General features: G+C 43.6%; 1 protein-coding gene across 6 annotated transcripts; it reads right to left on the bottom strand.

The window, feature by feature from the left end:
* Nucleotides 1-23,234: 23,234 nt before the first annotated feature.
* On the bottom strand, nt 23,235-61,021 carry E2F6 (E2F transcription factor 6). 6 transcript variants are annotated; one of them, XM_045549047.1, is made up of 8 exons: nt 60,621-61,021; nt 52,523-52,577; nt 49,455-49,671; nt 47,797-47,952; nt 46,097-46,211; nt 43,415-43,559; nt 34,546-34,703; nt 23,235-24,150 (listed from the first exon to the last, which is right to left on the bottom strand). In XM_045549047.1, exons 1-7 carry the CDS (start codon nt 60,726-60,728, stop codon nt 34,582-34,584), a joined length of 918 nt encoding a protein of 305 aa, XP_045405003.1. In that variant the 5' UTR covers nt 60,729-61,021; the 3' UTR covers nt 23,235-24,150; nt 34,546-34,581. The 6 variants fall into 6 exon arrangements, with proteins under 6 accessions (XP_045405003.1, XP_045405006.1, XP_045405004.1 ...); XM_045549048.1 differs by lacking the exon at nt 23,235-24,150 and adding an exon at nt 26,180-26,231 and having other exon boundaries at nt 60,621-60,989; XM_045549050.1 differs by lacking the exon at nt 34,546-34,703 and having other exon boundaries at nt 60,621-60,989.
* Between the last annotated feature and the right edge of the window lie 41,004 nt (nt 61,022-102,025).

Raw genomic sequence — 102,025 nt, forward strand, 5'->3', positions numbered from 1 at the left:
ATCAGGGTAGACCTCAGAATCCCCAGACACAGTGAGATTGGGGTACTTTCTGCTCTGAGAGGCAATGTTTTCATGGTTCTTCACTACCCTAATTAGTAGAAGGAATGTCCACAGCCCATGGCCAAAGATGAGAGATAAATGAGGTGCCCTTAGAGGCCATCCTGAACCTGGTTAGACCCTGACTCTACACAGCAAAGACCTCTTGTGCAGGGCTGGATTATTTCAGGAAACAAGAAGAACAGATGTGACGTCCTTCCCTCCTCTCCTTTCTCTGTTGGGACATCTGGTTTAAGCCACACCAGCAGTTCACTGAGGCGGGACAGGGGTCCAGAGCCCCTACCTCCCCCTGCTTTGTCCTCCTGCAAAAGCTGGTTGTCTGGGCCACTTGGTTTCTGGCTTCCGTGTGGCCCCTCCCACCCTCACCCCGCTCCCTGACCTCGGGCTGCCGGGGGAGCTTATTTGGAGAGGCCTGTTCTTCCTCCTTAGGCTCCCTCTGGCTGTCTCTGCTGGGACTTGGGTGGTAGAAGCAGCAGAAGGATAAATGAACAGGCTGAGAGCCAAGAAGCCTGAAGATTCCAGAATCCAGCGGGAAAAGCATTCAGAGTCAGAATGAGTAAGCAACTTCATCTCCGGGCCTTCACTTTTCTTTTCTGTAAAACAGGCAATCCTACCCACCTTACAGATGCGATGAAGTAATACTGGGACTAATAATAACAATATTCATTCAGGAGTGCATCTGGGTTTCATAGGCCTTGAAGCTTATTCAATTTGGAGAGCCCTTTTTAAGAAAGAAGAGTACACATTTACAAATACAACATTTGATATGAAACGGAACATTAACTTAGAAGAAAAAGTCACAACAAATTACAAAGAAAAACTGAACAATACTACAACCATCACAAAATCCAGAAAAATAACACACTATATTTTATTAATTGTCTGATATGCTTCTAGAATACTTTTTTTCCATATATTTTTGGCTGCATACATTTTGATAGCCTCTTCCTATGACAAGGATTTTGTGATAGTATTTTCTGTGAAGGGATTATAACAATAATTCAGTGTTTTCCTTAGCATGGCTGATCAAAAGTTATTTTTTATTATTGATAGTTTCAATTAGATGTCAATGAAAAACAAATTCTCTGCTTGCAATTGGAATTACATTTTCACGACTGGAAGAATTTTCCATGGACTTATTCTGACTTGCTTCTTCACAACCCCATACTTTTGCAGCCAGAAGACATTCATTTCACAGTGTGACTTTCAGAACTCTACTTTCTGTCATGATGCCTGGTGAGTGGGTGCAGCCGGCCTCAGGAGGATTTCTAGAAGCCATTCCTTCCCCAGGATGGCTGGCAACAACTTACTGGAAATGTTTTTGAAATATGTCAATATACCCCACTAGCCCACATAAGACGAATCTTAGGCCCACTCCTAACAGTTGTGTAGCCCAGGACAAGACTATAAACGGAGGTCTACATTCCATATGTTTAAAATAAATACTTGAAAGTTATCAATCATGTTAATGAACTGTTAAATAAATTGTGTCCCATCCTCCTACCTTGACGATCTGCAAGGCCGGGTTCAGATTTAGAACAATTGCATATGGGAATGTATCGGGAGGGGAAATCTAGCCCTCCCTGGCTGGCTGCCTGTCTCCTCCTCCAGGAGGAGGCGTTGGATTTGCACCATGAGGGCTCTTGCACACGAGTGTGGGCAGCCCAGGCTCCATGGCTAAGATCTGCCTCTCCCATGCAAACTGCTGCTTCCGGCACCCCTCAGGCCTGGGGTTTGCACACCAGAGTGTGGGTGGCCTTTGGGGGGACATGGGCAGAGCCCCTCGCAGGCCCTGGTAGCACGACCGATGTCGTTGGCAAAGAATCCCACTTCCCATGGGTCCTGTGTATCAATGCCGTTCTTCTGATAAGCAAGTGCTGGACCAGGGTTAGGGGTGCAGGAGGTTTCTGGGGAGTAACATTTGTGACAGGTAAAAAGGGATGAAATGGGATTGGCTGAGAAAGCCTTCAGACCACAACGCTGATCTGAAACCTGTCAAGGGCAAGAGGGAGGAGCAGAGTGCGCGTGGAGAGCCCGTCACTGTCCTGTAGGGCTTCTAAAGTTGTGGTCCACCCAGCAGGCAGTTCCGGAGCAAAGACCGCCAATCCCAGGAGTCCTGCGTCGGGATTGGTGTGCTCAGCCACTGGGCTGCCAGGGAAGAGCCACAGTGAATCATGAAGGGGCCTCAGCTGGAGGCTGTCAGCCAACTGCACTCCTTGCTGCTTCTCTTGAAGGGACATCTGAGCAAGGGACATGCTTTCATGACGGCCACAGCCCACAATCGCCAGACAGACCTTGGTCAGCAGCGGCCTGTGTTGCTGGGGGCATATGTAGCCTCTGCCTCTGCATGTTCGCAGGCTCATGGCATATGCTCGCTGACATCAGGTGGCTCAGTTATTTTACCTACTCGGTTACTGAGTGCCCCTTTCGTGCTGAACGCTTTCTGCTATTTGACATATAATGCCAAGATCTTCATTCTTTACGCCCATTTCTATATACCTGTGAATTCCTTCTCCCCCAGACGCCCTTGTCTCCGGTCATTCGGTCTTCTAGGCTGGCCCCTGACCAGCCCTCCAAGTCATTTGTTGCTGCCATGAGTTCAGATTTTTCTCATCCTCGGTAAATTTTCCTTCCACATAAAGTGCATAACCGGGGACACTGCTTGAGTCCCCACCTCTGGAGGGTTTCCCCTGGCCACTGTCTTTATCGGTCCATCCCTGAGTGTCGCAGCAGACCTCCAATTCCAGCTTGCACCCATGTATGGTACTGAGCCAGCCCCCCTGCAAATCAAGCTCGGGCCCTTCCTCCTCCCTCAGCTGGTTGTGTGAGACTCCCTCCTGCTCCCACCCACTGGATGGCCGTGGTGGGGGTGAGCTGAGGGAGGGCTCCGGGACACCTGCTCATACAGCTTCCTTCTGCCCCCACCCCTCGGGCTCCATCTCAGGTGTACCTTTTCCATCGCTTGATGAGAAACCAGATCATCATGGGCATTTCTAGATACAATTTCACCTGGTATCCCATGGGCAACTCTTGCATTCCCATCAATAACACACCTGGAGCACTTTTTCCAAAAGCATGCACTCTGCTGCTGATGGCACAGCCTTGTTCAGGCCCCTGGGAGGCTGTGTGGTGATTTTCCCACAGTGGCTTGTCACGGGCGCTGCGTTGACACCTCACCACCACAGGATGTGCTAAATCAGTGGTCCTCAAACTTTTTGGCACCAGGGACCAGTTTCATAGAAGACAATTTTTCCACGGACTGGGGATGGGTGGTGGGGGGATGGTTTGGGAATGATCCAAGTGCATTACATTTATTGTGCACTTTATTTTTATTATTATTACATTGTAATATATAATGAAATAATTATACAACTCACTATAATGCAGAATCAGTGAGAGCCCTGAACTTGTTTTCTTGCAACTATATGGTCCCATTTGGGGGTGATGGGAGACAGTGACATCTGAAGTGTGTTGCTTATGTCCAGTCTACTCCGTAATCTTGTTTTGGTTGCTGTCACCGCAGAAAACTCTGCTTCGAAAAGATAGGACGTTGGAAATGGAAGCAGGCTTTTCAGTGCTTTTGTGGCAATCTCAGGATATTCTACCTTGACTTCAATCCAGTATGTATGAGATTTGAAGTTGTCTCAAGCATAGTTTTAAAGCCACCATGATTTGCAATCTCAAGCAGTTGATCCTCTTCTAGCACAGAGTCGATTCACCTGGCTTGTTCACAAATGGGTGGAGGATCCATTCCTTCCCAGTTAGGGGGTCTTCTGTGGTTGGGAAGTAAAGCTCAAACTCGTTCAAAAGCTGACACAGGTGATCATGCACCAGCTGGGAGAGAGAAGGCCCCGGCTCAGCCTCTTTCAAAATCTCTGCTTATGTTTGAAACATGTCAAAAATTCCATGTTCACTCATCAACCTCATAATTCCAGTTTAGCTTTGAATGCAGCCACTTTATCTGCTGACTTGAACATAGTTGTCATTCTCCTCTGAAGTGACAGATTGAGTTCATTGAGCAGGTTGAATATGTCACACAAATAAGCAAGTTTGCAACCCATTCTGTGCCACTGAAATGTGCTGCCAGTGGTGACTGTTTTTCTAAAAGAAATCTCTGGAGCGGCTCTCATAACTCAGAAACTCTGGTGAGTGATCTACCTTTAGGAAGCCACCTCGCGTCTGCGTATAAGAGGAGACGAGTGTGCTCTGGGTCCGTCTCCTCACAGAGCTGAGTGAACAGAAGTGAGTTAAGGGCATATACTTTAATGTGGCTGATAATTTTAATCACATGCTGCAAAACGTTGTTTAGTTCAGGTGACATTTTTCGGCTAGCCAGCATTTCTCTATGGATGACACAGTGTGAGGACTCACATGCAGACGAGACCCCTTTGACCCGAGTAGTGAAACCAGAAAGCCGTCCACTCATGGCAGCTGCTCCAACCATGCATAAACTGACAAAAATGACCAATTCAGTGTTCCTGACATGGAATCATTCAAAGACTTGAATAGTTCTGCAGCTGTGGTGTTAGTTGGCAACAAAAGTGCACATGACATATCCTTATGCATGTCCTCCTGAAAATATATGGCACAAAAACGAGCACTGTTGCCTTGTTGTCAACATTGGTAGACTACTCAACCTGGATTGCATACCATAGTGACTTGTTAATCCTCTCTAACAATTGTGCCTCAATATCCTCTGCTATTTCATCAATTTGTCTAGTTATGGTGCTAGCCAAAAGAGAACTACGTGCCACCGTTTGAACGGCAGCCTCCCCTAAAAGTTCATGGCAAATGTCCTTAGCAGCAGGCAGGATCAACTCTTCACCAACAGTAAAGGCTCCTTAGCTTTAGCAATGCAGTTAGCCGCTAAGAGTGATGCTCTCTGTGCAGACACATTTGATGAAGTGGTGGCCTTCAGTAACTGCTTGTTCTTCGTGTTCTTACTTTTGTCTTTTGAAAAACTCCAAAGGCTTGTCTTTTAATGCAGGGTGCCTGTTCTCCATGTGGCAAAGCAGTTTTAAAGGTTTCATGGCTTTGCTGGATAGCCGGTCACCACATATTATACAAAGCAGCTTGGAGAATGTGAATCACCTGTTGCAATGAACTTGTAATTTAAGTAGGACTCTTGGTATTTTCTTTTAAATGCAGCTTTCATATTGTTGGCAGTCTTAGCGTCTTCTGCTGTCTCCTCATTGGATCTTTCCTCCTTTTCAAAGAAGCTCTCCAGCTACGTTTGTTTTTACTCATTTCTGCTAGGGTTAGCTTGTGGGCTTAGCAAAGCTGTGATTGAGACAGCGCACAGTGCGGGAAAGAGGTGTGGACAGAAGTGGTAAATAAAATAATGGGCAGGCCACTCGTGGACTAAAATTAGTGCCAGATTCTGACTTAAAGGCTGCAACCAGATGCAGCTGTACAATTGAAGTACATCAACTAACTTGCCACTATAAAGCCTGCCACCAGATGCAGCTTAATTGTCACTTGCCACTCACTGGGTTGATATGAGTCTGCAAGCAATTGATTTATTATGGTCTCTGTGCAGTCAAACCTTCCTGCTAATGATAATCTGTATTTGCAGTTGCTCCCCAGTGCTAGCATCACCACCTCAGCTCCACCTCAGATCATCAGGCATTAGACTCTCATAAGGAGCACAACCTAGATCCCTCGCATGCGCTGTTTATGGTAGGTGGCCCACTCCTATGAGAATCTAATGCCACTAATCTGACAGGAGGTGGAGCTCAGGCGGTGATGCAAGCGATGGGGAGCGGCTGTAAATACAGTTGAAGCTTCCCTTGCTAGCCTACTCCTCACTTCCTGCTTCCACATCTGTGGCCCAGGGGTTGGGGACCACAGTGCTAGATCATACAGCCCAAGTGGCAGGACTGTCCTCACCACAGCCTGAACCTGCCCCAGGGCCCACTCTGCTCAGAGCTGGCAGCCTTCCATGCCACTTGCCAGTGGGGCTGGAATAGCATTCCTCGGTGAGGAGCATGTGGCCTCTAGAACCCAAGGGGGCTTATCAGGCATCCTGCTTCCTTCTTTGCAATAGAGGATGCAAAATGTAGCAATTTGTCTTTTACTTTGGAGGGGATGCCCTGGCATGCCCCTGATCACTGCACCCCTAAAAATGTTATTGCTATGCCAGTCTCTGTATATCAGTGTTTATCACCCACCTATACAGCGTGTGTGCTTCACCAAGTCCTCTGCAGGCTAGCTACTCCTTTCTCATCCTGCCAAATTAGAAAGATAGCATCAATGTAATGGATCAATGTGACGTTCTGTGAGGTGCCCAAACAAGCCAGATCTCTCCCAGCTAAATTAAGACAGAAAGCAAATGAGTGAATCAAATAGCCCTGGGGCAACACTGTAAATGTGAGTTGTCCATTCCAGATGAATACAAACTATTTCTGATTCTCTTATCTGATTGGGATAAAAAAAGAATGTGCTCATTAAATCAATGGCTACATGTCATGTACCTGAGGCCATAATCATCTGCCCCAGCAGAGACACTACCCTGGCTGCAGGGGCCAGACTGCTCAGTTAAGTGCAGATATTGTGGGGACCACCAGCCATGCATCCTTGAGTTCCTTGAGGGTGGCATTCATCTCCAGCAACCCCTGGGGCTGTGACATTGTTTATATTTTACTGTATTGGCTGAGGTTCAGACTGGGATCTGTACCGGAGGTTTCCACTTAGCTTTTCCCACTATGATAGCTTTTACCCCACAGGCCAAAACCCAATGTGGGATTTTTTCAATGCCAATTATGCATTCAGGGACTGGGGAAAAAGCCACAGGATGGATCCATGGACCCAGTGGACCCACCAGACCCACCAGAAGCTGGACTTTATTTTGTTTTACTTTTTTGAGACACAGTCTCGCTCTGTTGCCCGGAGTGGAGTGCCGTGGCATCAGCCTAGCTCACAGCAACCTCAGACTCCTGGGTTCAAGCGATCCTACTGCCTCAGCCTCCCAAGTAGCTGGGACTACAGGCATGCACCATCATGCCCAGCTAATTTTTTCTATATATTTTTAGTTGTCCAGCTAATTTCTTTCTATTTTTAGTGTAGAAAGGGTCTCATTCTTGCTCAGGCTGGTCTCAAACTCCTGAGTTCCTGCCTTAGCCTCCCAGAGTGCTAGGATAACAGGCGTGAGGCACTGCGCCCAGCCTGGAAGCTGGACTTTAGCCAGTAAGTACTCCATTTATTACTCAGCTCCTGTGGTGCTTGGGGTCTCTGGATGTCAAGGTCAATTCAGTTCTTCAAATAGTCCCCAAAATATCTGAGTGTTCCCCTTTCCCCAGTGAAAAGTCACTCTAGTAAATGGCCATAGGTCCCGTTGTCTATCTGAAATCATTACATTATAACCTGTTATGTTACAGGATTCTTTCTCTTAAGTGCCCAGCCACCTCTCATCAATGGTTTTCAGTTCTGAAAACTGAATCCAGTCCAGTTTACACACACACACATGCACACACACTTATATGCATGCACAACCATGTTCATGCATGTACAGCGGTACACTTACGGGCTGCCCACCTCTAGGGGTGCTGTGTTCTATTACTGTCTCCCCAACTTTCTGCAGGTCAAGCCCCCTTGGCTGTCCTCCAGCCTTGCCAAGGACTGTTGTCCTTGTTAACAACAGTCATGAGCTCCCGGCCTCTGGTGGCTAAGCCCTGCCGCCCGGCCTCTACTGCTTCACAGCACCATCATCCCCACCGCTGTCAACTAGCCGAGCTCAGGGACCTCTCCTGCCATCAGCCTTGGCCTGCAGGGAATCCCGCACGGCTGCTGCCCTCTCACTTGGGCTTGCCAGACACAAACAGGATGCCCAGTTACTTTCAAATTTCAGATAAACACGGAATGATTTTTAAGTATGAGTATGTCCCAAACATTAAGTAAAAGTACTGGGTGTCCCAAATACTGCATGGGACATACTCATACTTAAAAATTACTCCTTGTATACAACGTAGACTGTATCGTGCATCCCACCACCAACATCTCCCACCACTCTTTAAAAGCCAGAATCATCGCACTTCCTGGACTCTGCCACGGCTGGGGCATTCTCCGGCGTCATCATTTTCTCCCAGGGAAAATGATAGCAATTGGGTTGCCACCTTATCCCAATACTTGGGACATACTTATACTAAAAGTAGTATTTGTTGTTTATCTGAAAATCAAATTTAACTCAGTGTCCTATATTTTTATTTGCTCAGTCTGGCAATGCGACTCTCATACTCACTTGCCTGGTGGCCTTGCTGGATGAGGTGTCCTCTGGTGGGTCTCTGGCCTCATATCAGATGGCCCCTACAGGGTGGCCACTTCCCCGGGCCTTTTACCACTTCCTTCACCATCTGCTGTGCAGTGCAGCCATTTCAACTTCGCTCAGCTCTGGCCCTCGCCTCCCCAGGCTTCCAGGAGTTAGTTGTAGCAGTGAGTTACATCACTCCGCAGGGTCCTTACCACGGTGTTCAATCCTCAATCCCAAGAGTGTGTCCCCAAGTCCATAATCTCCCTCCTCTGGTCTTAAGTCCCACTACTTTGCGTACAGCAGCTAATTCTCACAGCACCTTTAGGGGGTCCTCTCCGTCCTCCCTCATCAAACCCAGTATGTCCCCAGCTGGGTTATGCTGCCACTTCATCCTGGTCACTGGCCTGACAGCCAGGAAAGGATGTGGGGGCAGAGCCTGCAGGGGGCTCCTGTTGCCTAGCGGGGGAGAGGCCTCTGCAGGGCTGGGGAAGAAAGGACCAGCTCTTAATGGGAGAAGTGGGCCACCCCTGCCAGCTTTGAGGGTTCAGAGGGGTCTTGGGAACCAAAATCATCAGGACATCCACCACTTGGGTCTCCCCACCGTCAGAGCAGGCTCCCAAGTCGACATCCCTAAAAATGTAGCAATTGGGCAGTTGCCTTGTTCCAGGCCCCCCTCTCTGCCCCATAGACCACCTGGATCCCTGATTGCCAACTGATCAAGACCCCACACCCTCTCTTACTGCCTGCTTACTGCTCAGGCCACTTCCAGTATCAACGGTGTCAGTTCAGATCCTCCGGGTGGCAGAAATGGAGTCAGAGTGGGGAGTGCTGGAGGCTGAGTAAGAGGTATGCTTGGTAAAATGACAGGAGGAGGAAGCAGGAATGGGCAGGGCAAGGCTTCCTACCACAGTGCAAATCTGAGCCCTGGGGAAGGACACGGGAAAGGAGTGCAACAGGCAGATAGACTTAGCGTGAGATGTCCCTTTGGCCCTGGAGACTCCCTGCCTGTGGGGGAAGCACACCCAGAAGGGGACAAGAGACGGCCCTTGAAAACAGAGGCACGCATCACTCTTGGCCTGGCTGAGGGTGTTACATGCAGACCCAGCTCAACTTCCCCTTGGCTAAAGCCCCAAACGTCCACAGCCACCACCCCACCACCCAGCACAAGGAGAAGCGTGGTGGAAAGGAAGTCTGAGTGGAAGCAGATGGTGGTCTTAACTGATCGCGGCTAAAATATCTTGAGTTTTGCGTATCTTATAAAAACATATGAATCCACTGCTTAAGTCCCTGCCAAGGTCTTGGAAGGGGCCCTTGAGAGTGAGGGGCCCTGAAATTTAAGCTTCATTAGCTTCATGGTGATTCCAGGTCTGTATTAACTATTATTATTATTTTCATTCTGGGTTAGAAGTTCCTATAACTTGAGGTCCTTCTCTTTCAGTCAGATGGCAGCCGAGGCTTGCAGCCACCCTGGGAAGGGATGCCGCAGGAGGCATCAACTCTTGATTTTTGAGTTTCTAATTATCCCATGGCAGAGATAACAAAAAAGTGGGGTTTTTTTTTTGTTTTGTTTTGTTTTTTAAGAAAATGCTTTGGGTTACAAAAATCTAGGCTTTTGAGCTTCAAACTCCTAATCCTTGAAAGACATAGAGAATAAAGTTTATGCATGAGCCATGGATTTGAAAACAGAAACATATCTAATTACTCAGAGTCATTTTCTAATGCCCCAATGATTGCTCAAAGATTCCACATGCTGGCATCAGTGGCTGGGGGGTGGGGGCAGGAGGAGCAGAGAAGGAGAGGTGCTTAGATGGATGCTGCCATGTGACCTGAGGGAAGGATTCTGGGCCACACCCCTAGGGGAATGGGCATAACAGAAACTCCAGATCCACCTGGGAATTTGACTCCAAGAGGACTTTAACCTTGCTTCCAGGGTGGAGCCCCGAAGTGGCAAGTATCATGGAATTTCCCCACCGGTCCACCTGAGAGGGGTACAATAGAGAAGGCTGCATCTGGCTGGACAAGGCAGCCCTGAGTGACACCACCACCACCACCACATTACGGGCAATGGCCCAGTGTTTCCCGAGCTCCCTAGAGGGTTGAAAGAGAATAGGACCTAGAGAGACCTTACAGTTGGGACAGGCACTCACGAATTTGATCCAGTGACAGGAGACCAGATGGGAACAAGGATGCCTTGAGAGATGCCAACCCGGAAGTGCGGACGGATAGAAGCAACTGTTGCCTGGGTACCCTGGAAGCCCGGTGGACACAAAGGAAGCCCCTTGGAAACGTTTTTTTAGGGGTTAGGTTGTTCTGGGATCCAGAATTAGCTGAACAAACTATGAACTAACTGAAATAAAATTTCTGCTACCCATCAGATTAGAAGCTCCTCATAGAAATGAAATTAAATTATAGATAAATAATGCTCCATTTCTTATACACCCGAGTTGGCCACCTGAGATTTCATATCTACTACCCAGGATTACGGCAAGGATTACATGAAACCACCACAGTCCCCCAGTATAGTTTCTGCCACCCAATCAGTCCAAACAGCTCGTGGCTGGATAGTTTCCACCTTCCCCGGATCCGCTCCCCACGGGCTCTGGGCTGCGGGAAGCTGAGCTCCCGGACTGCACGCCATGGGCGGGTTTGCCCCCTGACTTCCCGTAGGGTTTGGCCAATGGGAGGCACAGCAGGAAATGGGAGGGTCTGGGAGGAAAGGGCCATGGCTGTTCATTCCCTGGGTTTGCCAATGACTGTATTTCCCGCAGCTCCGGGTGGCCCTGCCCTGCCAGCGCAGCTCTCCCGGGGGTTCCAGGAACCACTCCCTCTCTGCTCCTCCGGCCTCGGCCTCGGATGCTTCCCTGTCCCTTCTTGGGGTCCCTTAACCCTGTGCACACTTCTGTAAATAGTACCTTTATTACACTGGTGGGAATTACCTCTTTGGAGAGTGCCGCTGTTTCCTGGGTGCCACACCGTTGTTAGTATTCCTTTGAGTTTGAGAGGACATCTGATTTCCTGTGTGATCCTATCGAGGCAGTGATCCATTCTGGGGCTGTTTCTTTAGCTGTTAAATGAAAATATAATACTCCAGGCTTTCCTAATTCAGAGGGATAGTGTGGGAATTAGATGAATCAATATAGGTGACAATACTCCGTAAAAAAGGTATGATAGTGACTCTATTATTAGAATTATTAAAAGTAACAATAGTAATGAGATTGTTCCTGACCATAGATCTCCTCTGTTCCCTCTCTCTTCTCTCCAGCACCGTGGCAGTCTGTGGTCCGTGGCAAAGCCCCTGTCCTTTGTTGCAAAGTCCTATGCTGCTGAAAGACGAAACTGTATGATCAAGATAACGCACACAATTCTCAGAGCTGCTGCCACCACATTTGACAAATGCCACAGTGGGCCCTAGACTGTGTTGCAGCCTCTTGGAACAGACCCGGGCCTGGGCTTGCAGCCTCTGGGCTCTGTTTGCTGCCCATGGAGGCCTGCTGAGAACCAGTCTGTGGCCCTGGCTGAAGCCACTGAGCGTCAGGGTCCCTCCCACCTGAGTATCAGGTGGATGGGTTCTGGCTCAATGAGGACTGGTGTGGACTCAAGATGCTCCACACTCCTGGCAGAAAGAAAACTGTTAGTGAAGTACGCATGGTCAGGTGAGCTAGAATTGCTCCAGAGCTGAGAGAGAGGAGAGCAGCCCTACTGAGGCAGTTTTGGTTTTCTGTGCCTATTTCAAAACACAAACATGTCCCTTGAGAGCTTCTCCTGCCCCTCCTTCCAGCCTCTTAATCCATCAGGTGTTTCCATTGTCCCTTCTTCCTAGTCCAATGCCCCCACCAGGCCTGACAATGGAGGGACACCAGGAATAGCAAAGCTCATCAGTGGCCTCTGTGTGTTGGAGATATCTCAGCCCCCAGTTGTTTAAAATCAGGAGTCAATACACCTGGAGCTACAGCAAGAACTATCCTGAATCAATTTAGTAATAGAACTATGTTCTGCTGCATTAAGCAAAAAGCTCCCTGTGGATTATTCATACAGGTCTCTCTTTTCTTTTTACTTCTTGTAAGGGATCTAGAGGTAGGCAGTCCTGGGTGGCTGTAGCTACTCAGGGAGGTATGGCTCTTGCTCTCCTGGTGTTCGGATGGTGACTCCCCTCCAGGCATCCATCCCATTGCATCTGAGGCAGAAGGACGAGAGAAGAGCCAACGGTGCAGGGCTAAATGAAGATGTCACTCAGGTCTGTTCTCCTTCAAAAGCTGACCCAAACCCTCACCCAGGACATCAGTAGCACATCTGGATTACATGGGCTTCTATGGTCTAGCACGGGAATCCAAACCCTCGTTAATTACATAGTACCATGGGAAAGTCTGTTCTGATCTCATACTGTGAGATCCAGTTGACATTTTAGTCATGGAGCAGTCATCCATTGGGAAATGCCTGAATCTATAATCAGATGTGTCAAATCCGGCAGTGAGGCTGGACTTTGGCAGCTGGGTGGGGTCTGGAGATGGGAAGAGGAAGGGAGAGAAACGTAGGCAGAACAACAGTGTGACAATGCTGGGACAAGTTCTGGGACTGCCGATTACATTCTGTGGTGGTCACCAGACAGTTCCAAAGTGAAGGCTTCCCAGAGCTCCACTCTGTTGACAAACCGCTCACCAAGCTTCCCTTTCTGCCTGGTTCTATTTAACAGAAAACTATGTCTGCTTTCCACTCCCTGAAACTTCTCCTCAGGGTTCCTGCCATTGGCTCAAGCTATGGGAGAAGGCATGTGAGACAGAGGCCTTCCGGAGGCTTCCAAAGTTAAAGCACTCCCACGGACATGAGACAGAATTGCCTATGGAGAATTGTATTATAGCCAAGCGCCAGGGTATATATTTATCTGTGCCTGAGATTCTCATCTCTTTTTAAAGAAAAAGCCACACATTTGGCCAAGAGACAAAGTGGAAAAAATGTACTGTTGAGCAAATATTCAGGATGGTTGCTCAGAATGTATGAAATGAACTGTGTGGAAAAGCATGCCTGTGGCAAACTGTCAGCAGGCTATATTTGGGGGTCCAAATCCAGGTCCCCTGCCAGCGGAGTTCACATCGCCTCAGTGTTTTTCCATTTTTATTTATAACTAGGCGCACATTCACACATGAAAAATGTAGGGGACATTTGACTTCGTTTTTAAATGACGAAAATGTTCTAGATGTATCAGGTTACAGCACGTGAGAGCCTTTCTGCTGCCCGTGATTAACCTTGCTTACTGGAGAAGGGATTAACCAACATGCAAAAACAACGTAACAGGATCCTTTGGGAATTTGAAAGTCTGAAAACAACATTTTTCTTTATTTTTTTTTTTTAAAGTCTAATTCACTTCAACAAAACTTTATTGAGCACCAACTATGTGAAAGGTTAACTTGGGACCTAAGCAAGACACAGTCTCTGGTCCCAAGGAACTGGCAGTTTTCAGAGGGAGGTACATGAATAAAATACAATACACGACAAGGATGACCAGTCCCTTCATAGAACTGCTGACAAGTGTTTTAGGCATTTAGAACAGGACGTGATTGTAATGGACATTTGATGGTTCTCTCTCAGCATCCTTCCTCCTGCCCTCTTCCCAACAGTCCCTGCTTCTACTGGAGGAGCCACGTGGTTCCAGGAAAGTAGATTCTCCCTCCCAGCTTCGGATGTTGAACACATGACTTGCCCTGGCCAATCAGTGCACTCCATGCCCTGTGCACAGTGATTGGTTCAGGTTCACCCCAAGCTGGACCGATCAGAGGGAAGGTGGAGACTATGGCTGGGAATGCTGAAATCCGAGTCTCTTGTGTTGGACGGGAGGGAAGAAGCCCGGAGTTGCTGAAAGCTGTTTTGTAACCATGATTGAACCAGCCTTCTGATGAGGCTAACTGCAGAAGGTGAATGAAGGGACAAACTCGAACCGCCAGGATATTCCTTACCTAACACCATTCTTATTCTTGGTTTCTCCGTCACATGAGACAATAAATTCCCCGCATTGTTTAAGTCAGTTTGAGTTGGGTATTTTTGAACTTCCAACCAAAAGCATCCTTGCTGATACAGGATGGATTAGGGTGTACTTCCTGGAGGAGGTGGCATAGAACTTGAAGATGAGTAGGATTCGGAGCAGTGAGATGGGAGAGGACAAGGACATCCCTGTGGCTGAACAGTTGTGTGTGGCTGGATGTGGGATGAATCCTAATCCAATTAAGCTGACCCTAGAAGGACTGGGCTGGGTCAGATCATGGCAAGTAGTGAAGGACACACTAAGAAATCTGGTCTTAATCTTGCAGGCAGTGTTTGCGTGGGTGTGATGGGAGGCTGCTCCCTTCTTCCTCAAATCCCTCCTCAGGTACCAGGAGTTCATTCAGTGCATCAGCATTTGCTGTTCAGAGGATCGTGGGCCAAACTTTACAGCAAGTGCGAGACAACGCCAGAACGTTCAGGTGAAAAACCGGAGAATGACTGTGTTAGTTCCCTAGGGCTGTCATCACACACTACCACAAACTGGGTGGCTTGAATCAACAAAAATTTAATTCTTTCACAGTTCTGGAAATTAGAAGTCCAAAATCAAGGTGTCAACAGGGCCATTCTCCCTCAAAGGCTCTAGGGGAGGATCCTTCCCGCCTGTCCAATTTCTGGTACAGATGTTTCTTGGCTTAGGGCAGCTTCACTTCAATCTCTTCTGCTGTCTCCATGTGACCTTCTCCTCATTTCTCTGTGCCCTCCCCTCTTCTTTTAAGGACACCAGTCATTGGATTTAGGGGCACTCTAAATCCAGGATGATTTCATTTCAAGACACTTAGCTAATTACATCTGCAAAGACCCTATTTCCAAATAAGGACATATTCTGAGGGTCCAGGGGATATAAATTTTGGGTGACACCATTCAACCTACTACACTGACCAATACCAAAGATTTACACCAGTTAAATTATGGCGTCCCCTTCTGATGGCTAAGCTGGACCCTCAGTCTTCCTGTGAACCCAACCTACTGGGCCCTCTCTTAATAATTAGAATAACTAATTTATTGAGAACTTACAATGTAAGAAGGACTGTGCTAAAAGCTTCTTGTTCAGGCTTAGGCCCTCTCCCTGGTTTCTGACACGGCTAGGTTTTTCAAGTGAGGGGAAAAAAGAGAGAAGGAGAAATGGGGAAGGGAGACATTACGACCCCAATTTTCAGATGTGGCTCAAGCAACTTGCTCAGAGGGGATGGGACAGTGCTGGGATGTAAGGACACTCTTTCTAACTCCAAACTTGTGTTTTTAACCTCTCTGCTTTCTTGGCTCAGAGGCGAAAAAATAAAAGATAGCATGAAAGTCTAATGAATTACATTGACTCTTGACTATCCAAGATGGCCAAGTTAACAGAGAAAAAATAGAAACGCGCCAGAGAAAAAATAGAAACATGCCATGCAGTCTGTTTGAAGCCCTGAGCTCTGCCTCGGAATTTACAGTTTTTACTTTCAAGTACCTTTTATTGCATGGTATTGGGAAGGAATCAGCCAAAAGGAGATTCATCTGATGCTTTCAGGGCCTTTTGTTTCTGGGCTGAGTGGCGGCCTGATAGTGGTGGGGGCAAATGGGAAGGAAAGTGTTTTGGGGGGGAATTATCCACTTTATAAGTATAAAAAATTAGTGGCTCAGCTTTGACCGTGACCCAGGAGAGGGATTTTGGACTGAGTCATCATAGATTATTCTCTGAATCCAATAGGCCAATGCGTTTTTGTGGCTCAAAAGGTTGAACTAGTCTGGGACATGATTTCTTAAGATTTTGGAAACAAACCAGAACATATCACCCTTATATTATTCAAAGTCATGGTGCATTTGTGCTTGGCATTCTGTGTGTTTCTGGTGGTTTAATCTCAAGAAAACTAGTGTAATTGCATATTTATTTCACTGATGAGGATAAAATCTCCATATAAGTGAATTTTCCAGGTAGTTGAAGAGTAACCGATTATGAACTAAAACATTTTAATTTTGACCCTTTGGGAAAGACCCTTTCCAAATGATAGTACACATCTTTGCACTTTCTGAGAAGAGGAAATTAAATGATGGTTCAGGATCACTAGTAGGAACATCATTTATTGCACTGGACTAGACATAGTGTTGCTGCCAGCGGCACGACAGAAGAGTGGGCTTTGGAGTCAAGCCCCTCCTCAATTGAATTAGATATTAGTAGAATTACTATCAATTTTCTTGAAGATCAGTCAGGAGATTTTGCTAGGTGGTTGTCTGGAGTCCAAGGAAAAGTCACTTTTTAGTCAAGGACTGACTACATTAACCTTGCTTAACTTAGAAAAATCTAAGAATATACCGAGTGATTTGGCAGCGTGCATTGCATCTTATTGTATCGGCATGTGAGAGGCAGTCTTTGGCGTATAAATAACTTCTTGCCTCAGTGCTGCAGTAGTGCGATGTACCATTGCAAAGACATTTTAAATGACAGTCAGGGATCCCCATGTAAGTTAAGATTCAGCAGTGTGTGATGGCACCAAGGCACGTGACTGGAGGAGACGCCCGGGTGAATCCACGCTGTGAATGCACCCGCACACGGGCTGTGATGATCAGACAGCTAGTAACAGCCAGCACCTGGAGCTGGAGGCACGCCGAGAATTGTGTTTTTGATTTTTGGTGTTAGTTGTAAGATGTATCCTTTCAGAGCTGTTAATTATGTAAGAAATATTAGGTAACTATGGAATTTTGGGAGGGGAGTCTAGAGAAGGAGCCCGATTTTTCTGCTCTTTTGGGCAGGTGAAGACAGAGTCATTACAGTTTAGATATGTCCTTGTTTTGTAGTCACAGCTTGGTGAGATCTGAGCACACGTCAGATACACTGACATATATGTTATGGTGGGGATGAGGAATGAGCAATCTTCCAAGGTTTATTTTTATATGGACTGTGTTTTTGGTGTTAAGACCTTAAGAGGGAAGTCCAGGAATTCACAAAATTGAATTCCACACTGGGATGACTTGAAGATTTGCCTTCGGAGGGTCACCCCATCCCATTGCTCCTGAGCAAAAATCTGCTCTGGCCCTTTTATGCAGGGGAGAGACGCGCCCCTTCCCAGATCTAATGGAGAACGCCAGGCTGAGAGGAACCGTGCCCCTTTCCTTCTGACTGCACTGGTCCTTGCTAGGGTGAGAGTGAGACTGGAAACAGGACTTATTGTCGTTTTCAAGGGTTGCCTTGAAGGATTGGAGTCTGAGAGTAAGGAAAGCCTTATCACCCACAAAAAAGACTAGGTTCATGAGAGCTTAATGAAGTTACCAGTGTGACATTAGAAGCAAGATTTGATAATTAAATCTGACCTAGCTATAGTGTTGTAAATAAAATATCAGTAGAATGATTTCCATTTTGTTTAGTGTTTTTAGATTGCTGAACACAAAGGTCACATTGTTTTGTTCTTGTTTGCATGAAGCAAAGTTCTGAAGTTCTCTCAAACCCACAAAATTTCTATATGATGATGAGAGCTGGCCTGTTGTGTTTTTCCAGGCAGAATTTTGATAGAATGTTTCTTGGGTATTCTTAACCATCCTTTGGAGCCACCACCTTAGCGATGTCTATAGACAAGGTGATGAGGGACAGTCAAATCTATACACAAAGAGGAAGTGGTCCCAGAGTTCAGAAAAAATCCTGCCTTAAACAGGCTGTAATAAACCCAATGTGACCGCTTGAGATTTCGAGTCTTAAGAATCTTTTAATTTCTCAAATTCTGGCAGGAGTAAGAGAACATCTTGGCTGTTTATAAAATGTAATGACCTCTTTAATCTGTTCTACTTGAAGGAATAGCTAACTTTCTGGACCCCAGTTTTCTGAGGCTTTCCAGAATGGACGCATGCCATCAGCTCCCCCTGCAGGTCCGACTCCTTCCTGCCAGGGAATTCCTGAAGGTCCATGTGCAAATGGATTCTGGAGAGACTCTCAGTCATGTCTCACAGATGGAATGCTTCAACTGCTTGGAATTGACCCACCTCTCTGCTTGGAGCTGCATGTCCTGGGAATGAGCAGAGGTCTGAGCCTATACATAAATATGCCACAGGGAAACAAGGACCATCAGGAGCTCCAGTGCCCAGCTAGTACATTCCTTGCACTAAATGCATTTAAAAATATTTCATTCTCTCTCTTCTTTGTAAGCACTGTGGCCCTTTGGCAAATCCATCACAGATAAAATTGCCTCTGCATCAACCATGTGCTAAGAAATGATACATATGACTATGGTATGCTAAGTCTAAAAGTTGTTTCTCAAAAAGTTTTGAATTGTCCTAACTTTTATATGCTAGTTTGCCGATTCATTCACTCATTCATTCATTCAATAAATATTGTGATAGATGCTGTGATATGTGATTGATACGTGAGAGATGTTATGTTAGGCACCCTAAACAAAGCAAGGGACCAAGACAAAGATTCCATCCTCATGGCGATGGCGCTCAAGTACTAGTGGTGATGACACACAATAAACAAGCACAGGAACAAATGTGTAACATAATTTCCTGTGGAGATAGTGCTATAAAGAAGAATAAAGCAGGATAAAGAATTGGAGTGACCCGTGGAGTATACTCTTTGATAGAATGGTCAAGGTAGGTTTAATCAGAAACCTGGATAAAGTAAGATGATCCACGTGAAGAAGTGGGTGAAGAGCATTTCAGGAGAGGAAACAGTAAGTGCAAATGCCCTGGGGTAGAGATGAGCTTAGTGTATTCCGGGAATAGCAGTAAGGCTAGTGAGACTAAAATAGAGAGAGTTAAGGAGTCAGCAATTGGAGAGGAAGTCCATGAAGTAGGCAGGGTCCATTATGTGGAATCTTAAAGTATATGGTAAGGAGTTTGGATTTTATTATGAGATAGGCAACCACTGGGGCCCTTTGACTAGAGGAGTGACATGATCTGATTTATGGTTGTAAAACTTCACTCTGGCTGCTACGTGGAGAAAAAAACTCAAGGAGGACAGGTGGGGATGCAGGGAGTCTAGCTGGATGGCTACTTTAGGAGCCCAAGTGAGAGAAGAGGGTGTCTTGGTAGAAATCAAAGTGGTAAGAAGTAGGCAAATTCTGGCTGTATTTTGAGGGCAGAGCCACAGGACTTGCTGGTGAATTGGATGTAGGAAGTGAGAGAAAAAACCTAAATTAAGTATGACTCTGGGATTTTTGGCCTGGGCGACTGGGCAATTAAACTGAGGCTGGGTGCACCGGGGGAGGAACGAGCTCGGGTGGGTGGAATCGAGAGTTCTGCTTGGACAAGTTAAGTTTAAGAAACTTCTTAGTCATCCATCTGGAGATGTCAAGCAGGCTGCTGGATATGAAAGTCTGGAACACATGCTCGATGCGGGAATAACTGGGGGAAACTATTTATGGCAAGAGGAGCTCTGTTCTGTAATATGTTGTGACACCTGATTGTGAGCCTGCTCCTCTCCTGGGTCTTGGTTTTCTCTTTTGTAAAATGATGGGGTTGGCTGGGCTCTGAGGGTCCCTTCAGCCATGAGAGTAGAAAATAAAACACTGGCATTTAAATTCTCTGAGCAGTAGGAGCAGACGAGCCCTGCTGCAGGTTGGACATGAAGCCCAAATGGAAGACCCCAAGAAGACTGGCAGCCTGTGTTAGGAAGCTGAGCTGGCAGTGCGCCTTTGCAAAGCAACCACAGGCTTGTTTGGAAAGTGGGGTGTTGGGGAAGGAAGCGCTTTAGCAAAAGATGAACTTGCAAAGCCAGGCAGCAAAGTACTTGGCGGAAACAGGATTTGCGGGGAAGGATGGTGAAGTGGTGCTACTGTCACTGCCCGGTTCCCCTGGCCCCATGACAGGTAGATAATGAACACTGCGTCTGCCAGGCACATCACAATGTAAGAAGGAAAATGTCTGTCGAGGACGTTTTGTTTTGCTTTACCTTTTTTGACACTGTCCTAAATTGCCTAGATACATTTTCACCTTATTTTGTGTATTATCTTCCATTTTTCTGAAGCGGTCCTTAGTGGGAAGCTATAACAACCATTCATATTTTGTCTCATAGCTTTACAAAATGCTTTCACATCTCTTAACACCTCACTTGGTCAGCACAACAATGCCATGGGCTAGGAATGTCCTTAGATGATCCTGCTTTAGAGATGGAGAAACTGAAGCTCAGAGAGGTTAAGTAAATTGTTCGAGACCACACAACCACATAGGTTCTGTCTGGAGGAACCTATTTTTGAACATAGGTTTCATGGATCCCTAATGATTTCTTTCTTCCTGTGATTCTGTTCAACCATCCAGACTGAGAGGCTTGCTGAAGATTATGTGGCCAATGCCTGGACATTGCTATGGCACAAGTGATCACGCAGTGCTTTCAAATGTAAAAACATTGGTTTAGGTTTTCGTCTTGCTTTATTAAGCCTCCCTGATGTTGCTAAAGTGATGGGACCTTCTGAACTAGTTTTTTTAAAGCCCTTCAAACAGAACTATTAGACAATGTAACACGTTTAGGAGCCTTGGGTTTCCTCTTTTACAATGCTGTTGGCAGAAGGGAAGGGAGATCTCCGCAGTGCTGTCGGTAGAGGGAAGGAGAAAGTGTAAGTTCATGCCTTTCAGTGGATATGAGCTGTAGGATGAGATGACCAGTGATTCCGATCCAGAAGTGTTTTACAACCTGTTGCAGTTACTACTGCTGCATAACAAATTATCTCCAAACTATGAAGCTTACAACAGCTATTTTATTACTCTCACAGATTCTGTGTTCAGGAATTTGGACAAGGTAGTGGGATGGCCCTGAGGCCTCAACTGGGAAGACTTAATGCCTAAGAGTGACTCAGAGTCTGGGGGCTGGAATCCCTGGAGACATCGCACTCACTTTTCAGGTGGTTGATCTGACCGTTGGGTGGGACCTCAGCCAGGGCTGTTGATTGGAGAATCCACATGTGGCCTTTCCATGTGGCCTGGGCTTCCTCACAGTGTGGCAGCATCAGGGTAGTTGTCCTTCTTACATGGAGACTCAAGGCTCCATAAATAAGAGTCCCAAGGACAGGGCAGAACTTTCATTGCTGTTCTAAGTCAGCCTCCGAGAGCATCACTTCTGCACATGCGATCAGTTACAAGCAAGTCCCATGCCCGCCCGCATTCAAGGGTGGGAGACAGAAACCTCACCCCTTGATGGAGGGGCGGTGAGATCACACTGTGGGAGGACATGTGGGATGGGAGATACTGCTGCTGTCACCTTTGGAAAATACTATCTGCCACCCCAGTGAGGCTGTGTCACCTCTGGGTTTTACCAACAATAGTGGAGGGACATGCTCACCAGCCACACACCGTTAGAGTGCAGCGGGAGTGTGGCCCACGACCAGGCACGGCTGGCTGGGTGTGAATCAGATGGCTCAGCCACACAGCCAAGCCAGGGACCAACCAGTGTGCGGCAACACCCTGTAAAAGCCAGATGCTGGGCTGAGAGTCAAGGACATGACAATGAATAAAACTGGTCCCTATTCTCAAGGAGCTCCTGAATCTAAACTTTAGTTAGCTAATGTCACCAGGATGGGTCCTGACAGAGCAAATGGAAAACTTCAGCAGTTCCCCCCCTCGCCCCCCCCCTCTTTTCTTTCTATCTTTTAACAGTTTTTCTTTAGTCTCTTTATCTAGAGGCACAGCTGCTCAAGGCCACCAGATGGCCAGAGGCCACAGATAGTCACATGACCCCCTGGGATGCCAGAGGAAGCCCAGACCTGCACAAAACCCATGCAGACCAGAGCAGGCCACCTCCAGTTACCTTTGGCTTATTACCATATAATAATACTAAAACAACCCTCCCCTAAAAAGAAATTGCCACCGTTTTCTGTGCATTCGATGTATGAAGAAACACGCACATGAACTGTGCCTGCGTGTCTGCGACTCCCCCCTGCACGTGCTCACACCCCCTGTCCCAGATCGCCTCCTTGCTCAGGGAGAAGGTGCCTCTGAGCATAAACTCCCCTTCTCCATTCTTTGGCCACTGATTTAAAACCTAAATGCCTTACCAATTGGGCTTTCTTTCTTTGAGGCCAATATAAAGTAGGGGAAGAACACCACTTTTTGGTGACACTAAGTTATCGGAGTAGAAGTTCAAAATACAGATTCCTGTCTGCCTGTCTCCTTTCTAAATCAGCCTGTCAGCTGCAGCTGGAGCCCAGGAATCTGCAGTGTACCGAACCCCCACCGTGGTGCCGGCATAACAGATTGGAGGAAGGCACTTTGGACTGGTTGGTCCAGCAGAATTAGTGCTTTGGTCCAGAGAGTGAGCTTGGATGGATGCTTTTCACAAGTAATTAGATTTCAGCTCCCTGGTTTCTCTCCTTTGAGCCCAATAATCTGCGGTAGGTTAGATTACTCTTGTGCCGATTATTGATTTACAGCCTGGCAGCCTCAACACCATCCTTTTTGCTTGCTCCATTAAAGTGAATCTGGGCCTTTTAAATACTTTTTCTTTGCCAGCTGGCATGATGTTAAGCTTTGTCAGTAGAGAGCACGAAGGAGAGAGTGCAGGAGGGAAAGGTTTTGCTCGCTGGTTTCAGTGTGCTGCCGGGCGGACTCCACCGTGTGAGGCTTCTCCGGGCACAGCCCCTGCGGCACACACGGCTTCCCAGCACGAACCGTGGTCCATCCACCCCATGCAATGTTATTCAGCAATAAAAAGAAATGAGCTATCAAGGCACAAAAAAGATATGGAAGAAACTTAAATATATATTGCTAAGTTAAAGAAGCCAGTCTGAAAAGGCTACATACTCTGTGATTCCAACTGTATGTCATTCTGGAAAAGGCAAAACTAGAGAGACAGTTAAAAGATCCGGAGTTGTCAGAGGTTGGTGTCAGAGGTAGGGAAGGAGAGCACAGGGTTTTTAGGGTGGTGAGACTATTCTGTATGATACTGTAATGGTGGATATAAGACATTATGCACTTGTCAAAATGCATGGAAATGTATAGAAGTGAATCCTAATGTAAATTATGGACTTCAGTTAATACTACTGTATTAATATTGGTCCATCAGTTGTAACAGATGTACCGCACAAATGCAAGATGTTAATAATAGAGGAAACTATAGGGGGGTATAGGGGAACTTTGTATTTTCTGCATCATTTTTCTATAAACCTAAAATTTCTCTAAAAAATAAAATCCATTTTAAAATGTCATTGAAGGCAAAAAAAAAAAAAAAAACTTCAGCAAACATTGCTTTTAGAATTTTAGGTCCTCCTTCCCTCACAATTCTGCCTAGTGTTTTTGATTATTTCTTTTTATATTTACAGTGGCCCAATGTGAAAATAATGGACACTTCATATTTTATCTAAAACATTTTGCAGTTCTATATAGAGTTATGTACATTTCATTTTTTATCATATTCGACTCATCTATCTAAAGTGCTGATGTAAAGAATGCTAGCAGTGCTTTCCCTTTGGAAGTCGTGGTTTTATGTAGGGCATGCTACCTGATCTTCATGGGGAAGGCAGAATCAGTGGAAAAATTAAATTCTCCCTTTCGGGTTTGTCCACTGTGCAGAGTGGGAATAGCAATTTCTAGAAGAAAGGTCTTGTATACCAGTGCCAAGTTGCAGCTTCATAAACATATGTCAAGTGAGCCGTTTTCCATGAGGACGACTCATCCACTTGGTGTCACCGCACACAGAGCTGCTAAAGATACCACGGGCCTCAGTGCTGACGTCAAGCAGCAAGCAGATATGAGAAGGCGACACAGCTGATTGCTTGCTCCGAGTCCCAAATTGGAAACATGATCTTGCCCACATACGAAGTTCCAACCAGCTTGACAAATGAATCCTCAAATGCTCCTCGTGATCATTTGTTTTAAAAAGCTCAAGTGAGTTTTCATTGTCTCAGACTGCTATGGAAGGTTGCCTATTTGGAAAAAAAAAAAAAAAAAGGACAAAATCAAGTGGAATATTTCCTAGGGCAGGGCAGAAAGAACAAAGTATTCAAAAGGACACGAAATTCCATTGCCGTAAAAGAGATGGAGATTCCTGATCAAGAAGCCACATTTTTAGGAAAGTGGGATGTCCTGTTTTATTTTTAAAGTGAGGTGCAGCAAGTGACGCACACTGTACAGCATGCATCTGTGTACTGACCTCTGCCCTGCTTTCATGCTATTTTTCTACCCTTATTCACCCTTTGCCTCAATTTCCTTAATTCGTTTTTAAAGATACTGTATTGTATGCTTTCATAAGATGTTGGAAATCCTATTTTAAACATGGTGAAATGTAAATAAGTAAAAATGCCATATTTCAAGCATTAATGATAACTTTCTAAGTTTGCTGTGACATTATTTTTGGTGACTTTACTTAAAATATCTCAAATTCCCTAATCAAGATCTAAAAAGTTACTCCAGAATATACATAATATATGCATTACATATGTACCTATTATACATTATGTATATTATAGATACAACATAGATAATATACATAATATATATGGTTGTTATATATGTACATATATATATATATTCTGACTTCACAATTTGATAGTCTATGTTTGTCCCAACTTCTGAAGAGTTGTCTGAAAAGTGAGACCTCTTGTAACTACAGCATATGCCAAAAGAATCTGGAACCCCAAATCACATAGCTTGACAAGGGCTCACCCTTGCTTTTAAAGGGAGTGTGAATGGCACTGACTGGGATCCAGATCCTGCTGTCATGTTTACCAGCTGTGGGCCTGGACAGGGATGCCACTTACCCTCATTTCTAAAAGGAGGATGATGATGCTACCTGACAAGGTAATGCAAAGATTAAATTACATCTCCTACTCCAGAGGCTGGCACATGATAAGGGCTCGATAAATGGCAGTCATTGTCATGAGCAGATAGGAATTATAACAATAATAAAGTGTAATAAGATTCATAAAAATACAAGAGATCTAGGTGTAGCTTGAAATTGCTGCAAATCACTGCCCGAACATGATATAACATTTACCTACGATCCAATTTTCCTTTTGGCCTGAAATAAAACCCAGCTGTGCAGCTGAGAGGCAGTGAACCTGAGCAGAATGATTCTCAATCATTGTAAATATATCTTCAAAGTTAAATGTAAAATGAGCCTGTCTACAGACGACTGAGTTGGATCGTGATGACATTTTTTGCTAAAGCTATCATTAGAGGATCTGAAAGAATTTTGCAAAGCACTGGATGTGATGTTCAGCTTCTTCAGAAAGCTGACAAGCACTAAGCAACATGCTGCCTTGTTTTAATTAGCAAGTCCGTGTCGTGGTCTTTACTTTCCCTCACCAGATTATATGACGGAGTAAGCAGCCATATGTCAGATGGAAACACATTTAAAAGGCTTTTAACTCAGCAACATTTCAATATTTCTTTTGGGTCTGATGTTTTTTCACCACTAACACATCTTTATCTTAATAGTACCACACAAGTCAACCAGGAGGCATTTAGGGAATAGCCAGTGTACAAACTATTTCACAAAACGGGAAATCAGTTCAATGTATGGATTTCAAACCGGTCTGAGCCTGTCTCCAGGGCTGGTGTCTTTCTTCCCGCGTGGTATTCATTCCGCCAACTCATCCACTTATATTTCCTGCTCCTGCTTGGGCGGAATCCAGTCGCAAATCCTCACTCGTTCAGGAGAGGAGTCTGAAGCTTTCTTCTTCAGTCATCCAATTATCATGTCTTCATTTTCTGTTACCGCATACAGTTATGAACAGGCAAAGGAGTGCGAAGAGTCACCGAGGGCAAGGATAACAAAATGACAGATGCTTTTTCTGAACTGGTGAAATGTTCTTCTCCAGCAAAATTATCTCCATCGGTAGAATGGTTGTCTGTGACGGGGGAGGTCGTGGGGGCAGGGTGAGTAGGGTAAGCTTTTAAAAAAACCTTTTTTGCAATATTTACTGATTATTTTATTTTTTCTCCTTTGAAAGAGTCTTTTTTTCCTTCCTTTTTGCTGTCTGTTCAGCCATTTTATGATTTAGCTCTGCAGACAACAACAAAAACACAGCAATCTGTATTTAGACAGATGGAAAGAAGTACAGAAAAACACTAAGTTGACGGAAATGGTCGATTTTTATCACTCACACATTAAGTTCCTATGAGGGTAAGAAGAACAGTGGTTTGGAGGAAGGTTTGAAGATGCAAGTGAAAATCTGAAAGAGAGACTCTAATGTGGAATAACTTAACATTTTTTCTGATTCAATGTTTTATTTACATAGAATTGCCGATTCACATGCTGTAGTAAGAAACAGCCGGGCGCGGTGGCTCACGCCTGTAATCCTAGCACTCTGGGAGGCCGAGGCGGGTGGATTGCTCGAGGTCAGGAGTTCGAGACCAGCCTCAGCAAGAGCGAGACCCCGTCTCTACTAAAAAAATAGAAACAAATTATCTGGCCAACTAAAATATATATATATAGAAAAAATTAGCCGGGCATGGTGGCGCATGCCTGTAGTCCCAGCTACTCGGGAGGCTGAGGCAGTAGGATCGCTTAAGCCCAGGAGTTTGAGGTTGCTGTGAGCAAGGCTGACGCCACGGCACTCACTCTAGCCCGGGCAACACAGCGAGACTCTGTCTCAAAAAAAAAAAAAAAAAAAAAAAAAAAAGAAACAACATGGAGGGCTCCTGTGTACCCTTCAGCCAGGTTCCCCAGTGGTAAAGTCAGCAAATTGCAGGACGATGTCACAGCCAGGATACTGACACTGATACAGTCAAAATACAGGACAATTCCATCACCACAGACATCTCTTAGGTTGCTCTTTTATTGACAGCAACACTTAGCTCACTCCCACGCCGGCCCTGGCCCCAGACAACCACTAATCTGTTCTCCATTTCTATAATGTTGTTATTTCAAGAATGTTATATAAATAGAACCATAATTTGTGATCTTTTGGGATTGGTTTTTTTTTCACTCAGTGGAGTTCTCTGGAGATCCATCCAAGCTGTTGAGTCTATCAATAGTTTGTCCCTGTTTATTGCTGCATGGTATTCCCTGGTATGGACGTACTGTGGGGTGCTTATTCATTCTTTGAATGACATCCAGTTGTTTCCAAGTTTTGGCTGTTACAAATACAGCAGTTACGAACATTCATGCATAGGTTTTTGTGTGAGCACAAGTTTTTGCCTTTGTGGGATAAATACCCATGAAGAGTGTAATTGTTGGGTCTGATGGAACTTGCCTGCTTAGTTTTATAAACTTGCCTGTTTAGTGTATTGTTTCTTTGTTTTATATAAAACTGAGAACTGGTTTCTGGAGTGTTTGCACCATTTTACATACCCAACAGCAATGAATAAGCAATCCACTTTTCCTGCATCCCCCCTAATAGTCGGTTTTGCCCCTTTTTAAATGTTAGCCATTCTGATAGGTATGAAGTGATTAAAACTATTGTGGTTTTAATTTGCATTTTTGTAACACTAATGACCTTAAACTCCTTTTCATGTGCTTATTTACTATCTGTATATCCTCCTTGGTGAAATAATCTGTTCGTGTTTTTTGCCCACTTTTTAGTCAGATTGTTTTTTTCTTAACTGCTGAGTTTTAAGAATTTGTTTTATCTAGTCCAGATATTGTTTGTTTGTTGTATATGTGGCTTGCAAATACTTTCTCCAGTCTGTAGCTTGTCTTTGCATCCTTTTCACACAGGTTTTTGCAGAGCAAACTTTTTAATTTTGATGAGGTCCAATGTATCCATTTTTCCCTTACATAGATTGTGTTTGGTGTGTCACATATAAGAATTCTGCCTATCCCTAGATCCTGAAGATTTTATTCTATTTTTTCCTAAAAGTTTTATATTTTACATATAAGACCATGATCTGTTTTGAGTTAATTTTTGTATTAGGTGTGAGATTTAGGTACAGGCCCATTTTTTTTTTGCCCTATGGACATCCAGTTGCTCCAATACCATTTGCTGAAAAGGCTATTCTTCCTCCATTAAATTGTTTTTGTATTTTTTTCAAAAATCAGTTGCGCATACTTGGATGGGCCTATTTCTATGTTCTCAATTCTTTTCCACTGATCTCTGTGTCTATTCCTTCGCAATACCACATTGTCCTGGTTACTATATAATAGTAGATAGGATGAGTCCTTCTACTTTATTATTCTTTTTCAAGATAATTTAGCTATTTTAGGGCATGTGCCTTTCTGTATAAATTTTAGAATAAGCTTGTCTATATCTACAAAAAACTTTGCTGAAATTTTGATAGGAATTGCATTAAACCTACAGATTGATTTGGAAAGAACTGACATCTTTACTATGTTGAATCTTCCAATCATGAACACAAGATATCTCTCCATTTATTTAGGTATTCTTTGATTTCTTTCATTGGCATTTGGTAATTTTCAGTATATAGATCTTGTACGTGTTTTGTTAAGTGTATACCTAAGTATTTAATTTTCTTTGGAGTAATTGTAAGTGGTAGTAAGGTTAAAGGTTTTTTATTAATTGAATTATTAATTACAATAAATAAAATGCACAGATCTTAAATGTACAGTTTAATGAGTTTGGCAATTGGATACATTCATGTAATCACTGCCCATAACAACATATAGAACATCTCCATCACCACAAGAAGTTTCCAGTACCTCTTGTACCTCTTTCCAATCATGTCCTAAAATCTACTCCATAACCATTATTTGATTTCTTTCAGAGCTAAGGTCTAATATGTAGATATTTTTTTTTTTCCTGAGACAGAGTCTCACTCTGTCTCCCCAGGTAGAGTGCCATGGCACCATCATAGCTCACTGCAACCTCAAACTCCTGGGGTCAAGTGATCCTCCTGCCTCAGCCTCCTGAGTAGCTGGGACTATAGGCACCACAACACCCGGATAATTTTACTATTTTTAGTAGAGACGGGGTCTCACTTTTGCTCAGGCTCGTCTTGAACTCCTGAGCTCAAGAAATCTTACTCAGCCAGGTGCGGTGGCTCACGCCTGTAATCCTAGCACTCTGGGAGGCCGAGTCGGGCGGATCGTTTGAGCTCAGGAGTTCGAGACCAGCATGAGCAAGAGCGAGACCCCATCTCTACTAAAAAAATAGAAAGAAATTAGCTGGACAACTAAAAATATATATGTAAAAAAAATTAGCCGGGCGTGGTGGCGCATGCCTGTAGTCCTAGCTACTCGGGAGGCTGAGGCAGGAGGATCACTTAAGCCCAGGAGTTTGAGGTTGCTGTGAGCTAGGCTGACGCCACAACACTGTAGCCTAGGCAACAGAGTGAGACTCTCTCTCACAAAAAAAAAAAAAAAAAAAAGAAATATCTTCCCCCCCTCAGCCTCCCAGAGGGCTAGGATTACAGGTGTGAGCTATCACACCTGGCCCTAATACATGGAATTTTATATAATCTTAGGATAGATGGTCCTGCATAACAGAGACTATCTGCAACAATTTATGTTGGAAGAATAAGGTATTGGTATCAATTAATACATTTGTGGCTTGGTTTAAAAATGTTTATTACTTACGGAAATTTTCAAAACATTTTTCTTGTAAGAGTATAAAGTTGTAGAGTATAAAGTGATACTTTTTTTCCTATTTTGAACTTTCTGAGTTCAAAAGCTCATCATTCTGACAGAAAATTTTATTTTACATGTTTCAACTATGTATGTAAGTATATATGGATAGAAATGAAACTAGGAAGAAACATGATTATACTTCTTCGCATTTTCCAAATTTTCTGCTACAACCATGTGTTGCTTTTATAATTAGAATAAAGCGATAACATTAGGGTTTCATAATCATGTTAAATCCTTTTATATTTACTTTGATCAAAGTGTCTTAGAGATGTTTTCCATTAAGAAGCCCCACAGTCTTCCAGCTCGGTGGCCCTGGCCTGTTTCTTCCCACACAAACGCTAATTGACCCTGTGTGTTCTCTATGTGGACAGTGACACGTCCTGGGAAAAGATCAATGAGGTATCAATACAGGTGAGAGAAATGATTAACTGGTTTGTTTCTCTTACAGGGATGGGCAAAGTTTTGTTTCTCAACGTTTTAATTTATATTCTTTCCATCTCATGATACATAGTGATCATGAAATTTCCTTTTTTTCTTCTTTTGAGCAAACAAGAGTAGAGATTTAGAAAAAATAATGTCAGTGTAGTGGTCATGACTCCTGTGATATGATAGACTTACCCGGTCACGTGGTGTCAAGATCTGAACACTCAAAACTCCACCTCCTCAATGTTGTCAATCAATCACACTCAGTCAAACAGCAAGCTAAGTGTTGAATACATATGTGACCTACATGCATTCCATATTTGTCAACACTATCAAATTAATTGCTAAAATGCTTTATTTATAACTGTGCCTACATAAATCAGAGTAACTATTTTGATACCTTAATGTCTGATTAAAATCACTATAATTAATCTTTGACACCAAAACATTTCTGATTAAATATTTTAAATAATGAAATGTAATTGGTAAAGCTTAGTTACAATGTGGTCACCTTTTTTGGGGGGTGCTATAGTAAAACTTGATAGCAGTATTGTTTACTAGAACTTTCTGTATGACAAAAATGTTCTCTGTGCTGTCCAGTGTGGCAGCTGACAATCACATATGGCTACTGGGCGCTGGAGAGGTGGTTAATGCAGCTCAGGAATTAAATTTTAAATTTTATTTCATTTAAATTAATTATAGTTTAGATTTAAATAGCCACACGTGACTAGTGGCTACCACAGTGGATGATGGAAGTTTTTAGAATAAGAGTTAAAACCAAAATCAAAGTCCATACAAAGTTTTTTGTCCTGTATGTATTGGAAATTCAGTCTCAAGAATCACTGAAATTCATATATTTGTGAGAAACAAGAGACTTGTTGAGACCAAAGTACCAAAATGATGTTTCATTTGTTTTCATCTTCATGTGGTTTTTGGGAATATTAGGCCAACCAAGAATGTTTTCTGACACAAAAGGAAGAGATCAATTCAGTATAATGCATATTGTTTTAACTCCATGTAATTAGTAAGTTATTATTACCTTCGAGTGGCCTAAACATGATAACTAAGATGAGTATGTGTTTCAGTGTCAGACTTTCATTTCCCTGTAATTAGAGTCATGCGTCACATGACGACATCTTGGTTGACGATGGACCATATACAACAGTGCTCCTATAGGATTATAGTACCATCTTTTCCCTGTAACTTGTCTATGTTTAGATAAGTTCAGATGCATAAATACTCACCATTGTGTTACAGCTGCCAACAGCATTCAGTACAGTGACACGCGGTACAGGTTTGCAGCATAGGAACAGTGGGCTACACCACATGGCCTACGTGTGTAGTAGGCTCTACCATCTAGGTGGGTAAGTACACTCTGGTTTTCATACAACCACAAAATTGCCTAACAACACATTTGTCAGAATGCATCCCCATCGTTAAGTGAGGCATGACTACTTTAAAAACCTGAAGTATGACTTCTCCTTAAAATTATTTAGAAAGGGACATTTTCCCTTTGGGAATTACACCAAGCCAAGGATTGCACCATCCATTCTTAATGGAGGGCCTACTTTCGTCATTTTCTTCACACCATACGACCACTCCTTCCCACATTTTCTGTTGTTTTCTCTATTGCAGGAATGGAAACAGCTTTTGGGGCAGGCTCACTTTGTGTCATTATCAAGATGACAATGTTATAAGCCCCCAAACAGCAGCTTTGTAATTGGAAATGATGCCGGCCCCTGTGCCCTGCCCCAGTTCAGGCTGTTAGGACTGGACCACACCCCATGGATGCCATTCCTCGGGCTGTGCCATGCCTCTGCCACCTGTCAACAGAGTGACTTGCAGTGAGATGAAGAACAGTCCCAAATCCTCCTCTGTCATTCCACGAACAGGCTCCCCTTTTAGACACACAGACCTAAGAACGTCTGCATTCAGCTCACCTGCTGGGCTGTAGTTTTAGGTCCACTTCAAGTGGAGATTTCTAAAGCAGTCAACGGCAGGCCTCACACTGGAGTAGGTCTGCAGGTCCTTCCGGTGGCTGCCTCCCAGACTACGGAGTGACATACCCGAGCCTTCGCCGCGCCTGAGAATGGCTGGCAGGAGGGCCTGCATGCCCACGCTTTAAGCGCAGCTGAGAAAAGCCGTGGGCATGTACAGAAGCCTCGACATAGTTTAGGTGCTGCCTCGCCCTGGCAGGACTACAGGTATAGCCACAGCAGGCTCAGCACACAAAGACACACCCTCAAGGACAGTACAGTCACAGCAAAGTGTACTAATTAACCACAAAACCGGATCCAACATACCCACCTCTTGGGCATTATGTTACTTATAAAACGGCTTGGCCAGGCACCATGGCTCACGTCTGTAATCCCAGCACTTTGGGAGGCCAAGGTGAAGGCCAGGAGCTTGAGATCAGCCTAGGCAACATGGCGAGATCCTGTCTCTACAAAAAAACTTTAAAAATTATCTGGGTGTGGTAGCTCATGCTTATAGTCCCAGCTACTTGGGAGGCTGATGCAGGAGGATCATTTGAACCCAGGAGTTTGAAGTTGCAGTGAGCTATGACGGTGCCACTGCACTCTCCCCAGGTGACAGTGAGATCTTGTCTCAGAATAAAATAAAATGGGCTGTATAAAAGGTATAAACATTCTTTAGCTTGATGTTATCTTTCACAATAGCCTTTTTATATAGTCAGTAATTCAAAATAATCAATAATCATGCATTTATATTTATCCTATAAATAAATGCATTTTTATTTCCTACTTGTTAGGGAGTACTGCAAACATTTAATTGTCACTTAATTATCAATGATATGCTTTAATAGTTTAACTGACTATAGACTTTTTCTATGCCACATATTTGCCACTTCTGAGAATAGTAGATGACCCTTTGTCATATTTTAAAAGCAGTTGTATTAGTAAGAACTTTGTACATAAAGTACTTAAAACCTAACAAAAAATTAAAAAAAAATAAAATGAGCTTAATAGAACTGATATGCAGATAAGGACAGCTCAGTTAGACCCTTTTGACACTTATTCCTGAAGACAGCAGCACAGTGGCTACATTAGGAAATTAACAGCAAATGTGTTAAAAATTTCTCACTTCCTTAAAACCCGTGAATCACTATCTACTTCTCTGGGAGTTGGAAACTCACTTGGTTTTGGCTGGAGTTTTCATTGCAACAACAATTTGTTCACAGAGGGCCTGAATGATACAGATACCTGTGCTAGCACACAGACCAGTCAAGGATCCTCTCAAACAGGCAACGTCCCCTCTAGCATGTAAAAAAACACTGTGATGGCTTAATGTAAGATTCCAAGTAAAACGCAATTACAACCACAGCCTAAACAGAGTTCAGACCAGCCTTATTTCTGTTAGATTTTTTAATTTATCATGTATTTATGTAGTATTTACTATATGCCAGGCTCTGCACATTAAAAATACCTTAAAAGTAAGTACTTAAAAATATCAACTAGTTTAATCTTCATATAACAACACTATGGTGCTTTGAAGCAATTCTAAACCACTTTTTGAAATTTAACCAAAGTTTTAAAAAGCAAAACATCCTTGTCAATAACTTCAATATAATCTATACATTTTCTAAAATGGCTGAACCAGAAAATAAAAATAATCTGTTTCCTTGCACCAGTCACTTCTCCTCTCAAGCCACTCTCCACACTAGGAGGGAGAAATCTGACATTTACCGAATGCTTATTTTAAGCCAGACCCTGTCTCCCCTCCTCACCTGCCCCCCCTCCCCCAACACTTTAAACAGGTGGTAAACCCGAGGCTCAGTGAGGTTAAGCAGAGGACTTACGGTCTTACTGCCAGAAGATCAATCCCTAACAGTCCTTGACCATCTAGTTGGTGAGACATTGTTTGTCTGTGTATCTGGCACTTGCAAAATGTGCAGCATATATTTGTTGTATGAATGAACAGATCCCAATCTTCCTGACTCTAAGTTTAACACTCTTTCACTACATTACTCTGCAGCTGTCTCTCTAAAATACAATTCTGACCACATCACTGACCTGTTAAATAATCACCACCACCACCAACACCACAACTCCTTATCTTATAGGAACTGGAGAGTTCTGGAAGCTCTAGCACCATGCTTTCCACACTGCAGCTTGTGACTGATTAGTTCTTTACATTGTTGTCTTTTAAATGAAATGGAATAAATAGAGGAGTACACTGCAGGGAAGTTAGGTAAGTGTTGTGAGAAATATTTGCATGTGCAGTGGAAACGATGTCTTGTCTTTTTCACTGTGGGTCATAGTCAGAAGTTTGAAAACCACTACTTCAGCCCACGGAGCCTCTCCCTGCACACTTTGCTGCTTCTTTGTCTTTGTGCATATTGTCTCCTCACCTGGTCTTCCCCTTGGTCTGCCTGGGAGGATTTCTATCATCCTTCAAGTCCTAGCTTCAATGCATCGGCCACTCCATTCTCACTCCTACTTTCTCCTCTGTTGGGCCTCAGCTCCCATGGCATGGTAGATGGTTTTTTGTTTGCTGGCATCCTCGCAACTGCAGTTAAAGGTAGGGAATAGACCGTATTTATTTCTGTCTCTCAAATGCCCATAACAGAGCTTGGTCTACAGAAGGGACTCTAAAAATTTCATTATTTTATACAGCCCTGCAATTAATCTTTATTGGACATAAAATGTATTACTTAATATGTCTTACAATTTCCAATGATTGTTACATTCAGCTTTTTAAAAGTGACATCATCCCTCTGTTACTAAAGCTTAAAAATATTGAAAAGTTTTAAGATAACCCACATCCACTGACTGGGATTCTGGGTCTGTCCTGACTGAGGTGAGCACCATGCAGCGCAACTGCGATGCCACGTGCTCTTCATTTGTCCCTGCTCCCAGCATGGACAGTCTCATTTAAATCAAGGGCAGATTTCTGAAGACTCATGCACTTTTTAGTGTAAAGAAACAGTGATGCATCAGACAGGCTTATTAACTTCCTGGAGAATAAAGAAGAACACAAAGATTAGTAAAACTTAACACTTTTTGATTCAGATTAAATTTTTATCTTTATAAATAAATTGATTATAGTCTCCACTGAGACTTAAAGGAAACAAACCCCATACAACTTGGGATAAATCTGAAAATAATTTTCCTCCATCGATTTTGCTATGTTCCTTAGTTTTCCAGCTGTCTTTGGGGACACCTAGAATTCTAGAAGAAATATGCAAAATAACTTGGTTACTAATGACATGTAGGGTGGATGGTTTTCTTTTCTTTCCACCCACACGGCAACGTAGGTGCTGTGCTGCATGACTGAAATGCTACAGAAATGTTCGGGAACACTCCCCAGCCTTAACCACACAGCCGCTTCATCTGTGAGCGGCGTGGTTCTGTGTTGAAACACGCTCAGCTTAAAGACCAGTGGGCTTGCATTCTTGGCACGAACTTTCAGGACGGTATGAACATTTGAAGTTGTCACCTTTGTAGATACCACTGCCAGGTTTGAAAAAGACTGTAAGGTTTTCACTCCTCTCACCATAGGTTCAGGCTATAAATAGAGGAGAACTAGGTGATGCTTTTTCCTCGGCACACGCACTGACTGACAACAGTCACAAAGAGAACGTAAAGTGACCTTGGGGATGAAGGAGACATAAATCGCTACAGCAAAGTCCTGCACTAATTCCAATAAGGGAAATGAGGAAGATAGTTGTACTTTGGTGAGGCTCATTTGTATCTATACAGTTCAAACCACGTGACAAAACATAGCATCTAAGGAACAACTGATTTCCCATTTACCAACTTGGATGCTATCTCTCAAAAATAAAATAATAAAATTTTAAGACAACAAAAAAATAAAATCAATGCTGTTATCTAGCAGTATCTGCTTAATTGAAAGCAATCTGAATAATTAATTCTCTGCTAGTTGGCAATCATTACATAAATTTGTGTTAGACTCCCATTACACTAGTAGTGAACAAATGGATTCACAGAATCACTTTTTATTGAGTGAGTAATATTTCAGTTTTGTCCATCATAAGCAACTGACAGCAGTTCCAGGAGTGCCAAAGGTATCTATGACACTGGTTTGGTGTGAAGCTGTTTTGACTGCATTACTGTTTTACTTACTGACCTGTAGCAGAGATTGCTAGTTGTTCCCAAACGTATTAGTCAAGATAGGCTGGGTTATGTTGCAGTAACAAGTTAATTTTAAATCAATTTCAATGCTTTGACAGATTTCTTGTTGCAGGTAGATGGACAGAGGCTCGATTTCACACAGTCTTTCAGGGATCTAGGTCAAGGGAGGCTCCAGAGCCTTGTAGGTGCATCTTCTGGAACCTGTGGCATTCCTGGTTGCTGCAGCAAGGAAGAGCTACTGGGGACTGCAGTTTTTTTCACATCACTTCCCCTCATAGCCAACTGGCTAGAACTAGTCACGTGGTCTCACCAAGAGGTTCAGTCTTCTGGTGCCCAGATCTTGGTAAACACACAAGTATCCATCATACCCTGTATCTATTCTTCCCTTCTTCAATAGCAGTGGAACTCCTGGCTGTTAGCTGAGCACATGGCTTCCCCTCACCTCAAAAGATTACATTTTTAACTCTAAGTGTCTCAGCTGTGACCACAGGATGTTAGTTAAGGTGAGGTCACAACTTGCTGGAAGTGTCCTTAAGGAGAGATGTGTACCCTTTTCCTCTTTCTCCATCCTTCCTGCTGGCTAGTATGTAGACATATGGCTGGGCTCTGGCAGCTTCCTTGGATTTGAAAGTGACCTTGGGAACGGAAGCCAAGCATGAAGAATAGCTATCTAGAAGGAACCCTGGTTCCTGACCTCTTGGGGAGCAATTCCAACTCCGAACTATCTCTGGACTTCCTATATGTAAGAAAGAAATAAATTTCCTATCTTGTTTAAGCCACAATTATTTTTTTTCTATTACTTACAGCTGAATTTAATCCTTACTCATATGGGGCCCCAATGCAAAGTCTGTTATGACTTGTGTTTCCAGTAAGTAATCTCTCTCTTCTCCTTCCAGTGTTCAGAATCAACCAATAGACATAGAAGTCTGAGACAGAGGTCAGAATTTCCCTGCTATTTCTGATAAATCTGATTGGGGATGTAGCCTTAGCTTGGTGGACAAAAGGGCTTGTTAACACTTCACTCTTGAAGTGGATGGATTACCTGCCATTGTTACTGACATAACTTTGGTTTTTGCAACCTCAACACTATTGACACTTTGGACTGGATAACTGTTGTGTGGGTTCACCTTGTGATCACGTTTAGCAGCCTCCCTGTCCTTTATCCCTAGATGCTAGTAGCACTCCAGTCACAATGAGCAAAATTGTCTCCAGACACTGCCAAAGGTCCCCTGGAGAACAAAATTTCCCCCAGTTGAGAACAATTGGCATAACTGCACAGCTGCACAGCCCCCTCTTGGGAGTGTATTTCCATAGCAGGGAATTCCCAGAGAGGAAACCCTGAAGGGACTGAGCCTTTAGTTTCCAGTTCCCTTTTCCAAACTCAGAGACACCACCCCTTTTTCTTTTCAAGGGGTGATTGAGGCCAAGAGTGTTACTCTCATCAACGTTTCTCTACATGGGAACCACAGTTATTCTGAAAATGCTCCTCTTTTGTTACAGTGAGTCACTTTTCCTACAGCCTGTAATTTCACAAACATTAGCTAAAAATGTGAATGACTGGTGGGGTCCAACTACTTTCACTGGAAGTGAAGAATAAGCACTAGAAAGCCTCAGTGAGCAAAATTTAAGCCATTGGAGTCAAGCTACATTTTCTTTTTTTACAGTAGCTGGCCACTGCGTGAAGTCCATTTGTTTATCCTTAGAGTCACTGTGGGTGTTTGGAGAGAGTACATTGTTTGTGGGTGTCTGTGTCTGTGTGTGTGTGTGTGTGTGTGTGTGTGTGTGTGTGTGTGCGCGTGCGCGCGCGCACCTCCTGAGGCCAAGACCTATGAACCCTTCAGCTCTCTCAAGAGGAGGAGGACTGCCCCATACTTACCAGCCCTTGGGTAGAATAAGCTAGTATAACAGTTCTCAAACTGTCTGGTCTCAGGATCTCTTTAAACTCTAAAAAATTGAAGACCCCAAAAAGCTTTTGTTCACACATATTCTGTCAACTGATATTTAAAGTACTGCAAAGTAAACAAAAAAATTTATATTTTGATGAAAAATAACTACATTTTCTAAGACAAAAACAATTAGCAAGGAAGGACATTATTTTGCATTTTCACAAATCTCTTTATTGTCTGATTGAATAGAAGACACACGAATTTTCGTTATCTGCTTCTGCATTCATTCTGTTGTGGTATGTTCTTTTTGTTTAAGTATGTGAAGAAAAATCCAGCCTCAGTAGGCACATGGAAGGTTCTGGTAGCCTTTCCATATCCTGGAGGACATCCTTCCCTGGTACTACATCAAAACTTGACAAGTGGTAGTTTCTTTAAGGTTAGCTGCAGCCCTCTGCCCTGGGAATCTCACCTTGGAGACTTCTGGTCTGGGGCCTCTCCTCTGGCCACGAGGACACCCATTGCCCATTACTTTTCCTCACTTCTCCCATTGTCACTTCTTCACATCTTGTCCCCTTTCTTCTTTCCCTCTCCTGTCCCCTGTTTTTCACTCCCACAGGCCAGGCTGAAAGCCCCAAACATCGTCCCTTTCCCACCCAACTACAGCGACAATGGGGCCTACAGCCAACAAGGTGCCAGGTCTGTCTTCAGTGGTCAGAGAAGCTGCGAGAGCAGAAGATAAAGCCAGAAGGCACTGCCTTCATCCTAAGCTAACACCTGGCATGGCTGGGCAGGGCCGCTGGAGGGTGGGCTAAGCCAATCGCTAATGGAATTCAAGAGCCAATTCTGAAACAACATAGTACAATGAATTGTTTTTGATTTTCATTTTTAATTGTTAAATAATCAAGTGACATATTCCTGAGATTTTGAGACACAACTTAACACTCATGTATGAGAGAAAGCCCCTCAATGCTTCATCGGCACCATCATTCGCTTGTTGACTTTGGGCATCCAACTCCATGCCAGTGTCCCTGGGGCCAAAACAGCTCAAAAGGGAGGGACACAAAGGGTCATAACTCTCAAGTTTAAAGGCTCCCTCTGGACAACAGCACAAAGGTGTTCATCTTTTGCTGAGGTGAGGGACAATTAGATGTGCTGTAACTTTTCACAAAATGCAAAATTAGCAGAACAATATTTTTTCAGTGCAAATTCAGTCTGTTGTTTTGTGTTTTTGAAAAGTCAGGGTTTTTTTTTTTTTTTTTTATTCCTGGGAGTTAGCTTGAATGTAGTCAGGTCACTTTTCTTATCAACCAGCAAAGACTTATGGAGCACTACACGAATATGGGAAATATATACATGTTAGATATGATCCCTACACTTTGATAGCACGTAATGCCAGTTGGGAACTCAGCAGCAACTGAAGAGGATAAATGACGTCTACACCAAGTGCCCTGTACAGATCATACGCGGGATGGGAGTTAGGTGGGGGGAAGGGTGTGGCCCAGGTGCTGAATCTGAAACACAGAGAAGAGGAAGGTAATCCCAGGAAGGAGGGTAAGAGCAAAGGCTGAAAGTTGGGAAAGTGCAATGTGCATTTCAGGCACAGCGATAAGACCAGTTTGGTTTGGGTTGAAGACTTGCAAGGCAGGTAACAAGACCAGACCCGAGACCGAGGCTGAGGCTGGCCTGCAGGCCTTCCACAGCAAGAGTCTGGACCTAGGTGGGCAGGACACGTGGGACCACTCACGGTTTCTGAAGGAAAGCAGCACACGTGAACGTCAGCCGTGGTGTACGTACGGAGAGATGGGACAGTGAGGTGCGATGCAGTGAGGAAGAGCTCAGAAAGGAGCGCATGGGATGCTTATTCTAGCGCTTTTAAAAAGAAGAGACCAAACACCAGAAGATGGAGTGACTTGAGAGATACTTCATTTATATAACACATCTACAATTTACAAAGCTTTTTGCTTACATGATCTCATTTTATGTTAAGAACAATTTGTAAAGTAGAACATCTGTCACATTTCACAAGGAACTGCTGCTCAGAAATGATGCTATCACTTTTGGCAAAGCCTTTTTGTTGGTTTTTGGGACACTACCTTCTTTAGCTTTTCCTCTCATTCCTTTTTAGGAAAGGCTTTTTCTTCTGTATGTCCCCTTAAATACAGATGCCCTTGGGCCTCTCTTCTCCTGCTATACTCTCATTAGATGACCTCACCTATTCTCAGGGTTTAAAGCATCACATATAAACTGACAACTGCCAAATCTGCTACAGAGTTCAGATCTTTCTTTTGAACACCTGACCTACATATGCATAGTTACCTAAATTTCTTTTATCAAGCGTGTCCAAAATGTAACTGACTTTTACCCTACACTTGCTGTTTCTCCTGTATTCTCTATTTTGTCACACCATTATCACTAACCAGTCCAATGATGATAAACAGTGCCCCCTGTGGCTTTTCTTTGGCTAATTTCAAATAACTTTTTGTATAAAACAGAGGGAGTAAGGGAAAGCCTTGAGGCTAACCATTCAGAGAGGAGCACTGTCAGCAGGCCCCGGGCAGAGAAACAGACCAGCAGGGACTGCGGCGGAGGAGCCGGGGCTCCACAGCACGGGACTGGTGACGGCCACTGGAGCTCAGAGGTATGTGAATGCTAAACACTCAGCAGTAGTTTTTAATACTTTGATTTCGGATTCCTAGTTTAAATCCTTCTATACATGATCTGAATTTTAAGTTGCTTCAAATCTTTCTTTAAAAGCAAAGAAGTTTAAAATATGAATTCAAGTGGTACAAGAATCTTGTATGATAGACAAGGCAGGTATTATTAGTTTAATTTTACAATTCACTCACCCACTCACAGATTTGTTTAAACATTTATTAAGCACTTTTTCTGGGCCAGGCACGGTGCAAGGCGCTGGGATATAACAATGATTACGACAAGGTCCCTCAAGGAGCTCACAGTCTAATGGTAAACTACAGAGTAAACTGAGGCACAGAGTGGTAAATGACTTACCCAATGAGGTAGAAATAGCTAGGTATGTGGAAATGTGGACTAGAGCTGGAGAGAGGGCGGGGTACAACTTGTGGTAAGTAAAACCCCTCTGATTAAAGAGCAAGGCTGCATACAGAAACATTACAAAAATCTGCTTGCAAAAAACCTTAAAATAGTTCCCAATTTTCGCCATGATTGAATTCATGTCTCACAATGAATTAAACTATTATCTGATGGCATTTCTATACCTGCCCCCGGAGCCTTGGGGCATGCCACCACTCTGCTGAGACATACAACTCCGTAGACAGCTTGAAATCAAGATGCAATCCAATACCAATTTCAGCATTGGGAACCATATTAAAATACTTTAACTCCATGAACGTAAATGTATAGCACATTTATGATACTTCTACATGTAGAAGTTTGGAAAAACTCTCCTCTAACCCTCATCCAGAGGATTCTAATAAGTTATAGATACCAAGGAAATTAGAGAATTTGTCTGTTACTTTCCATATATACATTATTTTGGCTGTACAAGGGTGAAAAGTGTCACTTAGACATATTTCATAACATTATACAGGTATATATACAAAGACATCACATTTAGATTCGTGTGTACACTTATCCAATGTACAACAGCTAACTGCAAACATGACCAGTGTAAGGCAATTTCTTTTGTGATAAACAATACAATCCTTGAAGGAAAGGGTAGCGTCCACGAGGAACATCCATCTCAGGCCTGACCATCTGTTTTCATAACACTCTTTGTGATGAAGTTATTTCAGGTGTCAGGGTGTCTATTTCGCTAACAAAAAGCAGTGAATAATTATAAAAAGTTGTTTTCAAATGTGGAAACCATAATTATCTAAGTAGTGAACTACTCAAAGGTACTACCGGCCTTAATGCTGCCGCTAACAGAGGAGAGCACTGCAGGGATGCGTTATTGCTCTGAGAATCAGACTGACGCATCAGCCATCCACCCATGTAGGACGTTCCCCACAAAACTCAATACATGAATTCTTAAATGCTATCAGTTGCTCACTTCAAGCAATTCTTCACTTTGCTGAGGATTTTCTTCTGAAAAAGGACACATGAGAGAGAAATTCTCCTAAGTGAAGGACTGAAAGGCAGACAGGTAACAGAACATACAATCTAACTACTTAAAAAAAAAAATTGAAGATCCCTAGTCAAGCTCACGTTAATAACATAAGGCTAATTTTTTCAGTCTCACAAGAATAAACAGGAACTCAAACTTGTACCTAAAAGCCCCTGTTAGAGAATATAGAAAGCCGTCCCTTATTAGGGCTTTACTGGTTTCCTTTGGGGATGTCATGATTCCCTGATTATTCAATATCTTTGTCTCCTTGTGTTGTTATCTGTGCATGTGAGGAGACAGCCTCCACTTCTGGCCTTTACAAGTGTTCGTTGGCAGGGATAGAGCTTCCCTATTCAGACTAGCCTGGGATTTTGGAAGGACCAGCCGGTGACCACCCCAGGCAGGCAGAGCTTTTTGTAAGTTCTCTAGTTGGCTGGGCCATTGCCTTTGCTCTGATGTTGGTGGGGCTGCTGGCCGGGCTCTGCTGTGCGGTGAGAAAACTGCCTAGGCTTCACCGTCCAGTGACACTACAGCCTGGGCTCTGCTGTCCGGTGGGGTTGCTGGCCGGGTACCACAACGGCTTCTGCTCAGCTGGTCACAGGATGTATTCCCCAGCCACACAATTACACTATTTGGGATCTGTAGCTGGACAAGGCTGCAGGCTGGGATCCAAGGTTAGATGGAGCCACTGCTCTGGCCCAGCAGGACCGGAGGCTATGCTCCTTAGAAATGCAAAATTGAGGATCCTGCTCCATCCACCGAGCTGTAGGGTGGGCTCTTGGCTGAGCTGAGTGGCTGTTTGACTCCTGGATCAAGTAGGTCTGGCACCTTTCCTTCTCCAAGATGTCCGGCGCTGGAAGTCTCCTGATGGGCAGGTTACTGGGGAGGCTTTTGGAGAATGGAGCTGCTGCTTGACCGAAAGCCTCCCTATTCAGAGCCTACCGTGGGATGGGACCAAACAGAACTCTAAGTTTAACTACAGAGTTTGTAGAAATATCTAAACTCCAGTAAGAATTACCTTGTCGTTCTTGTTTTTTTTTTCTGGATAAGAAGAGTAAAATTATCTTAAGGCCATAAAACACATTCATAAAATTACATACACTTAAAATATCATTAGAATCTTAAATTTCCTGATCACAAAGTTGGTATATTTACCTTCCGCAGGGCGTTCTGGACGCCTGCTCTCAGATGAAGAGATGACACCTTCAGACCTTTTGTGACCCATGTGACTCTGCTCCACTTCACACAGGTAGACATCAATGGGTCCCTTGGTGCTCCTTATGTGCACTGTGATAGAATCCTAGCAAAGGACACATGAACCATCAAGATGAATGAAGAATTCATCAAGCACAGTTTTTCACTCACTAGAACTGCAAAAATTTCAAAAAACCTTTCTGAAAATTAAATTCTGGTAGTTTCCTTTCTAGCACACATTTGAGAAAAGCATCTTCTTAGCTGGAGTCACATTAACCCACTGGACAATTCACACAGTTAAGAGAGCTGCACGATCCTGTGGTGACGGTGCCACAGCCATCAAGCGAACACCTCCGCACTCAAGAGCCTGTTTTCCTACTCAAGAAGTCGACCCCTTGAAGGAGGCCATACTTGAGAGTCGAAAATCAGTGTTTTGATGACAAAGAACTCTAGAACACCCTATAGTTTCATAGGCTAAGGGTGTGTTTGGATTTCCAGACCAATGAAGAGGTATCGAGATAACTGGAAGGGCCATTCGTTTGTCCAGGTGAAAGAACTAAGAGAAAAAGATCAAGTCAAAATATACCTTATGTAATTTAAAACATTAAAAAAAATGAGAATCATAACAAAGGACTATTATTAACTCATTGTGATTTTCACATACTTTGGCTTCAGATTTATTTACTAAGGATTTAATTAAAATACTTTTTCCATAAGATATCAGGAAATTGAGTGCTTCTACTGAGAATTAAGCTAAATTCTTAAGGAATAGTTACAGTTACGATTCCTTTGTTTTGTTAGTAGGGAGCTGGTTCAAATGTAACATAAACTCTACTCTCTCCCCTTTTTCGTGGTTAGACCTGGGCTGGACACTACAGACACCACTGCTCCCTCCTGCTCCACATCTCACTGTGCTCTTGTGAGTTCAGTGAGCTGCGGCATCTCAGAGGGTCTCAGAACCTCATCTGTCATCCTTGCTATGGCTTCCTGGTTGCACACAGGTGGGCGAGAGAACATCCGTGCTCAGCTTCTAGAGTGCCAGGCCAGGTCAGGTCTGAATAGTAAACCTTGCGCAACTTAATAGATATTTGCAAACAACAAAAGAAACCAGTATGTTGCCCTGAACCGGCAGGCAGCTGAGGACTTCACATTCCACTAAATAGGGGATTGGCAAACATCTTCTGTAAAGGGTAAGACAATAAGTATTTCTGGCTTTGCAGGCCATACCATCCCTGTCACAACCTCCTAAACTCTGCTAACGTAGTGTGAGAGCAGTCAGAGACAGTATCTAAACAAATGGGCATGTGGTTGTGTTCCAATACAATTATTTACAAAAATAAGGAGCAGGGTAGATTTGACCCAAAGGCCAGTTTGCCAACTGTCACGCCAGGTCCAAGGCTCTCTCCCCAGATTTTTGTGGAGTCAGACTACCAAAGCCAGCACGCACACATATCTATTGCTGAGAATGGCTGGCCAAGAGGGCCCTTGTGCACAGACTTTAAATGGGACTCTAAGAGAAGCCTTGAGCATGATTAAAGGCTTAGCAAGATTTAACAATTACAGTCTGATGCAGCTGATAGCATAGGAAAAAAAACCAAAAACCCATCTGTCACTGCAGAATGGATTATCATGCCCCATAGTAAACATGTGTTGAAGGACTAGCGGCTACTATTTAAAAAAAAACAAAAACAACAATCTGTGAAACAACTCATATTTAATGTAAATGTTACTTGGATACTTGGAACGTACCTAAATCCAAATAAAACTAGGAAACATCACCAAGAGATCACAATTTGAGTGTGACAGAGACGAAAGAAAGCTGTTCCTAACTGAAACACTGTCAAGTGACATGGGGCCTCACTTGGACAGAGGTCTGCTGGGGATGACAGGAAAGGTGGATGGGGGGGATGCTCTTCACTTGGAGGGGGCAAATCCCCAGAGCGATGAAGAGGACCTCACTTTGAGCACTGATGGGTCTACCAGGCTGTCAGACTCAATGATTTGTCCCTAGAATGGCCACATTCCTTGGTTCTGACTCCATCCTTATCAAGCAACCTTCTGATGACAATTATCTTTCAATACAAACTTTCCTGCAAGGGAAAGAATGTGCTAAGCAGCTAGCAGGTGTTAAGAATATTTTCATTCACACAGAAATTTTACTTTTCATTTTAAATTTATAATGTAGTGTTCTAGTTAATTCATTAGTCTTTTATGAGTTTGTTAGTAAAGTTAATTCCCCAGAGCCTTGGCTGAGATCAGATCTTACTTTTGCAACTTCAAAACAGGCCAATTCTTGGTGATTCCTCTAAGAAGCATTAAAAGTATATTGGTTAAAAACAAACTTTGAGGCCAAACTACCTGGCTTTGAATTCTGGTTCTCTTACTTACTGTGTGATTTTGAGAAAGTTAACTCATCTTTCTGTGCTCTGGGTTCCTCATCTTTAAGACGATGATAATGATGTCTACTTGATTTATTGTGTCACTCAAAACATGTTAAAATGTGCAAACTGCCTTGAATAGTATCAGATACACATCTAACATGTACATAGCAGCTATTAAGTTACCGTGACTGCAATGGAGCACAGCCTCAGGAGTAGGCCCACCTCCCTCTTCAAATCTCTTTTAAAATGCAGGACTACCTACCTCTCTAGGAGCAGGAACATCCAGTCTGGTTTCTTCTGGAGCCTTAACTGCAATAACAATCTGTTCATGGAAGGCTTGAATGCTGTGAATGTCTTGATATGTTACATATGCTAGTGTAAAAATCAGTCAAGGATCTCTAAGCAGAGTACTATTTATTACAGAGAAAATTTATCTCTTATAACTCATTAATGAAAGCATAATGTTAGAATATCTTTAGTTTTTATGGGATACAAATTCAGAAGCAGTAAAAAATTATTTCACTGGTAAGTTGTATTATTTCATATAAAATTCTTAAGATTTTATAAAGTATTTTACAATATTTATAACTCAGCTTAAAGAATTCTTTTTAAAAAATATAAGTAGATTTAGGGGGCTATAAGTGTTTGTTTTTGTTTTTTTAACATGGCTGAACTGCACAGTGCAAAAGTCTAGGCTTTTAACATACTCATCATCTGAACAGCATACACTATAACTAAGGCAATTCTTCATCCCGCACCCCCCTCCCAAGCTCCCCATTCTGAGTCTCCAATGTCCACTGAGTCACTCTTATGACCACGCATATCCACTGCTTGGTTCCCACTTGTAAGTAGAACATGTGGTAATTTGGTTCCTTGTTCCTGGGTTACTTCACTTAGAATAATGGCCAAGGATTCCTTTAAACTGTACTATTGGGATTATTATGGCAATTTCTGGAGAAAAATATTAATAAAGTCCAAGTTGTTACACAAGCAAGACTCATGAAGGAATTCAATTTCCTACCCTATTCCCTATTCACTGCTAGATCATACTGTAACTTTGGGAAAAAATACTCAGTGTTTTTGATAAGAATCCCCTAAATTGAAAGATGGCAAAAAAAAAAAATCTATAAAAAGTAGAAACTTAAGAGAATAAGTTTCTCAGGACTATCATGTATGACAGATTTCCCTCATCCAGAATTATTTTTCATTTTACTACCTGAATGTAGCCATCTTTATTATGTTGCCTCAAATTTTACCAATTAAGTGATTGGGTTTCTCCAGCATTCTCTCTCTTTTACTAAACCGAGTTTTTGATTGGCTATAGCAATGTGTTTCTTGTTTTTTTAAACAACTATATTGTGGGAATAGGAGTTTTGACTGCTGTAGAGAGTGTAAAGTAAATTTGAAGTATGGAATAGCTCAGAATCAGTGACCCCCTCACAAAGGGTGCTGCAGGGAAGGTCAGTAACAAACATAAAGTTCTCTCTCAGGTCCCAGACACATTAAGCTTCAGAGCAGTATCGACCTTCAACAACACTGGGCTTTTGTGGATTCAAATGGCAGGTTAAGTACCATTTTACTCTGTTTCGGAAATAAGTCTCAGTTTATAAATTAGGGAAAACATGAATTTCACAAAAGCCAACAAATATTTTACTATCTTCATAGTATTCGGACTACAAGAATAAAAACAAACACCATACTATTTTAATTTTAAGTGGCAGCATCAACCTTGGTTTCTTACTGTGCTTCTGAGGTCATCATGCAGAATTTAAATACCACAAAAAGAAGCTAAAGTCAATGATGTACTATTTGTGTGTTTGAGACTATACTACTAAGTTTTACTTTATCTTTTAAAGATATATTTTACATCTTAAATAAATAAATCAAATCCCCAAGCTGACCCCACTAAAGTAATTTGCTTTGGATGCAAAAATTTTAAAAAGGCATAGACTTAAAGGATATCTTTCATTTTCTTTGTCATCCGTTAACTCAAACAGCTGCTGAGCACAGTCCTTAATTAGATCGTCCAACGCATCTTCCATTGCTGATAAGTCAGAAAGTTCCTCCTGTAGCTTCTTTTGTTGGGGTACTGCTCCAAAATTGTTAAGATCAGATCCTCTTTAAAAGAAAAAAAAATCACCATCAATAACATGTAGGAGATTAGAGAGTAATTGCAAGTTAGGTCATCAGAACTTCAAATGTTTACATTTGGTGTTTTCCAAAATGACAGACAAAAACTAGGGACTTTGACTTAACTTCTGCCCTCTCTTTATTCTAAACAGTCATTATTCCTCCTGTACATAAATTATTTTTTGTTCCCATTTATAGTTTCTCATCTTACAAGGGAACTTTTTCAAAAAATATATTACAACCCTATGGAAATGAATAACCATAGACACAGGCCAATGAAGTAAAAAGAGCACTGATCTAAGAGTCAATAATACCCAGCCCTACTGCTTACAGCACAACTTTTGACAAGTTATGATCTTTTAGTACCTTAGTTTCTACACATGAAAAATAAGAAGTGTTGGCAAGATGACAGTTTCTCTGCTAAAATTTTGTAAGTCTGTATTTTCCCCTACTGTGTATATTCCACCTGAATATAATGATTATTTTCATTATTGTAAAAAGATATATTTTCTGTAGTTATCAGTGTCTACTCTAATATGATATGACTAGGCAACAACTTATATTCACTTTTTTCCTTCAATCTTTATGGAAAACAGAGGAAAAATTGTTACCTTTATCTTTTATCCTTCGCTTGCTAGTTTTCAAATCTTATTCTAATTAGTGATTCAGAATGCAATCTGATATGAACCCCTAAAGTGTTTTTTAATGTCATTTAGTAAAAATGTTCAAAATAAAATTCAATCTGTATTTCTGTACTATTGAAAAAATAACTTCCCTTATGAATCCATTTCCTCTAATAACTAAGTTAGTTACTTAGAGTCATTTTATGATCTTTTTTGGCAGATTTTTCATTTGCCTGCAAAGTCTCTATACACTTACACACTGGACCTGTTTCTTCTTGATCCAAAATACTTGCCTATTCTAGGTGTAATAGCTTTTTCCTTCCAGGCATGTGCACGCACATACCTTTCACTACATCAGTATCTTGGTCCTCTTTCCGTGGGATCCTTCCTAATCACGTCAAGTCTTTAGCAATTAATTGCCTTTCAGACATTAACTCTAATTTTTTTTTTTTCAAATATTCAGGGAAGTACGTTTCAAAGTATGATCCATAGCCCACCTGCATCATAACCACTTAGGGTACCCACTGAGAATACAGATTCCTGCCTTCCCCTAGAACTACTGAATTATAGCTCCTAAAGCAGGAGGCTCTAGGTGTTCACTACACTCCAGTGTGAAAACCATCGTTTTATAACCTTCACAGATTTCCCCTGGTATCAATAATGAATTGGAACTGAGGAAGTATTTTTTTTTAAATTATGTTTTTTGTGGGATAATGTAAGAAAATTTATAGGATCCTTTTCTAACAAGAAGTCATATCTTACTTTAATATTGTCAAAACACTGCTATTATCTAGTTTGTTTTAAGCATGGAATTGTCACTTAATGAGAAGGAAAAAAAAGGCCATGAAAAGTTTGAAACCAACTCACATCCACCGAATATGGTTCTTAGATTTTTTTTCAACGAGGTCGATTCCATCTAAGACATTGGTGATATCATATACTCTTCGTTTTCGTACTCCCAGTTTTGTTGCAACCTTGTTTAAGTCAAGAATACCCCCAGGAGCAGATCTGACAAGATCCATAAATTTTCTAGTTAAATAAACCAGTGATACATCAAAACGAGGTCTCTTCACTTTTAGAGCTTCTGGGAAACAAAATAAACACATTTTTAAAATTTTAAATAACATTTCTCAACTCATTTAAAAAATCATTTATTTTCTCTTGATCAAATAACATAGACAGCTGCAGAAATTCCTAAACACTGACTGAATCATGGCTGATTTCTATCAAATAAGTTTCTCAAAATGGATAAGAAATTTATTTGCCTATCCTAGGTCTAAACAAAAGCTTTAGACTTAAAAAAAGGAGTATTTGAAATATGTAACCAGTTTCTAATGAACATGTGAATTTTTAGAAGTCTACTGCATCTTATCAGACGAAGTAGTAAATTTACCTTTGTATCTATAACACTCTCAGGAATAGAATTAGAAATAATTTTTAAAATCACATTCTCATTTGGTCTTCAAGTTGAGGAATTCTTTACAAAACAAAGGTAGAGACTGGGCTTTTTTTTTTTTAAATGTTTCTATCCATGTCAAAGTATTAATATAACCCTGTCTGATGAAGTTTTTAAAAGAGCCCAAACTATCTTTTATTATGAAAATTATGATACATCTCAAGGAAAAGTGGTATATCTATTTTTAAAAATATTCATTACCCTATATTAACAGATAGGCAAATGAAGGAAAAAAAAATCTCTTAAGTCCCTCACTCACCTAGTACAATGATTTGGGGTTTTCATAAACACACCCTGACAATACACACATGTGTCAATATGTACATATAGTTCTAAAAACAAAAACAGGAACTTACTATTTTGTAACATGCTCTTAACTCAATATTGTAAACATCATGACATGTCAACAAATGTATTTCAACATTATTTTTAATGGCTACATATTTAACTGCATGGAATATCTGTTAACGTTACCTCAATACTGGAAATTCAGACTGTCTACAACTTTACTATTTTGCATAATACTTCAATGAACCTACTTGTTGCTAAATTATTGTATGTACTCTTAACTGTTTCCTTTAGATAAATTCCAAGATGTGAAGTTGCTGAGTAAAAGGATATTTTTAAGGAATTTTGATATGTACTGCAAAACTGCTATCGAGGTTAAGGGATCTATTAATTTTACACAGGATATAAGGGCTTAATCTCATCCACTTGCCAGAACTAAACATTATCATCCTTTTCATCTTTTCTAATTTGATACTAAGAAAAAGTTCTCATGGCTTGGTCTGCAGAGGAAATAATTTCTAAAATAACTCAGTTGTCATCCTGGTATAGAATATATGATTTCCCTTTTTCTCTACTTCCATGGCATACCACAATCAGTATGTCTCAAAAGAAATGTCCATCCCACCTTCAGTCAGAAATGCCCTTACTCAGAAACTTCACAATGTCACATTCAATTTAAAGACCACTGGTGGCTACTCCAGGAACAAAAGTACATATTTCATAATATAAATATCTTCTCTGTGGAGCCCATTTCTACACTTAAAATTAAACAGGAGTAAATTAGGAATTTAAAAGTATTTTTAATTGGAAGTAGAAGAAAGTCACTATTCTACAACAAAATTTAGAAGAGTACAAATGAGGAATTCTCACTTTAAAAAGCATATACTTAATTATACTAATTACTAACAAGGCCTGGTCTTATAAGCTCAGGATAAGTACATTCCTGTGATGTTAGTTATTTTATAAAGAACAAATATAACTGAACATCTACAACATGACAGCTGCTGAGGGGACATAAATAAGATTAAAAAGGCCTTCAAACTAAAGGAATTCCATAGTCTAATGAGGAACTGCATTACATAATAAATCCTGAATAAGTGCTAGAGAGGTATTCAAAGTTACTTGATACCATAAAATAGAACCTTTGCTGGAGTTGGGGCTGGCAGGGCCTCCTAATGCGAGTAGGCTGGGCATGGCGCATGGAATGATGACGGCAGGTGCTGGCCCACTGCCACAGAGGAAACAACACATAGAAAACAAAGCAGCATCTGAGAACCCAGTGCATTTAGGGAATCCACAGGTAGTGTATAGGTAGCTTTAGCAATGGATAAGGGCAGCAGAGTGCTGAAGATGAGGCTGCAACATTAAGCAAGAAACGACTTTCAAGACATTCAAGGGACTTGTCTTTCTGTTTCATCTATCCATTCTCTACCACCTCGTTTCTTTTAAGGATATGAGGTGGCTTCTAAATTTAATACAAATAAATAAAATCAAATATATGAGGAGTCAGGGTTTTCTCTGTAGGTAATAGAGCACCACTGAAGAATTTAAGGTGAATGACAACATTAACCCCATTTCTGTACTAGAAAACTCACACTGGCATACGAGCTCAGTAGATGTTAGATATTGGTTATAAATTGGTAGTATGGGATGGATGAAAGAACACTTCAAAGCCAAAGCTGACCAAACGTGGTGACCATCTATGGGTGAGAGTGTAGCAGGAGCTGAGGAAAAACTAAGGGTTAATATTTATAAGATTTATATTTAGGCATCTATGCACCATCTATCCACTGAGATTAGGATCAAATTAGGAAGAAATTAGGGGTGGGGCAATCTATTATAAAGACTTCCAGAAGGATAGGGAACTAGAGCAAGTGACCCATCTCCTTTAACAGATACCCTAAACATTAACCTAAGGTAGGCACCAAGAAGGAAAGAGTAAATTTCTCTCACAGGAGGAATTTTGGAAAAATAACCTTAAATAGAGACTGTTCTATGAAAAATAAGATGGCATTTGTGCACCTTATTCAACCCACAACTCCAGGAGTTTTTACTCAAATTCCAAACTCTACATTTCAGTGTACAAATAATATATTTTATTTCAGTTTCTCCTCAACTCATATACATTCAAAATAAATCATTTTAATCATATTAAGTTCAAACTACAAAACTTATTCAGGAATCAACTTACTTCTCATGGACACATATTGTACATTATCTTCTAAATTAATCCTTATTTTTGATGGCTGAAAAAAAAGATGTAAAAATTTAACTTAGTAATTTTAAAACAACAATGCAAATGAATAGCATTTTACTCTATAATGTAAAGGGAAGGGTTTTTTTTCACCCTAAAGTAATAATCTGGGTGTGAGAAAAGTAGTCCTTCCAAACTATATCTACTTCAACTGTAATCACATCTGACAATGTCCACAGATTTAAATTTCTCAGATTGCATGGACGTGCATTATTATGGAAGTAGTAAAGAGAAGGAAGGGTGGGAATATGAATATGAGAATTTATTACTGAATAGACATTAACTTGGTGACTGCATCAGGTGCTGAGGATAAAAAGGAATGCAAAGATCATTAAGATACTGTCCCTGACTCTGGAAAGCTCAGTAGAGGTGGAACATCTATCTAAACTAACAAATGCTCATGCTTTGCTATTTAAGTATAAGTGGTTCCAAAAAATTTGCTCATAAACTTTTGCAGGCAGGCATGCCTTCCCATTGCAATTAATGTAAAAACAGCAGCACTTCTAATAATGGGAAACAATGCATGCTGTGGATAACTAGAAACTTCTGTATTAGATACATTAAAAAGTCTTTTAAATTACTGAAACAACCAGGGAGTTAGTAGCAGCTCCGTTATTAACGCTCAACCATTTTACCAGCTATATGGAAGCTATAGTAACATATTTAAAAACATTTCTTGCAAATAATAAAATGAAACCTTAAGATGAAACTGTGCAAACAGAAACTCCTATTAATCTCAATGCTTAGAACAAGGTGTAATGATGTCACATGCCTCCAGAAAGGCTGGGAACAGGTTCAGCTCTTGTCTAAGTGAAAAAACTGACCCATAAAGCAAAACTAGGGTGAGTGAATTTCACAGGTGCTCTAAGGAGAGAATCGACAGAAGTACTATGGATGCACCCAGACAGGGAAATCACAGAAGGATTCACAGGGAAGGTGGCCCCAGCTGAGCCTTGACAAACCAAATTTTGCCTGAATAATAAACCATAGGGAGGGAAGAAAAAGACTACTGGTACAGAAAATGAAACAAACTAGGGTGTGAAGACATAAATTGCATGGCATGTTTTTGAGAACCCACCTGTGTGGCCAGTGTAAGAATGACTTGATTTTGAAGCTGCAAGGGCATGCTAGCACCACATAAAATCATGCTAAGGAGTTTGTGCTTTATGTCATACATAACTAGTGGAGAATTACCAAAGGTTTCTGAACAAGACTATGACACAATCAAGTTCACGGTTTAGAAATAAAAGTATGGCAGCAATATGGCAAAGGACTGGGAAATTGGGAAGCCTTAAGGCAGGGTGTGCAGTTAAGAAGCTCTTTGCTTATAACAGTGTTAAGAAATCCTTGGCACAATGATTTCCTTATCATCTGATGATAGCATCTGTTAGCAAGTTAACTTGATACGAAATAATTCCATTGAGATAGAATTCCACTACAAAATTAGTTTGGTTGTTAGAATTGAAAGGAACATGTAGACCTGCTGCAGTGTCCAACACTGGAGACGGGAATGTCTGCCTTGGGGGCAGGGACTATGTCTGGCTAGCTCTCTTGAACAGCCTGGACAACAGTGACTTGTAAACATGGTATCCAACAGCAAAACTCTGAAGCAGTCCTATTAAAGCCAGACATTTGACAAGTATGACCAACTGTCATTGCTATTTTTACATTTAAGCTCTCTGCTAATTTAGTATGAGACAGGGGCTAGCTATTGGAGCAAGATTCTTGAATGAAAAAAAATCCATCCTCATCACATTAATTTGGAACACACACTAACAAATATCCTAAATTGTCAGAGATAAGCTCAGAGGTGACTTGCCGCAGCGGCTTCTGTTCTCAATTTAGAGCAACAGGGCCAGGCCCCCAAACACAGTCCTTACTGGCTGCCTCACTATCTGCTAGCCACATAGTCTGGAAGGGCATCTTTTCTGCTCTAGACCTCCCTCCCCCTTGTCTCCTCGTCTAGACAATTATTCACAGGGGTACTGGGATAACACTTCAGTTAGGCATAATACCTGGAGAAAAAAATGGCTTTCTTTTCCCCACTCTGCTATAAACGCAGTTCTATTACATATTGGTTATACTGCTATACGTGGGAAAACATTCATTTTTTTCCCCTTTGAATATGAAAACACTATCTCTTTACCTTGGAGAAATCACAAAAGTACCTTTGCCCCTGAGGGGCAGACATCATTTTATATATACCTCCTGTTTGCATCTTAGCTACAAAGTGGAGAAGGCAGCAACCTTCAAACTGAAAATCACTAAGGATGAGCTCAGTGCCCTGACAGGGCACACAGCTCTCTGGGAACCAGCAGCTCCTGATGGGCAAGCAGGCACATTTCTTCAAGTTCAAAGCTATTTCACTACTGCTCCAAATCCCACATCTAAAGACCTCTACACTTTTAAATCTGAGAGAAGTTTTGAAGAGCTTTTTCAAAAGTGGAGGAAGAAAAATAAAAGGTGAAATTTAGGTACTAAAATTCTAAGCACTGCCTCAAAACTGGTTGAAAGTTTCTCTATACAGATGCCTCTTTGTACCAATTCCATTTTGGGGAGCAATATTCCTTGAAGAGCTCTTTGGAAACACACCTTTCTCAGGGTGATTGCATTCTTTGCATCCATTCAAATGTTTCTTACTTTTCAATGTGCCAACTAAGTTGTACCTCTAACCAACACTATGTTCTCCCTTCTCAAAAATTCCAGAGAGCTTTTAAGCCATTTATTCAGGCAAAAAACAATCACCAAGATACATAACTAAACTCTGCACAGCAACACATAGCTTACTGAGTAGTTCCAATAATTAGCCAATTAAAAATTACTGAGATAGACACTCAAATCACCACTTTACAGGCAGGAAAACAATCATACATTCAAACATTTACAAAGCACCTACTTCATTTATTCAATAACTATTTACTGAATCTTTCTGTGAGAGGCACCAATGCACTGGGATATAACAATGAAATGGACAGTGGCCGCACTTAGAGACCTAAGAGGCGCCCACTGTAGAGAGAAGGATGCTTTGGAAGCACAAAGGGGGTGCCTAACCCAGTCCTGAGAGGTTAGGGAGGCTCTTCAGACAAAAGACATACAAATCTAGACTAGAAACACCATCAGAAGGAAACACGCATTTTTTTTTTTTAAATAAAAGAACAACAAAAAAAGAGCTTGTTTTGGAAGGGGGAGTGTGGGTAGGCAGGGTGTTCAACCTAGACAGAAAACAGCAAATTCAATGACCTGGGGGGGGTATGAAAAAAATACGGAAACATGGAATATTTAGCAATGATAAAGCAGTTCAGGAAAGGCAAACCCAGGAGCCAGATTGTGAAGAAGTTTCTACTCTATCCTGACAGCACTAGGAAACCATGACAGATTCTTTCTGCCAAGTGACATAATTAGAAATACACTTTAAAAGATCATTATTATGTGTGGAGAACATATGGAAAGTGAAGGGCAAGACTGGAAGCAGGAAAACTGCTTAGGAAGGCATTGCAACAGTCTGAAAGGCAGATGATGGTTAGAAGTGACAGGTACTGGTGATTAATAATTAGATTGGGAGGCTGGAGAGGGTCAGTTTGGAAAAGGGAGAATGCAAGAATGATGCCCAGGACACTGCCTTGGGCAATACAGTGGGTGTGGTACCATTTATTAAGACAAGACACGGCAAAGTTGTTGCCTGCTTAGGCAAGAAGGTAATTCTGATGGTTAACGTTAGGGACCAACCTGACTGGATTAAGGAACACCTAGAAACCTGGCAATGCTTTAGTTTTGGGCGTGTCTGTGAGGGTGTAGTTTCCAGAGATCAGCAGTAAGTCTGAGTGGACGACAGGGTGGGCAGACACCACCCCAAGGCGCTGGGGCCTGCAGAGAATGAAAACAGAAAAAGGCAAATATGTCCAGCCAACTGCGGGAGCTGGGACTATCAGTGCTCTCCAGTCCTTGGATAACAACTTCAGGCTCCCAGGCCTTTGGACTTACACCAGCCCCCCTCACCCCGGTTCTCAGGCCTTTAGCCTTGGACTAAGAGTTACACCACCAGCTTCCCTGGTTCTGAGGCCTCTGGACTTGGACTATCAGCATCCCAGGGTCTCCAGCTTGCAGCCGGCCTAGCATAGGACTTCTCAGCTTCCGTAACCATGAGCCAATTCTTCTAATAAGGCCCCTCTGATATAGCTATACATAGTCTTGTGTTGCTTAATGATGGGGAGACGTTCTAAGAAATGCATCATTAGGTGATTTTATGTTTGTGTAAACATCACTGCACTTACACAAACCCAGATGGTATAGCCTACTACATAGCTAGGCTATCTGGTATGCTACGGCCTACTGCTCCTAAACTATAAACCTGTACAGCATGTTACTGTACTGAATACTGAAGGCAACCATAATACAATAGTCAGTATTTGTGATAGAAATATTTCATCTCCATTGTAATCTTATGGGACCACCATTGTGTATGTGGTCTATCACTGAATGAAATGTCATTATGTGGCACATGACTGTATTTATATACCATATTGGTTCTCTCTGGAGAACCCTAATACAAGTTTTGGTACCAGAAGTGGGGTGTAGTGCACCTCCTCATGGATCCTGCTGGACTTGGGTCTAGCTATAGGTCTAGAAGAACAGAGGGGTTGTGGGTGGGTCCTCAGGAGCCCAGCACTGTCTTGCTAGGCAACTGTCGCAGGAGGCCCATGCCATTTCCTCGGGCAACGCAGAGTTTAGTTCCCTCCTCCAGGTGGAAAGGCTGACAACACTGTGGGTGGGAATGCTCCTGCCCCTAGGGGTGGGGAGGTCACTTCTGGCAAACAAGACTCATTAGGAGCTCAATGTGCCCAGAGTCATCAGGGTCTTCCCAAAAGTCCCCATCCCAACTTGCAGGATCCCATTTTCCCCAATCAGTGCCCTCACTTTACTCTGCAAGGCTAAAGAGTTCAACTTTCATTGTAATTCAGCCAGTCCCAGGACAAGTAAGGGCTCGCATTTGATTTCTGCAATTTCAGCCCTGTAGCTACAGAAGATTCTGACCCAGATCACACTTAGAAACTCTTAGGTCATTTGTATGGAGCTGGACCCAAGAAATGGAATCCCTGAACTCATTCTTTTCTTTCATCACTTTGTTCAGCGACACTAGAAGGAATCAACCAATGTTATTATCTTCCTTGGTTTTCCACAAATGTTCAAAAGCACCATGTATAGAGTTACTAAATTCCCTGTCTCTTATAAGCAGCAAATTGGGAGTATCAAACACATTTATTTTGTGTATCTCTATAAACAAACAGTTCACACCATGGACTATCAGTGCTCTCTGTACTATTAGAAGTAGGTAGAGTCCTTAGCATTTTTAGGTCTAATCAGATTAGAAAGCCAATTCCAGAAACTCAAAACCAATTAAGGAAACTCATCCTTAAAATTCTGTTCCTCTAGAACTACTCCTGGTACCAAAATCTGTATCAGTATTGGTCTGTTTCTCTGGAGAACCCTGACTAATATAGAAATGAATTCAATTCTGGATATACAGTAGACCCCCCAACAGTACTGACCCCTATATACATTATGATTTTTCCTATACATACAAACCTATGATAAAGTTTAGTTTATAAATTAGGCACAATAAGAGATTAATAACAAAATAGTATATACTACGATAAAAGTTATGTGAATGAGGTCTCTCTCTCTCAATGTATCTTAGCAACCTCAGAATATGACTTTTTTCTTAGTGAAAACTTTCACTTTTCCACTTAAAGCACTTTATGGCTTCTCTCTGGCATATCTGAATTGCCAGCATCACTACTCTTGTGCTTTGGGGCCATTATTAGGTAGTTACTTGAACATTAGTACTGTGATACCGCAACAAGTTGCTGTGAGAACCAAGATGGCTAGTAAGTGACTAACAGACGGTAGCATCTACAGCATGGATACACAGGACAAAGGCATAATTCACATGCCAGGTGGGATGGGACAGGACAGCTTGAGAGTTCCTCACACTACTAGAAATGCAAGCAATGTACAACTAATGAATGAATTATTTATTTTTGAAATTTTCCATTTAATATTTTTGAAACATAATTGACTACAAGTAACTGAAACCAATAAAAGCAAAATCTGAGACAAGGGGGGACTACTGTATGAGTTTGAAATCTAAGTAGGAATGTCTAGTAGACAGCTGGAAAGCCCTAACCTGGATTTACAGATTTAGGAGTTATTATTACTAACATGATAACTGAAACAACCAGAGTAGGTAACAATAACTAAGACTTCAAGGGATGTGTGTATCTTCTGACACTAAATGCAAAGTTAAGTGGTTTTTCTATAGTGAGAGTTTAGAGTTTTTATCAAATTCTCAAAAGATTAAGAACACCAATACAGACGGTACCAATATACAGTTGACCCTCAAACACAGGCTTGAACTGCAGATTCACTTATACTCTGATTTTCTTCTGCCTCTGCAAACAGAGACAGCAAGACCAACCCTATTCAACATGAAGATGAGGAGGATGAAGACCTTCATGATGATCCACGTTCACTTAATGACTAGTAATATATTTTCTCTTCCTTATGATTTTCTTAATAACATTTTCTTTTCTCTACCTTACTTTACTATAAGAATACAGAATATAATAAATAAAACACATAAAATATACATTAATCGACTGTTCATGTTATTAGTAACATTTCCAGTCAACAGCAGGCTATTTGTAAATTTGGGGGAGTCAAAAAGTTAAGGTGGATTTTGGCTTTGGGGAGTTGGCATACCTAACCCCATGTTGTTTAAGGGTCAAATGCAGACGGTAACACAAGTCCTAGAAGTAGCAAATGAGCTCCCGTATGAAGAATGTGTAGAGAAGGTAGGCAAGAACCCTGAGTAACTCAACAAGTGAGGAATGGGGAGAGAAAGAGGATGACAAACAGAAGCCAAATAAGCAGATGGAGCTTATGTGGTGTCAAAACAACTCAATGGAGAGAGCTTCCAACAAGAGTGGTTGATTGTGTCAAAACTACAACAGTTGCTGGAATTGACAAGATTGTCGGTGACCTTGATTAACAGTCTTACAAGTGTGCTTAGGCCAGAGGTCCCCAGCAGTAGGTTGCGTGGTAATGACAGACAATCAAGTGGACACAAACAACTTTTTCAAGAAGTTTGGCTGTGAGGGGAAGAGCTACAGTAGATGGGAGGGGATATGGAATTAAAATACGTTACCTTTTAAGGTGGGGTTGGATTTAGGATGCAATTTAAATAGTCAAGAATTTATCACCTAGAGTCAGACATTCTTAGGTTAAACCCAGGTTTCTCCACTTAGTATCTAACCATGGGCAAGCCACGTAACATCTCCAAGTCTGTTTGGGTAACTATAAAACAAGGATAATAATCTTTTAAGACTGCTGCAAGGGCTTAAATGAGATAACGCTCACAAAAAATTTGGCAGGAGGACTTGGCATAATGACTCGGGTAAATGTTTAGTTACGACTACCAGTTATGGGAAGAAAGCGGCAGAGAAGTTGAAAATATGGGGGGAAATGGAAAGGACGGATTCATCAAGAGCCCTGAGAACCCGGGGAATACAGCAACTAGTTTAGAGCAAGAGTAGAGGAAATTAGCCTTTTACAGAAAGGGAGCCAAATCTCTCACCTATTTTCTCCATCAAACAGGACGAGAGATAATGGGGAGCTGCAGCGTGGGAAATGTGAGGGGTGGACAAGGTTTTAAACGGCTGCAGATAAGCAAAAAAACCGGAGAGGTGGGAGAAAAGAAGAATAAGTGGTAAGTTGCAGAGATACACCAGGGTTCTGCCGAGGAAGGATAACACAGACTTTCTAACGCAAAGTTGAGCAACACTCTCTCACAGTGCTCTGCAGCCCCAAGTGAAAAGCCGATAAGGCTGGGAAGGCGGGAGAATGTGGTTGGCAGCACGTGAGGGGCAGTGCCTGGCCCGGGACAGCGGCCACCGAGAAGACGGGTCATTCGGGCTCGGTGGCAGCGCCGGGGGGAGGGGGCCGGACCCGGGAGACCCCGCCCCAGCCCGGCACTTACCAGCAGGCTCTCCACGTTGATGGGGTCCCGGCACCGGCGACGCACCGTCTCCTCCGCCGGGTCCACGAGAAGGCTGGGCAACTTCCTCGCCGGCCGCTGCTGACTCATGCTGCCGGCCGGGCGGCCCGCGCCCCTCGCACCCCGCGAGCTCTCCCGCCTTCTCCCGCCGGCGCGAGCGCCGCCCCCAACACGCCGATTTCCGCGGGCCCAGCCGGAAGCGGGCCCGCCGCCGGCTCGGAGGCGCCGCCCTGCTAGGCCGTCCCGCCCGCCGGCACGCGCACCGCGGCCCCACGAGCCCGAGCGCTCCCAACGCGGACGGGCTGGGAACACGGCGCCCCGCAACGCTCAGGCCGCCGGGCCCGCCATCTTCCGCATGCGCAGTGCGCCGCGCCCGTGCGCATGCCCGCCGCCGCGGAGCGCGCCCACGCACGGAGCCGCGTCCCGGCGGCCGGCGCCCGGGAAACCCGGGCCACGGAATCCACGGAGAGGACGGGGTTGGGAAGAGGAAGAGGCGGAGCGGGATCGGGATTGCGGAGGAAGGGACGGGGGCCAGAGAACAGCGCAGCCGGGAGGGAAAATGCAGTGGCCGCCTGGAAGGTCCTGACGCTGAGGACCGAGAGTCTCAGTTTACCCGAACGCGCGGGCGTGTTCACTCTTGGGCTTCCTCCGCTCGTCTCACGCTCGTCAGTGTCGACGCTTAGTAAATGCTGGTGACAAACCATCGTGGAATGGTTTACTTCTATGCTCCTTTCTTTCTCTCCTGTCCTCCTTTGGTGAATGAGTTGTTAATTACTTGTGTCAGGTATTGGGGTGGGCACAGGAGATATTCATTTGAATATGGCACAAACTCAATCTCAAATTTTGGTGGAGACAGATAAACAAAATATTTTAAGCCGGAGCCAGAAGGTGTGTTTTCAAATCCTGGCTCCCTCTCCTTATAAATTAGAAGACCTCAAGCCAATTATTATTATTATTATTTTTTTTTTGAGACAGAGTCTCACTCTTGCCTGGGCTAGAGTGCCGTGGGGTCAGCCTAGCTCACAGCAACCTCACACTCCTGGGCTCAAGCGATCCTCCTGCCTCAGCCTCCCCAGTAGCTGGGACTACAGGCATGCGCCACCACGCCCAGCTAATTTTTTATATATTTTCAGTTGTCCAGCTAATTTCTTCCTATTTTTAGTAGAGACGGAGTCTTGCTCTTGCTGGTCTCGAACTCCTGACCTTGAGCGATCCTCCGGCCTCGATTACAGGCGTGAGCCACAGCCCCCATCCCTCAAGCCAATTACTTAACCTCTTTGTGCTTCCATTTCCTCATCTGTAAAATGGGAATAATGACAGTACTTGACTCATAAGGTTGTTGGGAGGATTAAATGAATTAATGAATACGGTCATTAGGGACTAGCACGTGTTTGAAATAAGAAGTCCATGTGGTAAGTACGGGCTTGGAGGGAAGCAACTGGTCAGACCAGGGGCTTCTACCTAGCCCAAGGGCGGGCAGGGAAGGCTTCCTGAGGAAGTTGCCTCCACACTGAACTGACTATAAACTTCTTGAGGTCAGGGGTCTTCACGAATCTTTGTATCTCTAACATGTGGCACAATACCTGGCAAATAATAAGTGCTCAGTGAATGTTTGCTAAATGAACAACTTGAAGTAAAAGATGACCTAGGGGAGGTCTTTAGAAGATTTCATTTTGTTGCAGAATGGAGAATTTCCCAGAGCGGTTAGAAACCGCTGCTTTTAGGACATTTATTCAGCATCTTCTATACATCTGGCATTCTGCACACCTTTGCTCATGTATATCTCATATCAAAACTGAAGGACAGGTATTTTTCTGCCCAGTTTACAGATCAGGAAAATGAAGATCCGCAAGATCACAAACATAACCCAGGGTCCTAGGCAGGCAATGGTAGAGGCAGGATTTGACTCCACAGCTGACTAATTTCATATTCAGGGCCTTTAGAAGATTCTTGAAAGGTGACTAGGTTCTCCATGGCCAAAGATGGGGCCAGGTGAGTGAAGGTGGGGTGTGGATCAGGATGGGCGTGGCAGGCAGTCCAGGCTAAAGAAAGAGCATGACCACAGATCTGGGGACAGTCAGGGCAATAGCACAAGACTCAGACACTCACTACACCTGTTGTGTGGCTTTACCCTGAGACTTAACATTTGCATGTTTTTTGAGCATCTATCACGTGCCTGGCAGTAGGGTAGGTGCTGAGGGGAGAATTGAATCTGACGGGGCCTTGCCTTGTGTTCTAGGGGCTCCCAGCCTGGTGGGGACATGTAACTAGAAAGCATAAGTACGAAATTAGAATATGTCTAACACACTATGACAGCAGACAGGAGGAAGAAAAAAAATAATAACTGAATTTAGTGTAAACTACAAGTGCTTTTTCACATATCTCCCTGTGAGGTATATATTTCGGGAATACTTTATAGGTGGGGGTACAGAGGCTCAGAGAGGTTAAGTGACTTGCTCAAGGCCATGTAGGGACTCAAAGATAGGACTTTGGCCACCAAATCCTTTGCTTTGTCCACCATAGTCTTACATTGGCACACAGATGCAGTTCCCAGCACAGAAATTCTAGCATTTCCATTTCCAGTCCTGCTTTTGCGTGTGCTTCCTGGGGCAAAATGGTCCCGAGGGCAGACTGGAGTGTGGGCTTTGGGACTTTACAGTTGGGGCTGAAATATAAGCCAAGTGCACAGGATGCCAGAGCAGTGCTGAAAGACCTTATCTGTCAGAGGATGTTAATATTTTCACCTCCCTTCTCCTTTAACATGTGCCCTCTAGAGGTCTGCGAGGAAATGGCCATATCCAGTAGGACTTTCTGTGTAGGACTTTCTGTGATGATGGAAATGTTCTGGCCATCATGAGCCCTTGAGCACTTGAAATAGGGCTAGTATGTCTGAGGAAATGAATTTTAATTTAGTTTTTAATTTAAATATCCCCATAGCTAGTGGCTACCATACTGAATAGCACAGGTGAAGAAACCAAAACTGTAGGTATCATTCAGTCCAGTTGCTATGGTCTGAACGTTTGTGCCCCCTCCAAATTCCTATGTTGAAACCTAATCACCAGTGCGATGGTATTTGGAGGTTGGTCTTTTGGGAGGTGATCAGTCATGCAGGAAGAGCCCTCAGGAGTGAGCTTAGTGCCCTATGAAAGAGACCCCAGAGAGACTCTTGCTCCTTCCACTGTGTGAGTCTGTAGCTAGAAGGTGAACCTGGTGAGTGGACCCTCACCAGACACTGAATCTACGGGTGCCTTGATTTCGGACTTCCCAGCTTCCAGATATTTGAGAAATAAATTTCTGTTGTTTATAAACCCACCCAGTTTATGGTATTCTTTTATAGCAGCCTGAGCAGACTAAGATACACAGAGCTGTTCTGAGTGTGGTCTGTGACCTCAGCATCGCCCTCACCTGGGCACTTGTGAGAAATGCAGATTCTCCAGCCCTACCCAGTTCTACCGAACTAGGAACAGAGGGTTTGTGCGCACTCTGCAAGGCACTGGCCCAGTGCACCCCCTTGTTTTTCAGATGAGAAAACTGATCCCTGCCCTCTCTCTCTCTAAGTGCCTGATACCCCTAAATTGATACTTGGCTAAAATGAAGCCAAGTTAACTTTTCTAATATAGTGTTTTGGGATTGAGGACTTAGAAAAAAGCCCAATGGTCACCACTTGTCTTAGTCCTTTTATGCTGCTAAAACAGAAAACCTGAGACTGGTAACTTATAATGAATAGAAATTATGGGCTCACAGTTCTGGAGGATGGGAAGTTCAAGATCAAGTCACCAGTATTTGGTGAGGGCCTTCTTGCTGCACCAGCACACTTTCTATGTCATCCTAAACACTTCCCATTAGATCCCACCTCCCAACACTGTCACACTGGGGATTAAGTTTCCAATAAATAAACTCTGGGGAATACATTCAAATCATAGCACCACTATAACTTAACATTTGCTAGCTGTTGTGACTTTCTTTATATATCTCTCATGCCAGCATAGGCATTCTTAGATCTTACAGATTGTTGTGATAGTTAAATGTGGGAGGGGGGTAATTGTGCAGAGAATATAGAAAGGGTCTAACTGGAGGCAAGGAGAATGGCTAGGATGCTGCCATAGCAACTGAACACGCAGCTGATGATGGCCTGAACTGTGCCAGGAGTAATGAAAATGGAGAGAAAAGGACAGGTTCAAGAGCTGGAAGGTAGAGTTCGAAGGAACAGAGTTTGGGGGTTGATTGGATTCGAGGGAAGACTTGGCCTGAAGATAGCAGTTTGGGCACTTGAGGTTTAGCGATGGCTTATTCAGAGAGTGTGAGTAGAGCAAGGTGGGGCTAGGCCAGAGGATGGGACCCAGAGGAATACCCAGATTTAAAGGACTGGCAGATCCTATTATAATTGGTTACAATAAGCATGTTTTGCTTTTGTTTTTAAACCAAACAATAACAAAGGTAACTAAGAGGGAGTAGCCAGGAAGACAGAAGGGGAATCTAGATTATGAGTGCTTTAGAAGTTAAAAGAAAAGGTTGATTTTTCTTGTTATCTCTTTCTGTGTTTCTTTCTCTTTTCCTTCTTTCTTTCTTTTTTCTTTGCTCCCTTCCTTTCTTTTTTTTTTTTTTAAGACACAAGAGTCTTGGGTTTTTAAATGTCAATGAGAAGGAGCTGGTAGCAAGGGAAAGGTTGAAGACACAGCAGGAAAGGGGGTAATTGGTAGATTGCTGTCCCTGAGAATGCTGACAGGGATGAGCTGGAGGAAGAAACAGGAGATGAGAGGAAGGACTCCTGCTCCAAAGTGACAGGAGGAAAGAAGAGAAGCATACGGACAGATGCAAGTAAGCAGGTATTTTAGCAGGAAGTTGAGAGAGTTCTTATTCTATGAAGAGGAGCTCAGGTCATCTGCTGAGAGTAAGGGGAGAGGGTAGAATGGGAGATTTGGGAGACATAGCAGGCACTCAGTAAATCTATATGGGTAGATGGGTGGTGGATGGATGGATGGGGAGCAGTAGAGAGTACTGACTTAGGAAACGTGGTAAGATTGTGGGGCCTCACTGGAGATTACCTGTGTATGTCCATGGCTATCACACAGGGTCTGTGACATACACATACTCCTATGAGAGTGGGAGGGAAGAGAGGCACGTATGTGCAAAGGATGGGAAAGGAGTAACTGTGGAAGCAAGGACTGTTCCCGTCAGTTTTCTGTAATATGTAATAGTCTGGGTCATAGAACCTTACAGCAGGAAGTGGTCTTGGGATGTCTTGTGCATCTATGAGTAAACCCTCTCATTGTACGGGGGGAGGGCCGAGAACAGAGAGATTAAGTGACTTGCCTAAGGTCAGTAAGGTGGTCTCTATCAGAGCTGCCACTCCAACGCTGGTCTTATATTTCTCACATCAGTCCACTTTTTAGGAAGGTGAGATGAAGGTGCCAGAACAAATTTGGCAGAAGAGGAGTGTGGAAGAGAGGGAAGGACGCTGGAAGAGGAGGGGTGGCGTGGGAGGAGCAGATGACCCTGGGCTGGAGTGAGTCCTGGATCAACCTCGATCACCCCCTCACATCAAGTAGCTTCACCCTTAGGACCCTCAGTGTCTCTATTTGTAAACTGAGGGGAAACATGCCTGCAATTCTGTTGTATGAGAGGTAATAGATGTCAAGTCCGTGGTGCAAAATCCATCCTCAGTGGTAACAGCTTTAGAGTTTCACAGGGGACGTTTCTAATCACGTCTCAAAGCTCCCTACTCCAGTGACTAAAGAATCACTCTAAAATGACATCAAATGGAACAAAGAGAGGTGCGATTAGCTCTTTGTCCTGGGGTTTTGTTCAAAACTTGACAGGCTTTAGGGAGCACTCTGTGGAAGACAGTGGTCCAGGGCAGTTCTCATTGGTCCGGGCACATGGATTCAGTCTCCACACTTAGCCACAGTATCTGCCTCCTGCTTTGGAAAGGAAACAAAAGATAAGCCTTCAGCCCAACACACCCAGAAGGGCAAATCCCCGTGACAGCCAGCGACAAAGAGCTGTGGGAAAGACGGCCTATTGGCATCCGCCTCAGTGAACTCCAGTGAGACAGCGACAAAAGGAAGGAGGAGGCGGGTGCTGGGCTGGTCAGCTCTGTCTCCGTCCCCACTGCCCACTGCTGCCCCACTCGTCACTGTGCCGGACAGTTGTAGCTGCTTCCTAACTCATCTCCCTGTGTTTGGTTTGTCCACCTCCAACTGACTCTACACTGTCACTGTCAAATTAAGCAACTGCCTTTCTTTTTTTTCTTTGCAGCTGTTGATCTCACACTGCCAGAGACATCTTTCTAAAACTCAGGTCTGATCTCATCGCCTGTCTGCTTGCAATGCATCCGTGTACTTTGTAGTGTACACGTTCTTGGTTCCCCCGTACTGGTCACTTGCCTGCCTGGCTGTCTCTCCAGCACACTGTGGCTGATGGAGGGTAGGAGTTGTCCAGGCACACAGGTGCCTCTGACCGCCTTGTCATGGGGTGTGTGGTGCATTGCTCTGTCTGGGCCACTCACACTAACACTCAATTCCTCAAAAGCTTTTCCTCACTACTGAGTCTTCTCACATGTTTTCTTTGCCTAAAACATTAACGTTTTGATGCTTCCTCTAGAAAACTCCTCATTTTCATTTTAGACATCATTCCCTCAGGGAAGCCTCCCCTAGACTTCCAGGTGAGGCTAGCACCCCAGCCTCCTCCCCCCAGGTAGCCTGATGAGCCCTGAAACCTGGACTAGCGATGCTTCACTGTCCGTAGGTACATTACATTATAACTAACCAAATTGCATTGGAAAAAAAAAATCTTAACTATGCTGGCTTTGAAATGTATACTCTGCAGCAAAACATGACAAGACAAAATATAAAGATAATATATTGTCTTAAATTTGCTAAGCAAATCTTATAATGGATTTTGTTTTGATTCAGCATTATCAAACTATTAGAAGCTTAGCAACTTTTGTTTTTCCTCCTGCTTGAGTTTTATGCTGAATAATACTAATTTTTTAGTATTTCTTAAATATTGCAGATTTAAATTAGTTTTATTTTGGAGGAAAAATGGTATGTATCAGCATTGGAAATTCTCAGAAATGAAATTAATAAGAAACACACTTCAGGAAAACTTGTGTTCAAGTTGTAATATTTCTGATAATTTACTCTGCATAAATTTGTAGGGTTCAAACATAATTTGTTAAAGATTTTGCCAAAGCAAAGTTTCATTGGTAATAATTCAGATGAATCATTTAATTTTTTCTTTTGCATTTTCTCTAGTGGGGGTATGTGTCATAAAAATCCATTTGAATCAATTGTGTTGAAAGAGGAAATACAGTCGACAAACTAGAAATCTTTTGTTTTATTAAGTAGTTATATATCATTTACACAATAAAAAAGATAAACTATAGTATCTTCTCCTAAAAGGGAAGAGAGCTGCCAATTATTAGAAAATAATCATATCACATTGGCTTCAGGCTTATGATACCAAAAAATTTTAAATATCATTCGACCTTTGAGAAATTCGGTCAAGGCAGATAAAACAAACAAACAAACAAACAAAAAACCTTTTAATTATATTTGAAGTGGTACATTTACATGCTCTAAATTCAAAAGGTACAAAATAGTAGCAGTGAAAAATCTCCCTCCCATTCCTGTCTCTCAGCAGCAAAATCCCCTCTTTGGAGGCTACCATTGACTGGTTTCTTACATATTCTTGCAGAGATGTTTTATGCACAAATATTCATGGATGTTACCCTTCCCCTTTTTGTGCACTAATAATATACTATTTCTTTTTTTTTACCTAATAAAATATCTTGCAAATTGTTCTCTAACAGTGCAATAACGATCTTTCTTACTCTTTTTTATGTCTTCACAGTATTGCACTGTGTGTATGAACCATAAATCCCCCATGCTGTTTCCCAAGTCCGGACACTTAGGTTATTTCCAATATTTTTCCACCATGAACAACACTAAATATAGAATGTCTTGCGGACCTGGCACAGTGGCTCACGCTTGTAATCCCAGCTACTTGGGAGGCTGAGGCAGGAGGATTACTTGAGGCCAGGAGTTTGAGACGAGCTTGGGCAACATAGTGGGACCCCATTTCTACAAAAAATAAAAAAAATTAGCCCGGAGTGGTGGCATGTGCCTGTAGTTCTAGCTACTCCGGAGGCTGAGGCAGGAGGATTGCTTGAGCCCAGGATTTTGAGGCTGTAGTGAGCTATGAGTGCGCCCCTGCACTCCAGCCTGAAAAACAAGAGCAAGACTCTGTCTCTGAAAAAAAAAAAAAAAAGAAAAGAAAGAAAAAGAAAAATCTTGTGCAGACATTATTTCATATAGATATGAGTATATATAAAAGATACATGGCCAGAAGTGAATTACTGGGTAACAGGCATATGCATTGGTGATTTTTATAATTGACAATTGTCAAATTGTCCTCCATAGAAGTTGTACCAATTTACCTTCTATGTAGCAAGAGCTCAAGGTGTGAAAGTATGACAAAGGAAATAATTTTTCATTTAGCTTGTAAGAAACGGCACTGTTCATTCTGTATTAATACATTTCTCCAACAAAAGCATCCTTATTCTTTTGGACAGAAAGAAGTTATGCATCAAAAGGCTACCAACTGCCAGAACAGTAATTTTTCCTTACTGATGCTGTCAAAGGGTTTCAGTCATTTTAGCTGGAACTCTGACATATTGGTGAGCTATACATGTCAATGTTGGGATACATTACAATAATCCATGTATATTATACATGTATATGACATACTTCATGTATATTATACACTATTGCATTCCTGAGGGAATAAACTCCTGAGAGCTTTTCTTTGGAGCAAAAGAGAAAGAGAGTGGTGAGGTTGAGTGTGATGGGTACAGACATCAACTGTGCTATTGTTCACACGCTGCACTTTCTTCAGTCCTGTGTAATTTTGTCCTGTAACTGCCATTAGAGATTAGGAAGGCTGTCCTTACACATTGCTACACAGCTGACAGAATGATTTATTTCTGTACACATTATTGTAACAGAGCATCTTCTCACACAAACCTTTATATAATTTCATCCTCTGGTCATGGAAGGCCAGGTCTAGTGTGCACCCACATTGCAACCAGGCTTTCAAAGAAAGTCCCATCAGAGTTGAATTATTGCTTTCTAGTCTACTTGATTTGTATGCAAGTATAATTTAGTTTGTTTGATAAGGGCTTTTCGATTGTTAAATGTGTTCTACTTAGATATTTCCCTCCCATGCACTACCCCCATGAACTATGTCAGTTGCACCGGATTCATTTTGCCCCTCTGACTTCTTCCTCTGTTTTATTGGTCTAATATTTGATACCAAATTTAAACCGAGATGAGTATAGTAGTGCTGTTACCAGCTGGTCTAGCATTCACCAATGTACAGTGAATTCAAAGTGATTTCCACTAGGTGGAGCAGTTCCACCTTAGGGAGTCCATTGAATAGGACATCTGAACTTAGGGTGGCAAATTTCCCTGGTAAGACAGAGGTGAGGTAGAGCGAAGCAGGATTTGAGTTTAAGATTTCAAATGAGGAACTGCCAAATCTGGGCCTTTGATTTACTATAGATCAAGGTGGAGTTTAGTATTTCTGGTCTAAACCTCACGCAGAAACAAGCCAAGCCTTAACCCTGCTGTTATGGGTCAAATCGTGTCCTCCTTGCCCCAGCCCCCAGGCCCCCAAGATTCATATGTTGCAGTCCTAACCGGTACCTGAGAATGTGGCCTTATTTGGAGATGGGGTCTTTACAGAGGCAATAAAATTAAAATGAAGTCATTAGGGTGGTCCCTGTCCAGTAGAACTGTATTCTAAAGAGGACATTGGGACCCAGATATGCATAGAGGGAGGACAGTGTAAGAAACAGAGGGAGAGGATGGCCAAGAAGAGAGTCCTGGGACAGACCCTTCCTCACAGCCATTAGAAGGAACCCGCCCTGCCGACACCTGGACTTTAGGCTTCTAACCTCCAGATGTGAGACGATCAATTTCTGTTGTTTAAGCCACCCAGTCTGTGGTACTTTGTGATGGCAGCCCTAGCAAACTAACACACCTGCCCACTCATATTTTGGGATAATGAATGCAAGCTGGGCTTAAGCATTTACCTATGCTGAGAGAAACATTTTCTCCATAGAAAGTGATACTTGACAACATAGACCAGGTTATAGTTCAGAGACACTTTTTCTAAGAGAATAAACTTTAAGTACCCTCATGCCGTTTAGAAGCCCTCTTAATATAGAAACAAGTGGCATGTGTATAACACACGATTCTAAACTGCTCGAAGTGCACAGACGACTGCTCCTAAAGGCCTCCTCCAGACCACACCGCAGCGTCTTGCCTGGGCAGCCGTGACGAAGCAGCACAAGAGGGAGGTGCTTATGGGAAGGCAGGAAAGGAGGGAGACCGTGAAGGTGTTTGTATGTGTGACAAGATATGCAAATACACAAATATGTGAGAGAATGAGTCTGTATCTAGGTGGAGGGGTGTGAAAATATGTGTATGGTAGAAAGAAAAAGGTGCGAGAAGAGTTGAGTCTGGAAGAAACAGAAATATGGGTGCAAGGAGAATACATGTATCCAGGAGAGAGATGTTTCTGTGACCAGGTGTGTGTGTGAGTGTGTGACAAAGCACATGCAAGCATATGAGATTGTGTGAGAGCATGTGTGTGTGGGACAGTGTATGACAGTGTGTGTGACAGAGAAATTTGGTGTTTGTGAAAAGAAGCACTTGTTGAGAGACATGGCTATACGTGATAAAGAGCCGTGTGTGCTTGAAGCATGTGCTGTATGCATTTAAGGAAGGGGCCGTGTGTGTAAGGAACCGACATGTGTAGCAGCACATGCACAGACATGCACGGTGGAAATGTGTGTGAGGGCATGTATGTATATGTGAGGGAGAAAAGAATGTGTGTGTGTGTCATTCTTTAGGATAATGCTGGGCAAAGACACAAAGGTGCCCAGAAGCCATGTCTAATTGCCGTGCTGACCTGGTGGCCTCTGGGGGAGGCCTCCTCTTACTGAATGGGCTTGGAGAATGACAGCTCCTTTTGCAAGTCTCAGCTTGGCCACCAAAGCTTTTTAGTATGGCCCCATTCTTATCACCATTTTAAACCACGCTGATTCAGCTCACTTAAGAAAATATCTTGAAATTACTTTTTCAAGTTTTGATTCAAGTTCAATAAAGACATAAAATAAGTGGGTCAGGTTCAGTTCCAGGAAAAATAAATCTGATCCTTTGTATTTCTGTGCTGGGGTTTAAATCAATGACCTAGGAACAGGGAGATGATTCATTAAGCAAGAAAATAGTAAATAACATTTTCATAGAATCTCATTTCTTTTCTACTTAATTCTTAGTTGGTAGGAGTCTATGCATTTCTAAAATTCATTACAAATCTTCAAAAATAGGATTAGGCCAGGCGAAGTGGCTCACATCTATAATCCCAGTGCTTTGGGAGGCTGGGCATTCAAAACCAGTTTGGGGGCCGGGTGTGGTGGCTCACACCTGTAATCCTAGGGAGGCCGAGGCGGATGGATCATTTGAGGTCAGGAGTTCGAGACCAGCCTGAGCAAGAATGAGACCCCATCTCTACTAAAAATAGAAAGAAATTATCTGGACATCTAAAAATATATGTAGAAAAAAATTAGCCGGGCATGGTGGAGCATGCCTGTAGACCCAGCTACTCAAGAGGCTGAGGCAGTAGGATCGCTTAAGCCCAGGAGTTTGAGGTTGCTGTGAGCTAGGCTGATGCCACGGCACTCACTCTAGCCCGGGCAAAAAAGCAAGACTCTGTCTCAAAAAAAAACAGAAACAAAAAAACAAACCAGTTTGGGCAACATAGTGAGACCCCATCTGTACAAAAAAAAAAAAAATAGAAAAAATTAGCTGGATGTGGTGGTGTGTCTCTAGTCCTAGCTACTTGGGAAGCTGAGGGGGGAGGTTCACTGGAGCCCAGTAGTTCAATGTTGCAGTGAGCTATGGTCATGCCACCATGCTCCAGCTTGGGCAACAGAGCAAGATCTTGTCTCTAAAAGTACATACATATTAAATAGTTTCCCCCAAAATCATTGTATTAACTAGCTAAGGTATGGGATCTCTTCCTAAGAAATTTTCCCTAGGAATAGCATTATATTCACTTTGATTCTTCTGTTGACCCAAAGTATTTTTGTCTTTATTGAAAGTGATTACCTTTTTAATGAAAGGAATTCAATTTTAGAATGACTTTCTTCTGTAGTTAGTGGGCAAACTAACTGGTTCATGGGTTCTGCTCAGTTGATTACTTTTTGTTTGTTTTGTTTTACAGCCCATGAGCTAAGTTAGTATACTTACATTCTTTTTTTTTTTTTTTTTTTTTGAGACAGAGTCTCGCTCTGCTGCCCAGGGCTAGAGTGCCATGACATCAGCCTAGCCCACAGCAACCTCAAACTCCTGGCTCAAGCAATCCTTCTGCCTCAGCCTCCGGAGTAGCTGGGACTACAGGCATGCGCCACCATGCCCGGCTAATTTTTTTCTATATATTTTTAGTAGAGACGGGGTCTTGCTCTTGCTTAGGCTGGTCTCGAACTCCTGACCTCGAGTGATCCTCCTGCCTCAGCCTCCCAGAGTGCTAGGATTACAAGCGTGAGCCACTGCGCCCGGCCTACTTCTTACATTCTTAAAAGGGTATATTTTAAGTGATTATATAAGCACTCAGCCTCAATTTTGCCTCTTGGTCAGCAAAACTTAAAATACTTCTCTCCTTTTATGAAAAATTTTTGCTGACCCCTATTCTATGGGATTTTCTTTGCTTAATAAGACATAAGCTGTCAAAATGTAAGGAGGAAAAAAAATGTTAGGACATTTCTTGCAGTGATTGTTGGTTTAGCAATCACAGTAACTAACCCAAACCATAAAGGAAACATTTTGGTTACTGTTAATTCAACATAGTTACTCTGTACATGATTTTACTGGAGTGGTTGAAATGGACTGTAGTCTATTTCAATTGTGTAGAAACACAATTGTAGTTCAAGAATGTTCACACTGCAGTCTTGTACATAATCTTGAAAAACTGTATCAACTCAAATGTCCATCAACAGAAGAAAGTGTATGTAAATTGTGCCATACTCAAACAATGGAATACTATTAGAAGTTAAAATCAATAAACTAGAGCTATATATACCATCAGATAGATCTTATAAACAGAATCTTGAGCAAAAGAAAACAAACCCACTGGGGTACAGACTGAGATGGAGAGTATGACTAACACACAGAAAGTTGTAGCACTGGTGAAATTGCTCTACATACGTTTTATGAATACATGAATATGTAGTAATAGTATAAAAACATGGATGGGATGCTTTGGAAGAGGACTACCTGGTCAGAGGGCTATTGGGGGCTTTAACTGTATTGTGATTTACTTCTTACATAAACATTTGAAGCAAGTATGGCAAAAAGGTTAGGATTGGCTGGTTCTCAAGGACAGGGGCTTATTATGCTACTCTCCTTCATTTAGTGTGTGTTTGCAAATTTCACAATGAGAAGAGGCCAACGTGTGTGTTTGAAATATTTCATAATGACAAAAGGAAAGTGATGGTGCTGCCACTTAGAATACAGAGATCTGCAGAGATTCATTCAGGCAGAATTTTACTGAGGACCTATTGTGTTGGCATTTGCTGGGGGCTGTACCCTTATTTGCCCCTTTCCTCATGGACCCGCCTAGCTTCGGGTGCTGAGACTTTCGAGGTTGTTTTCAGGACACTGGCTGTTAGCCTGGCCCAAGGCTTGGCTGGGGGCCCCTGGGGTGGGTAGCACGAGGGTACAGGGCGGGTCTCCTGACTGCAGTTCTGTCCCTGGCTACTTCCTGAAAACACAGGGTGTTTCTTTTGCTGAAAAAAGAGAGCGAGAAAAAAAGAAAGCTAGCGTTCTCTTTGTTTCTTGTCTCAGCTTCCTCCAGTTTTACTCCTTTTGCCCTGTGTCATCGCTCGGGGTCACCTCTGCGGCAGCGCCTGCGAGGTCTGCAAAGACTTATTTGAGGTTCGTTTGTTCCTTCCTTCACTCATCTTGTCCGACGTGGCACCAGGAAAAGCTGGCCGGGTTCCCCCTGCAGGTGCCCATCGTTCCAGAATCTTTCTCCTCCTCCGTTAGCCTCAGGCAGGCCCCCTCGTGGGCCACTCACCGACCTCAGGCTGTTGGAGACCCCGGCCACACCACCTCCAGCTGCTTGTCTCGCAGGTCGGGAGAGGGGCGCGGGGCTCACAGTTCCTGCCGTCCGCCCAGGACAGCGCACCAGGCGCCACGCTCGGCAGGGCTCAGCCTGGTGGCCGAGGGTGAGGGCTCGGGGCCCCCGGGCTGGAGTCGTCCAGAGGCCTGGGCTCCGCTCCTGCAGCCTCACAGAACTTCCGTGTCCCCTCTGGACGCCTGCATTCCGAGCGACGAAATGACTTCTGTCCTCCGAGAGATCTTCCAGTTTCTGCCCAGATCCCCTCCCGCTCCAAGTCCCCGGTAGCTGGAGAGCGTCCAGTGTGGCCCCGCAGGGGTGTCGGGGTGCGTGTACCCGGGGGCGGGACCGGGCGGCTGCAGGGAGGAATCCCTGGCTCGGCCCGGGGAGATTAGAGAGAACAGCAACGTCGCCAAGCGCAGACGGCGCCCACGGAGCTCGGAGCTGGGCTCCCCGAGGGCGGGAGTTGCTTCCACCTTTCGGAATTTATCCAGGTGGGCGCCGGGCGGGTCCGGGACAGCCGGCGGGGCGGGGCCAGCGGGCGGCGGCTGCCCCGCAGGGTGGCCTTCCCTAGGGTGCGGGGACCGGAGCACTGAGGGGGAGCGCGTCCTTGGCGGGATCCAGGGCGGGGCAGCTAAAATTGGGGCTCTGGAGTGGGGGTCGCGAACCCCGGCAGGCAGGCATGGGGGCTCCGCTGCTGCTCGTGTCACCTCCGCCCCTCACCCGGCGTCGCCCGGGGTCCTGGCCCGGCGCTCAGGGCCGCCCTCGTCCAACCCTATCCCAGCGGAGGTCCCGGGGCGGCTGAGCCCACCGCCCGGCCCTCCTCTGCGGCCGCCCCGAAGACCCGGAGAAGCGGACCGCAGGGGGCGGCCAGTGTCAGGGGTCGCGTCCTCCGCGCCGGCCGCCGCTCCGGAGATCCGGGCTTTGCCAAGCGCCCCCGACTCGGGCCCGGGCCGGGGAGCTGCTGCGGGGGGCGCAGCCTGGAGGCTGGGCTGGCCGTCCGACGGCGGCGGACGCTCGGGAGCGGGGCCGCGGCGGCCGCAGGACAAAGGGCCCGAGGTAAGGGCGATCGGTCCCGCCGATCGGCCGCAGGGCTGGGCGAGGGCGCGGGGCTGCGCCGGGCAGGCTCGGAGCGCGGCGCCCGGGTTGGGACCTCGTCCCCGGCCCAGCCCCGCGGCGAGAGGCGCCCGGCAGGGAAGGCGCGCGCGGCCGGACGTGGGCGCTTCCTGGCCTTGGTCCCGGGAAGGAGGTGCGGAGGAGCCGGGGTTCGGCCCTGAGGGCGGGTGGGGACCCGGGTGCTGCAGCCGTGAGTGCGCGCGCGTCCGAGCAAGCGAGCAAGCGAGAGCGCTGAGCGCCTGGCGCAGCGCGGGGCACATGGTGAGCGCCCCGAAGGTGAGAGCTATTAAAAGTGACAATGCTGGTCCTGAGAATGAGCATTCTAGAGGTGTGTGCGCGGGTGTATCTGTCTCTGTTGCTGTGTTTAGGAGGCTGTTTGGAGCCCGAGGTGGCAGCCACATCTCCCACAGCACTGGGGACGCGGGAGAAAACGCGGCTTCCCCGAGCGGTCCCGGGACTGCCTTTGGAGGGCTCTGGCGCTCGGAGAGGCTGGTTCAGGGAAGGTGGGGGCTTCGTAACTGGTTCCCAGTTTGAGTCCTGGGAACAAAGGCTGCTTCCTTGAAGTCCAAGAAAAGTGCGTGTGTGTGTGTGTGTGTGTGTGGCCACGGCCACCAGGGCGCCGCCGGGTGGAGGCCAGTAGACCCGCCATTCATGCCGAAGGATGCTGGGCCATTTTGCTGTCAACTCTCTTTTGATCTTTGGTCATCGGGACCAGCAGAAAAGAGGAACTACTTTGTATACTGAAGCTTTTCTTTAATAAACTTTTATTGTAGAGTTAAGTGTTACTTCAGGGCTTGAAAGGTTTTTTATTATCCCCTTAAAACAATAAATGTGTAAATTTAACTTGAAAAACACTTTTTTATTCCCAATCAGAGCACTTTCATTCTGCATTTAATACTGAGTGTTAGATAAGGGGATGCTGAATTGCATCTTATGTAAATATTGAGGTCATGTCGCCTAGTCTGCAGCACTTTGTAAGAAAATGTCCTTGGGAGTTTTAAAGGCCAATTAGAAGCTCACCTTGAACTATCTTAGAGTTTCTTATATCTCTGGGCAGATTTGCAGAATTGTTCATATGCGATCCATTGTTTCCAGAGCACTGTTTCTGAGTGCTTGCTAGGAAAAATTTGTTTTTAGGAAACAAAAACCAAATTTAAAATGTGAAACAACTAAATGGAACACAGGTGAAGAGATGTTTTCACAGATCTTTTCCATGCTGAAATCTGATTCATTCAATGTTTGCGATGTGATCTGTGACATTTCCAATTCCCAGCAGCAGTGGATGAAGGTGTTCTGTTCGTTCTGGGACAAGTATTCTTTATGGAGTAAGAAGTAAGCTCAGGCTGCAACTGAAATTCCATCTTGGCCTTTTTGTTATTGCAAATGGTTTAAATAGTTTATTTGTGGTTTAAAAGGTTTTTAATGCATGATAATAGCCAGTTGGACCAATACCTGAGATCTTTTAATGGGTAGGGAATTTGAAGCTACACTTTAAATATCTGTATTTTTGTCTTGTCATTTTTAATAGGGGAGTTTATGATCTCATAGAGCCTATCTGAAGGTTTCACTGATTAATGCGAAGTTGATCGCTCTTTCTTTCAGTTAGTAAACAAGTTGCTGAACTCCTACGGTATTGCAGGTGTTTATTCTAGTGCTACCATTTTACTTGACATTAGATTCCACCCCACCTCCTTTTTTTTTTTTTTAAAGAAAACTATGTGAAGGTCGAGAATGCAACATTTGAATTATTTAGAGATTCCAGAGTGTTTTGAGGCAATCTCAAAGTAGAGCTAATAAAAGGTTGGAAATTCACAATGGGAAGAAGAGTGTAACATGAAGAGAGAAGGCAAGCCCCCTGCACCCTGCCCCATGCCCATGCCCAGGAATAGTAATCAGAATTGAGAGGGACTAGGACATTTAAAGCAAAGGCTGGGTATGGGCTCTTCATACAGTAAGTCGGTAAGGGAGTTTGCTTTTAATAATCTCACCTTTCCCTGTCTGGCATTCTGTATTAGATTTGGAAAGGAAGACTTTAGGGCTTTTATGGGGGCAACTGGCCATTAGGGCTGACTGTGGGCATATCATGGAACCCTGTGCTGGCTATTCCAGAGGGTCCAGGGACCTCTGAACTCCAGGCAGTTGATCTTCTAAGCTCATGCACTGCTTAATGGGGACTCGTGGCTATTGGTTCAGTTTCTGGATATACTGATAGATTGTAGTGCTTTAAAGATAATTGCACTAAAAAATGGCCGGAGAAGGCTATTGTAGAAGTGATATATATTTGTGACATAAAAATTAAGAACATAGAGAAGAGTTTTTTTAAAAAAAACCCAGAAATCTGTGATTCAGGTAAAATTACTGTGAATGCTTTAGTATATTTTTCCTAGTATAAAAATGAAATTTGAATACTTCTTAAAATTAGTCAAAATTATATGTTTTATATATATTATTTATGTCATTTTGTATCATTTTCCATATAATTCTATTATGAATATTGTCTATCTCCTTTCTTTGATATTGTCATTTAAATAACATATTTGTATTCTATTGTGTTGACACATTGTAATTTAACTATTTTTCTAGCAGATTCTTGAGTGTTGCCTATCATTTGTACGTTTGATTAATCATCACTGGTTGATGCTAATACAGATTCTAAAACTTGGCTGCCTTTAGAAAGTGACAAAAATGTTTAACTTCAAGGACATGAAGTGGAAAGGGGTCTTGATCTTAGTCTTCTTGATCTTAGCGGGTATCATCAAACTCACTCGTAATTGTCCCTGATGCCACTCATTTGTTCTGGTAACACAACAATTTGCATTTTATTTATCCCACCACATTATGGGCTGTTTGAACAGACATTTGTGTTTTACTTTTGTCTGAATCCCTGTAGAGCCCCGCTGAGGCTCGGCATGTCATAGATGTTCCAAATGTGCTTTGTCAGGGGCTGTGTGGGATACTCAAGCCCTCCCGGAAATGTGCAATGACAAATCTCGATCCAACTGATTCCTGTGATTACTTTCCTATGAATTTTCTTTTTTTAATTTTGGTAAATTTCAAACGTACAGAAGTAGAAAGATGAGCATAATGAACCTCTTTGTGTTCATCGTCCAGCTTCAACAACTGTCAACATTTTGTCAATTTTGTTTCTTCCATCTTCTCCCTGTGCACACCAAGACCCTTTTGGATTACTTTAAAGTAAATCTAAGACATTAGATTATTTCATACCCCTGGTGTTTACCCCTGAGGTAAACTCCCATGAATCCAGTGAGAAGGGATTGTTTTTGGCATGCTCCGCAGGAGACAGATTGGCCTGGAGGCTGTAAAACAGAAAGGCTGGTGACCTGGGAGTTAGGGAACCCACCTAATTTGTTCGGTTTTGACCTTGAGACAGTTGATTTTCCTTTCTGGGGCTCAGGTTCTCATCCCTCACTTGAGGAGGTTGGCCTACATAATCTGTAAGCTTCCTTCTAACTTGAACTTTGTTGAAACATAAACTTTGCCTTTTAGTCTACTGTGGTTGTTCTCAGATTGTAATCCCTGGACTAGTAGCATCAGGGTTGACAGGGAACTTGTACAAAATGCAGGTGCTCAGGCCCCTTCCTTGACCTCAGAAACTCTGGGGCGATGGCCAGCAATCTGTGCTTCACAAGCTCTCCAGGGGTCTCTGATGAGCAGCCAGGCTTGAGAACTACAAATTCATGAAGGTAGCTGAGGAGTCTCCAAGCTCTTAAAAAACTAAAGCAACAGAAACGAAACCTCCTGGAAACTGTGCCTTTACCTGCCGTGCAGCTCTGTAAGTCAACCCCATGTCAGACTTTTTCCCTTTGTGTAGAACGGTATCAGCTGTGGAATGACTGTGTGATCTTTTGTTGATCAGGAACTCCGATTGGTAGTTACATGCTCTTGACTCATAAAGATTTGGGAAAGAAATTATTGGGTAAACCTTTCTGAACTGGGGCATATGTAGGCAATTTTCATTAAAAGAAAAGGTTGAGGCCAGGCACCATGGCTCACGCCTGTAATCCCAGCACTCTGGGAGGCTGAGGTAGGAAGATTGCTTGAGGCTAGGTGTTGATGAGACCAGCCTCAGCAAGAGCGAGACCCTGGGAGGGTACTTTACAGATGTTGCCTTACTTAATTCTTACTTGGTAAACTGGAGTATTATACCCATTGTAAAGATGACGAAATGGAGGTGCAGAAAAATCAATGGACTTGCTCAAGGTTACATGGCCACCCAATGTTGGGGAACAGATTTTTGTCTGACTCCAAAGTGAGAGGGAAGGATGGCCAGAACCAGGCCAGGAGAGGGGCTGCAGGAGCAGTCTGGCCCAAGGGACCCCCGACACTGAAACCATTTTCCTGGGTTGGCACCACACAGACGTATGACATTTTGGAGTTGCAAGATACCTTTTAGATCTTCTAGTGTGGTTCGTGGACTAGCTGGGCCAGGATCACTTGGGAAATTGTTGGAAAGGTACATTCTTGCCCTCACCACCCTGGACTTTCTGAATGAGAATTCCTAATGGTGGGGTCTGGAAATCTGTGTTTTCAAAAGCACTCGAGGCGAGTCTTATGGACACTGGAGGTTGAGAAGCATTGCTGTAGAAGCTGCTCTGGAGCTGCCGTGGCAAGAGGTCATGGGAAGGGAACTTGGGTCTAGAAATCTGGAGTCCGTTCCTGATGCAGCTGCCGACGTCTGGTTTCCATAGTTGGCCTTGCCTTTCAGTGCTGATAATCCTGCATCTTTTTAAATGGGGGTGATCTGAGTGGTTGAGCTAATGGCAGATAAGAGCTGGTCACCTAGAGTCATGTAGACCCAGGGTCAAATCTGAACGTGATGACATTTGGGCAAGGTAGTTAATGTTCTCTAGGTCAGCTTCTTCATCTGTAAAATGAGGCCAATAATAATAAATACCTCACAGGGTGACGGCCAAAATTCAATGTGTGATGTGAACATGTTGTCAGGTGCTTAGACCATTGCCTCAGACATAAAAAGAGTCCAAACTTCTTATTGTTGTTAGTGTCATCACCCCCCCACCTCGCCCCCACCTGTCTTTGGGGTATGGCCAAGGTGGTGGTCAGTTTTCACGGCCATCCACACCTCCTGCTCAGCCCCCATGGTGATTGCGTTGTGTCATTCTATGACCTTTTGGGAAGAGTGCCTCCTCCGTCTCCCCCACGGCTAGTCGGGGTGGGGAATCAGGACTGTAACATCATCTGCTAACCTCACCCCTTTTCCTTCAAGGTGCTGCTCATGAGCCACATTTGAGCATCTAACTGGGAAGGAGATTGGTGGCTTTGGACAAATGGTTGCTGTTGTTCATAAGCCTCTACTTTGTGCCAACATTTTACATTATCACTAAGCTTCACCAGAGCCTCAGAATGCAAGGACTAGACTGTATATTCTACAGATGTGTAAACTAAGGCTCAGAGATTTACCGACAGGGTAGAACCATATGACCTTGCTGTTTTGTAGGAAAAAATGGTAGCATATTGGCAATTTCATTTGGTTTAACCTGGTACTTTTATCATAAAACATAATTGCTTTTCCATAAAGTTAAAAAAATTGATCCCAGGGAGATATTCTTATTTCTTCTAATTGAAAACTATCTAAAAGGCTGCATTAAAAAAAATAAGTTGGGGCCAGGCATTGCTCCAAGCACTCCACACTCCAAGTGTATAACCCACTCAGTCTTCATAACAACCTTACGAGGTAGATGCTGTTTTCATCATCCTCACTTTGCAGAATGGGAACGAGGCACAGGGAGGTTAGGTAGCTTGCTAACCACACACATAGGAAGAAACAGAATTTGGACACAAGCAGTGTAGGCCGAGGCTGAACTCTTAGCCTCTGTGTGCACCAGCCTCTTGAATCTTGGTGAGGATCAAATGCTTTTTCTTGGGAGAGCAGGATTTGGGGTGTTCTGGGACTTTGGTGGATGGGGAGAGGAAGAGCACAGCATTGCGACCACCTCCCCGCGTCTGTGCTCAGTGCCCTGTGCACCGTTCACATATTTCCTCGCAGCCCTGTGACGGACGTGAGGATAACCCCATATTATTGTGGCAGACATGAGGGTAACCCCATTTCACAGTTGAGGAAGACCAGACTCAGAGAGAGTACGGAAGTTACAGCTCCGGAAAGCGGCACAGCTGGATCTCAAGGCTCTGTGTGTCTGACTGTGAAGCTGTCTTTCCCTGGTGTTTGCTCCCTCTCCTGTCACTCCTTATGCAGTAGAGCTGCCCCTGTGATTGTTCTCAGGAGTCCAGCAGATGTGTGAACCTCTGTTACTTCCTTCCAGAAACTCTCAACCTCCTGTGCTCACTGGCTACCATGCCCTGATCCCAGCTCAAATGCAAATGCCTCTCAGATTGGGGCTGGGGTCGCTGACCGGGTCTTCTTTCAACTATTTGATCACCATGGATAGGAACAAAAATGCCTTCTTAGGATTTGAACCCTCTCGGTTTGTATTTATCTCTGGTCATTTACATGAGTGAAAAGGACCAGCTCTGACCTGGCCCTTGGATGCTCCCTGCTAATCCCCATTAATATTGTATAAAGGTTGCAAATACCCAGAGAGATTTCTCACAGGGAGACAAAGGCAAGGAGCAGCAACTCACCTTCCCTGCCCCCGCCACCCCACTCACATGGCTGATTAATGAAGCAAGTGGTCTCCATGAAGGAATTCTCTACTGTTCAGGTAGCACATTGTTATGCCAAGCTGCTTGCAAGATGATTTTTTAAAAATGCTGAATCCTTGTGCTCTATAGAACTGTAGGATGACTATAGTTAACAATAACATATAGTTTCAGTAGCTAGTAGGAGGATATTGAATGTTCCCAACACAAATGATAAACATTTGAGATGATGGATATGCTAATTACCGTGATCTGATCACTCACTACACATTATATGTATTGCAGCATCAGTAGGAACCCCACGAATGTATACAACTACTATGTGTCAGTTAAAGAAATTCAAAAAATAATTTAAAAAGCAATTTCTAAAAATCAAAAATGAAATGAAATAAATCTAAAGGCAAACAAAATACTGATCTTTAATTTTCAATTAAAATTTTTATTTTGGGATAATTATAGATTCACATACAGTTGTAAGAAATAATACAGAGATCTCATGTGGTACTCAGTTGCTCTCAGTGGTAACGAACTGTCACACAGTATCGCTACACTGATATAGGCAAGATGCAGAATGGTTCCTTCCCAAAAAAGTCCCTCATGTTGCCATTTACAGCTGTAGTTACTTTTCTTCCCCATCCCTGACCCCTCTATCTCTATAATTTAGTCAATTCAAAAATATTACATAAGTGGAATTATACATAAATAGTATGTGACCTTTTGAGATTGTTTTTTCCCCCCACTCAGCATAATTCCATCTAAGTTGTTTTAAGTATCAATAGTTTATTCCTTTTTACTGCTTAGTAGTATTCCATGGTGTGGATGCACCACAGTCAGTTTGGCCATTAATCTGTTGAAGGATATCTGAATTGTTTCTAGTTTTTGGCTATTATGGATAAAGCTACTGTAAATATTTGTGTACTGGCTTTTGTGTAAACATACATTTTAATTTCGATGGGATAAATATCCAAGAGTGCAATCGTTGGGTCTTATGGCAGTTGCATGTTTCATTTTGTAAGAAACTGCAGAACAGTTTTCCAGAGTGACTATGCCATTTTACAGTCCCACCAGCAATGTGTGAGGATCCAGTTTCTCTGCATCCTTGCCAACATTTGGTGGTGTCACTATTTTTTATTTTAGCTATTATGATAGATGTGTAGTGGTATCTTATTGTGGTTTTAATTTGCATTTTCCTATTGGCTAATGATGCTGAACATCTTTTCATGGTGGATTTGCCATCATATGTGTATCCTCTTCCATAAAATGCCTTTTCATAACCTTTGCTCATTTTCTAATTGGATTCTTTTGTGTTGTTTCACTATTAAGTGTTGAGAGGTTTTTTTTTTTTTTTTTGGGACAGAATCTTACTCTGTTGCCCGGGCTAGAGTGAGTGCCATGGCGTCAGCCTAACTCATAGCAACCTCAAACTCCTGGGCTCGAGCAATCCTTCTGCCTCAGCCTCCCGAGTAGCTGTGACTACAGGCATGCGCCACCATGCCCGGCTAATTTTTTCTATATATATATATATCTGTTTTTAGCTGTTCATATAATTTCTTTTCTATTTTTAGTAGAGACGGGGTCTTGCTCTTGCTCAGGCTGGTCTTGAACTCCTGAGCTCAAACAATCCGCCCGCCTCGGCCTCCCAGAGTGCTAGGATTACAGGCATGAGCCACCGTGCCTGTCCGAGAGTTTTTAAAAAATATATATTCTAGGTACTAGTCCTCTGTTGTATATATGGGTTTACATACATTTTCTTCTATTCTCTAGTTTGTTTTTTCATCCTCTTAACAGGGTCTATTGCTGAGCAAAACTTTAAAACAATTTTTATGCAGTCCAGTGTATTAAGTTTTTATTTTATGGATTATGCTCTCAATGTCAAATCTAAAAACTCTTTGACTAGGCTTAGATCATGAAAATTTTATGTAACCTTTTTTTCCCTAAAAGTTTTATAGTTTTATGTGTAAGTCTGTGATCCATTATGAGTTAATTTTGTATAAGGTATAAAGGTTTAGGTCAAGGTCCTTTTCTTTGCCTATGGATATCCAATTGTTCTAGCACCATTTTTTGAAAAGGCTATCTGTCTTCCACTGAATTGCTTTTGCATCAATTTATTTTAAGATTTTATGAATTGGTGCTTTTTATTATCAAGTCAAATGTATTGGAACACAAAAGTGCCTAGAGTTTGCACAATAAATTTGAGATATTCCCATAGCTAATTCTAGGCTTCAAGAGATCCATAAAGACAGCTCAGTTTAGGGACACGGTGGGTCAGGACAGAGTGGCAGGGATGTGAATCATGTGGAGTTTTACTGCTGGGCAGCTGGGCAGCCTGCCTCTCTAGGGAGGGTTGGTGGCACTTGGTGTCCTGGGCTAATCTGGGACACACTGACCTGTAGGGTGGAGTTGACCTTGTGGTAGACATGGGCATGACTGGCTAGGATCCCCTTTGTCACTGCGGACTCACCTGAAATGCTGACTTCAGCTGTCAGCCCCTGTGAGGTCTCCCCCGCCTGCTATCATGGCTTAGAAACCTCTGTATAGGACACATGGAACCCAAGTGCAATGTTTGAAGGGTGGGTTTTAATTTTTTAAAATTACTGTTATTTTTAAATGTTTCATCACACAAACATATTCATCGGGGAAAAAGTGAAAAGCACAGCTAAGCGAAATTTAGGTGTAACCCCTTACCCTGAGTAATCCCTGTAAACCCCAAGGTATTATTAATTGTGAAAGGAAGATGGTCCTTTTGGTTCGCTTCATTTCAGCACTCCATTCACACTCCAGTTTTGTCATGAAGACACAAAACTGGTTTGTAAAAAAAAAAAAAAAAAATTGTCCTCTCATTGGCTGAATTGGGAGAGAAATTTGACATCATGAGGCCTTTGTATGTGGCTGCAGGGGTTAGGCTGGCGACCTGGCAGTAGTGGAAGGTGGGCACATGGAGCCAGCTGCGGCCAGAACTGCAGAAGGAGCTTTTGTTTCCATTGCTCTGCTGTCCAGGATGATGGCTGGGGACATCAAAGACACATCTAAACACTGTGATCTGGCCCTGTCCTTTGCCCTGACTGTGTAAGGGGTCTCCCCCTGGGGACCCCTGGGGGCGTAGAGCCCCGAGCTTCTATCTTGCTGTTAATTTTTTGGACAAGAGTGGATCAATAATATTTGCATTATCCACATACATCAATCTCTGTTTTGTTCTGAGGAAAATGTATTGATTTACTTATCTGATTAAAAGATTAAAAATTGTTTTCTTCAAATTTAAAAATTATATGTGTTCATTGCAGAAAACTTATAAAACACAAGAAAATACAAAACAAAAAATGAATTCCTTCACCTAGAAGTAACCATTGTTAGCATTTTGGGAAGTTCTTTGTATCTTTTTAATGTACACATATAATATAAATTTTACAGAGAAGGCTATCTATACAATTTTTCTGTAGGTCTTCTAAGAATCTTTATCCATGTCATTACTGTAAGTATTCTAGTCAAATTTTGGTATCTACAAATATCAGATGTCCTATTACACAATTTCTTTACATTACAGAATTGTAGCTTTAAAAAAATTGAAATGGTATCTTTCCCCTTTCTGGTTAGTAGAGTATTCTTATTGTGGCAACTGAACTATTGCCCATAAAATTACCTGATTTTCTTACAGGAGCTATTCAAAAGTATCATTCAAGTAGCAGATTATTACTTTATTGGGTAAAATGTTTCCAGCAGCTGGGAAAGTGGAACCCAGAGCTCTCCTCCGTTTTGGTGAGCAAATCCTGGGTCCTTTACATCCTCACAGCAGGGAAGGCCGCGGTTCCTGACCAACTGCAGCACCCCTGTGGGAACAGATCAGAGTAGCAGGAACCGCAGAGGAAACAGAGGGAGTGGAGAGAGTACTGGCAAACCGCAGTTTGATTTGACTGTTAGCATGAGGTGTAGAGAAGTTTAACAGTTCCTGAGATACCGTTTCACTCCCCAGTTTCAGCTGTGACATGGTTTGGATGAGGTACGGGGCTGGGGCCCCGACTCAGAGTCTTAGATGAGGCAGTGACAAGCTCTCTCTGCTGACCGCATCGCATTATCATCGCTTTGTCAGCCTCACGCCCCTCCACGGCCCGGTCCCTGGGAGGCAGAAATCAGAGCTCCATCATCTGGGCACCCATGGGCCCTGAGTTTCCTGGAATTGGCCAGTGAACAATGTTCTATTTGTTTTCGTGAAGGGACACTGTTTACTCTGCCGTGTTCCCTGTCACCTTTGCATTTATCCACCGATGTAACAGGCGCTTTGATCACAGGGCAGGGGCTGCTGGGGAGCTGAGAGGCAAAAGCACAGGCCTGAGGAGTGGAGGATGCAGTTCTGGACAGTGAAGTGTTTTAGACGCGTCTCCTTTTCTCTCTGAGTTAACCGTGACCCAGGTCACTAAAGAGAGAAGGCGCTTTCATATCCTATGTTGCATCGCACCTTTTAGGAAGGTACTTTTCAGTTGTGGCCAACCTCAAACACAGGTGAGGTGCTTGCTTCCTACTACGTCTTTGCTACATTTTTTTTGTTTTCAGGAATCACACCGTTTGGGCTCCCTTTTTATTTATGTTTGTGCTGAAATGATTTTTTAACTTATTAGAGGCTGGATTTCCTCTTAAGTTTACAGACCTAATACAATGTGGAGCCCTCCTCAGTTCATACATTTGTTGCTTTAATATTTAATCTGAATGAAAACAAACTAGTTTATCTTTATAATCTAGTCTTTATACAAGGATGAGGAAAACATTTTTTGACCCCAACTATTGTACCGAGTACTTCATTTGTACTGACGTCTGTTTTATGTATGATTTTACCTGCAGCATGTCGTATAGTGATGTCACAGGCTGAATGAATATGTAATTTAATTATGATAACAAGTCCGTGAGGTGAGTTTTGTTACCTCTGTCTCATTGTTGAGGAACAGAGGCTTAGACAGTCTCAGTGACAAGGTCGTGCAGCCAGGAAGGGGTAGAATTAGGACTGAAACCAAAGTCCATCTGACCTCAAGGCTGCGTTGTTGCCATGGGGCTGTCCGGCTTCCCGAGGGGCAAGCGTCACTGCCGGTGCTAGACAGAAAGGAGGACACGGGGCTGCCGCAGAGGTGACTGCTAAAAGAGAGACCCGCATTGTCATCCTGCAGGGCTAGTGGAGGCTACGCTCCCCAGTCCCGTTCCCCACCGCGGATCAGTGTCCACGGCCCGGATCGTAAAACACACATTCCTGAGGAAGGGAAGTCCCTTTGTCACCGCCTTCGTCCCAGAGGGAGCACTCTCACGAGTGTGGCCTGTCTCCTTTCTGCCCACGTTTTCACACGTTTATTACCTCAATGTGTATCTGTTGCTTTGCGTGCTTACATTTTTTTGGTCATAAATCATTCATATTCACGTTACCGATAGATCTAGTTCATTTTAGCTGATCTTTGATATTCTGTGGTGTGAATATGTCATAATTTATTTTTCCTCTCTCACCTTAATGGTGGACATATTAATTGTGTCCTTTTTTGTAATACTGTGACAAATGTTGCTCTAATCCTCCTTTGTATCTCTTTGTGCTTGGGTAGGGGAGTTTCAGGGGTGGAATGCTGGGTTAGATTGTATGTGCACTTCCACTTTAACTAGGTAGTGCCAAATCGCTCACTAGAGTGGCTAGACTAATTTGTGTGCCCATTAGGGGTGGATTAGGGTGCCCCCCTCACATTTTTGCCAACACCAAACATTGGCAAGCTTCTTAATTTTGGCCACTTTCCAGGTGTGGAAGTATAGTTTGAACTTTAATTACTGGTGAGATTGCACACCTCTGGTTTTATTAGGATTAGCAGAGCAAGATAATCTCCCTTGTTTATTGTATGTTTCATATTCTGACTTTAAAAAGTTTTACCCAATATTCAACATTATAGTGGTCTCCCCTTATCCATGGAGGATACGTTCCAAGACCCCCAGTGGATGCCTGAAACCACAGATAGTACCTAACCCTAAATATACTATATTTTTTTCCTATACATACATAGCTACGATAAAATTTAACTTATAATTTAGACACAGTAAGAGATTAACAATAACAATAAAATAGAACAATTACAGCAATATACTGTAATAAAAGTTATGTGAATATGGCCTCTCTCAAAATATCTTTAATTGTATTATACTCACCCTTCTTCTTGTGATCTGTTGATCTGAGACCTGAGATGGCTACTAAGTCACAGGTGGCTGGCATCAGGAGTGTGGATTCACTGGACAAAAGGATGATTCACCTCCCAGGTGGGATGGAGTGGGACAGAGTGGGAAGGTTTGAGATTTCATCATGCTACTCAGAACGGTGCATAATTTAAAACTTATGATTTGTTTGTTTCTGGAATTTTCCATTTGTATTTTCAGACCTTGGGTAACTGAAGCTGCGGAAAGTGAAACTGCAGATGGGGGAGGACTACTGTGCTTTTTAAAAGCATTTTTTATAGAGATATTCACATAACATAATTTACTATTTTAAGGAGTACACTTCAGTGGGTTTTAGGATATTTACAAAGTTGTGCAACCATTGCCACTAATTCCAAAGCATTTCCATTAACCCCCAAAAGAAACCTTGTCGCTATTAGCAGGTAGTCTCCTTCCCCTCCTTGCTTGGCAACCACTAGTCTACTTTCTGTCTCTATGGCTTTTGCTTATTCTGGACATTTCATATATTTGTGTCTGGTTTCACTTAGTATAATGTTTCAAGGTTCATCCATGTTGTATCCTGTAATAGTACTTTATTCCTTTTTATGGCTGAGTAACGTTCCCTTGTATGGATATATCACATTTTGTTTACCCATCCACTGGTTGCTGGACCTTTGAGTTATTTCCACGTTTTGGCTATTACGGGTAATTCAACATTACTTTTAAATTTTCATTCCTATACTATTCATCGAGCCCTTCCTTGTGCCAGACACAGCACTCTATGCTACTTTATTGGTTCTAGGCAACAACTGCCCTGCAAGATAGCTATTATATTAGCCCATTCTACAGAGAAGGAGACTGAGGCTAAGGGAGAATAAGTAACGCCTCCAGCCAAATCTGATCGGCTTCTCCTTTGCTTAAAACCTCTCCTAACAGCTCCCCATGCCCTTGGGGTGGAGAGCACACCTCGTGATGGGGCCTCTGTCCTCACCGTGTCCCTGGCCACCCTGGACAGAGCTCAGAGCCTTTGCACAAGGCATTCTCATTAGCTCTTCTGTCCTTCCCTGAGGGCTCATCTCACATCCTCAGGGATGTGAGGAATCCAGTAATAACATCAGTAAGTTATGACAAACAATGAAAGTGTTCAAACTTACTTGTAAACAGACACTGGAAGAAAAGCAATAGTAAGGTTCACCGATGTAACTATTAAATCAGGAAGGACAATGACGTTTAGCATTGGCAGACTTTCAGTGGTGACACGGGGTGCAGAGAGCCAGAGCACTTTACTTACGGTTCTGCAATGCAGAGGTGACATGGCTGGCTATCAAAGCCTGTCAGGTTTGTTTATTGCCTCAGCAAACATTTATTGAGCACCTGCAGTATTTCAGGCACCAGGGACAGACCTGTGAACCGAATGCACGTGTTCTCTGTACTCTTGGCTCTAACATCCTCTGTGGCCTAGGGGTGGTGTTTCCAGCCACAGTGAATCAGCTGATGCTTTCTTGGTTGAGTGGAGGTGCTGGGATTTCCTGTCCTGGGGAAGCATGATTTGTAAGGGAGGCAGGTGTGTCAGCAGGTAGGTACCATGCAGCTGAGCTGGGCTGGATGGTTTATCTGGAGGGTGTATCTGGGGAGGGAGCTTGAGGTAACGGCCTGAGGGGAACCGGGGCACTTCTTGGGAGGCCAGTGGTGAAGGCCCATGACTCAGAGCTTCCCTTTCCTGACTGATCTCTTTGGCAGACCCTTCTGCACATCCTCCCAGATTGCTGGTCTTTTGTTAATAGATGATGAGAAACCTACCCTGACAAGGGTAGACAGTAGGGGTTTAGTTGGTGTATTTATTATTTTCTATTAGACCAGATGCTTTTGCAATTGGTTAGGCAGTGGAGGTGGCTTTCCCCAGAGTAGTTAGGAATGATGATATATTAATAGTCCTCTTTCTCCTCTTCATTCATTTATTGAAAGTTCATTGTGCTGAAGTGTTGTGTTATGTGCTAGGAGAAAAAAAAATGTCCTGGGGATGAGATAATGGGAGCCCAGGGAGGTTAAGTGAATAGCACAAAAACGGAGTCTGTGTGCAGAGCAGTTTGGAACCAGGGCCCCGGACTCTCCATCGTGTCCTGTGTCTTTTATTTCATAGGTGTGGAACCTCCTTCTGGTCCCCAACATTCCAGACACACTGCGGCATGCTTGGCAGACGGTACTGGGGACATGGCACTTTGTGTTTCAGAACTTACAGGATCAAGGATTCACCCACGGTAGCCATTGTCTTAAGTACAAAGTATTTATGTCACTTTATATATTTTGTAAAAAGCAAAGAATATGCTGATTTTGATAGAAAATTACACAATAATAGTTAATTTATTTTACCAAAAAATGTAAAAGAAGTTATAATCCTTTTCTATATACCAGTTTTTCTGAGTGGGTGATATAATAAATATTGGTATTTCCTCGTGAATCACAGTGATAACGACATCATAGTAATAGCAACAAACTTGACCCGTTAGTGGCTGCCTACGCTGTCCCAGGCACTAGGTCAGGTGCTTTATATTTGCTATTGAGAAACCAATCGTGAACATGCATACTGTGTTTTACTAGTTCAAAGACCTTGCCCAGCACTTGCAGTTCTGTAAAATGGGTATTTTTCTAGCCAATACAGGAGTCTCCTGGTACAGAGCCACTGCCCATGCTGGTACCAGCCTCCTGCTTCTCAGAGTCCCTCCCCCTTGGGGATCTGGGTCGAGCTGGCTTCCCAGTGCCACTGTCAGCTGTGCCCACATTGAGTCTGTCCCTCTGCGGCCCAAACTTTGCACTGGAGTCCTGAGCTCGTGAGCTGTTGCTGCTGTCACCACACTGGCCTTGGAGGGGGTGAGAAAAGGGCTACTTTCTCCTTTCCTGAGTTATTCTTACTGAGGATTCTGTGTTTTCCTTTAATTCTTTCCATCAGCTCATCTAAGCATGGGCTGTATTGCTTCGCAGTAATGTATTGAGGAAATTATCTCAGGAGGGAATTATAGTCCAAAAACCATAAAGCCATTTACTACTTGTTTGCAGAGACGGGTAGACAGCCTCTAGCCCCTTTCTCCTATTGTGGAGGTCTGCTTTCTTCTGAGAGCGCGAGAGTGAGTGTGAGTGCTCTTCCAGCCTGTCCCCACTGTGGCCCCACCCCATGTCCCAGGCCTGCTCCCCTGGTCCAGTTTCCATCCCTGGATCCTCCTTCTCCAGGGGTTCCTGGCAATTGGAATTCCTATTTCCTTTCAGAAAAACCCTACTCCTTACAACCAGGGGTTGGCCTTGCCCTGCAGCCGCCCTCACCATCGCATGCATCCAGGACACGTGAGTCTGGCATTAGAGCATCTCCCAGAGTCTTCACTTCCCCACAGAGAACAGCGCCCTGCACGGCTCTCCAACAGAACGGGCTCCTGAGGCCGCCCTTTTTCTGTCCTTCACCCAGCAGGGCGAAGGCTTGTTTGCTCCTCCTTCCTGAAATCTTTGTCCGGATGCTCCCCTTTTATGTGGCTAGCTGCTTGAACAATAACACACACAATCCTTCCAAGAACAAACAGTCATTTTCTAGGACAGTGTAGTCTAAACTCATATTTAGAATGAAACAAAACAAAATATCCTTTTAAAGCCAAAATAAACTTCAGAGATTTGGCTTCAACCGTGTTGGGGATTTTTTTCCCTAGATCCACACTATTTCAAATGCCATTGTTTGCCAGGATAGAATCTCCATTGTTACCATTGCCTGCCCAAAATGTCCACTGAGGATGTCTCTGGAACACAGAGGAATCTTTCTCCTGAAGGTGAATCCAAATATTTTTCCTCTAACATGAATTTGCCAGAAATTGCTATTTCCCCCCAAATCTGAAGGTTCCAGGGCCAAATCCACTTTTTTTCTACTTTTTAAAACCTTTTATTATAGAAAAAAATTTAAATATACAAGAGAAAAAAGAGTATTTTAATGAACCCGCATGGATGCATTTCCCAGATTAAAAAAATAGCAACATGTGGGTAATGGTATTTTATTACATCTTCCAACAATTTTCTTTTCTTTGCTGGATTATTTTAAAGCAAGTCCCAGGTATATCGTTTCATCCCAAAATACTTTTATGTGTATCTCTAAAGGTATTCTCTTTTAAAAAACATAACCGTAATATTGTTATCACTCCCAAGTCAAAAATTAGCAGTAATTCTTTATTATACCAATTACCCAGTTAGTGTTTGCTATGGTTTAAATGTTGGTGTTCTCCCAAAATTCATATGTTGGAACCCAATACCCAATGTGATAGTATGACCAGGTGAGACTTTAGGGGGTGATTAGGTCCCAGAGTGGTATTAGTGCCTTTGAGGGAGGAGTGGGGGAACCTGTTTGACCTTCCACCACATGAACAGGCAGTGAGAAGCACATCTCTGAAGCATAGACTGAGCTCTCATCAGACACCAAATCTTCTGGTGCCATAATCTTAGAATTCTGAGCTTCCAGCATGTGAACAATGAATTTCAGTTGTTTATAAATTACCCAGTCTGAGAGATTTTGTTGTAGCTGCTCCAATGGACTAAGATTATTCCATTTCCCCTTGTGTTTCATTAACATGTTTCTGCAGTTGGTTTGTTTGTTGCAATCAGGATCCACACTAGGTCTGTGTATTGCTTTTATTGGTAAGTCTCTTACATAGAACACTTTTGATCTATAAGGATTTTTTTCTTGCCATTTATTTGTTGAAGACATCAGATTATTGGTCCCTTGGATTCCCTACTTTCTGGACTTGGCTGATTGCATCACTGGGTTGTTGTTTAATATGTACCTTCACCTCTCTGTATTCAGTAAATTGGTAGTTTGATGGAGAGGCTTGGTCAGGTTCAGGTTCAGTATTTGGCCAGAAGATGTCAGAGTGATGCTGTGGACCTTTTATTGCGTCATGGCGGGATGATCATGTCTGTCTCCCTATGTGATGTTAGGACTGGCCCGCAGGTTCAAGTATTGTCAGCCGGATCTGTTTGTTTTAAAACCCCCCTTCCTTTCACCATTGGAGTCAGCCACAATTGACAGTCTCTGCCAAGATCTCTGATTTCATTAGGGGTTGCAAAATGATGATATATTATTTATAATTCTTTCCTCATAGATTTGCTGGAATGCTTTACAAAGGAGTTTTCATCAACTGTTGTGTCACCCTAAAATACAGCTCATACTGGAAAGGCAGGAAAGTGCTGGGTTCTTTTCCTTTATCCACTAGTTTTCAGGATAATGAATTGATTCTCTAGTGTCTTCCAAAGCTGACCGAGTGTTAGTTTCTTTTTGTTTTTATTTTTTTAGTATTACTATGAACATATGGATTTTTAAAAAAACATATTCAGTGTGCTTAATCTAGTGAAGTCATTATTCTTTTTGGAACTCAATCGCCCACCTTTGGCCAGTGGGGGCCCCTCGCTGGCCCCGCAGGCCGGTGGGGAGGGCTGAGGCCCCGGTGTCGGGCTTGCCTCCTCCGGGCTTGCCTCCTCCCGGCAGTCAGCTTGAGAACAAAGCTTTTCTGGGGTGAATGGCCGTGGGCAGCCAGGCTTTGATAGAAGGGCAGCAGAAGGTCACTCTGCCCATCGTGAGCATCTTACTAGGAGTCATAGCTTTTGGGATGTTACATGGTTATCCCCATTTTATAGCTGGAGAACCGGGGCTCAGAGATATTAAATTTTTCCCAAGACTAAACAGCCAGTAAAGGCAGAACTGGGAAACCAGCCAGGCATTTTGACTCCACATCCCTGAGAGTCAACGAGGGAGTGAGAACAGGGAAGGGGAAGGCGTTCCAGGTGGGGAGAAGCTCGGGCCGAGGCACGGAGTCACGGAGTCACGATAGGAGTGTGAGTTCAGGGGAAGGCCAGCTGGACCCAGAGCCCACTGGGGCAGGCGGAGAAGGCAGCAGGAGCTCGGCGTTGGAGAACTTGAATGCCTGGAGGCTAGGGCTCCTATGACCAAGGGTTGCTGGGGGTTACCCGTTTTGGTAGACGGTGCAGTGAGCTTGGAGCAGGTTGCCTGGGCTGGGGTGTCTGCCCTGTGCCTCGTCAGCTATTACAGGAGCCGGGTGCCCAACCACCTGAGCCCCCCTTTCCCGGTGAGACAAAGCGGGTGAGACCTCTTATCTCACAGGCTGCTGGAAGGATTGCGGTGCCTGGTGCGTGATGGGTGCTCAGGGGCCCTACGTGGGATCTTAAGAATCCTAAGAAAAGAATGAGACTCAGGAGACATTTTATGCAGCTTAACTAATTTCATGTTTTACTGATGTGAATATGATTTAAAATTTATAGACAAGGATAATCCGGTCAGAATGACCTTCCTTCAGTTGCTGGGGCGGCGGGGGTGAAGGAACAAATGGATCTCAGAAAGAGAGTTGTGGTTCCTTCAACACCCCGCCCGCCTGGGAATGGAGGATTTGATAAAGATGGAAATTCTCTGTTCTTGAGCTGAAATGAAAAGCTTAAAAACAATAGACTTAACTGAATCTGATTGTTTTCCTGTTTGTATTCATAAATAACACTGTGTAAGCAGACAAGATGTGGTTCCAGAAAGCCCCATGCATTAATCAAATCTGTCTGCCCTTTATTTTCCCACATGAGGGTAAATTGTCGACTGTCCTGGAGGTCTGTCCGGGACCCACAGCTCATATCCTGATGGTGGGGCTGGGCACCTCTCACTTGGTCCCAGTGTGGGAGGAGTAGGGGCCTCTGTGTCATCCTTACGGGGTTTCAACCCGAGAACTGGAGGCTGGGCATCGCGGAGAAGGGAGTGTTAAGCAGCTCAGGGTCATGGCTATCATTTGTCCAGGAGCAAAATTCAAGATCTTTGCTACAAACTGGACTCTTTCAGTCTCTAGCCCAGTGCTGGGCTCACAGGGAATCTATGAGTCATTCTTCCAGGCCTAGTCCCTTCAGGAAGCCTTCCCCGATCTCCTTAGCCTCAATCTTCTCCCTCTTCTGAACTTCTGTAGTCCTGGGTGGAGGTTTATTCTGACGTCCCAGACACTTAAACTAACAGAAATACCTCTTTCCTGTGCTTAAGAAGTGCTCTTTCCGGGTCTGATATTGATGTGTCGATTGGGCACCTTGGCTTGGTAGGATGAACCATGTGGGCTGTAGTAGTGCTGGCATCATCAGCATAACTTGTGGTTCTTTCAGCCAGTAATTTCTAAGTAATAGTCTGTGGCAGGTACTGAGCTGGGCTTTGGGCTGAATAAGTCCTGTTCTCTGCTCTTGGGAGCTCACAGCAGGGAGAGGGGAAGATGAATCTCCTACTCACTCCCACAGAATAGGAGCTGGATCGGGGTGGGGATGGGTGGAGGAAGGAATATTTTTGATTGGGAGACTGGAACAGATGGAATAGAGTTGGATCTACACGACAAAAGGCAGTGGAAAATGAATGGCATCTCCAAATCCCAGACAGCAGGAGATAGGCAATTAACACTGAGGGCCAGATATATGCATGCCGGATACTGTGCTAGGCTTGTTTACACAGAGTTCTCAACTAATCTTTTAAACAATGCTGTTCTGTAGGTAGTACCATGTTACCTGTTTTAAATATGGGAAACCTGAGAGTCAGAGAAAATAACTTACTTTCCTAAGTTAGCTGTTGCATTGTTGAACTTGGAATTCACCAGCTGGAGACTCTGATTCTAAATCCTGCATCCTTCCCACTACCCTTTGCCAACATCCTCTACCACACCACATCGTATTTCTGTTATCAAATGTTAGTGCCGTGTCCTCAGATGTGTGTGCTGTTTAACTGCTCTGTGGGGCAGGGGGGTTGAACCACAGCAGTGATTGTCCAGACAAAGGGGAGGGGCGTTGATTACAGAGGGCTCGTTAGAGGGAAAGAACCAGAATGAGCTCTTTGGAGACTTCATTGAGCCAAGGAATGCCACTTCCCAAACCAGGAAGGCACATGCTGAACCCAGTGACCAAGAGATCCTGTGCATCTTCCATGACTCAGTCTGTTCTCCGCTCCTCCGCTTTGTTACGGCTCGTATCTCATACTGACTTGGTAACGCGGCATTTCCCCTTATTAGATTGTGAGTTCCTCTGAAGTGAGTTCTTCTGAAGATGAGAGCAGGTGCCACCACCTCTATAACCCCAGTGCTTAGCACTGGGCTTGGCACACCGTCGGTGCTTACGAGCTATTTGTTGAATCCACCATGTATCCGTCTACCCATCTTGCATCCACCCACCCATCCAGCCAGCCATCCATCCACTCACTCATTCAGTCTTTCCATAGGTGGCCCCTGAACAGCACACCGTACCAGATGTTACGGCCAGTGCTGAGGTAACAGAGATTGAATTGGATACAGACGATGCTCTTAAAGGGTTAATGAGAGGAAAATACGATGACAACAACAACAACAACAAAAGAATGAATGGATGAAAGTGTTATTATCTTCAAGCTTGAGACTCTCCAAAAAGAAATTAGTTTTTTTTTAATCTTAGAGGATGTACATGTGAAGGAGGCAGCTCTCATGCCGTCTTGTTTCCACTGCATCCTGGCCCCTCCGAGGTTTTCACTGGCACCATCTGGCCCCTTCCTCTGCTGGAGGCCCGGAGACATGAGGCTGTCCGTGGGAGCCCGAGTGTGCAGGGGAGGGGAGGGCAGGGGCACTGACCTGGCAGCTTGAGGTGGCCACATCCCCGTCCCCTCCTGTGTCCCCCAAGAGTAATGCTGCCTGAAAGGCCAGAGCAGATGTTCTCAGGCCGGAGCCATCATCCATCATCCCCTCCTCTGGGAACAGGAGGTGACAGCACATTTCTCTGAGAGCAAAGGCTACATCCCCTGACATGATTTTTGACTCACCCTACTAGGGTTTTGTGAAACGCTTCAGACTTCTGCGGGGCAGAGTAAATTCTGTCACCTTCCCCAGGCTTTGTGACCCAGAGGTCCATGCGGAGCGGCTCAGGGAGGCAGATTTAGCCACCCAGGATGCACGTGGGCGTGTTTTGGAACAGAACCAAAGAAAACCTCATTAGAGCTCAGTGTTTTATTTTCAAACTTGGCAAACCCGTAATCTGGGCATTTAAAGTGGAAACGTGTATCACATGAACAATCTGAACAAGTACTGTCTGTGTCTCTATTTGATCTTCAGACTGGGACGTCCCACTGTTTGCTGGGAGTCTCCCCCCAGAACATCACATCCAGAGTGACCCCAGCATCTTCTCCTTAGTCTAGCTTCTCCTGAGTTCTTTAACGCCATCTACTGAAACTTGGGAATCTTTCTTCACCTGCACAACCAGGTAATTACCAAGTGCTGTAGATTTCCCTGTTAATCTTGTGTGTGTGTGTGTGTGTGTGTGTGTGTGTTCTGGGGAGGCAGTCTCTTCTGTCTTTCCCTGTGACTGCCCTGGTGCTGGTCCTCGGCTGGACTGTCATAATGGACTCCTACCCGGTCTCCATGGCAGGTTGCGTCCTCCTGTGCCTTCTAGAATACATGTCTGGTTGTGTCCCTGGGAAGCTGCAAACCCTGCTGTGTTTCCTGTTGGGCCTTGGCAGCTACTAAGTAACTCTCCTTCCCCTGCTCCAGTTCCGGCTGCAGGAGATGGAGGAGTCAGGCAGATGGACACTGTGGGCCCTTGCGGTCAAGGTGTGAAGGCCAGATGGTCTTGCTCGTGCTCCCTGCCCCAGCTCCGGACTCCCTGCTGGGAGGATGGGCCTTGGGCCGTCCAACTAAGGGAATGTTCACACTGAAATTACCTAGGAAGCCACCTCACATAAGCAAGGAAGAGAGACAAAGTCTCCTAAGCTTTCACTGGATCAGATCTACTCGTTGGGGGAAAGAGGATGGGCTTCCATCTCCTAATGAGCTAGCTCTTCCTCCACGGGGAGGGTTTGTGAGTGTCATGAGACTGGGGCATTGTTTTGGGGAAGCCCTTCCCCTGGGGACTCCAGGAACAGAGCAAAGGTTTGTTCTCCTGATATGGGACATGCATGATATGACCCCTGCTTATTTTCCAGTGTCTTTCCCTGCTGATATGTCTGGAAAGTTCTCTGGTGTGGGCAGTGGCCCCAGGGTTACCTGGATGAGCAAGGTCATGTAGGATGGGGTCATGTGCTGGTGGCCCCCTCCAAGGCCAGGCCAGCCCTCTTCCTCGCTGCTCCCGGCCACCCTGCCCTTTGCCTTCCGGCAGCGCGAGTGTGTGGCCTGTCTCCGAGGTGGTGCTCCTGCCTTGTTCCGTGTGGCTCCCTCCGCCCTGACCCAGGCACCTGCTCTTTAGGCTGCCTTTTGTGACACTCCCTCCCAGATGGCTCAGGTGCAGCCCTGCCTTAAAAAGAGAAACAGGCTTGATTGGAAGGTGGATTGAAGTTAGCCACTAGGAGCAAGTGCTTCGACACGAGGCCTGTGAGACAGAGTGATCTTGGAAGAAGACCTACTGATTGGAGTCAAAGGGCATCAAGATGCTGGGGCTGAACCTTCCAGACTCTTAATGCTGTCCCTTTCTGTACGTTCCAGCAGTGCCTAGTCTAGTCCTCCCTTTTTAGCCTTCAACTATTTGTTGTCAGGTCTGGTCCCCCAAATGTGCCAATCTTGTCTCCTTGAAGTATCTTGAGCATAGTGACTATTGCATCTGGGCACCTTTTCCATACTGCAGAGTATGGCCCGGGGTGTGTCTTAAGAGGTGTTTATGCCAGTCATTTATGACACTGAAACCTGGCTGCCCCAGTCCCCGGGGGCCACTATACCTTTGCAAAGCCATCGGATGGCGGTGTGATTGGTGTCTACTCCGTCTGCATGATTGTGGTGAGATTAATTTTAACAGTGTTTACTGAGTTTGGTGTCATGCTCTTTGCCAAGCACCATGCAAATGCTCAGGCACACCTTGGAGATATTGTGGGTTTTGTTCCAGACCACTATAATAAAGTGAATTTCTCCATCAAGTGAGTCACCTGAATTTTTTGGTTTCCCAGTGCATATAAAAGTAGGTTTACACCATGCTGTGACCTATAGCATTATGGACTGTGCATTACATACTATGCAATAGCATTATGTCTAAAACCACAATATGTATACCTTAGTTAAAAATGTCCTATTGCTAAAAAATGCTAATGAACATCTGAGCCTTCAGCGAGTTGTCATCTTTTTGCTAGTGGAGGGTCTTGCCTCAGCGCTGATGGCTGCTGACTGATCAGGGTCGTGGTGGCTAAAGGCTGGTGTGGCTGCGGCAACTTCTTAAAATAAGACAATAATGAAGTTTGCCACATCAGTTGACTCTTCCTTTCACAAAAGATTTCTCTGTAGCATGTGATGCTGTTTGGTAGCATTTTATCCGCAGTAGAACTTCTTTCACATTTGGAGTCAATCCTCTCAAAGCCCTGCCACTGCTTTACCTACTAAGTTCGTGTAATATTCTAAATCCTTTGTTCTCATTTCAACGATGTTCACAGCAGCTTCACCAGGAGTAGACTCCATCTCAAGAAACTACTTTCTTTGCTCATCCATAAGAAGCAAGACCTCCTCCATTCCAGTTTTACCATGAGATTGCAGCAATTCAGTCACATCTTCAGACTCCACTTCTAGTTCTCTTGCTGTTTCTACCACATCTGTAGTGAGTCCTGCACCAAAGTCTTAAACCCCTCAAAGTCATCCATGTGGGTTGGAATCAGCTTCTTCCATAAATGTTGATATTTTGACCTCCTCCCATGAATCACGAGTGTTCTTAATGGCATCTAGAATGGCGAATTGTTTCCAGTGGGTTTTCAATTTACTTTGCTCAGATCCATCAGAGGAATTAACCATGTATGGCAGCTATAGTCTCACGAAATGTATTTTGTAAATAACAAGACTTGAAAGTAGAAATGACTCTTTGATCCATGGGCTACAGAATGGATGTTATATTAATAGGCCTGAAAACAACATTAATCTTCTTGTATGGCTCCATCAGAGCTTTTGGGTTACCAGGTGCACTGTCAGTGAGCAGTAATATATTGAAAGGAATCTTTTTATCTGAGCAGTAAGTCTCAACAGTAGGCTTAAAATATTCAGTAAACCATGCTGTAAACAGATGTGCTGTCATCCAGGCTTAGTTGTTCCGTTTATAGAGCACAGGCAGAGTAGATTCAGCATACTCTTAAGGGCCCTAGGATTTTTGAAATAGCAAGTTAGCACTGGCCACCAGCTGCAGTAGCCCCTAACTAGAGAGTCAGCCGTCCTTTGAAGCTTTGAGACCAGGCATTAATTTCTCTCTAGCTATGAAAGTCCTAGACTCATCTACATTGAAAATCTGTTGTTCAGTGTAGCCACCTTCATCCGTGATCTTGGTTAGAGCTTCAGGATCACTTGCTGCAGCTTCTCCATCACACTTGCTGCTTTACCTTGCACGTTCATGTTCTTTAAACCTCAGGAACCAACCTCTTCTAAGTTCAAACTTTTCTTCTGCAGCTTCCTCACCTGTCTCAGCCTTCACAGAATTGAAGAGAGTTAAGGTCTTGCTCTGGATTAGGCTTTGGCTTAAGTACCACAGCGTGGGCGGCTTAAACAGCAGGCATGTATTGTGTCACAGCTTTGGAGGCCAGAAGTCTGAGATCAAGGTGTTGGCAGGGCCAAGCCCCCTCTGCAGGCACCAGGGAAGGATGTGTTCTGAGTATCTCTCCTGGCTTGTGGGCGTTTCTTGGCTTGCGGCAGTGCAACTCTAGTCTTCACGTGGCTTGTGTGTGTCTGTGTCCACATTTCCCCTCTATATAAGGACACCGGGCATATTGGTTCAGGGGCCCACCCTACTCCACTATGACTTCGTATTGACTCATTACATCTGCAGGGACCTTGTTTCCAAATAAGGTCACATTCTGAGGTACCGGGGGTTAGAACTTCGACATATAAATTTTGGGGACATCATTCAACTCCTAAGTTACCTTCTTGACTCGAAGGTGCTTAAGACTTTGATGGGCCATGACATGGAATGAGAGCATTCTTGGGGTGGGGAGAAGAGCTGGGGCTTTTGCGTGGAGGTGGGACGCCTTCCTCTCAGGGAAGCCTGATGCGCTTGATTGGTTTCTCCCATGGTGGTGGCCATATCCCATGTGTTTGATTTGTGGTTCATTTCACCCTGGTGACGAGCTTGATTCCTGGGATAAACTTGGGCACTTTAATTATGTATGTATTTCAGATCTGTGGCCTGGACACCACTTTCCCCAGCTGGACCTCAGGGCCTCCCCAAATGACTTCCTCGACTTTTTGCATCTGGGTTGCCCAAGGGAGGCTGGAAACGTGGTGACGGGATGACCCACTTCATGCGTAGGAGCAGCCTGGCTTCAGCTTGGATTC

This window comes from Lemur catta, chromosome 4 (genome assembly GCF_020740605.2).
Source record: "Lemur catta isolate mLemCat1 chromosome 4, mLemCat1.pri, whole genome shotgun sequence".
NCBI classification, from domain to species: Eukaryota; Metazoa; Chordata; class Mammalia; order Primates; family Lemuridae; genus Lemur; species Lemur catta.

What these genes read in the sequence shown, in the direction of transcription:
- E2F6 (XM_045549047.1), bottom strand. Translation starts at nt 60,728, where the DNA reads ATGAGTCAGCAGCGGCCGGCGAGGAAGTTGCCCAGCCTTCTCGTGGAC. An exon ending in TCAACGTGGAGAGCCTGCTG is followed by an intron (nt 52,578 to 60,620) that starts GTAAGTGCCGGG and finishes CTTTTTTTTCAG; the next exon opens with CCATCAAAAATAAGGATTAA. An exon ending in TCCAGAACGCCCTGCGGAAG is followed by an intron (nt 34,704 to 43,414) that starts GTAAATATACCA and finishes CTTTAACTGCAG; the next exon opens with TTGCGAGGATGCCAGCAAAC.